This window comes from Periplaneta americana, chromosome 8 (assembly GCF_040183065.1).
Source record: "Periplaneta americana isolate PAMFEO1 chromosome 8, P.americana_PAMFEO1_priV1, whole genome shotgun sequence".
Classification (NCBI taxonomy): Eukaryota; Metazoa; Arthropoda; class Insecta; order Blattodea; family Blattidae; genus Periplaneta; species Periplaneta americana.
In genome coordinates this window covers 107,231,728-107,353,623 of record NC_091124.1, presented here as the reverse complement: position 1 = coordinate 107,353,623, position 121,896 = coordinate 107,231,728, and the positions used below count along the sequence as shown (strand labels likewise).

The window sequence follows — 121,896 nt, the reverse complement described above, 5'->3', positions numbered from 1 at the left end:
TGCCATGAAATCATTGTATTTCCTAAGACATCCATCCAACCATCCATCCATCCATCCATCCATCCATCCATCCATCCATCCATCCATCCATCCATCCATCCATCCACCCACCCACCCACCCACCCACCCATCCATCCATCCATCCATCCATCCATCCATCCATCCATCCATCCATTTTCTCCTAACATATTCACGTCATCCATATAGACAAGTAGCTGATGTAACCCATTCAATTCCAAATCCTCTATGCTATCCTGGACTTTCCTAATGGCATACTATAGAGCAAAGTTAAAAAGTAAAGGTGATAGTGCATCTCCTTGCTTTAGCCCACAGTGAATTGGAAATGCATCTGACAAAAACTGATCTACATGGACTCTGCTGTACATTTCACTGAGATATATTTTAATTACCGTAATCGAACTAGTTTCTTGGGAATACCAAATTCAATAAGAATATCATATAAAACTTCTCTCTTAACCGAGTCATATGCCTTTTTTAAATCTATGAATAACTGATGCACTGTACCCTTATACTCCATTATCTGTCGAATACAAAATATCTGATCAATAGCTGATCTATTACACCTAAAACCACACTGATGGTCCCCAATAATTTCATCTACATACGGAGTCAATCTTCTGAAAAGAATATTGGATAAAATTTTGTATGACGTCAATAAAAGTGATATTCCTCAAAAGTTACTACAGTTAGTCTTGTCCCCCTTCTTAAAGACAGGTACGAGTATGGGCTCCTTCCATTGTTCTGGTACAATTTTATTTTTACAAATAGCAAGTACAAGCTTATAAATTTCGTTAGATAATGCGCTTCCATCCTCTTGTATTAATTCTGCTGGAATTTGATCGATACCTGGAGACTTATAATTTTTCATATTTTCTATCGCAATTTCGACTTCAGAAAGTGTGGGTTCGGGTATAAATGGCTCAGTAGTTTGCATTTCAATTTCATCCCGATCATTTCTATTTGGCCTATGTATATTTAGTAGTTGCCCAAAATAGTTTTTCCATCTGTTGAGGATTGAATGAGAGTCCGCAAGCAAGTCACCATTCTCATCCTTGATCACGTTTATCTTTGCCTGATATCCATTCTTAAATTCCTTTATGCCCGTATATAAATCCCTAATGTTTTTATTTTTACTATTTGTTTCTACCTCATTCAATATTTTCTTCAAGTAATCTCTCTTTTTATTCCTAAGTGTACGATTTGTTTCCCGTCTTTTATTGAAATAATTATCTCTATTTGCCTCAACTGGATCCTGTAAGAATGTCAATTTTGCCTTTTTCCTTCTTTCTACCACCATACAACAATCTTCATCAAACCACGTTTCTTTTTCTTAGTTTCATAATAACCTATGATCTTCTCAGCTGCAATTTTGATATTATCTCGGATATTTTCCCACACGCTATTAACATCTAACTCTTTCTCAACTTCGTTGGAACTTGCTAATATGGCAAACCTATTTGAAATTTCGACCTGATAATATTGCTTAGTTTCCTCGTCCTTTAATTTCGGAATATTGAATCTTCTAACATTAACTTGTTGCTCTACTTGCTTGGCTACTGATAGTCTTTCTCTTAGTTCTCCAATTACCAAATAATGGTCAGAATTACAGTCTGCCCCCTGAAGGTTCGAATGTCTACTGGTACTATACTAGATGTCTTCTTTTATCTATCAAGATGTGATCTATCTGGTTGTGTGTCAATAATAATAATAATAATAATAATAATAATAATAATAATAATAATAATAATAATAATAATAATAATAATAATAATAATAATAATAATAATCCCTTCTGTAACTGGTGACCATATTTAATCTTCCTGCTGGTTTCACTGAACTTTTCTTGCTGTTCCCACCTCCTCTTCGAGGTACTTCAGTTCTCCCCTGTCTACATGGTGCTGTCAGCACAAAATGTTGCCAGTAATGCCCATTTGATGGAGTTTCTTGAATAAGTTACATCTCCATACATTATCATATGCACAAACACTGCCAGTGCATCTTCTTTATTGTTAATTGCCTCCTTGATGTCGTGACTCAGCAATATTACTTGTTCGTTGGTTGAATGATTTCTTCTGAACCCTGCTTGGGATGATGATAATAGATTGTGGATTTCTAAGCACCAATTTAATCTTTTTGATATTCTCTCCATGATTTTCGCTAAATGGCTAGTTATCGATATGAGTCTATAATTAGTACCTAATATTTGCTGATTTTCTTGGTTTCAATTCAGGGATAATGACAGTTTTTTTTTTCAGTCTACTGGGACTGATGTTTTTCAGACATAGTTGTAGTGTAGCTTTAGAACATAGGTACCGGTATTTTATGAATTCAGGACAGATTTTGTCCGGGCCAGGGGCTTTATTGCTATTCATTTTGTTATTTGCTAAGTTAAGTTCAAATTGGCTGAAAGGTTCGTAGAAAATTATTTCTATTGAGGCTAAATGGGGTGCTCATTTTGTTTTTGTTTCCTTAATTCATTTTTTATAAGCTTCTGTTCTTCTCTGTATTGTCTTGGTATAATTATATATATATTATTATAATTACAGTATATTTGTGTGTATGTGTGCTTAAACGCACTATTATTTATGTCATAATTTGGATTCAGGTTTGTAGAAGAGATTGAATTACAAAACTTGCAGTTAGTTAGCCTTGCTACGAAGTGGTATTAACAGTGACCTTTATCTTTCTTCAGATAAGATAACTATTATCAGCAAAGATAGTACTTGCCATCTTTGTGACAGTAGGCCTATATATCTGTCATCATTATAATCCATTCCTAAAAATGTTAAAATATTGTGATTATGTGACTGTTACCGGTACTATATAAAAACAATTATAGTGAAAGTAGATTACATAAATTAGTGATATGCAGTTAATCTATAAAAATTAAAATAAAAGTAGTCTGCACCTTTACTGTGTAGTGATAGTTTACATTTATTTTGCACAATATGGCACTACGATCAAAAGAAGGAAGAAGAGAGAGACTCATGCTCGACACTGTTATAGGATCACAGCCAGAATTGGGTCCAGCTCCACCTGATGGTGGCTATGGTTGGGTCATTCTCTTTGGGGTGTTAATGATTCAAGTAGGCAAAATGGCTTTTTAGCTTAGTGTGGTGTAAATGAAATAAAGATGTAGGTTAGAATATGTTACACAGTCAATAATAGTAAACATTTTCAGTTATGTGAAATTCTTTTAAAAATCATAGCAAATGGAAAAATGTTTCAATATTATTTTGAATTAATATTTTAAATTTATTATATGCATATCTGAAAACTGTATTATAAAATTTAATTTAACTTTAATAATTTTAATTTCATTACATAAGAATTCTTACCGGTACTTAGTAATCAAATTTCTAATGATTCATTTTAGTAGATGTTAACCACTCAAAAGAAAAAAAAAATGACTCTAAATAAATACCATAATATTAACTATTACATTTTTCGTGATTACTAAAGCAGCATATTTGTTGATGTGCAAATTTTCGATTTTATATGAAAGTTTTAATCGTTTTTTTAATATTCATCAAGTTGATGAGAAAGAATATGTTACAGCTGTATATTCGTTTTCAAATGTTTATAGTCTACAGATCTCGCTTTCGAATATCAGTTAATTCCAGGAGTGCAGTGTCCACGGATGTAGTGGAAGCATTGCTTCCCCTTTTATTTTTATAGGAAAAATATGTTTTATTTATATATGGTTAAGATATAGTAATTCTACATCTTAATTACACAATTTTTAACACTGTATATAGTAATTATTTATTATCTTTTTCTTATATTTTGTTATTTTGTATTTATACAATGTTTTGACTTGGAATGAATTTGAACTTGCGGGTGAGTAAGATGTTAACTTCCAAATATACTTGCTTGCTTGTCACAATAGGTTGCTGGGGAAAAAGAGAGACAGACATATACAGGACCATTATCCTTTCTCTCTCTCAGCGTATGTAACCAGTGAGTAACATCCAGCCTGTTCTGACGTTTCTCTGCTGTACTGACAAAAATCAGCCAGCAGTACATGCTGTTGTTCATAACACGATACTGTGTAACATTTCAAAATTTAAATCACCATGATGTTATTAAGTAGCTACATAATTATGCTAATATTACAACTATAAAAAACAACTATTAAATAATAATAATAATAATAATAATAATAATAATAATAATCATCATCATCATCATCATCACTATCATCATCCAAACAAGTATAAGGCCAAGGCGTGTTACAGTCTCAGTAAGTCATTCTCGATCACCTTTTTTTTTTTTTTTTTTGGTCGACCCAAAGATCTCTTCCCCTGGGGATGGTATTGAAGTATGGCTTTTGAAAGTCTATTACAATTCATTCATTAGTAGAGACCGGATTTTTATGTAATATCAAGGTGTGAAATATGTACATATTTATTGTAAGAAAAATAAGCTGAATATGTACCAAAATATGCAAAATCATGAAAATATTTAATATCAATATCTGGCAGGGATAGGATAGATAAGACTCTCCAGTTGTGATTTCATAGAGCACCCGACTTTTTTATTGCACACTTGACACGTTACTATTTTTCCATCTGTAGTGAAAGCTTCGTCCATTGCAATACTACAAGTACTAAAACTAGAGAACTGAGTGAAATGAATGATATAACAGAACTGCAAGCACTGTTTCGCTTTACTGGATTAGGAGAAAATAGGAGATGTGGGACACATGCATTTTAGCTGCTCCCTATAAGAAACAAAGTGCCTATCTACTAAAACCTCGAACTAAAACCTAAAACTAAACTAAAAACTAAAACCTGGATTTCCAGAATATTTTCCAAGAAGAAATGTGACCACATGGTTGCCTGGTGACGGAGTTCTTTGGCAGACTTAGGCCAGATCGGATTGAAGACTCAACAGACTTACAAACAGAAGTTTCCTCTGAGTGACTCGGAAGAAATTTCAGTGGTGAAATAGTGAAAAGTGATCATCTTGGTAAGAGTTTAAATGTCTTACAATGTAATGTATAAAGTTTCAAGAAGAAACGGAAGAGATGGAGGTATATTTAGTTTCTAAATGCATTGATATGTTAAGTGTTTGTGAGCATTGGATATCAAGAGATGAAATTGAACTTGTGCATATGGACAGTTACAAACTTGCTAACAAATATTGTAGAGTTAATTCATTACATGGTGGTGTTTGTTTGTTTCTTAGAACAGATATTGATGAATTTAAATACTATTATAGTCACAATCATGCCATGGTATGAAAGAAAAATTTCACAACCTCGAGCGGGATTCGAACCTGTACCCTCCTGTACCCCGGTCAGGTGCTCTACCACTGAGCTATCAAGTTCGTCTCACGCCAAAGGCTTGGAATTATCCTTTCATACTGGCGACTCTGTTATAGAGTACTGTCCATAGCGTCTGATCTAGTCAGCACTTCGTAAGATGAAGATAACAGATGTTGATTTTAATATCATAGATTTAGGAAACATATGTCACAGTCTACTATATACAGTCACGAAGCTTGAGTTTTGAGGGTGCTAGAAACAATAGACTGTGATGGTACTATTTTCCATTGCCTGTAATGAGGCGATATTAGCGATCCTAGTGGTGAGCAACTAGCTAATGTTTGCATATTTACTACGTATTGAGCTTCGCGACTGTATATACTAGACTGTGCATATGTCAATGAAAAACATTTTGAGGTAACTTCAGTAGTGTTACCTACATATAGATTAGTCGTTATTTCAATATATAGAACACCTGACAGTTATTTTAAAATCTTTCTTGAATGCATTGAGCACTGCTTACAAATTCTGTCTTGTCATTGGTTAGGATATAATATAATAATAGGTGGTGATATTAACACAGATGAAAGATTGAACACTAACAATTCTAGAGATTTGCTTAATGTGCTGAGATCCTATGGATGCTACTGTACAGTTTTTAGTCCAACAAGAGAAGCTGCATTCTTAGACAATATTATAACTAATATAAACTCTAAATTTGAAGTAGAAATAATAGAACCCGGGTTATCTGACCATGTGGCAATCCTGTGGAAACTTAATCTTCCTGACAACCAAGATGAAAATATCTCAAACAGTTATATTTATAGAAGAGTATTCTCTCCAAAAGGTATTGAGTTTTTCGTTAGGGAAGTGAAGCATAAAGATTGGATTGCCAGTTTAGAATCTCACTATAGAAATTGCAGAGGCGGTGATTTATTTGATTTCCCCCCCCCCCCATATTTTTATTGACCTTTTTAACTTTTATTTTCCGGAAGAAGTGATAAAGATTAAAAGAACAGAAGTATGACACGAGAAAAGCAAATGTTTTACAAAGTAACTGGAATATATGAAAAATGGGATGATGCTACTGTCGTCCATATATAAATTTTCTGGGAAGGAAGAAGACAAAGTTGAATATAAGAAAGCAAGGAACACTTACAAAGATTCATTAATAGAAACAAAAAAACAGAGAAATGCTATTTTCATTGAATCATCCAACAATAAATGTAGAGCTGCATGGAACTTGATAAAGACAGAATGTAACAAAGGTGTCAAAAATCAAAATATACCAATTGAACCCAATGAAATAAACAGGTATTTTCTTGAATCTGTGGAGCATATCATTTCAGAGATCAATTCTTCACATATAACAGCAGAAGTTTTAACAAGCACACCTGTGCAAGTGCCAGTATACATCATGTGAGGATATAGTTAATATTGCGAACAAAATGAAAGCATCAAACAGCAAAGATATTTATGCAATATCCAATAATTTCCTGAAGCAAGTGATTAATTATATCATATATCCATTGACAGTGTGCATCAACGATTGTCTGGAAATGGGGATATTTCCAAATAGTCAAAAATACTCGAGGATTTGCCCAATATACAAGAAAGGTGAGAAAGAGAATCCAAGTAGTTATAGGCCGGTATCTATTATTCCTATTTTCGGAAAAGTGTTAGAATGTGTAATGAAGACTCAATTAGCAAATTATTTTGAAGGAAATGACTTATTGTGTCATACGCAGTTTGGTTTTCGTAAAGGTAGAACAACAGTTGATGCTATATTATCACTGCTGGAATCAGCATACAATGGTTTTGAAGATAAAATGTACTCTGAGATCACGTTATGCGACCTTACAAAAGCTTTTGACTGCGTTTCAAATGATATTTTAAGACTTAAGCTACAATACTATGGTATAAATGGAAGGGAGTTGGACCTCCTCTCATCATATCTGTCTGGTAGAAAACAAATAGTAGAAATTCAAGGGATCAGGTCTTTTGAAGGAGAAGTGCAACATGGTGTCCCACAGGGTTCCATCTTAGGACCTTTCTTATTCCTAATTATTGTAAATGATTTAAGTTACAACATTATGGCCAAATCAACATTATATGCAGATCACACTTCTTTCATAACATGTTCGACTAGAGCAGCAGAACTGCGTCAGCTAACCTCAAATACAGTTGTGGAAGCAGCAGAATGGTTCAGAGCAAATAAGTTAATTTTAAACGAGGAGAAGACACAAAAATTAATTTTGACATTGAAAAAAAGAAGGGTCTGAAGAAAAGGCAGTAAAATTACTTGGTATCCATCTTGATACAAAACTAACCTGGGATTGCCACATTGAATACATCTCTCGGAGACTGTCCAGAGTCCTGTACCTCTTAAGAGTAATTAGAGATAAAATACCCGGGCAGTACCTAAGAAGTGTTTATTTTGCTTTTTTTCATAGCATATTGAAGTATGTATGGAATCCTGGTGTGGAGAAACAGCAATAAACTTATTGAAGTCCTACTCATTCAGAAGAAAGCAGTCAGAATTATCACAGAAGTACCAAGCAAAGCACATTGTAAACCACTGTTCATACAGGAGACCATCTTAACAGTTGTTAATGAATATATTCTGGAACTCCTTCTTTACATCAAGAAAAATCTTTATGGCTTCACCAGTAGGATGGAAAAACATGAGTATAATACTCGGAATAAAGAAAAACTGGACATACCATTTTGCAGACTATCCAAAGTTAAAAGTAGTTCTAACATGTTGGGCTGTAGAATGTTCAACATGTTACCACAGGAAGCACAGGAATTGTCACTTGACATATTCAAAGTCAAAGTGAAAAAGTGGCTTCTTAGAAACCCATTCTATTCTGTGCAAGAATATTTTGAATCAGAAAATCAAGCTGTAGATATTTTTTAGGTTTCTTTCTCTGAATTGTATTATTATTTTGTAATATATTAGGAAATTCTCATAAATTGTTAAGTTAATTCTTGTTTTATTGTATATAAACGGAGGAAATCAAATAATATTTGTGATCAGTGTGTTATAATTTTCATCTAGATATTAGCCTATTTTTGATAATCTTGACTCTCAATTGTAAACTCTAAGGAGTATTTGTGATCATTTTGTTTTATGTTTAGTGTTGTAATAGAATAATTTTCATTTTTGCACGATAATTTCACACGTGTAATTTGACAATGTCATTAGCTTTTGCTATAACGACAGCTAATAAATACTATACTATACTATACTATAGGCATTTACAAACTGTTGTTTGAAAAGTGACATTCCTGTCTCATTCAGAAGGGTAGGATTATTCCAGCAGAGAACCATACCTTCTAATTCCTACTAAATTTAAAGTAAAGAGATCAAGCAATAACCTGAAAAGCTATTTATTTTAATCTTTCTAGTTTGTTCCTTTACTCCAGCTTCTTTTCAGAAGTCAGCTACTTTATTGCGGCTCATGTCCGACTTGACACGTGTCTCCCTGTAAGGTTTAGGAATAGGAAGAGGGTGGGTGAGGTTGCAAATTGCATGGGAATGGCTTGTTAAGACGTGTGCAGAACAAGTATAGTTCGAGAAAAATCATGTCGTCTTCGTCCCACTCCACCACATGAAGGCAACGCTTCTTTCTGAGTGATTTTTACAATACAATGTAGTTGTATGAGAAAGATTGTCTTTTGTTCACTTATATTTACAGTGGGCGGTATGGGGTGAGTGCCTCTATTACTTTCTGGAACTAAGGACATTATGTTCGTCCCGAAATATATCCTTTCTGGGGTAGGTAAAAAGACTTTTTAAATCTGTGTGTTTCAAATTATAAACTTTCCGAGCAGAAGTTTTTTTTTTTTTTTTTTTTTCCTTTTAGAGAAGTAAAAATGAATAAAAACCATAAATATGTAGATTTATGTAATGCCAAGCCATAATATGTAATGTGGGGTAAATATGTAAAAATATGTAGTATCAAATTTTAATATATTAATGGTAATTACAAGATTCGCAAAGATTTGTTATTTATATACGGTTAGGTTGAAAGGAATATAATATGTAATTACCAGTACATAAAAATCCGGTCCCTATTCATTAGACATAGTTCTTGCACTGCAGCTAGTAGATACTTGTTTATAAACTGTGAGAATGGCTGTAATTAAATTTATAATAATAATAATAATAATAATAATAATAATAATAATAATAATAATAATAATAATAATAATAATAGTAAGCCACTGGCATACCTTAGTCAGCTAAGACGCTAGTCTGATGATCCAGAGTTGCACTCGGGAGCAGGTTCCATCCCCACTTGGGCTGATTACCTGGTTGGATTTTTCTGAGGTTTTTCCAAACGTAAGGCGAATGTCAGGTAATCTATGGCGAATCCTCGTCTTATATCGCCACTACCATCTCGCTATCACCAATCCCATTAATGCTAAATAATCTAGTAGTTGATACAGCATAATTAAATAACTACAGTAAGTAAAAAAATAATAAGTAGAGCGATCGGTTTGGAAGTAAATCCCGAAAAGACAAAGTATATGATTATGTCTCGTGACCAGAATATTGTACGAAATGGAAATATAAAAATTGGAGATTTATCCTTCGAAGAGGTGGAAAAATTCAAATATCTTGGAGCAACAGTAACAAATATAAATGACACTCGGGAGGAAATTAAACGCAGAATAAATATGGGAAACGCGTGTTATTATTCGGTTGAGAAGCTCTTATCATCCAGTCTGCTGTCCAAAAATCTGAAAGTTAGAATTTATAAAACAGTTATATTACCGGTTGTTCTGTATGGTTGTGAAACTTGGACTCTCACTCTGAGAGAGGAACATAGGTTCAGGGTGTTTGAGAATAAGGTGCTTAGGAAAATATTTGGGGCTAAGCGGGATGAAGTTACAGGAGAATGGAGAAAGTTACACAACACAGAACTGCACGCATTGTATTCTTCACCTGACATAATTAGGAACATTAAATCCAGACGTTTGAGATGGGCAGGGCATGTAGCACGTATGGGCGAATCCAGAAATGCATATAGAGTATTAGTTGGGAGACCGGAGGGAAAAAGACCTTTAGGGAGGCCGAGACGTAGATGGGAAGATAATATTAAAATGGATTTGAGGGAGGTGGGGTATGATGATAGAGACTGGATTAATCTTGCACAGGATAGGGACCGCTGGCGGGCTTATGTGAGGGCAGCGATGAGCCTTCGGGTTCCTTAAAAGCCATTTGTAAGTAAGTAAGTAAGTAAAAAAATAATAGTAGTAAAACTAGTAGTAGTAATAACAACAATAGTAAGAGCAACAATCCTCACCTGTAGAGTAACAGCGCGTCTGACTGCAAAACCAGGTGGCTTGGGTTCAAATCCCAGTCAGGGAAAGTTACCTGGTTGAGATTTTTTCCCTCAACCCAATATGAGCAAATGCTGGGTAACTTTTGGTGCTGGACACCGGACTCATTTCACTGGCTTTATCACCTTCATTTCATTCAGACGCTAAATAACCTGAGATGTTGATACAGTGTCGTAAAATAACATAAAAAAACAGCAACAATAGTAACAACAATGGCAACAGTAGTAACAACAAAAGCAACAACGACACTAATAACAATAACAATAATAATATTAAGAATAATAAAATGCTCACGCCCCTATAGAAGAGAAAGACGACCATATAAAGGATAGCTTCTACACGTATGAGCAATTGGAACACACTTTTGATCAGTTATCTAGATATCACATGAAAGTTTTATTAAGGGATTTCAATGTTAAATTAGGACGGGAGGATATTTTTAAACTGACTATGGGAAAAGAGAGCCTACACGTAAGTAGTAATGATAATGAAGTTAGGTTAGTCAACTTTGCCACATCAAAAAATTCAATTGTCAAAAGTACAACATTCCCTCATAAGGATATACATAAATATACTTGGATTTCTCCAGATGGATTGACACATAACCAGATAGATCATATTTATAATTTTACAGTGAATTTCCTTTCAAAGAATATGATATATTTATCATTAAATTATCTGCTTACCATTATATGCCTGAAATAAGATAAAATAGAGGTATAAATGGGAAGGAAACAGAGTGAAGTTGACAACAATTAATTAAAATTGAAGTGTTTTTTCTTAATGAAAAGGAAGTAAAGGACATACAGTCTCCATTTGAAAAGAATACTTGACTTCAGTAATAAAATTCAACATCTCAGCAAATTTCTTAAATTAGGTGACTTAGTGCTTCACAGAGTTATAATGCTAACGATAGGATTTCGAAGGACAAAAATTTACACAATGAAGAAAGTTTTACATATATAGGACAGCCGAACAATACGTAAGACGATTTTTATAAGTAATTTATTAACTAGCGGACTTACTCGTGTTAATTACGTAAATCTGTGCGGCTTACAGCTGTTTCGGTGCTTCATCACACCATCCTCAGAGCCTACTAGATCTCAGCGTCATCTCGAACTTCTCTGCCTGTTGTGTGGATGCGTTTGATTGTTGAAAAGTGTAGAAAAGTGGAGTCAAATAGTGTGTGTGTACTGAAATTGATCTGTGTGTTGAGAATTTGATCGGGGTGTGTTTTAGTGTGTTTGTATATTTCGTATTGTTCTAGTGTGTTGAGTTTTTGGTTCTTGGGTTGTATGTGTAGGATTTCCATGTCCGTATTTATGTTATTGTATGTATGGTTAGCATTGGTTATGTGATCGGCATATGTAGATGTATTGTGTCCTCTGGCTATTGCTTTAATGTGTTCTTTGTAGCGTGTTTGGAATGATCTGCCTGTCTGTCCAATGTAGAACTTGTCGCAACTATTACATGTGAGTTTGTATACACCTGTGTGGTTGTATTTATTTGTTTGTGTTTTTTGTGTGTTGAGATGTCTTTGTAGTGTTTTCTGTTCTGTATGATATGTTGTATTTCTGCTTTCTGAATGAAGATGCGATCTTATGTGTGCTTTTGTTTTCATATGTTAGTGTGATGTATTTCTTGTGTTCTTGTGTTTGTGTTGTGTTTTGTGTGTTTTTGTGATCTAGTAGTCTCTGAGGATGGTGTGATGAAGCACCGAAACACCTGTAAGCCGCACAGACTTACATAATTAACACGAGTAAGTCCGCTAGTTAATCAATTACTTATATTCAAGTGTTAAAAATAGTGTACCGGTATGCAAGATTCAAAATGGATTATCACGATTTTTATGTTCAATCACTTCGTTTTCTATTTACCCATTCTTTTCACATGTTCATAACATTTACACATCTCCATTACTTAAAATATACATTTTTCATTCGTCAATAATACATTTGAAGACTGCTTTCACTTCCAATATTTTCTTAAACCAATATTTTAATTGTGTAATTATTTGTTTAATTTAAATATATAATATAATAGGCTATAAACAACATAAAATATATAAATACGTTTAAATACTGGGTGTTCAGTTCAAAATGTGTCATGGCTCGCAGTATGTCGTCATGTGGCTATCTGATGAGCCTAGAGAATTCAATCTTCCTACACTTCCGCAGAGGCGTATTACCTAAATGCGAGAGAAGTTGCCTAGCAAGTACGGCGTTCATTCTGAAGATTACTTACCGATACGTACGGTAACGCCAATAGTGGCAAGAATGTGAACTGTTTGAAAACACGTACTGAAGTGAGTTTTTTTTCTTACTGTCGGGATATGGGGAGAGGGTTAAGACGATTACTTACGTATTTGTTAACGTTAACTTCGACGGTCAACATGGCAAGGAGCATTTTATTTGTGTTGTGGAATGTTGCCGTATGCAATCGATGATAACAAATACCCTGCGTACGACTTGCCCGCGCAAAACACAGTTCGAAAGAGGTTATGGTAGCACACAGACTTTACAGACCGCCATCTGTTGCTACGACATTCAAGTTATACCATACACGTTCTCAAGTTTAGATTGAACGCCTTGATTAATAGGCAACTTCTCTGACATAAAAGCTGAAACTCGCTTCAAATCGCTGACTCACAACAGTGACGTCATGACACACTTTGAAATGAACACCCAGTACTACAAGGGACATTGAAATTATAATAGGCTTAATAACAACAAAAAATACATTATGTAACTATAATTTCAGAAATAACCAAGAAAATACACCAAAAGAGAAGGTACGGAAAGTAGTGTCTAATCCGCAGTCATGGATATAACAGAGATCTGATTGTTTTCACAAAATATAATTTTAATTTCTGTAACTTATTTAATGTCAATTATCCAATTATAAATTAAAAGAGAACAATTTTTTTCAGAGTTTAAATGTTCTATGTAATGAATAATAATGTTTTAAGTAATGGATAAACACACTGTAGTTTGACAAAGTTCTATCAGCACTTAGAACCTTGTCTCATCCTGAAAAAATTCATTATGGAAGGACATAGTTCTAACTGCAAAATTAAATATTCTAAATGAAATGAATAAGTGGTCTAATAAAGCTATGAAAGTATGTAATTATAAGTTCAATGCTTTACATCGTAGAACATTTTGTCCAATATTCTTTTGAGAAGATTAATTCCGTATGTAGATGAAATTATTGAGGATCATCAGTGCGGTTTTAGGCGTAATAGATCGACTAATGATCGACTTCTTCTATTCAACAGATATTGAAGAAAAGTGGGAGTATAAACAGTACATCAGTTATTCATAGATTTAAAAAAGGCATATGACTCGGTTAATAGAGAAGTTTTATATACTATTCTTATACAATTCGGCATTCTGAAGAAACTAGTTCAATTAATTAAAATGTGTCTCAGTGAAACGTACAATAGAGTCCTTATAGACCAGTTTCTGTTGGATACTTTTCAAATTCACTGCGAGCTAACGTAAGGAGATGCTCTAGAATATGCCATTAGGAAAGTTCAAGTTGGAATTGAACGGGTTATCAACTGCTTGTTAATACGTTAGGAGAAAATCCACAAACTATTAGGGAAAACACAAAAATTTTACTTGAAGCAAGTAAAGAGATAGGTTTGGAAATAAATCCCGAAAAGACAAAGTATTTAATTGTATCTCGTGACCAGAATATTGTACGAAATGGAAATATAAAAATTGGAAATTTATCCTTTGAAGAGGTGGAAAAATTCAAATATCTTGGAACAACAGTAACAAATATGAATGACATTTGAGAGGAAATTAAACGCAGAAATGTGGAAAATGCTTGTTATTACTCAGCTGAGAAGCTTTTGTCTTCCATTCTGGTATCAAAAATACTGAAAGTTAGAATTTATAAACCAGTTATATTACCGGTCGTCCTGTATGGTTGAGAAACTAGGATTCTCACTTTGAGAGGAGAACAGAGATTAAAGGTGTTTGAGAATAAGGTTCTTAGGAAAATATTTGGGGTTGAGAGGGATGAAGTTACACGAGAATGAAGAAAGTTATACAACACAGAACTGCATGCATTGTATTCTTCACCTCACATATTAGGAACATTAAATCCAGACGTTTGAGATGGGCATGGCATGTAGCACGTATGGGTGAATCCAGAAATGAATATAGAGTGTTAATTAGGAGGCCGGAGGGAAAAGGGCCTTTTGGGAGACCGGGACGTAGGTGGGAGCACAATATAAAAATGGATTTGAGGGAAGTGGGATATGATGATAGAGACTGGATTAATCTTGCACGGGATAGGGAAGAATGATGGGCTTATGTGAGGGTGGCAATGTACCTTCGGGTTCCTTAAAAGCCACAAGTAAGTAAGTAAGTAAATAATAATAATAATAATAATAATAATAATAATAATAATAATAATAATAATAATAATAATAATAAATGTACCAGTATAGCTCAGAGCCACCAGCGTAGCTCAGTCGGTTACGGTGCTTGCCTCCCGATCCGGAGTTGCTCTTGGGCGTGGATTCGATTTCCGCTGGGGCTGATTACCTGGTTGGTTTTTTTCCGAGGTTATCCTCAACCGTAAGGCAAATGTCAGGTAATCTATGGCGAATCCTCGGCCTCATCTCGCCAAATATATCATATCCCCATCACCGACGCTAAATAACCTCGTAGTTGATACAGTGACGTTAAATAACCAAGTTAAAAAAAAAGCATAGCTCAGATGGTAGCGCATTTGCCTGCTGATCCAGAGTTGTGCTCGGGCGTGGGTTCGATTCCCACTTGGGCTGATTACCTGGTTAGTTTTTCCGAGGTTTTCCCCAAACATAAGGTGAATGTTAGGTAATCCATAGCGAATCTTTGGCCTCATCTTGTCAAATACCATCTCGCTACCACCAATTCCATTGATGCTAAAGAATCCAATAGCTAGTCGGTACAGCCTAGTTAAATAATCAAGTAAAAAAATAAAAATAATAGGCCTTATAACATAATCATCACATATGAATAAGTGGTTTCTGTGATTCTGTCCACATATTCATATTTGTGGGTAAATTTCGAGTATTTAAACACTGAAAACTTTACGTTTAAGCACCTGAAGTAGGTTTCAAAGTATTAAAACAGGATTAATTTTTTGGGTGGGGGAGGGGGTTTATATGCATCTCAGAAGAGGACAGCAATGCTAGAATTAAGACATGAAAAACTAAACTTACATATCTAAATATAATTATGCACATTTAATTTCATTATAGGTAATGGTAGGTACCTCAGAATTTCCCAGTGTTAGAATTAAAATATAGGAAGGTAAAATTATATGCCTAAATTTAACTTAATTGTATAAATTTGATTTTACGTATTTTAGTTATCTTAGAGGAAAACTACAATTTTTTAATTAAAAAAGGACGCAGAAGATTCGTAGAATTTATAAAAATGCGTGGATTGCAGCTGCACAAGCTAGGCTTACTAGTAATATTTTGAATGTTGTTGTTTAGTCAACTGTCCGAAGACAGGTTTGAACCTCATAAGTAACACCAATAAGGCATCACTCATGAGGCAACTAAGTCAGTAGATAATGGGGTAGTGTGGCCAGTTCCTTTCCCCCTCCAATGCATACATCACCGATTAGCTACATATTCCACTAATCAAACTTCAGATGCATACAAACAATAAATTGTTCTTCCTCTGACACCTATTGTCAAGTAAGATGCACTGCTTGACAATAGATGTACATATCAGCCAGAACCTCAATCAGAATGTAATACATATAATTACGATGATATTGTTACTTTTTTTTTTAATTCAAACAATAATGTAACTTTTATTGTCACAACAATAATCACTTTCTATAATTGAATTTAAACACTCCCGTCAACAACGGGATTTCCACTCCAATACAGCAACACAGTATTCGTTATTGCACTCCACAGACGACAATGACAATTCACTTGGATTATTGATAACAACAATGTACTGCTAATCTCAACTAATGTTCACAAAGCACTATTTACAACACAAAACTGTCAGTTCACAGTTCGTTTGCCTTGGCTAGTTCTACTAGCTCAGCCACTCAAGTTCACAGAATATCGAACCCAGAACTTGCAAGAGTCAATCCACTGAACTTCGAACTCAGGTCCCCCGATTGCGGTCCACTGCACTCGAACCAAAGGCTCCGGATATGCCGCACTGGCCAGGATGCTCCCACAGTTGCGGACACACTCAAGTCGAACTCCGGTCTCGAAGCTGGCTTCACGGCTGCACAGGACTGACTGGCTTGCTGACCAAAAACTGAACTCTCTTCTCCTCGCGTCCTGTATTTATTAGTTAAACCACACTTTCCAGAAAGTACGACCCTGGAAATTTCCGCTTCTAGAGACTTGTTCTTGTTGCTTCGTTTCTTCCCTCTCTCGGCCGCGGCCTACCGCACCTTCCCTTGCCCTCTCGGCATGCAGACATTCCCCTTACGTCCGTCCCCTCCAGTGCTCACCGGCGCTGGCCTCGTTCCTTCTATGCGCGCCTTCTCTTTTGCGGGACGCGTGATCGAGTCTCGACCTGGTTGTCACATTGCTCCCTCCTTAGGACTGGCTGTCCCGTACAGTCCCTTGGTAGGCCGCTAGTCAGTCCAGATGTACCACCATCATCTTCCCTCGGAGTTGTCGCTGGATGCGGTACACCACGTCGTTGATCTGGGTCACCATGCGGTATGGTCCATCCCAGGCATGCTGCAGCTTCGGTGATTTTCCTTTGGTCCTGGTAGGTCGATACAGCCATACAAGGTCGCCCTCCTGGAATCTTGCAGAGTTGGCTAATCTCTCGTAGCGCACTTTCATCCTGTCGCTGGCCATCTTGAGGTGCTCTCTAGCCAGTTGGTGGACTCCATTCAACTTCTCGGTCAGTTCTGCCACGTAGTCAGTCGCTGGCTGGTCGGTGCCGGGTGGCGTGCCAAACAGCAGATCACAGGGCAGGCGCAGCTCTCTCCCTAAGACCATGTTTGCCGGTGTCATCCCTGTTGTATTGTGGACCGAAGCTCTGTAGGCCAAGAGGAACAGTGGGACTCTTGCATCCCAGTCTCGCTGATGGTTGGACACCGCCTTCTGCAGGTGCTCTTCCATGGTTTTGATGTAGCATTCTACCATGCCGTCGGACTGTGTGTGGAGGGGAGTGGTCCTGGTTTTATGCACCCCCAGACGCTCGAACAATTCTCCCATCAGGTTGGATTCGAAGTTTCGCCCCTGATCACTATGCAATTCCCGGGGCACACCGAATCGGCAGACGATGTTGTCAAGTAGTGCGTCTGCCACCGTCGAAGCCTCTTGGTTGGGAATCGCGTACACCTCTGGCCATTTTGTGAAGTAATCCATGGCTACTAGCAGGTAGCGGTTCCCTCGATCTGTGGCCGGGAATGATCCAGCAACGTCGATGGCGATTCTCTCAAAAGGAGCTCCCACGTTGTACTGCTGCATGGCTCCCCTGCTGCGTGTCCTTGGTCCGCGACTGGCTGCATATGTGTCGCACCTTCGGCACCATTGTTCCGTGTCGGTTCTCTGATTCAGTCAGTAGAACCTCTGCCTTAACTTGTCCAGCGTCTTGTTGGCTCCCAGGTGGCCTCCAGTCACGCCAGCATGAGTCTCCTCAAGCACTTCCTTCACCTTGCTCCTGGACAGGACAAGTTGTTCTTTGCGGGTTCTTCCATCGGCCGACTTCCAAATCCTCTTCAGGATACCGTCCTTCACAGTGAAGAATTCCCATTGGGCCCAGTAGCTATTGTAAGTGGTGCTACGGTTAGCGATATCGGCCCACACTGGTCTCTGGCAGGACTCTACATCACGCAGTAGCTGTCCCATGTTTGGGTCCTCCAGCTGCTCCCTCCTTATGGCAGCGTTGTCCCATCTTGGGCTCGACTGGGCGGCAATTGCTCGGACTGCGTGGGCGCCATCTCGCTCTTCTACTTTCAGGCAGTGTTTGCAGCCATCCGGGCAAGGGCGTCGTGATAAAGCATCAGCATTGGAATGTTTCTTCCCTTGGCGGTATTCGGAGGTGAAGTTGTACTCCTGCAGACGTTGAACTCCATGGGCGGTCTGCCCCTCCAGATTCTTGAAGCCCAATAGCCAGATGAGTGCAGAATGTTCTGTCCTCAGATGGAATTCCTGGCCATACAAGTATTTGTGGAAATGCTTCAGGGCTTCCACAATGGTAAGAAGTTCTCTACGTGTCACACAGTAGTTTCTGTCAGCCTTGGATAGTGTTCGGCTGAAGTAGGCAATCACCCTCTCTTGCCCGTCCTTTTCCTGAGAGAGTACTCCGCCGATGCCTACGTTGCTAGCGTCCGTGTCGAGCGTGAACTTCCTTCCAGGGATAGGGTATCCCAGTACAGGAGCAGTGCAGAGCGCCTCTTTCAGCGACTGGAAGGATGACTCCGCCTCGTCCGTCCATTGGAATTGTCGTTTCTCCTCGATCAGCTGGGTTAGAGGCTTAGCGATGTTGGCGTACCCAGCTACGAACCTTCTGTAGTAAGTGCAGAGGCCGAGAAAGCGGCGCAACTCCTGCTTGTCCCTCGGTCTCGGCCATCCCTTGACGGCTTGTAGCTTCTCCGGGTCCGTGGCCACTCCGTTGGTCCCTACTACGTGCCCCAGGTAGCTGACCTTCTTCTGGAACAGATGACATTTCTTCGGGTTCAACTTCAACCTGGCCTGTCGCAGTCTCTCGAACACTTTCCTCAGGTTCGACAGTTGTTCGCCGAAGGCCTTGGCGAACACGATGACGTCATCAAGGTACAGCAAACAGGTGTAGTATGTAAGGCCTCTCATTACGGACTCCATTAGTCTCTGGAATGTAGCCGGGGCGTTGCAGAGGCCGAGCGGCATAATGGTGAACTGCCATGGTCCCTGGCCTGTAGAGAATGCCGTTTTCTCCTTGTCCTCCGGATGTAGCGCCACCTGCCAGTATCCTGACTTGAGATCCAACGTTGAGAACCACTCTGCTGCTGCCAGGGGCGTCCAAGGTGTCATCAATTCGTGGAAGGGGAAAGCAGTCCTTCTTGGTGACGTCATTCAGTCTTCTATAGTCCACACAGAAACACAGGTCCCCATTCTTCTTCTTCACCAGCACCACAGGTGATGACTAAGGGCTGTCGGATTCCTCGTTGACCCCTCTTGCTTTCATTCTGTCAATCTCCCTCTGTTTAGCTAGAGGGACACGTCGAGGAGGTTGTCTGATTGGGTGAGCATTTCCAGTGTCGATGTGGTGCTGAACTTTCTCCGTTCTCCCGTAGTCATTTTCAGACAGGCTGAAGACGTCCTGAAACTCTGTCAATAGATCATGGACTCGTCTTCTTTCTCCTTTGCTTAAATTTTCCGCCAATTCTCGAGCCAGTTCTTTCAGTGATGAGTCTAGCTCTCGACGTGGGCGCTGACGCTCCTCCTTATCCCCCAGAGACGTCACAGACAGTACCGGCTCGACGCTACCTAGTACAGTTCCACTAGGCACCTCCTGGTCCCGATTGGTGAACATTCAGGACCCTCACCGGTACCACCTTCTGGTTCGGGAGTAGGGATTTGGCCACATAAACTCCATCTATCGGAGTTGTTTATGAATCAAGGAACAGGTTTCCCTTAGGCTGTCCATCCAGTCGTGCCGTCACCACCATCTCGCAGCCTGCTGGGATTATCACTTGCTTCTGCAAGGTGAGTCTGCTGGCCATGGGTTGGTCCTCGACGTCCCTCAGGAACACTTCATCCTGACCAAAGGGAAGATACAGCGCCGGACGACCACCGTCGCATCAAAGATCTGCATGGCATCGAGTCCCAGGATGACGTCTTCAGTGATGTTGGCGACGAACACCCACACCTCCAGTCTCCTCTTTCCTAAGGTCAGATCCAGGAAGACCTCTTTCTGTACGGGCAGACTCTCGCCTGAAGCAGTACGTAGCTCATATCGGCGAAGCGGCGTCCTCCCAGGTAGGCCACGCACGACTTCCGGTCTGACGATAGTGAGCGACGCCCCGGTGTCTGCCAGTACTCTGCATGGGCGGCCTCTTATCCATCCATCAGCAATCAGCCCATCGTCGCATCTTCTGTTGACAGTCTTCAGGATTAGCTGAGGGGTCGGTGATGTCGGCGCCGACGTGCTCCTCCTATCATCGGCCCCCTCTTTCTCCTGACTGAAGCCAGTTCGGTCGCACTCCCTCCTTAGGTGACCAGGTTCGCCGCAGGACCAGCAGGTGGGCGCCCGTCGTCTCTCCCGCTCCAGTGATTGTTGGCGCTCCTCGACGTTGGCCACCTCTCTCTCCTGCCTGTGGCCTGATTGGTCGCAGTCTCTACTCAAGTGTCCCGGTCTGCCACAGGACCAGCAGGTGGGCGCTCCTCGTCTCTGCCGCTCGCGTGACTTCGGTTGACGTTCCTCGACGTCGGCCGCGACGCTCCTTATCCGGTGCGATGCCGAGACGTTCACCATCAACTTGGCCGCCTCCATCCTGAGGGCCGCCGACAGAGCTTCGTTGATGGTGCGATGCTCAGCCAAGAGCAGCTGTTGCCTGATCTCGGGCTCTCGAACTCCGCTGCCGAAGGTGTAGCTGCCTCTCCAGCGACAAAGTGTGGTGGTACGCCCCTGAGGACCTTATGGGCCAGTTGTTCTACCGCCATCGCAAATTCGTGTAGGGACTCGTCTGACTGTTGGACCCTCGTTTTTCAGTTGGGTCCTGAATGCTGCCGCAAGTTGATGGTCACCATAACGTCCCTCCAAGGCCGCCACTATCTCAGCGGCTGTCCCATTTTCTGGAACGCTGTGAAGAATCTCCGACGCCTGTCCTTGAAGCGCGGTCAGTAGCTGGGTAGTCTTCTCCGCTGGTGTCCACCCATTACGTGCCGCTGTAGCCTCGAACTGGCGACGGAAAATCGCCCAAGACGTCGTTCCGTCGAACTTCGGCGTCTTGACGTTCGAATGTCTGGCTGAAGGTGATGGCTCCACAGGGCCACTATATGGAGTCGTCAAATCTGTTGCCGCTTCTTGCATGGCCCGTCGAACCTCCTCGGCAAATATCTGTTTATGTTCTCTAGCCTGGCGATCCACTAACGCGAGTATGTGCTTGTTTTCTTCAGCATGTTGGTCCATCAACACACTCGTCTTGTCCAGCAACTCACTCGTTTCCTCTTGACGACGTTCGAGAGCTCGAATTTTGCCGTCGAAATGGTCTACGTCCTGTCTTAGTTCAGCCACTGTCTCGTTTATAGTTGCAAAATTCTCTTTTAGTTTGTCAAAATCGGCTTTAAGTTCGTCTCTCACGATGGTAACTATATCATCTACTTGGGCCGAAACACTACCGATTTGCATAGCGACGTCACTTTTAATCTCACTAATGTGCTTGTTCATGTCATCTTTCTTGTCTGCCTTTACTTCACTTATATCGTTCTTCACCTCACTGATGTGCTTGTTCATGTCTGCTTTCATTTCCACGATGGCTTGCAGGATCTGCTGTAGGTTCTTCATTATGTCGATAATATCTCGCTTCCGACACCAAATGTGACTTTTTTTTAATTCAAGCAATAATGTAACTTTTATTGTCACAACAATAATCACTTTCTATAATTGAATTTAAACACTCCCGTCAACAACGGGATTTCCACTCCAATACAGCAACACAGTATTCGTTATTGCACTCCACAGACGACAATGCCAATTCACTTGGATTACTGAGAACAACAATGTATTGCTAATCTCAACTAATGTTCACAAAGCACTATTTACAACACAAAACTATCAGTTCTCAGTTCACAGTTCGTTTGCCTTGGCTAGTTCTACTAGCTCAGTCACTCAAGTTCACAGAATATCGAACCCAGGACTTGCAAGAGTCAATCCACTGAACTTCGAACTCAGGTCCCCCAACTGCGGTCCACTGCACTCGAACCAAAGGTTCCGGATACACCGCACTGGCCAGGATGCTCCACAGTTGCGGACACACTCAAGTCGAACTCCGGTCTCGAAGCTGGCTTCACTGCTACACAGGACTGACTGGCTTGCTGACCAAAAACTGAACTCTCTTCTCCTCGCGTCCTGTATTTATTAGTTAAACCACACTTTCCAGAAACTACGACCCTGGAAATTTCTGCTTCTAGAGACTCGTTCTTGCTGCTTCGTTTCTTCCCTTTCTCGGTCGCAGCCCACCACACTTTCCCTTGCCCTCTCGGCATGCAGACGTTCCCCTTACGTCCGTCCCCCCCCCCCCCAGTGGTCACCGGCGCTGGCCTCGTTCCTTCCACGCGCGCCCTTCCTTTTGCAGGACGTGTGATCGAGTCTCGACGTGGCTGTCACAATATTCAAACCTCATTTATTTTTCCAATAATGATATACTCGTGTTGTGGGTTACATCAACGTCTTCCCACTAAGAAGCAAGAGATGCATTGAGTATTATAGAAATGGTAATGCATATTCTTTCTGAATAGATGTCCACTTAAATGTTCCACGTTAATACAGAAAACTGAAGCCGAAATTACTGTAAAATTCAGAATCGTACTGATAGTACTGTATTCATTGAATAAAACAGTGTTGACATTTAGGGGTACAGTACTCCACTCTGTATATGCAACTTCATGACATTCATTTATGCTTTTCGATGGATACTGTAATGGATATTTTTTTTTACATAATAATTGAAAATAAAAGTACAGGTACTGATATCTAACTTTTTAAACAAACCATTTAAAAATAATACACTGCATTTTAAATGATAAGATAAGACTGGGGTTGCCAACTTGCATTTTAAACGATAAGATAAGACTGGGGTTGCCAACTTTTTGTGAAGAAAATAAAGGAGACTAAGGAATCGACAAAATTTCACATATGAAACAGACAAATTATTCGGTCCAATCACTGAAAAGCAACTTTATTCTACACTTCCGCAGCTAGGCTTAAATTAAGAGTATTTTGAGACAGATTTTGTCTCATGTAATAGTTGAAGTCGACTACAGTTTTCAGCTCTGCTTTGATTATAAATGTGTCGTGCTCATGTTGTTCACGAGATGAAACACCCTCTTTGTATGAGTACCGGTATTAGTACTTAGTAGTATGTTTAGAATAAAACTAGCTTGTTTTTACAAATTTATAACATTAACATGATTTGATTTTAAACAGGTGTGTACTAAAACCCACTTCTAAAAAGACTGCACATTTTAATACATCTCTTGAACAACAAAATTCATCATCATTCACGGCAAAATCAAATGTTAAAATAAAGATTTTTACATTACAAAAAATGGAAGAAAATGCTCGAAGAGAAAAAAATAAGGGAGGCAGGAGATTGTGAAAAATTAGGGGCAAATATGGGAGGTTTGGCAACCTCAGGTAAGACTGTTTACTTATTCAGACATCTATAATTTGTAATTGTTATTGTTTAGCTAACTGTCCCAAGACAGGTTTGAACCTCCTAAGTGACATAAATAAGGCATCACTCATGAGGCAACTAAGCCAGAAAATAATGGAGTAGGGTGGCCCTCAGCCGTATAGGTAGATTTATATTTTTCGTAAAAATTTAAAGACACATCTTAGAATTATTACACCTAGTGAGAAAATAATTCCATGAAAAAATGGTAATACAAAGACGTGGTGCATTTGAACTAAAGTTTTAACCATTTACTATATTCAGTGAAATATTTATAATGTTTTGTATTATTTTTCACTGTTAATGGTTTTATTGTTCTTAAAAGTTTTTAGATCAAGTTGATTTTTTCACATCTGGATATCGACGTTGATAGGCGGACATAATCTGCAGAATGAACTGTTTTTCTTCTTTTTTGTTGTCAGCATATTTTTGTAATCTGTCATCAGTTTCACTCCCCATTCTGCTGCAGCGTTTACAACTTTAAGACTTTTGCGATATGCAGTCCTCTCTAAAAATGCTTGTTACCAGTACTTTTCCATTTTGATGGATGTTTTTCCAAGAAGTCAGAATTTACTGAAAACTTTTCAAAAAATCTTCTTGAATCTTGGGAAATAAACTTTTCAATGCCTTTTCTTAAATATTGATCTAAGAACTTCGGTTCAGCTGATAACATTTTGGCATTTCTTTTTAGACTTTCTGATCATTTCAGAGCTTCTACCATCAGTTTTTTAGTTTCAACTGAAACGTTGGTATCAAAGAATGCCAATGATAATGGGGTAGGATGGCCAGTTCCTTTCCCCCTCCATTGCATATATTGCATAGTATCATAGTTCACTTATCAGACTTGAGATGTAAGCAAACAAATCTTCTTCCTTTAACGCATATCATTAAGTTAGATGCATTGCCTGATAATAGATGTACAAATATGGAAATAAATAAAATTTGGAGCTCCTTTTATTGTATAAGTTTGCTTACAACACACTGCACATGCCCAGGTCTCTAAAGCAGTAGTCCACATGACATCACCACAGATCAAGAACCCTTGTTCCGCAATCTCATCAATTCTGTGCCACGCCGGATCAGAGCAGTGGTAGAAGCAGATGGCTAGTGCACGAAGTATTAGGAGCTCCAGTTTTTTTTTATTTTTGTTCATTTATTATGATTAATTTTTTTATTATATTTTCATTAGGAAGACAAAGCAGATCTCCCGATATATATTTTTTATACTGTTCTTTTTGTGGAGTCAAGCCAAATACAATACCACGGAACGTGAGAATTATGCCACATAAAGAAAAAAACTAACTGAAACATTAGTCGCAGTTGTCTGAAACAATTTTATGTTAAGACAAAACAATTCGCTGTCCACAGGGACCAAACACATCATCTTTTGCACGTCGCTCAAATGACTGAATTATTACAACGAGACACAAACTCTGTCATCTTCGTGGCATGTTGATCTCCTGACGATGGTCCGGTTCCAATATTATATTGACAGGGAACGTAGTAGTGTGCACCTCGCTCTGTAAGCATCACCAAGAGTAGCTCGAAATTTTATTTCCGTATATGTACATATCAGCCAGAACCTCAATCAGAAGTAATCTTTATTGTTTGGTTTGAAATAAATTATTAGTCGAGTTTATTGAGTATGTTATAAGTTTTGTTTATTGGCCTCCAGCAGTCGGTCGTACATACTTTATGTTTTTCAGGTTTTGATCTGGCACAAACCCACAGCTCTCTCACCAACACGACATTTATCGTAATAGCTGGACACTTAAACCCCTTAAACCCTCACCGAAACACCAGCTTTCTCCGAGACAGACAATTGAACTCACTTGACAGACAGACAGATAGACAGACAGATAGACTAACTTGACTATAAAAAAGTTTTAAACCATGATCTTGGTGCACTGAACATATTTTTGAGGTTCATTATTAATTTTCTCCATTTCTTAAGTATAATTATTATTATTTTACGATACAAATAGGACTCATATCATGGCTTAATTTATTTTTGTTGTAGGGTCAAGTTTACCCCACTTTATAGTACATTTCCAGTTTCCACAAATAGGCCCTGTTTTAACTTCTTATCCTGTTTATGTGATACGTAATTTACATACTGCTAATGTGACGTAGGTGCGAACAAACGAACACACAGAAATTTTATTGATAAAGAAATTTTAATTTCAATTAAAAAAATAAATTGTACTTTTATTTGCAATAGGTACGTAACACCACTAATGTGGTGAAGCCTTGGTTTCATCTGAGCGAAGTCATTAACCAGCTCTTTTATTTCTTAGGCCTTTATAAATAATGTAAAAAAATTTAAACCTTTAATGGAGGAAAAATAAGTAAAAAAAAAAAAAGCCTGGAAGGTATTAAAACATTTAAAAAATATCAAAGAAACACAGTACTGTAAATATATTAATCTTCAATCTTGGGGAAAACTTTTCAAAAAATTTCTAATAGAAATTAGAGAACAATATTTGGATAGCATGGAGGATGAAAGTAATACATCATTAGATGATTATATTCATTTGGATACCTATTGAAATAGTAAAATATACTATTAAATATTTGAAATGTAGAAGGGCTGCTGGAATTGGAGAATTTCTTGCTGAGTTGCCAATTAAATTATGACACTGATACATTATATGGGATTTTAAGAGACCTCTTTTAAAAATGTTTAAATGGAAAGGATGTATCAGATGACTGGAAAATAGGATATATTGCTATGATAGGCTACATAAGAAAGGAAAAAAAGAAATGACGACTGTAAAAATTATAGAGGAATTACTGTAACCAGCACATGAATCAGACTTTATGGAAAAGTGCTTAAATATTTTTTGGAAGAATAATACAAAGACATGGAAGTAGAAGAACAAGCAGGCTTTTGTACAAGTAGATGAACTGTAGATTACATCTTCTACCTGCAACAGGTAATTGAAAAGAAAATAGTTCGAGCATAGCTTCTTCATTTGGTGTTCATAGATATAGGGAAAACTTACGACAGTATATCTCAACTAAATTGTAGATAGTATTAAAATCACCTGGAATATATCCTAAACGGGCAATTCGAAATTTCTACAGTAACTCAATGTCAAAAGTGAAGGTCGGAAAATATCTATCACATTGATTTCAAGTTACAAAAGGATTTTGCTAGGGATATTACTTGTCACCCACTCTATATAAAATTTAGTCAAAGAAATCTTTAGAGATTTGGACGAGAAAAATGTAAGGACATGGAAATTCCAATTGATGATGATACAGTATATATATTAATTATAATTTTCTGATGATCAACTGCTTTTAGCTTAAGAATATGATGATATAACTAGAATACATCACTAGAAAATTAATACAGGAATATAAAATATGGGTCTAAAGGTAAAAATGTGGAAAATAAATTATATGATTATTTGAGATATTCATCAAGATTTAATATTGTAAAAAGGAATGGGCACGATTGCACATGCAGAAGCATATAAATATCATGGCGTGAAAATTATAAGTTATGGGAAATAAAACAAGGAGATTAAATAATATCAATTCAGGAAGGTCGACTATATCTACTCTAAATGCGCTTTCTGAGATAACCATGTTACAAAATAAATAAAAACTAAAATGTTTAAAATCAGAAGTAGGTTACAGTATAGTATGCTATTATGACTTATGGTTCCAAAATATGGATTTTGAACTCTCAATTAACCTTTAACTGCCCGAATTAATTTATGTTCACTTTTTTATTGTATTTATTGTTCATTCATTTCCTTGACATCTAAATATTGCATAATAACAATTATTTCTTCCCTATCTCCCATACAGTACGTTAAAAACACTGTGTCCACATGGACACACTGAGCACTTATGTTAGCAAATTTTATTTCTGCCAGTACAGAAAGTAACAAATAGTCTTACAAAACACCTATGATAGTTAATTAATTAATTCATTCATTCATTCATAGTCATTCATTCATTCATTCATTCATCCATTCATTCATTCATTCATTCATTCATTCATTCATTCATTCATTCATTCATTCATTCATTCATTCATTCATTCATTCATTCATTCATTCATTCATTCAGTGTTCTGCCCAAGAACAGGTCTTTCACGGCCAACCCAGCTTTCTCCAATCTTTCCTATTTTTTGCCTTCCTCTTTGTCTCCATGATAGTTAATACGGAAAATAATTTGTCTCTTGATAAACATTCTCATAACTTATAGCATCTCTGTCAGCAAATACAAAAAAATGAATTAACACACTTGAAATTTACTGTACGTATGTAGGGCACATCAATAAGCCATGAAATAAAGCCCAGTGCCATTTTTTCTGTCGAATCTTCATTCTATACATGGCAATATTTTCATCCATTCTGTTAACTGCCCCCATATTTCTGTTATATTCTGCAATTAAGTGAGGACGTTGTACTTGGATAGTCTTCTTCTCCTTGGGGGAATATCTTTTCATGGGATGGCAAGGACTTCGCTGCTGCACATGTAGATGCTACGGTAGCAACAGAGTTCTCCACCCACTTCGTGACAACAATTCCATCACCCATGCAAAGAGAATGTTTAAAATGCCACCTTTCTTTTTTTTTTTTTACCAGGTCTTTCTTTGAAAGAAGGGAATATGTTTTGGGGATCTTATTTTTCCTAATCATACCTGTTCCTTCATATCCTTTTTTCCGTAAAATTGGCAAAAGTTCAAATCCTTTGAAGAGGTCGAAGAAAAGTTGAATGGCAACTCGAAGATTTGCACTGGATTTTTCTCAGAATATATACTAAAATTAGAATCAGTTAAGGCTCTCAAATTTGAAAATACTTCTCTTTGTTCCAAATCTGTTTGTCTATTTTTATTCAAATGATCGAGTTTCCTTAAGGAGAGGCAGAGGTGAAATTTTGAACAAAACTGAAGAAAATTTGGTTTTTTCCATTTTTATTATCTTTGTACACTATATTTTCATATTCCGATGTTAGTTTTTAATTTTGTTCCCTTTAAAGTATGAAATTAAAACCAAGATAACTGTATTACTATATTATTCCATAATAAACTAATACTTATCATTATTTATATACTTTCTCTGAACATCTAAATAAAAAGAAATATTGAAAATTTCTTACAATATGGTGCATGGAGCATTTTATATCAAACGATATAAAGTTTTATAAAATTATTCATATTTACAGAACCATTGTACTTAGAAAGTTGAAACTTGGTATGTCCATTACTAATAACATACTTAGTATCCATGATCAATTTCAAACAAATCGGATAAATTTTGTGGATTTTGAAATATTCACCTCTGCCTCCCCTTAATTCCATTTCAATTTGTGAATCTTATTTCGGCTTCAACATGGAGTTATTGCGAGTTAAGATTCTGGAATACCTTCTACCCCTTCAGCACCTGAATCTTCGTCTGTGAGAACGGCTGTGTTGGAAGGGAGGGGACGGCTATGAAAATTGCATCTGCTTCAGGTGTTTTTATTCCATCTTCATAAATGATATCTAAGACTTTCTGCATTGTTCACACCCAGTCCTATAAAATTTCGATAATCCTCTAATGGAAAAATATTTTAAATTGATTATTTTACGACGTTTTACCAACTGCCAAGGTTATCTATCGTCTAAATAAGTGATAATGCCAGCGAAATGAGTCCAGGGTCCAGCGCCGAAAGTTACCCAGAATTGCTCTTAATGGGTTGAAGGAAAACCCCGGAGAAAACCTAAACCAGGATTTCAATTTGTGTCTGCTCGTTTCATGGTCAGGCATGCTAATTGTTACTTCACAGCGGTGAATGGGAAAATAATTATATCGCTCACATATAAAGCAACAGAATACAGAAAAATGGGATTGAAAGATTTGAGCTCTTAACTGCCCACTGTGTCCATGTGGATACGACAGATAAGATGGGGTTATAAATAGGTGACTAATTGTTGATAAACAATTTCATTGTTTTGTAATTCTCAATTAAAATGTCTAATGATACTACAAACATTATCACTTGAAACAATTAAGAATATCAATATAAAAATAAACTTACCTGGCATCTTATCCGTAATTTCCTTGCAAAACGTAGTAGCTACAACTCTGACTACTACAAAAATGCGCCAATTGGTGATACGGTAATGAAATGTAACAGCAATGAGCATAGCATTCAAGCCCACCCAGACAAGAATACATGATAGTCAACGCAAAGAAATTATTATTTAAGCAGTTGAAACTAATATAAATTAATTCAAAATGCGTAAGGGTTAATGGCAAAACTAATAGCAGTAGAAATGGACTTTTGGAGATATTCTGCAATGATATCTAGGAGAGATAAAATCAGAAACGAAAGTATTAGGGAGAAAATGGATGTTCAGATTTCAATTTCCGATTTCATAAAACAGAAACAATTGGAATGGTACAGACACGCTAGAAGGATAACAGATGAAAGGGGTACCAAAAAAAATACTAGAATGAACCCACCACAGGGAAGAACAAAAAGAGGAAGACCACGTGTTACTTGGATGCAGAACATCAACATAACAATGGCAGAATGGAATATTAATGAAAACTTATAGGTATACAAATAATGATGGGGGGAAAAATTAAAAACATCTGAATTTTGTAATCGTGGGATCCAGAAAGGAGTAGCCTATGCATTCTAAAACCAGGGAGAAAAAAAAGTAGGGTAATTTTAATAATAAAGGTACAGTTCCTGCATATTTTTTCTTTAATAGTACTGGCACAACTCAATATTTTTTAGTCTTAAATGTTCCTACCTCCCCTGAATGACGCCTTTGGACTTATGATCTGATAATTGTGCTAAAAATGGAAAATGTTGTTTTTTTTAGCTTGTAGTGTTTATAGAATATTTGCCCACTTGCTCTTTCAACACTTAAAAAGCATAATACGTAAATTTTGACACCACATCATATAATGGCTCTTCCTGAACAATATGGGGGTTTTCGGCATTAGTCTGCGATGACTGATGACACATGCCTCTATAGATGACATTATGCTTTAACAGAAAACGTTATTAAATGAGAGTCAGTTTCACCAAAAAAAAAACTCCTCGAAGAATACAACTGCAAAAATGTGCACAGCTTTCATAATCAAATAGCAATAATTCTAGCATCATGGACCTTCTATAAGGCTTAAACCTAGGATCTCCGAGTATCACTTTCTGCTGACTACTTCAATGAAAACAGCCCAATAATTTTCGTCTAGGAGACTCGGCTTCTATAAAATTCGTACACAAAACTTTTTACTGTGGAGTTTGTGCAGCTCTATTAGGGCTACTGAATTATAATGAGTGCACAGTCTTAAGCTCCATACACACGTCAGTTAATGGCTTCAAAGAGGTCTTATGGATGGCCTAAAGTGATCAAATCCGGACGAGAAACTGACGTGTACAAGGGAACTGGCAGACTTGTGACGAACTCATTGCATCTCTGGATCAATCTGTTTTCCTGTCTGATCTTGTTCAGTTTCTTTTTTCACTCTCGATTTAAACAATGGTGCGAAATCAGTTTACCAGATGATACAGTATGAGTATGGATCACATGCGGAGACTAAGAGGAAGGCAGAAAATAGGAAAGATTGGAGAATGCTACATTTGCAGTGAAAGACTTACCATTTGGCAGAACATTATGTATGTACGGTATGACTAGTATCATTGGTGGATGTCATTGTAGTTGTTATTTCTGCCTTTGCAGATTGCAGATTTTCTACAGTGTCACAGTTACAGAAAATGTGGTCAAATACCCAATTTGAAGTGTATCAGAGTTATCAGTGCCTGTGAAGAGTGAAAAGTATTGATTAAAGTTTTCATGATTATTTTTCCCAACACTTGCGGTGAAATAGCAGTAGAAAATGTAAGATCTTGGAGAAAGCAGCCAAAGCAATCAATCTTCTATTGAGTTCCTCACATTTTAATTAACGTGGGCAACTAAGTCTCAGATTTATGCCTAGTTAAGAAACTGTATTTGTAAGAATCATTTATTCGGCTACAATCACTTTTTTATGGCTTAGAAAGAAACTGCTTTTATTTTAAAATAATTAATTTTATGTACTGGTAACATGATCTTACTTCTAAATAATAGTTAATGGTTCAACATTTAGTAATAAAAATTATTTTATATTCGGTATTTACCTGAAAAAAACCACACACGCACGCATGCACACAAACACACATACAACATTAAGGTAACCAAGGTATTCTGCACAACATCTCATGAAGCACTCTGCATGGTAACTGGGATAACACCGATAATGCTGGAACTAAAAAGGACAGTAAGGTATCTTCAAATAACTAGAGGACATGAAAAATTTTTAGAACTGGATGCTGTAAGAAATTACAAAGACTGGAGCCATTCTGCCGATGCCGTCATGATACAAGAAAAACTACCAAATAAACCATACACACTCAAAATCTACACAGATGGCAGCAAAAATGACAACGGAGTAGGCACCGGAGTAACCATAATACAACAAAACCAGATCACTCATCAATTTCAATACAAGTTAAACAAGAAATGTTCAAATAATCAAGCAGAACAACTTGCTATCCTCAAAGCAATAGAAGAAATCGAAAGAATCACTAGCATGCAAGACAATGAAAAGACTGCCACAATCCACACCAACAGCATAGTAACCCTTGATTCACTGATAAATACCAACAACCACCATAGTCTAATCGAAGATATAGACAACAGATAAGAAACATTCAAAAAGATGGATGGACCATACACTTCACCTGGGTGGAAGCTCACGTCGGAATCTGGGGAACGAGTTAGCAGACTAACTGGCAAAAGAAGCAGCTTGCAATGAGAACCTTCAAGAATCATACAAAAAAGCAATGTAAAGTGCAGTGAATGAACAAAGTGTACAAGAGTGGCAAAGAGAGTGGTTAGTTACCAACAACGGCAAAATTACAAAATCATTTTTCCCCAGTGTTAATGATAGATTGTGAGTAAATCTAAAATTAACAGCTAATTTAGCTACTTTCCTGACTGGTCATGGAAAACTGAAAGCGTACTTCCATAGATTTAAAATAACTGATAACCCAAACTGTTCATGTAATAAAGATATACAATCAGTGAATCACCTTTTGTGGGAGTGTGAACTGCTAAGTGTCAAAAGACAGGCTTTACGGAGAGATGTGATAAAAACAGTGGAAAATGGCCGATAACAAATGATGAACTAATGAGAAGACACCTTAGAAGCTTTGTTACATATATAGCATTAATTGATCTGGACAAACTATAATTGATCAAATTACAGATATTTTTAATAGCCTAATCTAATCTAAGAAATACAACAGTTTGGAAACTAAAATCTAGAGCATAGGAGTAAGAATATATAGCATGTAATATTACATATTGTAATGGGGTATGCCGAGAAATAAAGTATTTAAACAAAATAAAAAAACACACCCACGCACGCATGCGCACACACACATGCTAGATGGCTGTAATTAATTGTGACCTTAGAATATTTTTATAGAGAAAAAAGAGAGAATTATCGAAACAAAATAATCCAAACTTAAAATCAGGCTGTAAATTCCAAATTGTAGAAAATCACTATAAATGTAGTATATATTTTGAGAAAAATAAGTGAATTGGTGAATTGTAAAAACAAAATCACCTCATCTTCAAATTAGATTGTAAACTTTGAATTATAGATCAATCAGTCAATAAATCAATCAATCATTTACTGCATCCACTGATCATATACATGATATCGGACATGTCATATTTACAAACTAATAACTAATTACATAATATTCAGTAGTGCATCGAAAAGTATTGGGAATAAATTTAAATAAGAAACAAAAAAAAAAAAGATTCCTTCCCAGGCAGGATTCGAACCACCAAAGTCTTAGTTATCAGTCTATCGTGCTCTGGAGTGAACAAAGCTCTGAAATCGGTTACAAGGGTCGGTCCGGTTTTTTTGCCACAACTGTACATAAAAGTAATAATTATAATTAAAAGCAACACAAATACAAATATACAAAACTTGGAACTTAATTGTAGAAAATTACATGTCGGTCGATTTCGGCTATAAGTCCCGTTTGCAGTATGTCTTGAAGTCAGGACATTTCATTTAGCAGTCTGGAGTCAGTTTCAACCAATGTGTCCTTCATAAGAATGCATCCTTCTCGAAGTCAGGATCTGGAAAAGAGGTAGTAAAATTTTTTGAAGTAAGGCGTTCTTTTTCTATTCAGTTATGACAATTTTCAATAAGTTCGTTCATACTGTAAAAGCAGATTTTGATTAAAATTTTGTAAAGAGCTTTCTTAAATTTTTGATGTGTAGATATTTCTTTAAGATAATTTGGTAGGCCATTATAAGTTACATAAGAAGACCAGCATGAATGAAACTGTTTTTATATAGAGTTGTGTTAAAACTTTCAATAAAAATATTATCTTTATTTCTTGTATTGTGCTAGTATGTGTCTGAACTATGACTCTAATAGTTCTCTTTTGTAGTTTAAATATTTGGACTGCATTAAGTGAATTACCCCAAAAGATTATACCATACGTTAGGATAGAGTGAAAGTATGTAAAGTACAATGTGTGAGCAGATTTAATAGATGATGCTCTTATTAGTAATTGCAAGGCAAAGCAAATTTTACTTATTTTGCAATTCATTTTGAATAATTTTTCAGAAAAGTCTACGACATACAATACAAAGATTTATTTTCAGTCAATGACTTTACTTTCTATATGTGTAAGGTACAAGTCTTATATTACATAATTTAATACTGTATTAACGTTTTCGTTGGTCATGCCGACATCATCAGATACAACTTTTTATGCTGCAATATCATCTCTAAATAAGTGCATGTGCCTCTATGATCAAAAGCGAAATATATATTGATAAACATAAAACATATTAAAATCAACATAGTTTGGGGACATCAATTAATTTAATGTTATATTTTATTTAACGACGCTCGCAACTGCAGAGGTTATATCAGCGTCGCCGGATGTACCGGAATTTTGTCCCACAGGAGTTCTTTTACATTCCAGTAAATCTACTGACATGAGCCTGTCGCATTTAAGCACTCTTAAATGCCATCGACCTGGCCCGGGATCGAACCCGCAACCTTGGGCATAGGAGGTCAGCGCTATACCAACTTGCCAACCAGGTCGACTGGGACATCAATATTTCTATTCTTATGTAAATGTACCTTTACTGTCAATTAGTTAAAAACACGAATGTGTGATTACAATGCATATATATATATATATATATATATATATATATATATATATATTGTGACAGCGACGTGAGAATCGAACTCACGACCAGCGTCCCGCAAGAAAGCAGATCGCACAGGCTCCACGGAACATTGAGTGACGTCGCGCGGTGAAGAGAAGAGAGAGGGTGTATTACGACAACGCGACGAGTCTGCGCGCGCAGCTGCTATTTAACGCAGTGAATGTGGAACGACCTTCCCGAATAGTCCAGAAGTCTGTCGTTGTAGAGATATCGAGATAATTCTCTACACACCTGTAGAAGGTTCTCGCAACTATGATTTTGCTATAAAAGAGCAGGCGCCAGCGAACGAGAGTCAGAGTTTTCAGTTATTCAGTCAGTGAGAAAGCCAGAGCAAGCAAGCCAGCCGGAGTTCGACTCGAGTGTGCGTCCGCATCTGCGTCAGCATCCGAAGGCCTGAGTTCGAGTGCAGTGGACCGCAGTTGGAGGGACCTGAGTTCGAGTGCAGTGGACCGCAGTTGGAGGGACCCGAGTTCGAGTACAGTGAACTGTCTCTGAAGGTCTGTGGTTCGAGATACCGTGAACTCGAGTGACTGAGATAGAAGAACTGTGAACTGAGAACTGGTAGTTCTGATTTGTAAATAGTGATTTGTAAATATTAGTTAAGATTAACAGTTCATTGTTGTGCGTAATAGTCCAAGTCAATTGTCATTGTCGTCGGTGGAGTGCTATAACGAATACTGTGTGAGTGAAGATCCAATTGTTGACGAGAGCGTTTAAGGTGTATTGTAGAAAGGAATTATTGTTGTGACGAATAAATTACATTGTTGTTACTAAATAAAATTTACACTGGTGTCAGAAGTGGGATGGCGCCCACGCAGTCCGAGCAATTGCCGCCCAGCCGAGCCCAGGATGGGATAACGCCGCCATAAGGAGGGAGCAGCTGGAGGACCCAAACATTGGACAGCTACTACGTGATGTGGAGTCCGGCCAGAGACCAGTATGGGCCGATATCGCCAACCGTAGCACCACTTACAAGAGCTACTGGGTCCAGTGGGAATCCTTCACTGTCAAGGACGGTATCCTGAAGAGGATTTGGGAGTCGGCCGATGGAAGGACCCACATAGAACAACTTGTCCTGCCCAGGAGCAAGGTGAAGGAAGTGCTGGAGGAGACTCATGCTGGAGTGACTGGAGGCCACCTGGGAGCCAACAGGACGCTGGACAAGTTAAGGCAGAGGTTCTATTGGTTGCATCAGAGAACCGACACGGAACAATGGTGCCGAAGATGCGACACCTGTGCAGCCAGTCGCGGACCAAGGACCCGCAGCAGGGGAGCCATGCAGCAGTACAACGTGGGAGCTCCTTTTGAGAGGATCGCCATCGACGTTGCTGGACCGTTCCCGGTCACGGATCGCGGGAACCGCTACCTGTTAGTAGCCATGGATTACTTCACAAAATGGCCAGAGGTGTACGCGATTCCTAACCAAGAGGCTTCGACGGTGGCCGACGCGCTGCTTGACAACTTCATCTGCCGATTCGGGGTGCCCCGGGAATTGCATAGCGATCAGGGGCGCAACTTCGAATCCAACCTGATGGGAGAATTGCTCGAGCGTCTGGGGGTGCATAAAACCAGGACCACTCCCCTCCACCCACAGTCCGATGGTATGGTGGAACGCTACATCAAAACCTTGGAAGAGCATCTGCGGAAGGTGGTGTCCAACCATCAACGAGACTGGGATGCCAGAGTCCCACTGTTTCTCTTGGCCTACAGAGCTTCGGTCCACGATACAACAGGGATGACACCGGCAAACATGGTCTTCGGGAGAGAGCTGCGGCATTCTCTACAGGCCAGGGACTATGGCAGTTCACCGTTATGCCGTTCGGCCTCTGCAATGCCCCGGCTACATTCCAGAGACTAATGGAGTCCGTAATGAGAGGCCTGACATACGACACCTGTTTGCTGTACCTTGATGACGTCATCGTGGTGGGCAAGACTTTCAGCGAGCAGCTGTTGAACCTGAGGAAAGTGTTCGAGAGACTGCGACAAGCCAGGCTGAAGTTGAACCCGAAGAAATGTCATCTATTCCAGAAGAAGGTCAACTACTTGGGACACGTAGTAGGGACCAACGGAGTGGCCACGGACCCGGAGAAGCTACAAGCCGTCAGAAGATGGCCGAGACCGAGGGACAAGCAGGAGATGCGCCGCTTTCTCGGCCTCTGCACTTATTACAGAAGGTTCGTAGCTGGGTACGCCAACATCACTAAGCCTCTAACCCAGCTGACCGAGGAGAAACGACAATTCCAGTGGACAGACGAGGCGGAGTCATCCTTCCAGTCACTGAAAGAGGCGCTCTGCACTGCTCCTGTACTGGGATATCCCATCCCTGGAAGGAAGTTCACGCTCGACACGGACGCTAGCAACGTAGGCATCGGCGGAGTACTCTCTCAGGAACAGGACGGGCAAGAGAGGGTGATTGCCTACTTCAGCCGAACATTGTCCAAGGCTGAGAGAAACTACTGCGTGACCCGTAGAGAACTTCTTGCTATTGTGGAAGCCCTGAAGCATTTCCACAAATATTTGTATGGCCAAGAGTTCCATCTGAGGACAGACCATTCTGCACTCACCTGGCTATTGGGCTTCAAGAATCTGGAGGGGCAGACCGCCCGTTGGGTTCAACGACTGCAGGAGTACAACTTCACCTCCGAACACCGACAAGGGAAGAAACATTCCAACGCTGATGCCTTATCACGACGTCCGTGCCCGGATGGCTGCAAACACTGCCTGAAAGTAGAAGAGCGGGATGGCGCCCACACAGTCCGAGCAATTGCCGCCCAGCCGAGCCCAGGATGGGATAACGCCGCCATAAGGAGGGAGCAGCTGGAGGACCCAAACATTGGACAGCTACTACGTGATGTGGAGTCCGGCCAGAGACCAGTATGGGCCGATATCGCCAACCGTAGCACCACTTACAAGAGCTACTGGGTCCAGTGGGAATCCTTCACTGTCAAGGACGGTATCCTGAAGAGGATTTGGGAGTCGGCCGATGGAAGGACCCACATAGAACAACTTGTCCTGCCCAGGAGCAAGGTGAAGGAAGTGCTGGAGGAGACTCATGCTGGAGTGACTGGAGGCCACCTGGGAGCCAACAGGACGCTGGACAAGTTAAGGCAGAGGTTCTATTGGTTGCATCAGAGAACCGACACGGAACAATGGTGCCGAAGATGCGACACCTGTGCAGCCAGTCGCGGACCAAGGACCCGCAGCAGGGGAGCCATGCAGCAGTACAACGTGGGAGCTCCTTTTGAGAGGATCGCCATCGACGTTGCTGGACCGTTCCCGGTCACGGATCGCGGGAACCGCTACCTGTTAGTAGCCATGGATTACTTCACAAAATGGCCAGAGGTGTACGCGATTCCTAACCAAGAGGCTTCGACGGTGGCCGACGCGCTGCTTGACAACTTCATCTGCCGATTCGGGGTGCCCCGGGAATTGCATAGCGATCAGGGGCGCAACTTCGAATCCAACCTGATGGGAGAATTGCTCGAGCGTCTGGGGGTGCATAAAACCAGGACCACTCCCCTCCACCCACAGTCCGATGGTATGGTGGAACGCTACATCAAAACCTTGGAAGAGCATCTGCGGAAGGTGGTGTCCAACCATCAACGAGACTGGGATGCCAGAGTCCCACTGTTTCTCTTGGCCTACAGAGCTTCGGTCCACGATACAACAGGGATGACACCGGCAAACATGGTCTTCGGGAGAGAGCTGCGCCTGCCCTGTGATCTGCTGTTTGGCACGCCACCCAGCGCCGACCAGCCAGCAACTGACTATGTGGCAGAACTCACCGAGAAGTTGAATGGAGTTCACCAACTGGCCAGAGAGCACCTCAAAATGGCCAGCGACAGGATGAAGGTGCGCTACGACAGATTGGCCAACTCTGCAGGATTCCAGGAGGGCGACCTGGTGTGGCTGTATCGACCTACCAGGACCAAAGGGAAATCACCAAAGCTGCAGCGTGCCTGGGATGGACCATACCGCGTGGTGACCCGGATCAACGACGTGGTGTACCGGATCCAGCGACAACCTCGAGGGAAGATGATGGTGGTGCATCTGGACCGATTAGCCGCCTACCAAGGGACTGCCCGGGACGAGCAGCCCTAAGGAGGGGGCAATGTGACAGCGACGTGAGAATCGAACTCACGACCAGCGTCCCGCAAGAAAGCAGATCGCACAGGCTCCACGGAACATTGAGTGACGTCGCGCGGTGAAGAGAAGAGAGAGGGTGTATTACGACAACGCGACGAGTCTGCGCGCGCAGCTGCTATTTAACGCAGTGAATGTGGAACGACCTTCCCGAATAGTCCAGAAGTCTGTCGTTGTAGAGATATCGAGATAATTCTCTACACACCTGTAGAAGGTTCTCACAACTATGATTTTGCTATAAAAGAGCAGGCGCCAGCGAACGAGAGTCAGAGTTTTCAGTTATTCAGTCAGTGAGAAAGCCAGAGCAAGCAAGCCAGCCGGAGTTCGACTCGAGTGTGCGTCCGCATCTGCGTCAGCATCCGAAGGCCTGAGTTCGAGTGCAGTGGACCGCAGTTGGAGGGACCTGAGTTCGAGTGCAGTGGACCGCAGTTGGAGGGACCCGAGTTCGAGTACAGTGAACTGTCTCTGAAGGTCTGTGGTTCGAGATACCGTGAACTCGAGTGACTGAGATAGAAGAACTGTGAACTGAGAACTGGTAGTTCTGATTTGTAAATAGTGATTTGTAAATATTAGTTAAGATTAACAGTTCATTGTTGTGCGTAATAGTCCAAGTCAATTGTCATTGTCGTCGGTGGAGTGCTATAACGAATAAGGGAGACTGGGGAGGTTTGACCATAGGGGAGGTTTGACCCATCTCTATAATTTGAAATCCCGCCATTTTTATCTCTGCTATTTGTCATGGTTCTCTTTGCTTTTAATGTCAGAGGTAATATTTATGCTCATCAAGGCAGTGAAACCAAGAACAGCTGAGATTCTACTTCCTGTTTGATTTGTTGCTTGCTGATGTTGGTTTGATGCTCTTGTTTATAAGAATCCAAGTAAGTAATTGCAATCTTAATGGTAATAGTGATAGTTACATTTGATTCTACATCCTTTTAGGTTCAATTTCATATATTTATTGTGTAGTTTTCTTTATTATTAAGTATATAAATATTTTAGTATATACAAAAAGTCCCATGAGGGAGGTTTGACCCAAAATTGCAGGGAGGTGTGACCCATGTTATGGTGTGTGATTTCATAACATTTTTTTTATTTCTTAATAGGATGCCTTTCAAGTGGAAACCTACTGAAAATCCAAGGAAGAAAGTAGATCCAGGAGTAATGAAAGCTGCTGTAAAGCGTGTCCTCGATGATAATGTGAGCATTCGAGCAGCTGCAGTTGAATATGAAGTTGATAGGAAGACTTTAGGGAGGTATGTTACTAAAGTAAAGGAAGGAAATGAAACAGCTTTCAAGGCAGACCACAACAGCTCTCAGATTTTTAGTTCAGAAGAGGAAAATGATTTAGAAAAGTACCTTCTAACAGCAGCTAGGTTGAATTATGGTCTTACTCCTAAAGAGTTGCGAAGATTTGCTTATGAATATGCAGTCGCTAGAGGTAAACCAATCGGTGATAATTGGAAGAGAAACAATCAAGCCAGTTATGATTGGGAGAGAGGATTCATGCATCGTCACCCAAGACTGTCACTGCGGAATCCCCAGGGAAAAAGTCTAGGGAGAGGGACAGCCTTTAACCCAACAAGTGTAGGCGAGTTCTTCCAGAATCTTCGTTCTGTGTATCACACCAATAAATTTGGCCCAGAATCAATTTACAATCTGGATGAAACTGGGGTAACAAATGTACAGAAACCTGGCAAGGTAATTGCACCAAAAGGGGAAAAACAGGTCTCAAAAATGACATCCGCTGAGAGGGGGACACTTGTTACACTTTGCTGTGCAGTAAGTGCAACAGGAAATGCTGTTCCACCATTCTTTGTCTATCCAAGACAGAGATTAAATGATAAAATGATTGATGGTGCTCCTGTGGGTTCTTGTGCTGGTGTTAGTCCAAGTGGGTGGATGACTGGAGAGACCTTTGTTCATTACTGGGAACACTTTATCAAACACACAAAGTGCTCTAAAGAACGTCCTGTGCTTGTCATCTTAGACAACCATGAATCTCACGTAACACCACAGACACTTCAGATCGCTAAGGACAATGGTATCACACTAATAACATTGCCACCCCACACAAGCCATAAAACTCAACCACTTGATAGAACTGTATTTGGGCCCTTCAAAACTGTTTACAATCAAGCTATTGATGACTTCATGACCACTCATCCAGGAGAGACTGCAACTATCTACCAGATCCCAAAATTTGTTGGAAATGCATTTCCTGTTTCTTTCACTCCTGCCAATATAATCAGTGGCTTTAAATGCACTGGGATCTGGCCATTTGATTCCACTATTTTCAATTCTACTGATTTTATGAGCTCATATGTAACTTATCGACCAAGTCCTGCCAGTGAAGATGCAGCAGCCATAAGCAAAGAACCCCATCCAACACTGATTACCCAGCCAAGTTGTAGTGGAATTTCACCAGAACAAGTAAGACCTTTCCCGAAAGCTGGTCCAAAGAAAAGTAAAAATGGCCGCAAAAGGGTTGTTAGTCGTGTGTTGACAGACACACCTGTCAAAGCAGCTATTGAGAAAGAGTACGAAGAACACGTCAATAGGAAGAGAAATCAGGCTACCCTTCCTTCCAAAACTATTAGGAAAATATTTCCTAATGACTGTGAGGACTCTGTATCAATTGAAAAGGAGAGGAAAAAGAGAAGAGAATCTCACTTTACTCCTACGGCTGATGAGGACGAGGCTTCTGAAAATATAACTGATGATGACGACTGCGAGGAGGTGAATAATGAAGATTGGGGAGTGATGTCTGCTAAAAGTGGTGATTTCGTCTTGGTTAAGTTCTGCACCAAGTCGACAGCATGCCATTATGTTGGAAAAGTTATACAGATCAGAGAATATGAGTGTAAAGTGAAATTCATGCGGCGCTACCGATTCGGGTCAGACTGCTTTGTGTATCCTGATGTTGAAGACACTAGTTATGTGCCATTTGAAGATATGAAAATTCTTCCAAAACCAGTTTTTCAAGATGGAACTGAAAGAATGTCTTCAAAACTTAGGTTCTCAGTGAGATTTATTAATTTAAATGTGCGTTAAGTGAAAACAGTGCTATTTCTCAGTGGAACTTTCACTATTTTCTATATTTTTATAATATTTGTGTTTGGTACTTTTGTTAGAAATAGTGTTCTTTGTATTCATGTTCCTAATTTATTTAAATATTGCAGACTTGTACTGTTTTGTAGGCTTGGGTCAAACCTCCCAACATGTGGGCCAAACCTCCCTTATGCGGGGAGGTTTGACCCAGAAAGTAGTATAATTAAAAAACATATATGAAATTTAATACATTAAGAATAGGCTGTTCTGTAATTTACCATATATGTCTGAGATCTTAGTCTATCTAATGGTATGTTTTCATCACCTCTAAGGAAATTTATTTTTGGAAATAAAAATAAAATAAAAATAATGGGTCAAACCTCCCCAGGCTCCCTTACTGTGTGAGTGAAGATCCAATTGTTGACGAGAGCGTTTAAGGTGTATTGTAGAAAGGAATTATTGTTGTGACGAATAAATTACATTGTTGTTACTAAATAAAATTTACAATATATATATATATATATATAAATAGTTGCAGGTCTTCACTATATAAAAAATAAACAATAAAACTGAAAAATTCATGTAAAATGCTATGTGAAGAGATGCTTACAATCTTTAATCTGTACTTATCTAATTTGCTTGTGTCCATATTCTTATTATACAGTTATTACACGCCTTTTATGTGTCCAAAAGATATATATATATATATATATATATATATACCATAATGTATGTGTTGAGATTGTATCTTGAAACCTTGATATTTACAACAGATGATATGTTTCTGTATTAGGTTGTCTTTTGTTGTTAATTGACGACATGAACTTGAACGTACACTATGACCGACGATAATCTTAAATATGGTTAATTTGAGGTAAATATCAGCATTCTAATTTTGGATGTGAATGAGCGTGTGTGTTAATTCAATGTTGATTGTGCAGAGGCTGTGTGAAATCTTCACATTGTAACTTTATTCAACCTTCTGTTCATTAGTAAGGCACTGTTGATTGGGTGGGGTGTAGCAGTGATATACTGTAAGAAAACATTCGGTATAAAAAAGAATTCCACTTTTAGTACTAGTCACTGCGATATTGTTATTTTTAGATCGTAGAGAAAGAGTTATTCACCGAAATATTATTCTGTTCTTTAGATAATTATTTATATACCGGTATCCATATTTTTTACTTTGAATAAACTTTATTTATTCAGCTTTCTTCAAGTGGAGGCTGACTACAAGACAAAGCTTACCATAAAATTGTATTTTTTTTTTTTAAGGAATGGCAGGTAAACAATTATAATGAAAAAAGAGAAAACAAAGAAGTAGGAAAAGAAAAAGAAATAACACAATTACAAATAATTGCAAACGATTAAACAAATCATCATTAATTCTAGAAGTAACATCAAATCTTCCTAGTATCTATTTGTTATCAGATGATCGCAGTCATCTGTTCAGCATTAGTTGCAGGACCCAACTTAAGTGGGCAGATAACTATAGGAAAGAGATCATTCTATTTAAGCATAGAGATGGTTTTTTAGAATTTTTATAGATCCCTTCACTGCAGACATAGATACTTCAGTACCGGTAACAAGACTTTGTTGTAGACCAAACTGCTTGCAAAAATGCGCGAATCTTTTTGTAATGGTTCCTTTAGCCCCAATCAGTAATCCAGTAACTTCGATCGACGTTAGATGATATTTTTCCTTATATATATATATATATATATATATATATATATATATATATATATATATATAACTTTCACGTGTTAATTTATTCATAAGTGATATAGTGATCAAAGGTGTGTAATCAAGTATATAATTAATTATTTATACATTTCAGTATTTTTCCTCTTATTAATATGTTGCGCACTAATATTAAAAAAAGAGTACGATATTTTGTCAAATGCTACTTCCAGATCTATAGCTACTGCAACTTGTCATTAGGCCTACGACTTATTTGAAATGTGGGAATGTTGACAGGTAACAATCCCAAGCATACTGACAACATCTGGTCTTCTGATTTGCCACATATTAAATGAGTCAATATCAATGTCTGTACAGAACACCCAATGGATTTGGTTGCCCGCAATTTATTGTGCAGCATGGAATTTAGCAGGTGAGTAATTTTCAATAGCATCAATGATATGTTATACATTTTTGCAAATTATAATGAAAATAACTAAAATCCACAGATATGTTATTATGACGTTAATTTTGTTACTTGCGACAAAATACTATTGTACACTGTGATAGGATAATCGTAAAGTACTGCAGGAGAATTCCTCGTATCCGGCAACTATGGGACAAAGCCAGTGCCAGATAACTGATTTTGCCGGATAATTGGAAAATACGCGTTTATAGGTTACCGGTATGTAAAGACATACTGTTCTGTACAAACATTTTTTTTTCCATGTTGAAATTTAGTAATTTTCATATAAATATTTAAAAATAAAGTTCTGAAATACGTACAATGTCTATGTTTAGTAGGTACTACTCAATACTGTAATGTACATTCATCAGTTCATAATTTATTGCAGTGCATAATAGCATAAAAAATACTAAACGTTTTCGTAACCTTATGGCAATTTTAAATAGTGGCCATGTAAAATGATGAGCAGTGTGGCCAATGTCGCAACTATGAAGATGAAGTATCACTCGATGATTTGAACCTCTTTAACATATATCTAATGTCTTCTTGTTTATATCTATACTATCTATCACTTGAATGAAACTTTTATGCGCTGTAGGAACAGGGAATTTCACGCTTTCCTATTTAAACTCGTCCAACGCCCCTCGATCTCCAGGGACATAACGGGGTTTTCTGTCTATTTTTTCACGCGTGAACAATGTAAAGAGTAAACAATATGCGGCATGTGTGATCCCCGAAAACTACTCACATCTTCGTCTGACTCTTCTCTTTCGCATGAATGACTTTTCTTTTTGGCATAGCTAAAAGTGCCGTGTTTTGGTATTGCCAGTTATTTGGGTGCCGGATACGAGGGATTTTACTGTATTAATGGACTTGGAATGAAAGCAGAGCAAGTTTCTATTCCTTCTATATCCTTTCTGGGCCATTCACAGTCTGTCTGTTAATTCTGTAAACAGCAATTTTAGAAAATCAACACTATCAATATATTGGAACCAATTGCATTGATATTCTCTAAATCTTCTATATTCTTCGCTATGAGGCTCAACTGAAAAGACAGAAATGCGCAGAATTCAGCAAAAAATTAATTTCTTATGAATTGTAACACATTTCGATCATCTAAGAAATGTATATATTTTTAAGAAGTAATACATCCACAATAAAAGAGACAAATTGTTTCATCACTTAATAATAACTTATTAAAAATATTGGCGTTGTAAACCTAAAATAAGGAATAATCTTTTAAAACATAAAAAATACAATGTGGCTTGAGAAAGCAAGCCTTCATATAGGATTAGGGTCTGCCTAAGGGCAGCTTATTTTTTTAACACAAAAGTATATTATTCAAGTATTACACTTAGCAATAAAAAGAGAGATTACTTGAAAGAAAAACTGAATGAAGTAGAAACAAATAGTAAGAATTAGAGATTTATATAAGGGCATAAAGGAATTTAAGAACTGACATCAGGTAAGCATAAACATGATTAGGTCCACACCTGTGGAGTATCAGCGCGTCTGGCTGCGAAACCAGGTGGCTTGGGTTCGATTCCCGGTCGGGGCAAGTTACATGGTTGAGGTTTTTTCCGGGGTTTTCCCTTAACCCAATATGAGCAAATACTGGGTGACTTTCGGTGCTGGAGCCGGACTCTTTTCACTGGTATTTTCATCTTCATTCAGACGCTAAATGACCTAAGATGTTGATAAAGCGTCGTAAAATAACTACTAAAAATAATCATGATCAAGGATGAGAATGTTAACTTCCTTGCAGACTCTCATTCAATCCTGAACAGATGATTGTATATTAAATTATTGGGGATCATCAGTGTGGTTTTAGGCATAATAGTAATATATCGACTATTGCTCAGACTTTTTATATTCGACAGATATTGGAGAAAAAATGGGAATATAAAGGTACAGTACATCAGTTATTCATAGATTTAAAAAAAGGCATATCACTCGGTTAAGAGAGAAGTTTTATATAATATTCTTATTGAATTTGGTATTCCCAAGAAACTAGTTCGATTAATTAAAATGTGTCTCAGTGAAACGTACAGAGGAGTCAGATGCTTTTCCAATTCACTGTGGGCTAAAGCAAGGAGATGCACTATCACCTTTACTTTTTAACTTTGCTCTAGAATATGCCATTAGGAAAGTTCAGGATAACAGAGAGGGTTTGGAATTGAATGGGTTACATCAGCTGTTTCTTTATGCGAATATGTTAGTATAAAATCCACAACCTATTAGAGAAAAAACGGGAATTTTACTTGAAGGAAGTAAAGAAATAGGTTTGGAAGTAAATCCCGAAAAGACAAAGTATATGATTATGTCTCGTGACCAGGATAGGCCTACTGTACGAAATGGGAATATAAAAATTGAAAATTTATCCTTTGAAGAGTGGAAAAATTCAAATATCTTGGAGCAAGAGTAACAAATATAAATGATACTCGAGAGGAAATTAAACGCAGAATAAGTATGGAAAATGCCTGCTATTATTAGGTTGAGAAGCTTTTGTCATCCAGTCTGCTCTCAAAGAAGCTGAAAGTTAGAATTTATAAAACATTTATATTACCAGTTCTGTATGGTTGTGAAACTTGGACTCTCACTTTGAGAGAGGAACAGAGGTTAAAGGTGTTTGAGAATAAGGTGATTAGGAAAATATTTGGGGCTAAGAAGAATGAAGTTACAGGAGAATGGAGAAAGTTACACAACATAGAACTGCACGCATTGTATTCTTCACCTGACATAATTAGGAACATTAAATCCAGACGTTTGAGATGGGCAGGGCATGTAGCACGTATGGGCGAATCCAGAAATGCATATAGAGTGTTAGTTGGGAGGCCAGAGGGAAAAAGACCTTTGGGAAGGCCGAGACGTAGATGGGAGGATAATATAAAAACGTATTTGAGGGACGTGGGATATGATTGTAGAGACTGGATTAATCTTGCTCAGGATAGGGACCGATGGTGGGCTTATGTGAGGTCGGCAATGAAACTCTGGGTTCCTTAAAAGATATAAGTAAGTAGGTAGTATTATTGTGATTTCGCATGAGGAATGTTTTCTGCACTACTGCCATTTATTTCCTCCAAATGCGTGACAAACCGCTTGCATGTCATAGAAGTGAATTTGATCTAAACAAGAGGAAAAAAAAAATTGTTTGTCATTGTTATATCAACTGATGCGAATAGCACCATTATTTACAAAATAGATTTAATATGATTACGGTATGTCAACATAGCTATTACAATACTACCACTTTCATAATATAGATCGATCAGGCAGCGTGCGACCAGCACAAAGACCATGCAACACACGGCAAACAGTCTCCCGCATGCTTGGCAGTTGTATTATTACTGAACTTACCTTGATTATAAGAAGTGTTGGAAATGATGTCCTTCTGCTGCAACACATCTCTCAAGGATTTGAAATTTTAGTGGCTTTCATATGCTGTAGTTTTAGAGACATCAATTTCTTGTGCGAGATGCTAGAGAGAATTCTGAGGGGTGTGTTCCAATCTTTTCTCTATTTCATCTAGCTTTTCCTCAGTAAGTACACACCGTGTTCTTTTGCTGCTTTTATTCAATACTGATCCTGTTTCTCTAAATTATTTTACGAAGTTGCTTATGGTTTTGCTATGTTACACTGTAACATTAGGAAATTTTCTTCCAAATCATCTTTTTACCTTTCCTCAATCACTTTTTTTTTTCAGATAAGTCTCTACCATGAACATTTTTTACTCTAATGTGAATTTCTGTGGTGTCATGTGAGCAAGCTAATCTAAACACTTCACTAACACAATCAGAAGAGAGACTGAACTGGACTGTCGAGCATGTGGAGATGGTTAGCTGTGTGTTGCATAGCCTTCATGCCAGTTGCATGTCGCACAGTCGACCTACATTATGTAAGCAGATGCTCTATATATCTATACAGTACATTATTATAATAAAATTTAAGGAAACTATTTTCCAGTATTATTGATATTTAAATAAATTCCTCCTACTCGTAATAATTATAGAGCCTAAGCCTATACATTTAAAAATTCACTGTGATTGAAAAGTGGCAGCAACTTTAACCAGGCCTAGAGGTTGCAAAATGTTAAATCAATGAGAATAATTTGAGCAATTAATGAAATATCAGAAAGCAAAAAGAAGAAGAACAGAAGATCGCTCATTTCAATAAATGTGGAGCTAGAAACAGGCGAAGTAATGATATTATTATTATTATTATTATTATTATTATTATTATTATTATTATTATTATTACTACTACTACTACTACTACTACTACCAGTACTACTACTACTACTACCGGTATTACAGTATTATTCAAATCTTTCTCCCGAATCAAACTTAACATTATCAACAAGTATGGTTACCCACTGCTGACTCCTGGTTTAAATTATAGTTATGTGACGACAAAGGGCCATTTGTGCGTGCTTCAGCAGCTTCTTTACGTCTCTAGTTAAAAAGAAGAAATTTTGACACTAATTCGACATTAGGCCCAAAAGAGGAGAATCATGCAAACAAATAAATCTGTCTCCAAATTCAAATCTCAGGCCTTGTGTATGACACACGATTCTCCTTTAAGTATTGACGATAAAATGAGAAGCTATCTTCAGGGGGGTCAAGTGAGTTCAAGTGAATACATATCCGACCTTAGGCCCAAGATTCTTGGGTTAAAAAGTGATAAAATCCTTATTCTGCATTACCAACCCTACTTGTCATCCTATTATGGAAAATATCGAATTCTGCTTTAGAGCATCAATGTAATAAAATTCAACTCTAAATAATTATTTTGTTAGCCATTGTTATTGGGTCTACTGAAGGATAAAACCAAATTTATATTCGAAAAATCTTACCTACATACTCCTCAATAGTCAGCAGATCCAAAATGGTCTTAGTAGGCCATACAGAGACGCACTGGAAACTAAACAATAAATGTCTTATTAATATAGCTAAGATTTTCTGTAAACTTTGATGAAACTACCTATGTCCGGACACATTAGAACATACTTTATTGATTGCAAAGCCTCAAATTATAGATAATAAGCATGAGATCTGAACAGTAAGAATCACTACCATGGAAAGTAGGATAATTTTTCAAATGAAAATAACTACCGGTACTAGCCTAATATTAATTTATATGCAATTTATGAATAAGTAGGGTATGAAAGATATTTATACATATCGGTACTATAAATGAAAATATAACACTGGGAAACAATTTTTTTTTTGCATTGATACCAGCGCTTATTTTGACCTAATTTGGTTGTGTTGATTTCAAATCTGAAGCTAGTTTTTCTCTGTAAGTTATAGTTTTTTGCAATTCGACATTTTAATTTTTCATCTTAATATTAGCTTTTTAAAATACAATTTAATATTTTAAAGTTGAATACCAACTTGGATATTACCTTGGAGGAGATATTCTTAATGTATTCACAAAAATTTAGATACATCACAATATGCATTGAAGTTTGAAAATATGGCCAAATAAAGGCAGTTGTTTGGTGTGTTAATATAGTGAATATAGTAAACTCAGAGTATATATTTCGAGATGTTTCCTTGAAAATAACATGGTTGTCTACATATAAACGGCAGGTATGCAAGAAAATGGATATGGATGGCATGAAAAGTTCAAATAGGTTCTATTCAGGCAAGAATTTGCGCTTGTAGCTTTTGCGTTTGTGGACTTGGTCAGAGAAATTTCGTTTGATGCCCCAGCAGTAGTCTGCCATCAAATTCTTGTTCCATCATCCTTGATAACGTTCTTCCATCACCTTCAGGTCTTAATGGAAGCGCTGTCCCTGTTCACCACTAATAGCCCCAAGGTTCTTGGGGAATAGATCAGGGTGACTTTTCAGGAAATGGATCTTTACACTCATGTTGCACCCAAGATCGCGGAAAGCCAACATCATTCTTTCAAACACAGTCTCATAGTCTTGATACTTGTTTATCAGAACCGACTCATGCGAGGTGCAAGGACCACACTGCATACCATCTTTGCAATGCAGGGGCGTATTTTGCGGGCTACCGGGGCTACCGGCGGTAGCCCAAGGAAATTACAAAAGAAAAAGTTTATAATATAACATAATGTAATAATTTTGTATTATTAGTTTTACCATAGTAATTAAAATTAAAGTAATTGTTAGATATATTGTGTGTAATAATAGGGTCAGTGGTAGCCCAAACTCTTTAACCAGTATACGCCACTGTTGCAATGATGCTGCGAGGCTTATGGTTTTTCAAGCTGCGAGTTCGCGTGGTGTATTAGTTGCTGAGCACAGGTTGTGTCCGGCTTTTCCCTTCAGAATTCTCAGAAGTTCTTTGGAGGCAAATGGCCAGCAGACTTGGAGCTCACATATCCGGCTTTCTTCAGCCCAAAATTCCCTTTCAAAAACGTGTTTTCGCGTACCTTTTAATTGTTTAGTCTGAAGACTAGATGAAACCTCATAAGTGGCACCAATAAGGCATCCTTCAGAAGGCAACTGAGCCAGGAGATAAAAGGGTAGGGTGGCCAGTTCCATTTCCCTTCCAGACACTTTTCGTTACATGAGATGTACTGCCTGATAATATCAGATGTATCAACCAGAACCTCAATCATAGGTAAAAGCTAATGAGGAAGAGGACATTATCCATTTTTTGGGGATGACTGGTATCTTCAGTAAACTAGCAACACTCCATGTATCCAATAATATTATGTTTAGTTATGAGAGATCTGCTTCCAGTTTCTTAGCTGAGATTTTCCTACAAAATTGAGAGAATAAACACATAACTAATTTAGCTTCAAAACATAACATTGTTTCATATAACAGATACATCGACGACACCCTTATAATATATATTTTTTATTTTAGTAGGTTATTTTACGACGCTTTATCAACATCTTAGGTTATTTGGCATCTGAATGAGATGAGGTGAGGTGATAATGCTGGTGAAATGAGTCCGGGGCCCAACAACGAAAGTTACCCAGAATTTGCTCATATTGGGTTGAGGGAAAACCCCGGAAAAAACCTCAACCAGGTAACTTGCCCCGACCGGGAATCGAACCCGGGCCACCTGGTTTCGTGACCAGACGCGCTAACCGTTACTCCACAAGTGTAGACCCCTTATGATATATATGAAAGTAGTAATTCAAAGACTGAAATTATCATAAATGACTTCAACCTATTACTTTTGAAGACAGTAAAAATAGTTCCATAGATTTTCTTGATGTAAAAATCACAATAAAACCACCAACAAGAGCATTTGATATTTACTGGAAACCTACTTCCACTAATCATGCCACACATAGTTCCTCCGTACATCCCACCACACATAAAATTAGTAAATTTCGATTTCTAATAGACAGATTATTAAGTACTTCTTTGAGTAAAACAAATCTCAATAAAGAATATCAGTACAGTATATAATAAATTTAGCTATAGAAAACGGCCACACCAAAACAACAATACAAAACATCTTGAAAAAAAAAAGAAACTCAGAAAACAAAATAAGTGATCTACATTAACCCCACCAATACCAACAATTGGGTTTCTAAGGTCCACAGATTTAGTTTTTCATTATTAACTCACAAAGTATTTCGAATCAAATAAAAAAAACCGTAAACTGACCATCTGGATTTAATGTTCCTAATTATGTCAGGTGACCGTAAACTGACAAACTGTGAAATATTTTAAAATTATTTTCATAGAAAATAATAACAAAAATGGCAAACTTGTTATGGGCTTTATAGGGCCTCCCACCCCCCCCCCCCGTTGGTAAAAGAAAGGGTCAGAAGTTCAAGTATTTTTATTTATATTTTATTTTCAATTATTGTTTGAACGTGAATATGTTAGAAGGAAATCCACAAACGATTAGGGAAAATACGGGAATTTTACTTGATGCAAGTAAAGAGATAGATTTGGAAGTAAATCCCGAAAAGACAAAGTATATGATTATATCTCGTGACAAGAATATTGTACGAAATGGAAATATAAAAATTGAAAATTCATCCTTTGAAGAGGTGGAAAAATTCAAATATCTGGGAGAAACAGTAACAAATATAGATGATACTCGGGAGGAAATTAAACACAGAATAAATATGGGAAATGCCTGTTATTATTCGGTTGAGAAGCTTTTATCATCCAGTCTGCTGTCAAAAAATCTGAAAGTTAGAATTTATAAAACAGTTATATTACCGGTTGTTCTTTATGGTTGTGAAACTTGGACTTTCACTTTGAGAGTGGAACATAGGTTAAGGATGTTTCAGAATAAAGTGCTTAGGAAAATATTTGGGGCTAAGAGGGATGAAGTTACAGGAGAATGGAGAAAGTTACACAACATAGAACTGCACGCATTGTATTCTTCACCTGACATAATTAGGAACATTAAATCCAGACGTTTGAGATGAGCAGGGCATGTAGCACGTATGAGCGAATCCAGAAATGCATATAGAGTGTTAGTTGGGAGGCCGGAGGTAAGAAGACCTTTGGGGATACCGAGACGTAGATGGGAAGATAATATTAAAATGGATTTGAAGGAGGTGGGATATGATGATAGAGACCGGATTAATCTTGTTCAGGATAGGGACCAATGGCGGGCTTATGTGAGGGCGGCAATGAACCCCCGGGTTCCTTAAAAGCCACTAAGTAAGTATTATTGTTTGAACTTTTGAAATAAATATGTCTCTTCAACAATGGTATTAACAGCTCTTGGGTTTTTATTACAATTTCCTGCTTGTTATGAGAACTTGTCTTTCTCATTTTTTCTGTTCATAGACATAATCAGATAGTTATGTCGGCGTGTGCAATTCGTGAAACCTCCATGGAGAAGATAGTCAATGATGTCTTAGATCAGCAATCATTAGCACAGTGCACCCTCGGGCTAGCATCTCTTACTCGCGGATATTCCAATGCACTCCTTACCTATTACTCACTACAGCAAGTGCTGACGACCACTGTCTTAGACGAATCAGATACAGAAACAAGTGAAATTGAGGACAACATCGAAGAAGTTGTATTATCTGATTCTGAAGTTGAAAATGAGGATAAACACAATGTGTCAGTTAGTGGAGAAATCTATACATCAAAATCTAGACATGTATATGTTACACAACCTCCAGCACGATCCTCACGCCAACTGTGCAGAATATTTGAATAATTTCAAGGGATAAATTGTTCCGGGGCCGGGTATCGAACCCGGGACGTTTGGCTAAGCGCACCAATGCTCTACCGACTGAGCTACCCAGGAACTCTACCAGACACGGACTCAATTTTTCCCTTTATATCCACATATCTCAAAGTAGGCTGACAAACCGTCCTGGATAGCTCAGTCGGTAGAGCATTGGTGCGCTTAGCCAAAGGTCCCGGGTTCGATATCCGGACCCGGAACAATTTTTCCCTTAAAATTATTCAACTTAGCTTCACAGAGAGCTATACCTGAAAGCTAGATTTGCATTGTGCAGAATATTGTACGTGAAAAAATGGGACTTCATAGACAGGGGAAAGTAAATTCTATGACGGAAACAATAGGCCTACAGTTGTTCTTTACACCACAAATCATGAATCTGATAAAAGTCTACTTCAATGAGGCATAGCACACAGTTGTTTTGCTACATTGCTTTGTTGTTGGTAATGGCACAAACCACGACACGGCAGTACCAATCCAAGATCTGTGGTCTTTTCTGCAAGGTCGACAAATCTATTACAGAGCAATGAGTCGAACTCGGTTCTTTGAACTAACAAGAATTATTAGATTTAACGACAAGAACACAAGGGAATTACGCCGCCAGAATGACAAGTTTGCACCACAGAGGAAATTATTTAAAAGCCTCAATGAGCTTTTTCCCAACTATTATGTTCCTAGTCGTCATAATTTATTATGATATGAATACTGAGTCGTGTATGTTGGCTGTTTCTTGAATTACAGCAAATAAATAATATTTGAAGTCTTCATTAATGGATATAAAAACAAAATAGCATAATTTGAAAAAAAATAAAATAAATATTATATTTGTGGGCCTAAGACCCCTCCCCCGTTGGTAATGCACGTTACATATTATGGATTGGTATTGCTAGGGTTAATTCCAGAAAGGGACCCAAAGAAAAATAGTAAATGGTACAGTATGACATATTTTGGCAAAATTTCCAATAGAATTAATAATTTTTTCAAAAGTCAGAATATCCAAATAGCACTAAGACAAATAACAAGTTAAATAATTTCATACCTAACTTCCTCAATAATTGTAATAGATTCTCTAAAAGGGCATATATAAATTAAGTTGCAAAAACTGTTCTATGAAATACATTGGACAAACCCAAAGGAACTTCCGTATCCGGTATAATGAACATAAATCTGACTTTGAATTCAACCGTAACAAATCAAAATTTTCTCCCATAGAAACAGGTCATGAATTAACAAACATTAATGATTCTTTATCCATCGTTAGATCATTAAACAAATGTACCCTAAAATTGAAACTATAGAAGAATACTACATCGCCAATGAATTAATTTCAGGAACTTCTTTACTTAATGAACAAATCCCTAATATACGTAATCCACCATCTTTTATTGTTCACCCCACTCCACCCACCCTTGCCTAGTAACGACACACGCAGTTTGTAAGCTCATTGCGTCTTTCAGTCAAGCTGCTTCACACCATGCATCCATTACTAAGCTTCCAACACAACATGTAAGTTTCTGTCAATTAACGATCTTATAATGAATTAACATATTTTCATAATTTTGCATTTAACGAAATCAACTTAGTAGGCTTCCACAATAATAACTTTCGTTTAACTTGCAGTTCATAAGGCTTCACTGAAACACGCAACATGTACTCGTAATGTACTTTCCAAGGAAGAGTTTGTACTATTTCACATTACGAAACTAGCAGTCCACCCAGCAGACTTGCATTCATTCGTTGTGTTTCACTGTTTTCTACTGTTCAAACTTATGTCATATGTTAATGAACAATCACATCACTTGTTTTAACTTCAATGCCATATACCATATGACCAATTTTAACTTATTTATAAATATGGTATTTTATTCATAACTATTGTAAAGAGTTCTTATCTTGTTATTAATGGCTTTCACGATGTTTGCCCCCTATGTATTGTGATGTATGTGAATAAATAAATCACATGTAATTTTAGATAAGCTAAACAAGACGGCATAATCTTAACATATTTAACTTTAACAATTCAGCTTATCAGCCATCCCACAAAATTACTATAAAATTTTATGTTTCTGATTTTCAACAAGACAGGAGCATTCATTGTCTTTGTATTTATCAAACTCATTCGAGTGACATAATGAGTAATGACGTTCTAGATTATATTTAGTTTTTTTTTTTAGAATTTTATAACATACTAAGCACTTTGCTGCATCATTTTCTTCTATAAAAAGAAAACTCTCTTCCCATACATCTCAAAAAATTGTAGGTGTGGATGACCATCTTCCCACTTCTGATGTTCCTGCCATCATGTTACTCTACCACTGATAGACTGTAAGTGTAAATATCAGGCACACAGTAAGAGCAGTAGACGCCCCCAAGCGACCTCGACAGATAGCGTTCCACCACTGATAGATTGCAGTGTACAACTGTACTGCCCACAGCGAAAGCCTGTACACCCTCTCGCGATATTGACTCAACCTGATGGAGCCTGGGCTAAATCAATAAAAATTGGAACCAGGAGTTCCCCAGAATTTACATCTAATTGAAGAAGCCATGATTTCGTTTTAAAAACAGAAAAATATGCGTTTTGTTAATCAGAAATTTTTTTTTACATTAGGTACTATAAGATAAAGAAAAATTATGTTTGTTTTGTTAGTGTTTGTTTAGGTTAGATTTAAGCATCATTGTCCACCTATGCCCAGTGTAAATACCAATGGGTAAATTCCCCGTATGGCTACTGCTGTCCTCTCTCTGATGTGGATCCTGTAAGATGTTCCTGAAAATGGGACTGTGACGCCAAATCATACAACATTAATGTATGACATATGGGACTACTTCACACTAACGGCTCTAGATACAATAGAAAAAGTAAAAGCCAGATTCCTGAAAAGGCTATTGGAAGTATTGTAACTTTTATACAAAACAAGAATGTAACTTTATTCTCACAACAACAATAATCACTTGCTATAATTGAATGCAAACACTACTGTCAACAATGGAATTTCCACTTCACACAGTAACACAGTATTCGTTATTGCACTCCACAGACGACAATGACAATTTACTTGAATTATTGAGAACAACAATGTACTGCTAATTTTAACTAATGTTCACAAAGCACTATTTACAAATCAGAACTGTCAGTTCTCAGTTCACAGTTCGTTTGCCTTGGCTAGTTCTTCTAGCTCAGTCACTCGAGTTCACAGTATCTCGAACCCCAGACCTTCAGACACAGTCCACTGAACTTCGAACTCAGGTCCCGCAACTGCGGTCCACTGCACTGGAACTCAGGACTTCGGATGCTCACACAGCTGCGGACACACTCAAGTCGAACTCCGGTCTCGAAGCTGGCTTCACTGCTACACAAGACTGGCTGGCTTGCTGTCCAACGACTACAACAACAACTGCTACTCGCTCACTTGCCTCTCTTCTTTTATAACCAAACCATAGTTTCCAGAGAGTGCGATACTGGAAATTTCTACAGATGTCCAGAAGATGGCCTCTCGAATTCTCTGGATTTCTCCCCTCACTGCCGCAGTCGCCAACTCTCCTCTCCTCTCTACGCCACAGCACATGCCCCAGGAAGCAGATGCGCGCGCAACTTCCGCGCCGAACCACGGCCGACTTTGCCCTCCTTCTGCCGGTCGTGAGATCGTTTCCCGGCTGTCACAGTATCAAAAACGACACCATCTCGACTGGCATATACATTAGCACAGAAAGACTTTCTTATAGAGGAACTGAGATACAGATTACTACTGCCATCTATACCTCAAGCCGCGGAATTACTGAGGAAGAGAATGGGGAAAAGAGAAGAAATATGGCCGGAGTTCTACATGACAGATGCCATGACGAACCGAGACTGGGCAGGCCCAAACCAAGAAATGCGCAGTGAACCACGAGGCTCGCCATACATTGGCTTTCATCATAAACTTTACCATGAACCGAATGAAAAATGTATGTAACAAGAAATGCGAAAGATACCATTTCTCTATATGCACAAAGAGGACAAGAACTCTAAATGAATACAGCAAGGAGCAATAGCCCAAAACTTTATGCACGTTAGTGCGCATTTTTCTTAATATTAAATACTAATGGGTGTCCGTCCTTTTCTGCAAAATACCGAAATTTCAAATTGAACGATGTAGCATGTACAGGAAAAGCGATTTCAGATTTGAAATCAGTGATGAAAAAAATACACAGAAACAGTTGAAAAGTCTCATGCAATAGAAAATGAGAAAAATTTTATTTCCCAGTGTAATTTATCTTAAGAAATTAAATAATATGCAACCATGAAGAAATTATAAGGTTTCTTATTCAGATGACAATGACGACGATGAAGATAGGATGGCGAAGGAGGAGGGTTTAACTTTATGTACCTTAATCATTAACATTACCGTATTTAAGCTTTTAACATCTGAAATGGTTAAAAAATAATCTGTTTGCTATCATTTCTAAAGTAGTGTGACATGGTTTCATTTATATTAAAATGAACGTATAATTTATTCTCCACTGTAATATACAGCATTTGACTTTGGCATTGCTCAAACGAAAAGAAATGAATAATAAATAACATAAAGTTAAAGGTAAAGATAGCCCCTTCACATGCCATGGGGGGCATGGAGATAGAACCCCATGCTTTCTTGATCTCAGCACTAGAATGAGGTGGTGAGGTCAGCACCACACTCCGACTACCTTTTATCTCTGGGAAAGACCTGGTACTCAATTTGATAGGAGGTGAGTGAATCTGCGGGCTGTTCTGGAAGTTTGGCAACGAGAAAATCCCGTGACTACCTGGGATCGAACCCCGAACCTTCCAGTCCGTAGCCAGCTGATAATAAATAACAAATAACATGCAAATAGTAAATAAATAAAAGAGTTGAAATAGTTTCTTTCTGACTTCTACTGTGGGTTTCATTAATGAAACAATGCATTCTGTTACTATGTCATTAGATTTAACGTTAGACATAATATCGTTTAATTTGTGTATTAATATAACAATAGTACAAGCATTTCATGTCAGATAAAAAGAAATTTGTTGCTATTTATATTTTAATTTTGTTCCTCTTGTCTTTGTAATTCATTTTCTCAGATCCTTGGAGCTTAACACTGACATCTATAATGAATGGTTGCTGCATGGCAGTAATAGGAATTATTCTTGTTGCTTCTAGTCTTCTAGCTGCTGGTCTAATCCCAAGCAGTGTAGATTACTTCTACATCTCCCTTGGACTGTTTGCTGGTGAGTTATTCTTTTGGAATTTTTGGTGTAGTTAGTATTATGAAAGAGTAACATCCTCTTCTATATTATTGCAACTGACGCTTAAGTACATGTTAAAACCTGGCTGAGGGTGATGAATTTTTGAGAGCAATAAAAAATGCGTAGCACTACTGTAAGAAGGGGATTCAGTTACACGGTCCAATTAGAAAGTCCAAAGTAGTTGATTTAATATAGAGATATATAATTTAGTAACATATTAAAAGACGAATTTTACCAGCTACTAGTGCTATTTCCACATCTTAGTATCATATGAAAGTAATGAATTCCGTCTTACAGGTACTTCCATCTGAAATTAAATTCTCAACACTTACAAGTTATCAAAACCCAGAAAGTTTTAGTAAATCGTAAGTTAAGGAATTGGAAACTAACTAAACATAACGAATAAATTCGTATAAATAAGGAATGAAACATTTCTCCTAGACTGTAATCAATCTCATAAGAAGTCATATTATCTAATGCAGCGGTGACAACCTGCGGCCCGCCACTATGTTTGCTGCAGCCCGATAGTAAGTTTCAAACTTAAAATTTAAAAAATATATATACCGGTACTGTATTTGAGTAGACTTTTCAAACTTAACCGCCAGTGACACTAATCAACAGGGCGCTCCGAGACAATGCACAATAGCCAAGCGTTGCATTTGTAATGCCATAGCGTGAGTTTACATAATGTTGGTGCAGTTTGTTGTTTGTATTCGAATTGTAACAAGTCTTTGAAGTGAAAGTGGCAGTTTTGTGGTCATGGCTTCGACCAAAAAATGCAAGATTACAGAGGAACACAGGTGCTTTCAGGAGAAGTGGACAGAACTATAATGATTTTTTTTGTGAATTTCGAAGTAAAGCAACATGCTTAATTTGTAAGGAAACCATTAATGTTTTGAAAGAGTATAACATTGAAAGACATTACAACACATATGGTGAATTGAGTAAACAAATGAGAAAAGACAAAGTGCGCTATTTAAAAAGATCCCTATCACGTCAACAAAACCTTCTACGAAAGTAAATAATGATTCAAGAATAGATGTGAAAGTAAGTTATGTTATATCGAAGCTATTGACTAGAAAACTGAAGCCATTCAAAGATGGAGAATTGGTAGAGTGTTTGGACAGTGTTGGAGATATATATTACTTCCCGACAAGAAATCCTTGGTTTCTAAGTGAGCCTTAATCGTATGACAGTAAGCAGAAGAGTGGAAGGCATGGCAGCCGATGTTGAAGACATGTTCTGGATTTAAATGGTTTTCTTTAGCTCTCGATGAAAGTGGGGATGTTTCAGACATGGCCCAGCTCTGCATATTTGCATGTGGCATTGATAACAATTTTAATGTAACTGAAGAAATGTCTCTAGCACCAATGAAGGAGACAAGTAAAAGGGTGGATATTTATCATAAGGTCATGGAAGTACTTAACAAATTTCAATTGAGCTTAGATAAGTTGTGTGGTGTGCCAACTGATGGTGCACTGTCTATGATCGGAAAAAAACAACGAATTTATTTTCTTTGTAAACAAAGACATTGCTGGTTTCGATCATGAGCTCATTGCCTGCCACTGTATACCACACCAAGAACATCTTTGTGCAAAATCTATTAAAATGGAATATGTAATGAAACCAGTGATTCTGTTAGTGACCTACATTCGGTCAAGAGGACTGACTCATCAGTTCAAGGAGTTCTTGGCTGAGTTAGATGCAAATTATGAAGACGTCATCTATTTTACACATTTTCGCTGGCTAAGTGTAGATAATATGTTGAAATGAGTGTACGAACTTCGTGAAGATATTAGGCTATTTTTGAAAGATCACAACTTTAAAGATCACAACGAATTGGACAATAGTAAGTGGATCATCGATTTGACTTTTTTGGTTGATATGACACAGCACCTTAACGAGATAAATACCAAAATGCAAGCCAAGAACAACCTGCTTCACAACATGTTCAACTTAATAAAATCTTTTTAAAGGAAACTTGTAGTTTGGCAGACAAAATTACGAACTGGAATATTGGATAATTTTCCAACAATGAGCAAAACGATTGAATCTATCCATTTAACTGATTTTCGGAAATGTGTGACCGCATTGAAAATCTTAAATACGGTATTAGTTCGACAACAGATTCCAGGATGTTCGAATATTCGAAAATTAATTTGAATTATTTTCATTGCCCTTTCATGTTGATATTGAGACAGTGCCTGTAATTTTTCAGGTGGAATTAACTGATCTGCAAACATTTGGAAGCAAGTATGCTCATTGCAACATCAGATATTGAATCCGACATTGAGAAGTTAACAAAACTTAACCAGTGCCAAGTTTCTTATTAATGTGTGTCATATTGTTATCATTTAACAGTGTTAGGTTCCTGTAAGTAATTTTATTAAAATGTATTATTATTTACTATAAATTACAGTAATCACTAATTAGTAAGACATTTATATAAGTTGCATTTATTATTGGAGGATGTCTGTGGCCCACCAAAAAAATATTTTTCTTAATATTGGCCCGCAGTATTCATAAGGTTGAGCACCCCTGATCTAATGTAACACACACAATAAACTAATGTTCACTGAAAATTCTTCAAAGTTATCAACTACATGCAATATCATCCTGCAGATGATCTTTCATTCTGTATTATATGATACTTAATAATTAATGTGGCTCAGTTTTATTGATACACTTTCTCATAGCAGGACAAAACTTTTCAGTATCAGATACACCACCAGCATGAGCTAGGGCTTAGTGACAGCACTTATGTTCCAAATCTGTTGTTTTTCTTCTTGCTCGAGATTTTTACCAATTATAATAAGAACATCAGGTAATTCCATGGCGAATACTCAGACTCATCTTGTCACATATCGGTACCATCTTGATCACACCAATTCTGCCCATGTTAGATAACTGCACAGTAGATACAGCATATTAAATAAGCAACAAAAATAAATAAAAAAAAACACTGCAAGAAACAAAACAAATTAAGGTTTTATCATTTAATCACTATGAGTTCATTTTAAAATGTTAACTTATAGTATTACAATGATGGCAGCCGGGTAGCTCAGTTGGTAGAGCAGCTGGCTACAGACTGGAAGGTCCGGGGTTCGATCCCAGGTGGTTACCAAACTTTCAGAATGGCCCCGAGGTTCACTCAGCCTCCTATAAAATTGAGTACCGGGTCTTTCCTGGTGGTAAAAGGCGGTCAGAGCGTGGTGCCGACCACACCACTTCATTCTAGTGTCGAGGTCAAGGAAAGCATGGGGCTCTACCTCCATGCCCCCCAAGTGCCTTCAAGGCATGTTACGGGGATACCTTTACCTTTCTTACCTTTAGTATTACAATGATTAATTAAATTAAAATCTTAGTCATAATTTTAAAAGTGGGCATTTACACTATATAACCTACCACCTTTTCTATAACGCCCACACTTCTACTTTTTTCTGGTGATATGTCATGAGATATCCTTATGATTCTGTTTTCATTGCATCTCAATTCTTTTTTTTTTAAGTAATCTATTTATTAATTGGTTGTGTGTCAAATAGTCTTCTGTTGTATTTAGCATGCTTTATTTTACTGGTTTCCACAGCATATGTAATTGGGCATAATGACATTGTATGGTAAGGTTACCAGATTTTTTTCACAATTTGCGGGGACTGATATTGACGTTTGAAAGAACTGCTTTTAACATTTAATTAAAATACTTATTCTATTTACACACTAAAAATATTCATTAGCCTATACTTAACTACCGGTACTACTTAAACCACTGATATTTTCAGGAGACTGTGGGGACCGATATTGACGTTTGAAAGAACTGCTTTTAACATTTAATTAAAATACTTATTCTATTTACACACTAAAAATATTCATTAGCCTATACTTAACTACTGGTACTACTTAAACCACTGATATTTTCAGGAGAGTTAATTGTTTTTAACTAGATCTTCTCTGGATCCCCAATTTTGCAGAAAATTCCTGACAGGTCATTTTGAAGTTGGTTAAGATAGCAAGCATGGCTCGAACAGTTTCCAAACTCAGATTTTTTGGATGCACAAATCATGTTCACGGAAGAAAAAACTCTTTCCACCGAAGCATTACTTCCAAGAAGCACAGATATAGTTTTATCAACTACTGGAGTTACGCACAGAAATTCATTTTCTCAGAGAAAAAAAAATCCACTCCATTTTGAACAAAGATCAGCATTTTCTTTATTCCACGTTGCCATTATCTCTGAAGTCACATATTTCTTCAAGCAAGAAATTTCATCAAATAAATTATTTCGTTCAGATCAAGTCATATACATTTGAATATAACTAATGGACTGTCTCTTCAAATTTTTCTTTCTGGAGGCGATTTCAGCACTATACATTTCACATATATTCTTATCTTGTAAATGAATACTCCAGCTACTGAAATATTCAACAGCATTTTCATAAAATTATGATAATTAACACTGAAAATCTAGAGATGTCTGGGGACAAATTATTAACTCGGGGGACATTCTGGGGACGAATTTTGTTCCCAGAACACAAAAGCAAAATTTGGGGACTGTCCTGTGTAAATGGGGACGTCTGGTAACCTTATTGTACGGTATATTCCATTTCTTGTAACATTAGTATTAAATATCTATTAACCCAAATAAATATAAATTACACATGACATATTTTACATAATATGTACTAGTACCAGAATAAAATAATATCTACAATCTAATGAAATTTGACTTTAATATAACTGCCATAATGGTCTGCTCATTCCGATATGACTTGCAAGCAGCTGAATAAATTCTGCTTAATTGTTTGATTTTGAAATCAAAATTAAATTATTTTCCAGGTATTGGTGCAAGTATGGCAACAACACAAAGTGACTTTCTATTACACAAGTTCTTCAGGGCACGCTTTCCTTTAGTCTATACACTTCGTCTGGTGGGAGAAGCTACAGGCGAGATTCTGATGCCTATTCTTATTGGAAACTTACTTGATAACTTTGGACTCTGTAACACATTGTTGCTACAAGCCGGAATAACTCTTCAAGCACTTATAGGTGCTGTTTTGTTCAGGAGACCTCGCTATGTGTTGGCTTCACAGGAAAGCACAACATATACTTTATTACAGGTGATATGCTTTATGGGAGAAGAACAAAAGTTAATGGTCCACACAATTAAAATACTTGTACACAGCATAATTATCATAAAAATATTATAAACAATAGTAATATGGCACTGACGATGATCACTCAAGAACAAATCTAAAGTTTAGCTGGTGGAGAGGAGAAAAGACAGAGATAGAAAAAAAACCTATCCTAGAAAAATGATTCTCCTCGTTGTTGTCGTCCTAATCATCATCATCATCATCATCATCATCATCATCATCATCATCATCATCATCATTATCATCATCATCATCATTATTGTCGTTGCTGCCGCTGCCACCGCTATCACCACCACCACTACCACTACCACATCACCATCACCGTTATCATCATCATCATCAACATCATCACCATCATCATCATCATCACTACTGTCACTGCAGTTCACCCACTTCATTAATCTTCATTCTCATTGTTACATCACTACAACCCTCAACATTGTAATTTTCCTTGCTTTTCCTTCTCATAATCATCACATTGTCGTCACTATTATTATTATTATTATTATTATTATTATTATTATTATTATTATTATTATTATTATTATTCATCTGCGTCGCCTTTTGTGAGACAAACTTAACTGGAGTAGACCTACTTTTTTTATAAAAAGAAAACTGTATTTATTAACTCATAAAAATACTTTTTAGGCCTACTTATAACACATTTGTTAATAATATGAACTAGCAAATACTGTTTACATTTTATTTCACTTCTGCAGCATGAAACCTTGCATAATAATAACACACTACTGCCAAATAGTACTTTTACTTGTAGTAAAAGAAATATCAAATCATTATGACTCTCAAACTGAAAACTATATTAAACCTACAGCAAAAGACTGATCTAATATTTATGATTGCAATTTCAGAATGAAGATGCAGAAGAAAATACAAACAATGAAACTCCCAATACTTTTCACAGTCAAAAAGCTACCGAAAAGATATTACAAGATACAGAGCCTTCTAAAAACACTAATGATTCAAGTGATGAAGAACAATATACTGAAATTACGAATACAGAGGCTCCGAAAAGCTTTATGACATATTCTAGTCCTACAATAGATAGTAATCCTCGGCCTCTATTTAGTGACATTGAATTAGCTGAAAATAGTCAAAATACTGCTTTCTTTATTGAAGATTCTGATGACGATGTGGATTTATACGTCCAAAGAGGAGGTTTCACGAAGAAGACTATTCCTTGCATACAAGAACTCAAGGTGCTTGGATATCCATCATTTTACTGTTGGTTGATTCTGACAGTCATTACAAAAATGTCTTCATTAGCTTTCTGGATTCTGCTACCTCTACTTATGAAGTTCAGATTAAAGAATTTTCACAGCTACCATGCAATTATGTTACTTTCCATTGGAGGAACAGCAAATTTCTGTACAGCAATAGGAGCTTACTGGTTACCAACTATGTCTGCCAAGCACAGAAAGTTCGTTTTCATCACAGCAGCTTTTGTTACAGCAGGAGGACTTTATGGTAAGTTCAACAGCGGGAAGAGATCAGCTTCCCTTACATAGAGACCAATGTGTGTTCTTTGTCTTGTGTTCGTTTATGCTTCTCAAGCAGTGCACCATGCTGACACTTGATTTGGGATCGCGCTAATTGTGTGTGTCTTAATTTTGGTTCAGAATCCTCAAAGCAGTGAAAACGGACAGACTACACAATTATTGTTATTATTGTTATTATTGTTATTATTATTATTATTATTATTATTATTATTATTATTAAACATTGTTAGATTATATTAATAAAGGCGAAGGCGGTCATTAATAGATCTTGTGCACTGCGACCTTCAATATCAATTGCATGTTCCCTACTTTAATCCCTGAACAGCCTAGCCTCTTTAGCAGGGGCGACTTCTTAAGGTTGTAGCACGTTTGTGCTACAATCAAAAACTTTAGAAGCCATAAACTGCTTAAAATAAGAGTTGAAGTGATTTAGTTCTGTCTACTAGATCGTAGGAATATGATTAGTTTGCTTCAGAGAATTGCGCAAATCATTTGCAGGAGTCTCATCGTTGACTTGCTGGATGTGAACACACGTAGTTCTTATGGAAACAGGGTGGATCTTAGGACCCTTCCCAGGGCGAAAGGATGGGCAGGGGTTTCTCTAACACAGCCTGAGAGTTGTTGGTAAACGAAATTCTAACTTCGCAACGTATAGTACAGGGGGCAATAGCTATTAGCCAGATTAGGGGCTGAGAGATGGTGGTGAGTGAAGGAGATAGAAACTACACCCTCGCTCGCTCTTGTTCTGGTGACAAAAACAGGTTTTCCTCCACTTAATCTTGGTGGTGTAATCATCTTCCGTCTTATTTCAAGTATTTTATTTCTGGTTTTGATTCATTATGATTGTAACTGCTTTCAGATTCATTTTCTTGAGTACCGGTACCAGTACCAGTACTGGTACTGTATTCACTTACAACTAGCACAGATCAGTATTTAATTAGACCTAGTGCTAACTGAGAAGGATGGAGCGTGTGAAGTGGACAGAGTAAGAAACGAAGCTGTGTTGGAAAGAGTGGATGAAGAAAGAATGATGCTGAAATTGATCAGAAAGAGGAAAAGGAATTGACTGGGTCACTGGTTGAGAAGAAACTGCCTACTGAAAAATGCACTGGAAGGAATGGTAAAAGGGAGAAGAGTTCAGGGCAGAAGAAGATATCAGATAATAGAAGACATTAAGATATATGGATCATATGACGAGACAAAGAAGAAGACAGAAAATGGGAAAGACTGGAGAATGCTGGGTTTGCAGTGAAAGACCTGCCCTTGGGTAGAACACTATGAATGAAAGTGCTAACTATGAGTTCTGAAAACGCACCCACATATCAAGAAAACTTTCTCAATACTGATGCATTCTGTGAACATTGTAGAAGTATCATAGACTGTTCATAGATAGCAGCAATGACTTGACTTCAAACTTCAGTACAGCAAAAATGTGAACAAACGAAAAACATACTACATTCTAGAGCGCAAAATTTAGACAGTTGTTGCGAAATTATCGTAGTTATTCTGTATATTTGTTATTAATATTATAAGGGTAAAGAAATGTGTGCAATAGTAATAAAGGTAGATATTCTATTTTATGGCTTTAATGTAAAAAAAATCATTAATTTTGGAAGACTGGACTGAAGCAAAATAGCTTTTACTTTAGTTTTGAAACATTCATAATTTAAATGTTTAATATATCCAGGTATCTTGTTACAGTATGTAATAAGATACCTGTATGAGAAGTACTGTTAAGGCTTTTGGTAATAGTATGACAGTTTTTATGTAAGTTATTCGCAGCTCTAGTGTTATGGACATGAATTTCAGAGTTCCTTTTATAGTAGTTAAGATTTTTATGAATGAAGCAAACTGTTTCTAGAATGTAGATGCAGGGGAGTGGTAAAATATTTAATTCTTGAAAAATTTGTTTGCTTGGAGTGCATATAGGGACTTGTTTCATTATTTTTATTATTTTCTTTTGAAGTTTAAATATTTTTATAGCTTCAGAGGACATGCCTCAGAGCATTACACCATATGAAAGAATGAATTAATGTACATAAGCATAGTATACTACTTTTAAAAGTTGGAAGAGAGATGCTTTGTGTAAGAATTCTGAAATCATAACATAATTTGCACAGTTTTCCAGAGAGAAAGCTAACATGTTGAAACCAGAACAAATTATTGCAATCAGTTCATACTCCCAAAAATTTTGTGCATTCAACTTCTATTATATTCTGTTTGTTAATATATATTTGCAAGTTTCTATGAGTTTTATTTCGATGAAAATGAATAAACGCTATTTTGCCGGTATTTAGATTAAATCTGTTACCATATATGTTAGCCACTCTTTTAATTGATTATTAGCTTCATTTATGTTACCGGTACTCTCATTTTTACTTCTGAAAATCTTATTTGTCTCCTCTACAAAGAGCATTGCTTCTAAGTGGGATATATTTATTGGTGCCGGTAAGTCAATAATATATGAGGGGTTCACAACCAGAGTGGACCAAGTCCTTCTGGAATAATTCTGATAAATTGAGTCTTAAAGTCCCTGGCTCATGCTTAGCAACCTTCACCTTCCATAGGAAATGCTGCTCTCTGAGAAGTAACAAATGAGTTATGGACTTGGTTTGTTATAGCAATGAATGAATAAATCTAAGTTTTCTTCATCCGAAATTGTATTAATCCACAAACTGACCACTGGTGGACTTGGTCCACTTTGGTTGTGAGCCCCTCATATAGTACAAATAATATTGGACCAAGTAGGCCTACTAAGTCTTGGGGAAGACCATTTTTTATAAAAGCTGGGTATAAGTTAACTGAATCTATTTGGACACTCTGTTTTCGATTACATATGTAGGATATAAACCAATCATTTACCTCTTATTCCATAATTAGTGAGTTTCCTTTTAGGATATCATGATTCACAGTGTCGAATGTTTTTGTAAGATCAAGGAATTGCTCTGGTATTTGTTTTCTATTGTCTTTTGCTTGCAATGGACTGTTAATGAAGGAGAATAAGGCATTATTAACGGATTTTATTTTTCGGAAACCAAACTGTGAGTTACAAAATACTTTATGATTTTCGAGAAAAGACATTATTCTATTGCATGTTACATTTTATAAGATTTCAGAGAAGGATGATAGTAGGGATGGCGCTGTTGTTTAGTCAACTGTCCAAAGACAGGTTTGAACCTCATAAGTAACACCAATAAGGCATCACTCATGAGGCAACTAGGCCAGGAGATAATGGGGTAGGGTGGGCAATTCCTTTCCCCCTCCAATGCATACATCGCCCATTAGCTACATATGCCACTAATCAGACTTCAGATGCATACAAATTGTTCTTCCTCTGACACATATCGTCAAGTGAGATGTACTGCCTGATAATAGATATACATATCAGGCAGAACCTCAATCAGTGGTAATAGTAGGGATATTGGTCTGTGATTATCTACTTTTGATTTATCACTCTTCTTGTGTACTGGAATGACTTTAGTTACTTTAAATATACTTGTGAAGATACCTTCAATTATAGAGCAGTTACATATTATCAACAATTGGTTTAATTATGTTTGGCATGCAAGATATTATTAGTGCATCTGTATTTCATCAAAGCTACAAGACGTTTTATTTTTTAGATTCTTAATTATCTTTACAGTTTCATGTTCTGTTACAGGATGAAGAAAAATAGAGTTAACTACCTCCATTCCATTATAAATATCAACATGTGGTAGGTTTTTCTTTATTGAAGTTTTTAGATTTTCGGCCGCATTTACAAAATAGCTATTAAAAATATTTGCTACTTCATGTGGATTATCAATCTTGTTGTTATTATGCACTGAGCATGCGCAGTATGTTACAACTGGAACGTCAAAAATTCAGGTGGCCCAAATTTTGTTTCTAGATCCGTATTATTTTTTCAATGGTTTTTTGTGGCTCACCCATTTCACTTTTGACTACAGTCCATAGGGTTTTCATTTGATTTTTGGACTTTAGGATTCTATTGTTATTATGTTCTTCCTTTTGCTTCAAATGTTACTTTTTTTTAGGATTGTACAATATTTCTTATAGTAAGTTTTGAAGGTCTCATCTGTTGCTTTAAGTACTCTATGCAAAGTTTTCTTTTATAAGCTTGTACTTGCTATTTGGGAAAAGGAAATTGTACCAGAACAATAGAAGGAGTCCATAATTGTACCTATCTTTAAAAAGGGGGACAAAACTAACTGCGGTAACTTTCGAGGAATATCACTTTTGTTGACGTCATACAAAATCCTGTCCAATATTTTTTGGGGGATCATCAGTGTGGTTTTAACCCTAGATGGACCAAGCTTTTTTTTGTAAAACGCTGGACCAAGGGAGGGCTAATTAATGTCCGCCATTATATTTTACCCTTATGGTTGTATTTACAATTTTTGCGTAAGTATTATTTCTTTATTGAGTGAATTAAGTAAGAAATAATGTATATTAAGAAATAAATATTTTTTATATCTTGAAAATTGACAACATAATTTAATTATTGAAAATTAATGCTTGAACAAATTCTTATATATCATTCACATCTTCATTCAGATTCATCCACCTCATTCACACACTCACAGCGTGTGTTTGTCTTTTGATTGTGTTGTCCACACACATACAAGTTGCATTTTCCACAAACAATGGTTGTTTTTGCTAATTTGTTTAGTTTTTCACTCTTGGTGCGACACTGTTTGCTACATGTATGGCACTTCCCTTTCCCTGGTGGCTACTGCTGATTCTGCGTTGTTTTGGTGATTTCTTTCTCGAGGATGGCTTCCATTGATATGATGATATTGTTCTGCAGTCCAATTATGGTTGCTGCACCATGTTCCACATTTGGTTTGAGTAGTTGTAACCCCAGCTCCTGTAGATAAACGCGCGGCCTGTTTGTTTTCTTTTTGTACCAGTCTGGGAAAGTCATAATGTACAGTGTATAAGAATTTATGCACGCAATATCAATTAGGGTGTAAAATACAGACAGCGGCCAACGACGGGTACCTCTCTTAGTAATATACATCCTGGCCATTTGATCAATGGTGTCAACAGAGCCTTTGCCTGTGTTATAGAATAAATTCATATCTGATTTTTTTTTTCCACCTTCAGAAACTTTGGCATCTTGATGTGATGACAACATGATTAGATTCTTCTTAGGTTTAGGAATATACGACACTACCGTGATAGGTGGTTTTCCAGATTCAGGGTCAGTGAATGCGAACTTGCTCGAGTGCAATTCTCTTCCAGTTATGGTTTCAGTTCTTCAGGAATATGTTTGCGATTATTTTTCATGGTACTGGTACCAACTAAAGTAATTTTACACTCGTACAGATCTTCAGCAAGTTCGACCGATGTATAGAAACGGTCAGTAGTCACATTCCGACCAGTGTCCTTTCTTGGAGCAACAAGCCTTTTGACAACTTCTCTTGATTCAGGAGTTGTTCCTTCTTGCTTGTCAGCATAAACGTCCATACTATGAACGTATTGACAGTCACAGTCAGCAAGAAGTTTGATAAGGAACCCATATTTAGCCGGTTTTTCTTTCAAAAAGACTTTAAATGGGCATCTGCCTCGAAACAGAGTAAGCATTTCATCTATGGTAGAGTTTTTACCAGCTGTATGGTACTTCGGGAAATGTCATTCAAAAGTTGAAATATTTCTCGCAAAGGAAAAAATTTGTCATTAGATTGCCTGCCAGGTCTATGGGCCTAACATCATGAGCAAGCAGATGGTGCGTTGCTCCACAAGGTCGTCTGTGATGATGGTTGGCGCCTCCCACTGCACTCCTCGTCGTGCACATTTTGGCGTCCTGCTGAAAATTGTCTACAACAGCGACCCACTATCTGCTTGCTCATGACCTGGCACAGCTGACGATAAATTTCAATCGGTGCTCTGCCCTGTGCATTCAAAAACTTTATCACTGATCGCACTTCACACGTGGCGGTAGCTGGAATAGGAGCGTCCATCTTCAACCAATGAAACGAAGCTACTGAGAGCACTCGGGAAGTTCCGCTAGCGCATGCGCCATGCCAGGACATTACTCTATCACGTACATGCAGTCGCTTCGCGCAACATATGGTTTGCTAGCTGTGGGACGAGTGGGGAAGTTACTTTATGGACGCGCCTCGTAATATAATGTTGGTTTCCAAATAAGTCTATTGTTATAACATATATTTGAAGTTTCGAATAAGTTCATTGTTGTGACATAGTCCCGCGTCGTGGCGTCGTGGTCTAATGCATCCTGCCTAGGACTCGCTTTACGGAATGCGCTCTAGTTCGAGTTTTCATGGGGGAAGAAATTTTCTCATGAAATTTCAGCCAGTGTAGGGACCGGTGCCCACCCAGCATCGTGATGCACTTGGGGAGCTGCAATAGGTAGCGAAAATTCGGTTTCACAAATCCGCTATAACAGCTAAGGGGATCATGGTGCTAACCACAAGATACCTCCATTCTGGTTGGATGATTGTTCACCTCTGCTTCGGCATGTGGACGTGAGGCCAGCAGGCAGCTGGTCGGTCTTGGCACTTCATGGGCTATAGCGTTATGGATTTACTTCTTTTTGTTGTAACATATATTCATAATTTCGAATAAAAAAATTGTTACAAGTTGGACCAAGGGAGGGTTATTTTGTGACCACTTCGAAATTTGGTCCATATAATTACGTTTTCAACCAAAAAAACTTGATTGTCTTTATTGAATCATTAACTTTATACTATTTCTGACACAAAATGAGAACACCAAGGTCTGAACATGTTCTATACTATAATAGTAATAGTTCTAAAAAAGTGTGGACATAAATTGACCCTCCCTTGGTCCATCTAGGGTTGCGTAATAGATCGACTATTGATAAGAGTTTTTGTATTCGACAGATATTGGAGAAAAAATGGGAGTATAAGGGTACAGCACATCAGTTAACTAATAGATTTAAAAAAGGCATATGACTCGGTTAAGAGAGAAGTTTTATCTAATATTCTTACTGAATTTGGTATTCTCAAGAAACTAGCTCAGTGAAACGTACAACAGAGTCTGTACAGGCCAGTTTCTGTCAGATGATTTTCCAATTCACTGCGGGCTAAAGCAAGGAGATGCATTATCATCTTTACGTTTTAACTTTGCTCTAGAATATGACATTAGAAAAGTCCAAGATAACAGAGAGAGTTTGGAATTGAACAGCTGCTTGTTTATGCATATGATGTGAATATATATTAACCCATTAGAGCCCACAGTTCCAAAACTGGAACGTTATATTAAATATTTTTGAATGTGATTCACATTGTTTTTTTTTTTATTTTATTGGGTTATTTTACGACGCTGTATCAACATCTAGGTTATTTAGCGTCTGAATGAAATGAAGGTGATAATGCCGGTGAAATGAGTCTGGGGTCCAGCACCGAAAGTTACCCAGCATTTGCTCGTATTGGGTTGAGGGAAAACCCCGGAAAAAACCTCAACCAGGTAACTTGCCCCGACCGGGATTCGAACCCGGGCCACCTGGTTTCGCGGCCAGACGCGCTGACCGTTACTCCACAGGTGTGGACTTCACATTGTTGTTAAGGTATTTTTATTATGGAACTTCACGTTGGTATTCCTGATGAACTTAAAAGAGTCTAGTTGAATAAGAATCTAGCATATCCTGCTCGTTCTGAAGCTTTGATATTCCAAGATTGTACAACTACAGCCACAAAAAAAGGGGTAAGTCATCAGCTGTAATGAAATATATTAAATTTAGGTAAAATATTTTGTAATGTGTTGCCAATAATGTATATTTTTGTATGCAACTATAAACATTGTCATTGTTACGTATGAGGTGTATCATTTCTAGCACAGTTGATGTGTTTCATTTATGGAACAGTGGACACAAATGACACCATGTAGTATTTTTATTGACTTTCAATCTCTTTTTGTGAAGACTGACTACGGGAAAAATTATATCCTTTGTGGAGGAGGATGACCGTTTTTTAGATGCAAAAATTTTCATTGGGCCCCCAGAAGACCCAGGTTTTTTGGAGGGAGATAGTGGTGAAGAGGAGGTGATGAAAGTAACTTCAATCACTTATCAGGTAATCAATTGAGGGGTACTGCGGTGGCTGTTGTGACAACTATTTAAGAAGGAAAGATTAGGAACATTACCGGTACTTTGAGTAATGTTATTGAAGATTTAGATCAACAATCCGATGGTGATAACAATGGCAATTATTATATATGTCCATAATGCAATAACGTTTGTGAGGAACATGACTCATCTAAATATGATACAATATGGCCTAAAAAAATCGCAGAAAAGAATACAGACTCAAAATTCACAACCTAAGAAACTAAAAAAATCAATTCGTACAAACTGCAAGTGGGAAGAAGTTGATATATCTAAAGCCCCAGAGAAAACTTGGGAAAGGCCTAAATTCCTTCTTGATGATTTATCACCAATTGAATTGTTCGAACTTTATTTTTACTCAGAAGTATTGGCATGATTATTCACTACTCCACACTCTATGCACAACAAAAAGGAGAAACTGAAAGTTGTCCTTGCAGTTTTGCTTATAAGAGGGTATGCTAAACTTCCCTGATGGCGTATGTACTGGGAACAACAACCAGACGTCAACAATGCTGCTATTTCTGGGGCTATCTCAAGAAACAGATTCATGCAGATATTATGATACATACATTTCTCTGACAACAATGCTGTAAACAAAGGCGACAAATTGTTCAAAATTTCGAATTTGTGGAGCATGTTGAATGAGAGATGGATGCGGTTCTACCATAATGATCCACGTCTTTGTGTTGATGAAGCAATGGTGTCTTATTACATGCACCATAGTGTAAAACAACACATCAAAGGGAAACCGATTAGGTTCGGTTATAAAATATGGTGCCTGTATGACAGAGCTGGATACTTGATTCAAGCTGAGCCGTATCAGGGTGCATCAGAATCACATGATCCTAACTTAGGAGTTGTTGTCTCTGGAGTACTAGATTTAATTTCAGAGTTGCCTGCCCAGTATGAATTGTACTTTGATAATTACTTTACATCTCTGAAATTGATGGATGAGCTAAAAAAGAAAGGTCACTTGGGTAGTGGTACAATGAGACGAGATAGAGTTGATCATGCTTCTCTTGAGGTGCTTATCACCAAGTTACAGACTCGCTCTCGGATAAAACACTTATTCACTATGACGATAATAATATTGTTACAATTGCATCGAACAGAGTGGGAGCAAACCCCATTGGCAAAGCTTCACGTGGTCCACTGAGAAAAAAAAATAACTGACATCCCTCAACCTGCAGCAGTTCTGCAATATAATACATACGTGGTGTGTCTAAAAAGTTCGGTGAATGATGTCATATCTGAACGGTAACTTGGCGCACATGCTTGCGCATGCTCATGGTTCTTCAGAGACTTGGGGAGAATCGATACACAGCATGCAATGCATGTGACTGGCAGTGTAAACAGACTGCGACCAGTTGAACGTAGTCAGTGTGAGAGGAAGTGTCACAGCGCAATGGAGCAACGTGTAAACATCAAGTTCAGCTACAAATTGGGTAAGACTGCAACGGAGACACATGGAATGTTGGTGCAGATGTACGGGAGGGAAGCCGTGAGCAGAAAATGTGTTTACGAATGGTTTAAACGCTTCCGTGATGGGAAGGAAACAATTGAGGATGAGCCACGTTCAGGTCGGCCATCGGCAAGCAGAACCCCAGAAATGATCAAGAAAGTGCGACAAATGCTGGCACAAGATCGGCGACTGACTCTAAGATCGATTGCGGAGGAATTGGACATTAGCAAGGACACAGTGCACACCATCGTCCGCGATGATTTGGGTAAGCGGATGATCTGCTCCCGATTTGTGCCGCACAAGCTCACAGACGAGCAGAAAGCAAAACGGATGGAAACTTCTGGTGATTTCATTTCCATGTGTGACCAGGATCCATTGCTTCTGAAAACCATCGTCACGGGAGATGAGACCTGGTGCTACCATTTCGATCCGGAATCAAAACGGCAATCGATGTCATGGTGTTCACCGACTTCCCCGCGACCAAACAAAAAGCCGTATGCAAAAATCTAAGGTGAAAACACTGTTGATCGCCTTCTTCGACAGCAACGGTATCATCCACAAGGAATTTGTTCCTGCAGGTCAAACCATTAATGCTGCATTTTACCAGTCCGTTTCGAACCGATTGCTACAGCGTATCTGGCGGGTTCGGCCCTTATTGCCCTCTAAAATAGTCGCCACCCGTTACAACACACTTTTGACAACGTTCGTACAGCTTCTGGAAACTATCAGCAAAAGCCTCCTGTGGAATCGATCGCAGAACGGCTGTCACACGATCTTTGATGGCATTCACATCCGCAAAACGTTCACCTTTCATGGCCGCCTTCAAGCGGGGAAACAGGAAGAAGTCCGCAGGAGCCAGATCAGGGGAGTACGGAGGGTCATTGTCATGGAGCAGCATCCATTTGCCAGTCCTGTGCAACTCAGGCCGGGTACGCTGTAGCAATCGGTTCAAAACGGACTGGTAAAATGCAGCATTAATGGTTTGACCTGCAGGAACAAATTCCTTGTGGATGATACTGTTGCTGTCGAAGAAGGCGATCAACAGTGTTTTCACCTTAGATTTTTGCATACGGCTTTTTTTTGGTCGCGGGGAAGTCGGTGAACACCATAACATCAATTGCCGTTTTGATTTCGGATCGAAATGGTAGCACCAGGTCTCATCTCCCGTGACGATGGTTTTCAGAAGCAATGGATCCTGGTCACACATGGAAATGAAATCACCAGAAGTTTCCATCCGTTTTGCTTTCTGCTAGTCTGTGAGCTTGTGCGGCACAAATCGGGAGCAGATCTTCCGCTTACCCAAATCATCGCGGACGATGGTGTGCACCGTGTCCTTGCTAATGTCCAATTCCTCCGCAATCGATCTTAGAGTCAGTCGCCGATCTTGTGCCAGCATTTGTCGCACTTTCTTGATCATTTCTGGGGTTCTGCTTGCCGATGGCCGACCTGAACGTGGCTCATCCTCAATTGTTTCCTTCCCTTCACGGAAGCGTTTAAACCATTTGTAAACACATTTTCTGCTCACGCCTTCCCTCCCGTACACCTGCACCAACATTCCATGTGTCTCCGTTGCAGTCTTACCCAATTTGTAGCTGAACTTGATGTTTACACGTTGCTCCATTGCGCTGTGACACTTCCTCTCACACTGACTACGTTCAACTGGTCGCAGTCTGTTTACACTGCCAGTCACATGCATTGCATGCTGTGTATCGATTCTCCCCAAGTCTCTGAAGAACCATGAGCATGCGCAAGCACATGTGCCAAGTTGCCGTTTAGATATGACACCATTCACCGAACTTTTTAGACACACCACGTATATGGAATGGACGAAAATTTCGCAAAATTGAGAATAAAAATTCGTCTAAGAAAATGGTACTGGCAGCTGTTCCTATTCCTTCTCAATTGTTGTGTCAACAATGCATGGCAGCTCTATAGACTCTCTCCTCGGAACAAGAATAAACCACTCGACCTGCTTGGCTTCACCAGAAATATCGCCTTGCCTTACCTTCAGATTCATGCCACAAGATCATCTTTAGGTAGAGTGCCTACTATGATGACAGTAGCAGATAAGAGAATCAGTGATGACGCTCGTTTTGATGGGAGGAATCATTTTATCAGTTCTAGTATGAAGCAAAAAAGATGTGGTTTGTTTAAAAAAAAATACATTCAAACTATGTTCAAAGTGCAGTGTGCCTCTCCATGCTGGCTGTTTTGTGCTATTTCATACTCGCTAGTAATTCATAATTGCAATGTACTTGTGCATACACACAAATTACTGAGACTAATGATGAAGCAAAGTATAAATAATTTTGTTTTGAACATAAATATAGTTAAAATAAACTTTTTTTTACGTGGTGTCATTTGTGACCACTGTTCCAAAAGTGGAAAGCACTTTCTAATACACATAAGAAACATATTTGATTTTAAGTTACGATAAATTATCTTAAAATGATATGTACTGGCTACAAGAAAAAACAAATTCTTAATTTCTGAAACAAAAAAAAAAAATAATTTGGGCTCTAATGGGTTAAGAGAAAATCCACAAACTATTAGCGAAATCACGGGATTTTTACTTGAAGCAAGTAAAGGGATAGGTTTGGAAGTAAATCCCGAAAAGACAACGTATATGATTATGTCCCGTGACCTGAACATATATAGTATGAAATGGAAATATAAAGATTGAAAATTTATCCTTTGAACAAGTGGAAAAACTCAGATATCTTGGAGCAACAGTAACAAATATAAATGATACTGAAGAGGAAATTAAACGCAGAATAAATATGGGAAATGCCTGTTATTATTTGGTTGAAAAGCTTTTGTCATCCAATCTGCTCTCAAAAAAGTTGAAAGTTAGAATTTATAAAACATTTGTATTAGGTACCAGTTGTTCTGTATGATTGTGAAACTTAGACTCTCACTTTGAGAGAGGAACAGAGGTTAAGTATGTTTTAGAATAAGAAGCTTAGAAAAATATTTGGGGCTAAGAGTGACGAAGTTACAAGAGAATGGAGAAAGTTACACAACGCAAAACTGCATGCTTTGTATTCTTCACCTGACATAATTAGGAACATTAAATCTAGATGTTTGAGATGGGCAGGGCATGTAGCATGTATGGGTGAATCTAGAAATATAGTGTTAGTTGGGAGGCCGGAGGGAAAAAGACCTTTGGGGAGGCCGAGACGTAGATGGAAGTATAATATTAAAATGGATTTAAGGGAGGTGGGATATGATGGTAGAGACTGGATTAATCTTGCTTAGGATAGGAACCGATGGTGTGCTTATGTGAGGGCGGCAATGAACCTCCAGGTGCCTTAAAAGTCATAAGTAAGTACCTATGCAAAGTTTTCTTCCTTTGTCAGATCAATATATGGTATCTTTAGTTATTCAATTACTTTGACCCATTTTATTAATAGTTGATTGGAGACGGTGACAGCAATTAATAACCTCAAATATAAAAAGGCCACTCAATTCAAGTAGAATTGTTAAAAGACGCTGGATTTGAATTTAATCAGATACCGATACTTACACAAATTCTTGACTAAAATCTGGTACAGTTATGTCTTGCTCTAATTATAGTCTATTAGCCACTTATAAAGTGTTTTGGAATATTTTATAGCCTATAATACATTGACCTCGTATGTTTAAGGATCCATTGGTGATTACAATGTGGCTTCTGTAAGGAAAAATCTACATATGAACAAATATTTAACTTGTGATAAACAGTTGACGTAAGGAATTTGGAACTGAAGCTCACCATTTGTTAATAAATTTTAAAGCAGCATAGGACAGCATAGATAGTGCAATGTAGCAATGAAAGAAATGAAAATCCCTAATGAGCTTCTCAATATGGTCAGATTTGCTATGAAAAACTCTTTCTGGTTAAAAATGGACTTCGACAAGGAAATGTTCTAGCATGCTTATTGCCCTTGATAGTATAATAAAAGACGCTATTACTATATCAATACAAGAGATAAAATCTTTCATAAGTCAGTACAAATATTTGTATATGTTGACAATATTGATATTGTTGGAAAAAGATCACAGTAGCTATGAAAGAAGCTTTTGTTATGTAGCTTAGAAGAGGCAGCAAGAAAGATACATCAACAAATTATCAAGGAAAAAAAAAACAAACACAAAATACATGCCAATCACACAAAGAAACTGTGAAAGTTACCAGTCCATACAGAAATTGGATATTTCAATTTTTTTTTTCTAATGTGTTCATAATTCACTCATATGAAGCCAGTTATGTAGACCAATTTACCAACAAAATCATTGCGCAGGGAGGTTGGTCTATGCTACACCCACGATGAGATGAGATGGTGATGATGATTTGTTCCCACAGGGGAACCAAAGCTCTCGGAGAAAATCCTTGTGTTACCTGGACTACGGGCTTGCCCAACAAACACAAATTATAAATTGGGAGTGCTCTGGAGAACGAACCCGAATCCACAGGATTATAAGTCCAGTGCTAAAACCACTAGACCACACTGACAGCTAATTTGAAATTGTATACAGTTTTAATTACCTTAGATCTGAGATAAACTGTAACAATTGCAATGTTACAAAGATTAAGTAAACAATACTTTCAGCAAATAAAATAATATTTCTATAGACTTCGAAAACAACTGAAGTCACATCTAATTTCGAGCAAGGCAAGGATGCTAATACGAATTTCTAGGCATCTGGATCGACTCTGCTTTAATCTGGAACTATCATGTTGAGAAAACTATAGAAAAATTGAACAGCTATGTATATGCTTTCAGAATATTAAACAAAACAACCTGTAATGAAGTTCTCACATCTATGTATTTTGGCTATGTACATTCCCAGATTCAGTATGGCATACCATTATGGGGCGCAACAAGCAAAATTACGGAAATTTTTAAGCTACAGAAGAAAATTATAAAAATTACGAAACAAGCACCTATAAGGTCGCAAAGTAAAGAAATTTTTAAGGAACTCAAAATTCTGCCAGTACCTTGTATATACATTCTAGAAACAGTGTCTTTCATTCATAAAAACAAAGCAAAATTCAAATTGAATTCAGACTACCACATGTATCAAACAAGAACATCAAGTCATATCCATCTGTCCACTCATAGAATAACCACAAGTCTTAAAAGTATTTTACATACAGGCATAAATATGTATAATAAAATTCCAAGCTCCATAATAAGTAGTAAACAATAGTTATTTATGGTACTTGTGAGGTAAGTGCATCTTTATTGCACGAGTGGAAAGATCACGCTCACAAGTACCATACGTAATTTTATCCATGACCATAACGAAAAATTATGTTTTATAAAAGAAAATATGTTGAAAATAAGTCCTCATGTAATCACATATCATGGCATGGATTTTAGAATCGATACGTGTACTAGGTAGGTTATGATGTAGGAGGCCATGATTAGTGAAGAATGGTATCTAAGGCGTAGGATAAATAACAAATTACAATTAATTATATAATTTTAATATATATTTTTTCACTTTAGACGTGTATTTTCGTATTTTCGTCTTTTTGAAGTTTCAGGGATTATTTAGAAGTGTTCACGGGACTAATGTGATTAAAATAATTTCACATTTTACTTCTGTAAACTTAAAAGGAATATTAAAACTTAATTAATCATCGTGTCTGTTTAGCTCAGTTGGCTAACGCGTGTTGTTTCAAAATCCTATAAACCCAACTTCGCAGGTTCAAGTCTCCTCGCATCCCAAAAGGTAAATTATTACAAAATTTTAAAAAGATGCATAATGATATGGATGTAATGTACAAATTACGACGTAGTAGATAGAGAAAAGAGAAGGAGATTGAGTGTATATTTAAGAAATGGTAATAAAGAAGTAGAGGTAGTGACATCTAGTAACTAATATATTAACTTCTTGAGTAATAGTTCAATGGAAAAGTATATGTATGTACCCGGGTACTAGGAAATTACTAATGAACTGTGAGATAAAGTTCAAACTGTGAGGTAAAGTCTTTATCTCACTAGTGAAATAAAGTAATGTTGAATAAAAGCCTACTTTACAAACGCAAAAGTATTTAGTAAAGGCATGTTTTTCGTTATGGTCATGGATAAAAGAAGTTTAAATGCATGGTCAACAGGTTGCTGCTGCATCATATGCCATATACTGTAGAGGAATTTATGTCTTTAGACATTGCAGAAAGTGCCCACTAATGTGTAATTGTACCGGTATCATGTCAGCAGATGTCCTGCAATAACAAAGCTACAAATTCATAAATATGTCCATAGTATAATCAGAAACTAGATTAAGACTTAGAAATAAGATTGACGAAGCCATGATTTGTAAAGATCTTTATGGTGAATAAATTACTACTACTACTACTACTACTACTACAATGTACTCATAAAACCCACAGCGACATATATCTCTGAAACATGTTCTTCTGTACAAGAAAAAAGGCCAATGGAGAAGACCATACAATTCTGAACTTCATCAGTTATACATACAATAGGATATAGTCAAGTATAATAAATTGGTTCTGAAGACTAATTGTGGGTTGCAAGAACGCAATTATTTCTTTGTTAGCCGCAACGGATTAATAAGTTCGAAAGACGCGTTGCAAGAAACATCTTTAGTGTTATTGGCATGTTAAAGGATTCACTAACTTAGAGATCTGATTTCCCTTCTATACTAATATTTATTCCTCCATTAGACAGCCATCTTACGTACATTTTGTGTATTGTCGAGTAGTTTACATATTTTTATTCATCATAATGATACCTACATGAGATTCAGGCATGCGATATTTTGTATAATAGGCGTATATACATGATATTAAAATAATTTGCATGTTGATGGCTAAAAAGTGATACCGTACCTCGTATCTGTACATTTGCAGGTAAATAAAAAAAATCTGATTTAGAAATTATTTTCTTAAAATATACAAACTTCTTATATATGTTTCTGCTTTGCAAGATCTTCTATTCGAGAACAAAATATTACGAATACACTCGTAGTACACTGTCCAATTTTGTGAACACTATAATGACGTAGTTAATCTAAATAATAATAATAATAATGTAGTTAAACTGAATTTCCATTTTTGTAGATAGAGGTATCTCTTCTTAGCCATCGATATACGGTAATTCAATTACTTATTTATTTACTTATTCATTTATTCATTAATTCTTCGAATAGCGAAGTTATTATTTATTTATCTATTACAGACTCTAGTTCATAGTCTGACGACGAAGTTATGTGCTCTGAAGTCTGTCTTTTTATTTTCTATAAAATTATGCACTTGTACGCTATTTTTAATAACAAATAACTTAGGCGTATTTATCTTCCTCACTAAAACTTCTATTCCTGATTTATTTCTGGTTCGTATTAGACTTTATTTACTGAAAATTTTGACAACAATAAAAACAATGCCTCACACCCTCACATCAGTCTAGCAGCCGATGTTCACTTTTTATTCATTCATGTACAATTGCGTCACTTGTGAAATCCAAATTGCTTGGATAACAATCCAATAACTAATGGCCTGTTAAATTCTTCTTCTGCAACCCGACAATCTACTATCTTTAAAAGTCCACTAACACTAACTAATGGAGGAATACATTATTTATAGATCTGTTTTCTTGTAACCCAGCATAAGTGTGCAAAATTTAGCAAATATCAGCCAATATAGAATATAAAATTTGACTTAGATTGGTGGACTTGGGATTTTCTATCACTTGACCTCTTTACACCTACAAAGGGATTGAAATCAGGGGAAAAGCAAAGAAATCACTATCATAAATGTATTATGTGCCCCAAAGAATCCCAAGGTATCACACTGTATTTCGATTACAGGATTTATAAATTTCTTCTACCCTTAGGAGTGTGGGTATCATAGTGTAGTAATTTTTTTTTTCAATTAAAGAACCCCCAACCTCTAGAATCCTCTTTATCAGTCGTATCCCAGAATCAAGTATAACCATGCTTGGGTGATGAAATCAGGGGGAGGATAGTTTGTCCATATTTTAATGTACCGGTAGCCTATTGTTTCTTCCTGGTTCTGAAGGCTAAGTATGCAAAATTTGTTAAATATCGGTTAAAGCGTGTAGATTTATTATAAAGAAAAAAAAAAGACACACACTCTCTCTCTCCCTCCACCTCCCTCCCTCTCTCTCTCTCTTCCCCCTGTCCCCTCCAGGAGAAATGCTTAATTTCAATCAGAAATATGGCATGCATCCAACAAACTCATGAGTCGAACAATCATGTGTAAGTGTAAAAAAAAAGTCAATTTGCATTAGCTGGAAGATATCGTAGCCTGTGCGGCACAGGCTTTACTCTCCTTCCAGCTCGTACACCCACTTCTCATCCCGAGCATGGAATACACTCACCATGCTACGTGGGAAAACCTGGTATAGGATTTATTTTTGTTACCCTTTTCACTTAGAAAAATCATTAGCAATATAATATAACGCGTATATAGCTATTTTTAATAGTCTGTATTAATGATATAATAATTAATACTGAACTTGTATTGTCTGCGTGTGATTTGTTTCAGCACTGGGTTACAGTTACTCATGGTCTGGTATGATAGTTGCGGCACTTATGTTAAGGCTGGGAACTGGTGGAGTAACCAAAGCAATGTCTTATGTTCTCAAAGACACGATGGGTAGTTCTGAAGCCATTAAAATACATACTCTGCTTCACATCTTTACTGGACTTCTCATCATGTTAGGAATTATGATTATGCGTAAGTTCACTTTCCTTTATGGAAAAAATAACTTACTACTATTAATTACTGCATCTTAATAAAGATTCCATATTAAGTCTCAGTGTCCTATGCTGTAACATTGTGGTCTAAGACATCATGCCTGGACTCATGTTACAAAATGAGTGCTGATTAGAGTTCTCAGAAGGAATGAAATTTGTATGGGCCTAGGGTGATCAGACGTCCTCTTTTGTCTGGACATGTCCTCCTTTTTAGGTCTTTGTCTGGGGTCGGGGCGGATATTTAAAAAATGAAGAAATGTCCTCCTTTTCGTAACTTGTAGATATGCCCGATATTTTGAAATTATCTGATTTGACGCCTTTTTCAACTAATTTGCCTGTAGGTGGCAGCAGCATCGACGGGATATACTCTTTGCCAACGATCATAACTCTCTTTGTTTACAAAGTAGGCCTAATATTAAATTAACATTTTGTGCGGTCTTTTTATGTATTTTGATAATAATTATAGTTCCCTTGGAGGCCACCAGCGTAGCTCAGTCGGCTAAGGCACTTGCCTGTCGATCCGGAGTTGCGTTCGGGCGTGGGTTTGATTCCCGCTTGGGCTGATTACCTGGTTGGGTTTTTTTCCGAGGTTTTTCCCAACCATAAGGCAAATGTCAGGTAATCTATGGCGAATCCTCGGCCTCACCTCGCCAAATATCATATTGCTATCACCAATCCCATCGACGCTAAATAAGCTCGTAGTTGATACAGCGTCGTTAAATAACCAAGTAAAATAAAAAAAAAATTGTTCCCTTGGCTTTCATATGTAGTTAACTGTAAAATCATTTAATATTATTAAGTATTATCATAAGTATGCTACAATAAAATAGATATTGACATAATTTTAAGTATAGGCCTAATGTAGGTCTAAGCCTAAATCTAAATAGATATTTTCTGCACTCTTTAATAATTATGGTGTCCACACCTGTGAAGTAACGGTTAGCGCGCCTGGCCACGAAACCAGGTGGCCCGGGTTCGATTCCCGGTCAGGACAAGTTATTACCTGGTTGAGGTTTTTTCTGATGTTTCCCTCAACACAATATGAGCAAATGTTGAGTAACTATCGGTGCTGGACCCAGACTCATTTCACCGACATTATCACCTTCATCTCATTCAGATGCTAAATAATCTAAGATGTTGATAAAGTGTCGTAAAATAACAAAAAAAATTATAGTTCCCTTGACTTTAATATGCAGCTAACTGTAAAATCATTATTAATAAGTTTTATCATAATTATTTTGTAATATTAACATACTTTTAAGTATGAAATAAATCTAAATCTGTATTGTAAATATTTTGTAAGAAAATAAATATTGACGTAATTTATAGTATAATATAGGCCTAAGCCTAAATCTAAGTACATATTTTCTGCCCTCTTTTTTCGAACAATGTCCTCCTTTTTGAAGCTTTGTGTCCTCCTTTCTATCGATGTGAATCTGGTCACCCTATATGGGCCCACCCAGTATCGTGATGAATTTGAGGAGCTATGATAGGTAGCGAAATCCAGTTTCGGAAACTAGCTATAATTGCTGGAGGGGGGAGGGTGGATGATCATTGTGCCGACCACACATTACCCCCATTCTGGATGGAGATCGCCAGCAGTCAGCTGGTCAACCTTGGCCCTTCATGTGCTGTTGCGCCACGAATTTTTTTTCTCTCTTATGGAAGAGGAGCCTAAAGACTAGCACAGTAGCCTGAGGCTTATTGTGCTTTACCCAGTAGCGGCCAATGACCAAAATCCTCGGTGAGGCCTGATGTAACTAGTTTAAGTATGTTAGCTTCTATACAAAATGTTTATTATTGATTATTTATAATAATAATAATAATAATAATAATAATAATAATAATAATAATAATAATAAATGATTCATTATTATTATTATTATTATTATTATTATTATTATTATTATTATCATTGTGAATAATATTAATGAATGTTATCACCACCACCACCACACCACCACCACCACCATCACCACCACCACAGTATGTTAGCTTCTATACAAAATGTTTATTATTGATTATTTATAATAATAATAATAATAATAATAATAATAATAATAATAAATGATTCATTATTATTATTATTATTATTATTATTATTATTATTATTATTATTATTATTATCATCATTGTGAATAATATTAATGAATGTTACCACCACCGCCACCGCTGCCGTCACCCCCAATCCCGCAGCCGCCACTACCACCACCACCTTTAAATATTAAATCTTTTAATATTATTTCTTCTCAAAAAAGAATACTCTAACAATTAATTAATTATATAATAATTATTGCTCGCACATCTTTTTTGGTTTATATTTTTCCGAAACATATAATAACACTAAGCGATGCTCAGTATTGTACTACAAACAAAGTACAATAGTAGTACCATACAACACCCTCGCACCAGTTTTAGATTCGTCCACAGTTTTTAAAGGAACTTGTGCTACCATACTGAATTATATTGTAAAAGCTGTTTCTGACGACATCAAAGACAAAATAAGAGATTAAAATTAATGCAACTACAATTGTTTCAATAATGTTTAATGAAACATGTGATATTCTGTATAAATCATAATTAGATACCAACAATTCTGTGCTATGAAGTTGAAAGCAAAATATGTGAAAGATAAGTAAGGGTTTACAGCTATTACTGCTGATAGGACTTCTAAAGGATTCTGCCTTTTTCTCTAAATCTTCCAAAAGAACACATACCATGCAAGAGTTTGTGCAATTGCTGAAATGAGATGAAATTGTATGTCTAGATTTTCTCACATAGCCAAAGAACACAGATGTGAGCTTGCGAGTTCTTTGTAAATGTTATTGGACATCCTGATATAACTGTGATGATGCAATAATAATATTGGCATTCCTTAATAAATTTATGACAATATTTCTGTTACAATTATTTTCAAAGTTGTTCAGTTACACCTATGTCTTGTACAATTATCTGCAAAAAAGAGTTATATCTAATGTATTGGAGCACGAAAATAAGGGATATAAACAATCAATTAGTAGGCCCTATGATATAACAAAGAACAGTAATTTTAGCATCAATATGGGCTAACGCTTTGGCACAGAAAAATAAGGCTCAACAAAAGTCTAAATGACACTTATCTGTGAACGAACAAGAAAATAATTATGTTTAAAGGCTGAATATGGTATTTATTTAGAGGTGGGTTAGGTTAGAAATATTATTTCTAGTAACACACAGTGCAAATGCTGACTTATATTGAATAAAAAAGTATTTTATTTCAATCATTTTGACACGATTCTTTGTGTTGCAGCGTCTAACTTCGAAACTTCTTTTACGATTATGGCATGGATCCAAATAGCTGCTGGGCTACTGTGGTGTCTGCAACCTATTTGCAATAGGATTTGTAGTACCTTGTTATAGAATTCTGATGTTCCATGCAACGACATGAAACTTCTACTGCAAAAAGTTCAATATAACAAACATAAATGGTTCAAAGTCGTAAGTATGCTGTTAGGTCTAGAATGTGGGTACACAAAATATTTTTCTTTTTTGTATGAGAAGGACAGTCGTCGTACTATAACCAATCATTATGACATTAAGATTGAATCCTCAAATAAATATTATACCAGTACCTAGCGAAAAAATTTCATTTCTAAACCATTACCGGTAGTTGATCAATCTAAAATATTTTTGCCACATTGTTACATAAAATTAGGCCTTATGAAGAACTTCAAGAGGCTTAACAGGAATGGTAGTGGTTTTAAATACTTACGAGACAATATTCTAAGAATTAGTGATTCTAATGTGACGAAAGGCATATTTGTTCGACCTTAGATCAGAGAATTGATTAATGATGAACAATTTGATGGTAACTTGAATTTTCTGTTTCTTAAAAAATGTTTTCGAACACTTATAATATCAAGGCAAAAAATAATGACAAATTATTTTATAAATTACTACATACTTACACAAAACTTGGTTGCAACATGTCCCTGAAAATGCACCTTTTTCATTCACATTTATATTCTTTTCTTTCTAATCTAAGTCATGTTAGTGATGAACATGGTGAAAGATTTCATCAAAACATTTCTGAAACGGAGAAACGATATCGAGGAAGAAGGAAACTCAGTATGCTCCCAGATTACTGCTGGACACTGATAAAAAAAAATCCAGATATCCACAAGAGAAAAGGCAAATGGTAGAAATTAAATTTATTGCAATACACAGTATGAAAGAGACGAGGATGGGGTAGAACGATTAGCTAGAAATTCTTCCCAAATACGTTATGTTGTTGTTTCAAGTCAGAACAATTTATTGTGATGAACATATTGCTAGAGGAACTTATTTTATTTTCTTTGCCTCTCAAAATGTGACATGGAATTTTATTGAAAAAAAAAAAACTGTGGGTGCTACGTAAAATCTGATGGCATCATATTTAAACTCTGTGTATTAAAATACTTGAGAAATTACAGTATATATGAGGGTCTAGAGCAAAAGAGATGTAAGTGACCTAAACCTAATGTTGTGAAAAATGAGTTTAAAGTTAAGTGACAATGGAAAATTGTATGCAGTCTACAGTGTCTATTCTGTGCTTACAGATTGAGTTTTGGTCTTATGAAATATTTCACTGCAGATTTTGAAGAAATTTTTAAATTACGATATTAAAAATAGTCAATTTATAATAAGATGTTGTACTTGTACCTCTTGTGTTCCAAACTATTTTACAGATTACGTAAGGGTTCAAATTAAACGTAATGGTGTAAGTAAATTACAAAATACAATATAAATTCAAACAATCTTACGAGTATGGGAAAAGTTGAAGTCTTTGAAGCATACAGAATGTCCAATTTATTTTGCCCAATCAAAATAATTTTTCTTCTCAAGCATCAAATGAAAAACTGTTTAAACAATGGGGAATTAATACTATGAGTATATCTTTCTTGTAACCTTGTTTGTTAAGAAGATACGAGTAATGACTTAATTTTTTAAAGGCACCAATGACTTTTTATTTGATGAATCATTTAACCCCTTCAAGGCCTGTTCAAAATGTATCACAATGTACCATTCTAATAACAAAACACTGAGGCGTGCAAAAAATGTGGAACTCATGGTGTACGTATCTACTGAAAGTCTGAAATAAAATGACTCTTGATAGCACTGCAATACCATTATTGGGCCTTGTTTCACAATGGTACTCCAAATGGCAGATGATATGCCAGATTCTTAAGAATCATTTTTCCCGATCATTTAAAGACCACACAGGCACCCTTGAGGAACAGAATGGTTATGTGGTACAAGTATGATGGATTCCCAGCACATAACACCTTAAGAGCTCATCGTGATCTGGACTGAAAATAACGTAGTAAATGGATTAGACATGGTAAATCAGTTAGTTGGCCTGCTCGTTCTCCAGACATTACACCACTAGATATTTTTTTTTTTCTTTGGGGAGTGATCAAGTATGCTGTCTACCGAAATGTTCCAACAACACCAGACGACATGCAGCAATGTCTTATTGATGCCGTTCTTCTGTTTAATAGACAACACTATGACGATCTAAGGCATCATTAATCCAAAGATCAGAAACAGACTGCAATCATGTAACACCCTAATGAAAAGAATGGAGCATAATGAATGTAACTGCAACATATCCCTTGTGCTTCAAACCAAAGAGCTGACTGGTGAAGTACTTTTTCTTTACACCTCTGTAATGCAGCACCTATTTGAGTAACACATATAGCCTTTGTGCATTGAATAAAGGAGAGTTTTAGCTTCATTCTCCTATGTTTAACTCAAATATTTTGAAAAGTGCATTTATATCCCTTGTGCTGTAGACTCCTCATATTTTGTGCAGAATTTTGTTTTAAAGTTCAAATTTGTCATGCATTGTCATTACTTAATCTGTAACTAAGCACAATTTCTTTTTCTAATTTTTCCTTGAAATATTTATAAGAATTTCTTATGAATTTGTTACTCTTATCTTTTCTACTTGGACCAGATACAGTTATCTATTATTACTACTACAATGGTACTGCAGTCCAATGTCGCGCCCTAGCCTCCTCTATCTTCTTCCTCCATCTCCTATCAAGTGCCATCATTCTCCATGCTGAAATTCCACGCAAATTCCTGGAATCAGCTGTTACCACATCTTAGCATCTATGGTTAAGTTTTCCTACTGGTTTTTTACCATATATCTTAAGTAAGAATGATAAACAGTAAATATTCTGTCATTTACTCGTATGTCCTAAAGATGACATCTTCCAGATGATCTCTATTGCTTTGCAGATATTCCTCACATCTCTCGCACACCAAACACACCAGAGGTCTGCATCGGACGTTTTCGCTCGAGCGCCATAGTTCATAGCATAATCCGACAGGTAGCGCACATGCATGATGGGTAAAATTGTCGCAAGCGATAAATCCTCGAACGGTATAAGCCGAGTGTTAGACATTCATTCTTGTTACAGTGATGAACAGTGTAGTAACATCAAAGATGTTTATCACTTCAAAACTTTGCAGTGTTTAACTAACCTCTACATAGTACAACTACAAAACTTGCTTTAAAATGTAATATAAATATTGTAAGTAAATGTTCCCCCCCCCCCCCACACACAGGAGTGATTTTGTTTTTGCCATATCTGATAGATGTTATTGGATGTAAATGTAATTATTATAAACGGAGAACACAATCACGATAATGCAAGAAATGTATCAAGTTTTCTAGTAACAATAATAATAATAATAATAATAATAATAATAATAATAATAATAATAATAATAATAATAATAATCTCTAATAATTAGTGTATCAATCTTTGCGTCTGTAACAGTTGTGCAGCATGATTATTCGTTTTATTATATTTTCTGTGACGTTATCTCTGTACTAATATTGTTATTAATTTACTGCTATATAATAATATTTTGTAAAATGTTCCTACATTGTCGCAATATATAGGCGGAACACTATGTATGGACCTATCATATTATATATGTGGTAAATCAAATATTGAATAATTATTAATTAGCAATAATAACTGTATATCGAAGTTTTTCATACTATTTTATTTATAACTTCATGTTACTGTTTTGGTACGTTCCATTAGACGTTTGTCATAAATGCAGAAAATAAAGCCTTATTTTTACCGTGTGAGCAAAACATATGTGTATCTTTTCTGTCGCCTTCCATACAAGATAAAACATGTCGGTGAGATGACCTTGTACTGTGCTTCTATTTATTACTAGCATATCACGACCGATCTTATCTCGCTCGAGCGTGCTTCATTCGACCGAGTTCAAGCGAGCGACTTAACTCCAATGCAGCACTCTGAAACACACAGTGTGGTTAAATATTTCCAGTGTAACAATTGCGAATTATTTCTGTGAATTACTATTTTGCGGGAAGTGAAAGTGTCTACAAACCCTACTCTTAGGTAACTCTACAGACATGAATCACAACACTATAAATTCACAGTTCTTTCTGGCCAAGTAATGTCACACTGTTTTGAGAACAGCTGTCTCAAGATGTTTATAGATTCCTTAGTAATATAGAGTCCAAGTAACTTGAGGAAATCTTGCTACGTCACGAGTTTAAAAACTCCTAACCATTATCACGTGTCTGGTCGATGTTGCTTTCATTTCTTTCCTCATGCTAAAAAAAAAAAAAAGGGGATAGTGTCTATTATACCAACAGATGGCACTGTACACCAAACAATAACTTATTCACTATGTGATGGTTGCTGTTGGAGTTCACGGGAATTCATAGAGACCAATAACGAAAGCATATTCTGTTGATGAAGTCATTTAAATGAAAATAAATCTCGTCAGATATTTAGAGATGTCCGGTGAATTCTCCATCCTAAGTTATCAATTTAAAAAAATCCTTGTCAAAACGCAGGTCACATGTTTTCCATTGTGCACAATTTTCATCTTACAAGGGTTCAAAGTTTAAGTCCTTGTGTAATATCTGTGTTACACTCCTGGTAGAAATGCTAAGGGTTATCACCAAACTTAGAAACTTACTACCCGAAAAAAACAGTTACTATGACAAGGCATGTAGCACGTATGGAGGAATCCAGAAATGCATATAGAGTGTTAGTTGGAAGGCCAGAGGGAATAAGACCTTTGGGAAGGCCGAGACGTAGATGGGAGGATAATAGTAAAATGGATTTGAGGGAGGTGGGATATGATGGCAGGGACTGGATTAATTTTGCTCAGGATAGGGACCGACGATGGGCTTATGTGAGGGCGGCAATGAACCCTCGGGTTCCTCAAATGCCATAACTAAGTATATACGGTACAACATGGGGTGAAGAACATACCTGATACACAATGTATAGCATAAAATATGCATATTATAGCCATCTCTATTGACACAAGTTTATATTCATTTCTTTTTTCTTAGTTGATATTTATAGCGTTGCAATGAAGCACAACAGTCATTCTTAATGTGTCAAATGTCAGTTTTCTCCTCTTTTCCGTAAAACAATTTTTATACTGCGAAAAACTCCACTCAACATCACACAACGTGATTGGAGCAAAACGAAAATACGGTACCGGTATATTATTGATATTTATGTGAGATATTGTAGATGCACTTTTACCCAAAAGCATGTCTCTTATTTCACATAAATGTAAATAGCCACTGTTTTGTGAAAGAACTTTATTTAGTTTCCATTTTACTGGTTCAGTAAGTGACGCTTCGGGTGTGTTGTTGATATTTTGGGCCATTTCATCGACTAGTTTTAATGATTGTGTTATCTCTAGGCAGTGGAGCACTGTGATTGTGTGAGATAGACCTCCAAAGTTCTTCTGTATAAATTCAAATTATGTTCCAATATTTCAGAGAATAGAGATTTTACTGTCGGTATTGAGGAGCATTCATTGTCATCAAGCACACTGACCTCTTTATAGTACATAGCGTAATAAAGTGCTCCATTCAACCAAGTTCCCCAGCAGGTTATTACTGGTTGCGGAGGAAAAGGAAAGCCAGGTGCCAATTTCTTGAATTTTCGGAGTCTTGAAGGGGCTTTCAGAAATATTTTTTGCAGTTTGATATCAAACTATCCACACTGCAAAAGGATTCTCTTATCACCTCAGCTACCCTATGAGCCAGACATGTTAAATGAATGATGTTGAGAAACATAGTTTTAATAACTTTGTTAGCTTTCACCACATATGGAGCCACATCAGTTACCAAAAGAAGCACACTGTCCTTCTTAATGCCAGCAGGCCACAACATAGACATGAAAGGATTAAAAAGTTTTACAGTAGCATCATGATTGGAGTTTTCTAATAGGGTAAAGGTTGGTAATAGTGTGATAGTTCTTTTTGAGAATTTATTACAATTTTACTGAGCAAGAGAAGGACCAGTTTTGTGCAGAAACTTGTCACGAATATTCCCTTAATACGTTGAGGCAAAAAACCAATCTTCCTCTTGCTCAGTAAAATTGTAATAAATTCTCAAAAAGAACTATCACAATATTACTCCTATCACAATTTACCAACCTTTATCCTATATCAGATGTTAAAAGAAATTTGTCCTCAGGTCTGTCAGGTAGAAGGACGCCTACAATGACATTTGCCACACTTCTGCGAGCAGTGTCGGTAGATTCATCTACACATATATACATATTTTGTTGTTTGCCACGACTTGTCTTATTTTGTGCAATATACTTTCATAATGTATTTTTAAATAGCCATTCTGTTAAGTAGCATCAGACGGGAGTTTCCTAGAAGTATATTTCATCATAAAAACTTTGAAGTGGGATTGTTTACTTTATTGAAAGGGATATTAGCAGCTACCATCATTTCGCAGAAATCAAGAAAAAATTGTGATTGTTTATTTGAAACTGATGCAGAAACTAATGGTAACTCCTTTTTTGATTGTTCTGAAAGAAGTTTAAGATTGTATGCATGTTTTTTGTCGTTACAATGATCACTTATGAATCGACATTTATCCCCTCTTATCTCAGCATCACATGTGATGATGTGCCCATTTAACTATTTAACTGAGTGACGTGTAACTCTAATCAGCAGGCCTGCTACTGCTCTGCCACCAGACAAACTAATGTTCTGGACGTTGTTCTACTCATTCGGGTATCAAGTTTCTAAGTCTGGTTATCACATTGTTAGGACTCACGGTGATAGCAGCTGTAACAGTATCAATGTTTTTGGATGTAGACACATTATGGTCTTTGGTTGTCTTTGTTTCAGTGTCGAATTGGTTTTTTCAAGTGCTTGGAGTCGTGACATTTAAGATTCAAATCATGTGTGTAGCAGCCTTGTAATTATAGTCGTTCTAATAAAAGGCTCTCACAACAAAAGCACGTTGGTTGCCAACGAGGTTTTAGCAATAGGATGGGGATAGAACAATATTGGGAAAAATAATTTTTCTCCAAATACACTGGTCAACAGTCATTTTGCGCCAGACATAAAAGTAACAAATTCTTACTAATTTCGACCTCCTGAATTAAAAAATAACAAGCAAAATGTTCCATCAGTTCGGGTTTCCGAGATGCATAATATAATTCATTTTCTATGCATTTTTTTTTAAATCACCGTATTTCGTATGCAACCATTTTGTTTTACAAATGTGATGACCCATTATGTGAAAACAATATTAATATAAGTAGGCCACCATGTTGGAAGCATGTTGTAGAAACGAAAATTATTTTATTGCCCTTTTACGAATCTATTTGGAAGGGAAGGTTCGCAGTATGGATCGGTATGAATTCACTTGAGTTTACCTGATTATACTTGAGATGTGTATTTCTTTCACTGTGAGCTTTAATTACATTAAGCTTACTGAAGTTTATATTTTGCAATAGACCACCCTGTCAAAACCACTTCTAAAAGCAGAAATTGTTTTATTGCCCTTTTTTCGGTTCCATTTGGAGAAGGAGAAACAGGTTTGCCATATGAAATCGCTTCAGTTTACCAGAAAATTTCCATGGTGTTACTATTCTGTGTAAGACATGTATTTCTTTAAAGTGTGCTTTAATAATAATATTCAAAGTACGAATTATTTATATGTGCGGATTTGAAGGTTGTAGCATTCTTGGAATGCAATTAAGCTACACAAAATTTTACTCCTTTCTCTGCAAATGGGACAGTCACGCTCGAGATAAACATTATAAAATAATAGAGCCAGGGAAGAAAAATATTATACATAAATCCCTTGTACCTCAAAGTAAAGTCAGTTTATCCCCTTCACTCATTAAGTTAGGATTAATGAAGAATTTTGTTAAAGGGTTGAATAAAAAAACTGAAGCATTTAAACATATCCATGAAAAATTTCCTGCTATTAGTGACCCAAAAATAAAAGAGGGAGTTTTCAATGGACCACAAATTAGAAAAATAATGAAGGCTAATCACTTCGAATCTTTGTTGGAAGGAAAAGAGAGAGTCACATGGATTGCATTCAAGAGGTTGTATTAAATTTTCTGGGTAACCGTAGAAATGAGAACTATGAAGAACTAGTGCAAAATTTACTGTTGGCGTATGAAACTATGGGTGGTAAGACGTCCCTGAAAATCCATCTTGACTTTTTCCCCGAAAATTGTGGCGATTTCAGTGATGAGCATCTTCAAATTTATTTGTATATACAAAACTTTTAATGTCAATAAGATTACACATAGAATAGATTTAATAAAAAGTAGAATACAATTAAACGAAAATGTGAGCATGGAAAAGAATGTTGTAACTGTAATTGATAATGATTTACATACTGTAATTAATATGTCAAGTGTGTTTACATGTATGTTGCAAGATGTATGTATAAATGATATGCAAATAACTTGCTGACAATCATGTAGCAAGTATTGAGACTGACCTACATACTGAAAAATATCGAGTCAGCTATTGCAGTCTGCTGGCTATATGTCAACAACTGCTAACCTGGATGCGGTATGATGACACGGAATAATTAGTTAACATGCATAAGTAAACCTATAACTAAACATAAATACGAAAGTTAGAGGATAGATTTAGAATATTAAAGTAAAAAAGAAAAATTGATTTTAAAAAATATTTATGATAAAAAATTGTCAAAAGGAGCAGATAAATAAGTTTTAAAGTTTTAATGGTTATTACGATTGGTTTAAACATGCACTAAAACCAGTCATAAGTACAAGTTTGAACCAATAAATTACTGAGGTTTGAGATAGATTAAGTAGTTTAGGAAGGTGTATATTTATTGTGTATAACTACTTTTTGTATATAGGCCTAGATCATTTTTAAATTATTAAGTTTGTACTTTTGTGAACTAATATCAATAAATCTAATCTGTGATGAGCATGGTGAGCGCTTTCATCAAGAAATTTCAACTATGGAAAAAAGATACCAAGGACAGTGGAGTATTAATATGCTAGCAGACTACTGTTGGACTTTAGCTCGTGATGTACCTGATGCCCAGCATAAAAGAAAATGCAGAAAAAGAAAGCTGTAATCTTCTGAACAGTGTATATTTAAGGTTATTGTGATTATATAAGGCAGTATTTTGAATAGATATAAATTCGAAAATTTCTCAAAAACCGTAACCAACAACTGTTTTTATTGTCATATTCGTATTCAGGAGGCTCAAATTATATAGAAAACATGTATCACATGCCCAGCGCAAAGAAAAGTTAAAATTTGTTATGCAGTGTTACCAGAGAGAGAGAGAGAGAAGGAGGGAAGGAGGGAGAGGATGTGGGGAGGGGAGGTGGAGAGAGAGAGAGAGAGACTTTTATTCCATTGGGAGAGGGGAAAGCTCTGATATTTTGAATGGAATGACGGAAATTTTTTTGGATATTCTGGTTTTCTTCAACAAATAGGACAACTTTTGTTTGAAACATTTGTTTCTATGGTATTGCAGATACATTATTGAGAAACATTATTTTCTGATGAGGTAACATTTTCGAACATTGTCAGTGTTAATGAACATAATATGCATTACTGGTCACATGAAAACTCAAATGCATGAGAACTGTACCTTTTAAGCATCGCTGGTCATTAAAATGTTTGGTGTGGCATTCTTGGAAATTTTATCACAGCTCTTCCAGGCAAAGAAGCTACTTGTGACAGCTCCGTAACATATATTTCTGAACTCCCTTACACCTGCTTATCGGATCCCTCAGCAATTAAGAACTGGATACGTCACTGATCTTTCTTGTGCTACGCAGGAAGAGGACACAGAATTGCTACACATATATTCCCTCCCAAGTAACTTGTGACAGGTGCATAACACATTTCTGGTGCTACACAGGAAGAGGACGCATTGCTACACAGATATATTCCCTCCCAAGTAACTTGTGACAGCTGCATAACATATATTTCTGGTGTTATGCAGGAAGAGGACACGCTACACAGATACATTCCCTCCCAAGTAGCTAATAAAAAATAAATATGTCATACTGTATAAGGAAAAAGTGTATATAACAATGTAAATCATTATGTATTCTTAGAAAATCAACTATTTATAAGTATTTTAGCATAGTGCACACGATATTTTATTGTAAACATATACTTAGTAGTTAGATATTAAAGAGAATTTAAGTATTTATTATTCCAATGTAATCTTAAATGATAACTTATACTAAAAGAATAATAAAATGAATTTTGATTCTTACTGTAATGATAATTAATTGGAGTCATTCTACAGATACATAGGAACAAATGTACACAATAAGAAAATGAGAAAAAATGTACCTACTGGTAGTTAAATTTCAACCTCAATTAAAAAAGGGAGTAACAAAACAAACAAATCATTCTTCACAGTCGGTCCAGATGTCCAAGTTCCTCTCACTGAATAATGGCACAATATTGGGTGTTCCAAATTCCACACCAAACTATTATTTTCCCAGCACCTTGTATTTTGTCTGTTTATTTCTTCATTAATATAACAGTTTGCTTCAACAGTAAACACTATTTTCCATGCAAATATCATCATCATCAATGGTGCTACGGCCTATTGCAGGCTTTGACTGCAACTCCATTCGTCCCTGTCTTCAGCCTTGTACTCCCAATATCTTCAGGTTCTGTTCAACACTATCCAGTCATATGATATTAGGTCGCCCTAGTTTCCTTTTGCCTGCTATTTTACTTAAGGTGACTTTCCAGCATGGATCCAACTCCTCCTCTCTATGTAGATGTCCCAGCCACCTAATCCTCGATGTTTCAATTATTTTAATTTATGCCATGCAAATATCAGGTCACCGTAAATTTGCTGTACACTCACTCACAAAATTTAATATGTTTGTCAGAATCATCTTCACTCACGTGTTGTAGTATTTGGACTTTGTAAGAATGTCATTTGTTTTGATGAAACACATGTGCAATGGAGGTTTGACTTACGTCAGATTCCCTTCATAGCTGTTGAGTGCCTTCTTTGGGCTATTTGCAACCTCGGCCATAAATGAGGAATTTTCATCTGTTGCTGTTCTGAAACATATACTTCTCTTTTATCATATATACTTTTAGTATAATGACTTCCTTAATAAGTTTCTTCACAAAGCTATAACTCTGATAAGTACACGTTATGGTGGCGACAATTAAAGATTTCAGTATCTCTGTGCCTTAATCCGACAGAATGAAGGATATATCGGTTCTCTCTTCTAACAGTGCCATCACAAAAGTTATTAAAAATATATCTTTTTGTCCATTGCCACCAGGTTTTCATTCGACATTTCTGGTCTTCTCTTCTGGCAATGTCATATGTGTAACGCACTTCTGAGGTTGGGGCACCTAGAAGGTGGAGTTACATTACCCCGATGATATGATAGGATAACTATGATTATGTGGTGCCAGGCGAGATCTTAAATCTAACTTAACTTAATTTCCAGACCATGGACGAACACAGGAACAATTGCCTTTAAGGAAAAATTCCTGTGTTCTAACCAGGAATCGAACCTGGGACCTCATGAACTGCAGCCAGAAGCTCTGACCACTAGTCCATGTGACTGGTCTTATTAAGAAAATACAGCCTATAGCCTAGTTTTTATAAGATGAGTATTTAAGAAAAACTTCACAAAATTACCGGTACCCAATGTGCTGAACAACAAACATAACATTGTAAATATTGTCCATAGTCTTCTATGTTAAAGACGCTTCTTAAAAGTTAAGTAAGTTACCGGTACAGTATCAGTAACAATTTTATAAAGCTTCAGTGTGAGATATTACCTACAAGAAATTGAGATAACTCATAAATGATTCACCATTGGCTTTCACACAAAATTCCATACAACTTGATGTTCACATAATCCCTTTTCCATTTTAAATTTATACCACATGGAGATTTCTCTACCTTAGAAACATTTGAACTTGCATTTAAGTCGCAAAGTTAGGGGGAGAGTTTAAGACATTTCAGTTCACTGGGTTCACATACACTTTCATCACATTTACGCTTATCACAGGGGAGGGGGGGGAACTTCAAAATATTAGGCCTATATTGTTTAGACATAACGCAACTAATACAAGGACACTACTAGCATCAGCGACTAATCTTTTGCTACTGAAAACTGTTGCGAAATGACAAATCCTTTCTGTGATTGTTAGAATAACCAACAATCGACACTGTCAGATATAGGCCTACCATATTTTGAATTCAGACAGCACTGTTGGTTGTATAGAGCTATCTAAAAATGTTGACTGTGGTGTGCATGTACAGGATGTACTGTGCATGTTAAGGATGTACTATGCATGTTAAAAATAGCATATATAGAATAAATAAAACTTTAAAATTAATGTAAAATTAAGTTCATTAAATTCATTAGCTTTCTTTATTTCAAGTAAATTAGATTTAGCATTAATTAGGAATTTCAACCCTCAAGTGATAACACAAATTTTATAACGTTGTAGGTAACATCAGTCCCTCAGACCCTGTAATTTTTACTTGCTTTTATTCTTCATTATATCATTGAATTTACTTCATATATATATATATATATATATATTGTTTGATAGTTTTAATATAATAAAATAATTTTTAAATATTAAATTAAAATTCTAAAGCAGAACTACTTGTTACAAAATTATAAAGCAACTTTGAAATTCAGTTTGAGATACTTCACTTTTACATTGACACTTTAATTTATTTCACACAATAATATAATATATTATATTTATTAATGTCTTTCTTGTTTATAAATTTGAACATTGTAAATAATGACAAAAACGGAACTTCTTTAAAAATGTTTAGCTCTTCTTTATTTTTTTGTGCGCTGAATCCAGAACTGACAAAAAATAGCGCATCACATACCATTTTTACACAAAATTATGTTTTATCTTTTATAGTATTAATATAACTTACTTGTGATTTTGCTCCATCCATAACCCAATGCACTAATGTAAAATTTTGTACTAACCTGTTGATGAGCATCAGAAACATAATTTAGAAAGGTGTGTGATGTAGAAAGTGGACGTCCTGAAGAGTTTACCAGTTTGAACTCAATGATTTAATAAGAGATTTAGGATTACCCAAGGAAAAGCTGAGCTCTTACACTTCAGATTAAAATAAATTAATTTTCTGACACCAGCAACATTTATTCATTGGTATAGGAATATTGGCATAGAACAAGAATTTACTCCCTACTTTTCACAAGAGAGTGCCTTAGTATAGGCCTACTGCAATGATATTCCTGGTTTGATACAAAAGTTCAGTATGAAGTGGACGACTTATTGATTCCTCCAAAAGAAGTCTGAAGGCAGTGATCACTGCTTTTGCACAAGAGCAAAAAGTATGCTTCATTACTTGTTGGTCATCCGGTACACCTTAAAGAAACTTATGAGATTCTTGAACTGGTTCTCACAAAGATAAAATATAAAAATCATAACTGGATGATCCCTGAAGATATGAGAGGATTGTGCATGCTTCTTGGTCAGTAGGCTGGGTATATTAAGTTTCCATAGTTCCCAGAAGCAGTCATTGGGAACAAAAATACTGATCACAAAGAATATCTCTTCAACCTCACACAAAAGCAAAAGCAACAAACTCAACTTCATCATGAAGAAAACAAGGCGGTATAAAGCATTTGTCTAAATGTGAGTTGTTAATTATGACAATCTACTAGTTTTTGTAGGAATCAATAAGTTGTCCAATTCGTACTGAATACTGAACTTTTGTATCAAACCAGGAATATCACTGTAGTAGGCCTATACTAAGGCACTCTCTTGTGAAAAGTAGGGAGTAAATTCAAATAGGTTTGCCATATTAGCAAGTTACGACGAAGTTGAGGAAGAGTTAGATGTTAATAGCATGTGGGAAAATATACGAGATAATATCAAAATTGCAGCTGAACAGAGGATAGGTTATTATGAAACTAAGAAAAAGAAACCGTGGTTTGATGAAGATTGTTGCATGGTAGTAGAAAGAAGGAAACAGGCAAAATTGAAATTCTTACAGGATCCAGTTGAGGCGAATAGAGATAATTATTTCAATAAAAGATGTGAAGCAAATCGTACGCTTAGGAATAAAAAGAGAGATTACTTGAAGCAAAAACTCAATGAGGTAGAAACAAATATAAAAATAAATACATTAGAGATTTATATAAGGGCATAAAGGATTTCAAGAATGGATATCAGACAAGGGTAAACGTAATCAAGGATGAGAATGGTGACTTGCTTGCAGACGCTCATTCAATCCTGAACAGATGGAAAAACTATTTTGGACAACAACTGAATATACATAGGCCAAATAGGAATGATCGGGATGAAATTGAAATATAAACTGCTGAGCCATTTATACCCGAACCCACACTTTCTGAAGTCGAAATTGCGATAGAAAATCTGAAAAATTATAAGTCTCCAGGTATCGATCAAATTCCAGCAGAATTATTACAAGAGGGTGGAAGCACATTATCTAACGAAATTTATAAGCTTGTACTTGCTATTTGGGAAAAGGAAATTGTACCAGAACAATGGAAGGAGTCCATAATCGTACCTATCTTTAAGAAGGGGGACAAGACTAACTGTAGTAACTTTCGAGGAATATCACTTTTGTTGACATTGTACAAAATTTTGTCCAATATTCTTTTGAGAAGATTAACTCCATATGTAGATTAAATTATTGGGGATCATGAGTGTGGTTTTAGGCGTAATAGATCAACTATTGACCAGATATTTTGTATTCGACAGATAATGGAGAAAAAATGGGAGTATAAGGGTACAGTGCATCAATTATTCATAGGTTTCAAAAAGGCATATGACTTGGTTAAGAGAGAAGTATTATTTGATATTCTTATTGAATTTGGTATTCCCAAGAAACTAGTTCGATTAATTAAAATGTGTCTCAGTGAAACGTACAGCAGAGTTTGTATAGGTCAGTTTCTGTCAGATGCGTTTCCAATTCACTGTGGGCTAAAGCAAGGAGATGCACTATCACCTTTACTTTTTAACTTTGCTCTAGAGTATGCCATTAGGAAAGTCCAGGATAACAGAGAGGGTTTGGAATTGAACGTGCTACATCAGCTGCTTGTCTATGCGGATGACGTGAATATGTTAGGAGAAAATCCACAAACGATTAGGGAAACCACGGGAATTTTACTGGAAGCAAGTAAAGAGATAGGTTTGGAAGTAAATCCCGAAAAGACAAAGTATATGATTATGTCTCGTGACGAGAATATTGTACGAAATGGAAATATAAAAAATTGGAAATTTATCTTTTGAAGAGGTGGAGAAGTTCAAATATCTTGGAGCAACAGTAACAAATATAAATGATACTCGGGAGGAAATTAAGCACAGAATAAATATGGGAAATGCCTGTTATTATTCGGTTGAGAAGCTTTTATCATTCAGTCTGCTGTCAAAAAATCTGAAAGTTAAAATTCATAAAACAGTTATATTACCGGTTGTTCTTTATGGTTGTGAAACTTGGACTCTCACTTTGAGAGAGGAACATAGGTTAAGGGTGTTTGAGAATAAGGTGCTTAGGAAAATATTTGGGCCTAAGAGGGATGAAGTTACAGGAGAATGGAGAAAGTTACACAACACAGAACTGCACGCATTGTATTCTTCACCTGACATAATTAGGAACATTAAATCCAGACGTTTGAGATGGGCAGGACATGTAGCACGTATGGGCGAATCCAGAAATGCATACAGAGTGTTAGTTGGGAGATCGGAGGGAAAAAGACCTTTAGGGAGGCCGAGACGTAGATGGAAAGATAATATTAAAATGGATTTGAGGGAGGTGGGATATGATGATAGAGAATGGATTAATCTTGCTCAGGATAGGGACCAATGGCGGGCTTATGTGAAGGCAGCAATGAACCTCCGGGTTCCTTGAAAGCCAGTAAGTAAGTAAGTACTAGTTTTTGTAAAATATACCGTTAATATTTGCCACAGGACATGTTTCACTTAATCACTTTTCCATATTGAATTCGATAACATTACTAAAAGTGTCAATGCATGTTGCGGAAAAATTGTATGTAATAAATAAAATCTGAGCTTAGTTTTGGATTCAGCAGCGCAAGAAAGTTTAAATGAAGCACACAATTTTAGAAAAGTTTTTATGACCCTTAATTTTGCAGGGCTGTGTAACAATAGCAAAATAAAAATCACAATTTCTTTACACATTTGTTGTACAACTTCATAAAACACTCCAAGCAATTTGGTGTCCCACATTCTCATTTTCATCAATTTTGGAGACTGTGTCATGACTAAAATATCACAGAGCATCATTCTCTGGAACATAGGAATCATCTGAACCATAATCATCATCACTAACATCTGCTTGTTGTAAGCCTAATTGGACCAACAGCTGACTTTGGCGTGACAATTTACATTCTTGACTTTTTTTACATTTTCATCCAAACTGAAATGAAAACACTAATATGCCACATAGCTTTGATTGTTTTCTAAGAGAGTGAACTATAACTTGTAATATACTAGAAAACAACAATGACTTGTTTTGTAGTTTTGTAAAATGACATCTCAGAGATATGCAAAATATACTTACATTAACAGTAGTACTGGACTATGAAGCCTTCTTGGTAAATGTGCAACAGTGGGTAACAGTAATTATAAAACCTTGTTTTCATATCAAAGACAAACACTCAATGACGCATAGCTCAGCGTTCAAGGTTGCGACAAAATCAGTGAAGTCAATATCACAAAGAAAAATAGAGCGACAGGAACTGAGAAACCGATTTTATCACTTAAGGTTTAAAATAACTATTTCATTAATACTGGGGGTGGGCCCAGGCTAAAACCGTCTCTGGTCACTCTCTTGGTACATTTTTGGTAAACATTTCTTCTGAATACAATGTTTTTTTTTTTTTGTAAAATTGCTGCCACCAATTCTTAAAATCTAATACCTCCGAAGTTTCCACTTCTATCACAGTAAATTCATTTGATTTGCTTGACTCTATGATTATATGGTGTCATACACATTGTTGTCTTAGTTGAAGGGAATATAATAAATGCTGTTATAAAACAAGACTACCAACATACTCAGCTGATAGCCATTACCAATGTCATATCCTAAAAGGTTCTCAGTCATTGACTGAAGACCTTTAAGCATGATCTGACTATATAGTGTCATACACATTGTTGTCTTAGTTGAAGGGCACATAATAAATGCTGTTGTAAAAGCAAGACTATCAACATACTCAGCTGATAGCCATTACCAATGTTATATCCTAAAAGGTTCTCAGTCATTGACTGAAGACCTTTAAGCATGATTTGACTGAGGTCTTTTTAGCATAGAACAGTGATGGCTAACTCCATATGAACTGAAGAAACATGTTGGCGGGCCAAAGCTCCCATTTTATCCAAAATCGGATGTAATAGTTTTCCAAGTAGTAATATACTGTACAAGTTTTATGTACCAAGGCATGTTGAAAACTTACAGGTAATATTTATTGTATAAAGACATAAGACAATTACTTTCTTTTAATACGAACATTGTGGTTTTCCAAAATGTTGTGTTGTTGTTGTTATCCAATGCCGGGCTTTGGCAACGAAGCCATTAGCGTTCTTGCTCTCCAATATTTCTCTGTGATGGATCCATCAGGTAGAACTTCACAGGTTATGAGATGATCCTGAGTCATTTCTTCTTCTTTGTTGCATAGAGGGCAATTTGGATTGGTTTTCCAAAATGTTGTAATATAGATTTAAAGTCTACTGCCATCTCTGATGTTGCAACTCTTAGTGCACATGATAATACAGAATCAGTCATACGATTTCTCGTCTTAGACTTAATAAGTTTCATAGCAGAAAAGGTAACCTCACATTTGTCTGTATTCCCAAAAATTGAACACAGTTTCAGGGTCCAGATTCGTAAGAGTGAGTAATGTTCTTGAAACAGCAATCTTCAGAACTCAACCCCAGTTGCTTCTGTGTTGTTGAGAGATGGGTCACAATGCAGTTCACACAACTCTAACTGCAGTTGTGCAGGTTAAGATTCCACTGTACACTTCATAGGGTTATAGAAGAGTTCCATTTCTTGTCACAGCTTATTGAAATCTTGAAATCGTCGATCGAAGTCAGATATCAACACCTCAATATGTTCAATGTACTTATCAAACACAACTTCTTCTTCTCTTAGTTTTTCACAACTTGGAAAATACTATGTTTCCCGAGAATAAGAAAAATGCCGGCCAGATTAAGCAATGAAGACTTTGGCTGTGAAAACGGACTTTACTCTTTGGTACATGGAACAAGGATTGAAGGGGAAAGAGATGGAAATAGTGAACGAAGCAAGAAAACTGGATACTGACGTATTGGTATTGACAGAGACTAAGAAAAAAGGAAAAGGACAAGAAATTTTACATGATTATGTACACATATGGGGTGGACTTTGAGGCCGTTGCCCTGTCTCATCGTCTGCGTCGCGTTATGTGACTAGGCTGGACACCTATTCACACGATGATTTCTGCCTCTTGTTTAGCTCCAGCTGCCAGTTCCACTTCTGTTGGAGCAGTTGACTCGAGGTGGCGAAATTTGTGTTGTTGTTGTTGTTGGGCGCCAGCCCCCTCGAATCAACTGCAGTAGATCTGAGATCTCAGGTTGCTAAAGGAACGGTTGGGACGAGGAATTCGGAAGACCGTAGCTTAATGTGTGAAATGATGTGATTAACACGTATATGAATTTGTGTCCACAATCCCAACAGGACGTTTATTCTCAATTATATGATGCTATTTAACGTAGCTGAACGCGTATCCAAGAGTGTTAATTTCACTTGTAATATCAATTGACAAATTTACGGTAAGCATAGCTAGACGGATAATAATAATGGTAGTATTCGTCGAATTATCAAAGATGTTAATCATAAAAAAAATACTTGTATGATTCACTAACAACAATACTAGTATCTCGGTGGCGGGTGCTCTGATTATTCGAGTATATTCCCGAACTTATATGACGTTGATCCTTCTTCCAAATACAATTCGGAGTTCGTACCCGATATTGTATGGAGCCTGCAGATTCTCTAAATACACTAATTATGCGACTTTATAGTTAGCTTGTATACTATCTCCCCATATGCACTATTCACTAGACTATCGCACACGTATGTATTTCTTCCTTCCATCAAATGAATAACCCGAGTGATGTATTCACTCACCGACGACTGTTCCAAGATTGCTTCTATAACCCGCTGATGACTTTCCGAGACTGCTGTATTCACCCGCCGATGACTTTCCAAGACTGCTGTATTCACCCGCCGATGACCTTCCGAGACTGACGCTACACATGTCTAGCAGCCCTCAATATAACAAATCACCCACGCTATCCCTAGATCACCTGATCTGTCTATATGCTATCATTGGCTTACAAGAGCCCTACGTCACCTAGACGCTTACTCCAAAAAATATACGTTGTAGTGACGCTACAACTCCACTAATGGCTTTTCTATAAATTCTAAGAATTATGAAATTCCCCTGCTCGCACAAAAGAAGTACCTTCGTACTCTACGGACGCTGTCGGGAGGTTACTGGAAGACACTTCAGCTCAAAAGACGATTTCATGCTTGACTACATTGGCTCCTCAAGTCTGCCTATAACAATAAATTCACACTTAACTCCTTTTGTCCCTTTGTCCTCGTAGCACTGCTACTATGTTAAAACTACCGCTCTAAGTTTAACTTACGAAATCTCAACCTAAGCTACATATGCACAACTAATATGATAAAATATCCTAATAATATCCTAGCACCTAATCCTACATATATAAAACTAATTGAACCAATAATCGAACAATATCTACGCTATGTAGACGGAACCGTCTCAAGTTAATAAAGGTGAAAGAGCTAAGGCAGGTGTATCTGTATTAATTAGAAAGAAGTGGAAACAGGGATTAGTGAATTGGAAAGAGGTAAATGAAAGATTGTTAAAAATATCATTTCAAGTGTATGGTATGTGTTTAGATATCATTGCTGTGTATGCACCAAATAATGATGCTCTTAGTCAAGAAAAATTGAGTTTTTATGAGGATTTACAGCAGAGAGCTGATGATAGTCCAGACTGTCATGAAATTTTAATCTTAGGTGATTTAAATGGACGAGTAGGAAGAAGATATGGGGAGATGAGGTGGTAGATCCATGGGGAGAGGAAATTGAGAATGATAATGGAAGGAGATCGATCAGTTTCTGCAGAGACCAGAATGTGTTATAATGAATTCTCAATTCAAACATAAAGATCATCGTAAATACACATGGGTAAATCCTGCAAGAAAATTAAAATCAATTACAGATTATGTCATACCAAGACGTCAACAAAATATTATAGTGAGAGTGAAAATAGGTGTTGAAAGTAATTCAGATCATCATATGTTGGTGGCAAAAGTAGCATGTCCCAGGAAGGCAAGAGTTAAAAGACATGAAAACAGCAAAAATGTTCATTGTTTAGAGAACACTTGTTATCAGGTTCACCTCCTTCAGGATGAAAGTGTAAGATTCTTATATCAAAACAAGATTAAACCAAATACTAGATATGGCTGAGGAGGACTGGAGTGCTGAAGAATTGTATAATAATGTGGCACCCGTCTGGAACATTCTAGTCGTGGCTGGTTGTCTCGGGAGCATATGTGCGCGTCCAGCAGAAAGGAAGGCACAGGAGACGAGACTCAAGCTTCGGCGGGTGCTTGGACATGGCACAGAGAGAGGGGAAACAAGGCTATGGGACAGCATGGCGGATAAGGAAACGTCTGGAAACTGATTGTTATGGAGGTCCAGATGCTTCACGACGCAGAACATTCTAGACGATCGTGGTAAATAAATAACACCGTGAATGCCGATGGAGTCAGTCAGCTGCGAGAGAGATAGTTGGTCTGGTCTTGGACAGTGGAGACGTTTCCAGAGGATCTGGGTTCGAGGTGCAGTGAACTTGAGTAGGTCCGTAACTGTGGCAGTATCCAGGCGAGTGCAACGCATCCGGAGGTCTTGGGTTCGACGTGCAAGGAACCGCATCTGGAGGGCGGGGTTCGACGTATAGGGAACCGCGTCTGGAAAGTTTGGGTTCGAAGTGCAGTGAACTGTATCTGGAAGTCTTGTGTTCGAAGTGCTGTGGACTGTATCTGGAAGACTTGGGGCTCGACATACCGTGAACTTGAGTGAGTGAGCTAGAAGAACTAGCCAAGTTGAACGAACTGAGAACTGACAGTTTTGTTCTGTACATAGTGTTTTGTGAACATTGGTTGAAATTAGGAGTACATTGTTGTTCTTCTCAATAATACACTTGAATTGTCATTGTCGTTGGATGGAGTGCAATAACGACTACTGTGTTGCTGTGTTGAGTGGAATACCCATTGTTGACGAGTGTGTGGCTAAAGTTAGAAATAAAAGTCATATTGTTGTATAAAAGTTACATTTGGTGTCAGGAGTGGGATATTGTCGACATAATGGAGAACCTACAGCAGATCTTGCAAGCCATCGCGAAACTGAAAAACGACATTAGTGAAGTAAAAGCAGACATTAAAAACGACCTTAGTTAAGTGAAAAGCGACATGAACAACATGAACAACACATCAGTGAAGTGAAAAACGACATAAGCGGAGTGAAAGGCGACACAAGTGAAATGAAAAATGGCGTCACTACGCAAATTGATAGTGTTTCAACGCAGATGGATGAAATTGTTACCATCGTGAAAGATGGACTTAAAACCGATTTCGACAAACTAAACGAGAATTTCGGAACTGTAAATACAGCAGTGGCCGAACTACGACAGGTCGTAGATCATTTCGACGGCAAAATCCGCGATCTCGAGCGTCGTCAAAAGCAGGCGAGTGAGTTGCTGGATAAAAATGCTGAGGAAAACAAGCACATACTCGCGTTAATGGATGAATATTCTGAAGAAAACAAGCACATACCCGCGTTAGTGGATCGCTAGGCTAGAGAACAGAAACAGATAATTGCCGAAGAAGTTCAATGGGCCGTGGAAAAATCGGCAACAGAATTGAAGACCCCATATACTGGCCCTGTGGAATCAATGCCTCCAGCCAGACTATCTACGTCAAGACGCCGAAGTTCGACGGTACAACGTCCTGGGCGATTTTCCGTCGCCAGTTCGAGGCTATCGCGGTACATAATGGGTGAATGCCAGCGGAGAAGACTTCCCTGCTGCTGAGCGCGCTTCAGGAACAGACGTCGGAGATACTTCACAGCGTTCCAGAAGATGGAACAGCCACAGAGATAATGGAGGCCTTGGAGGGACGTTATGGTGACCACCAACTTGCGGCAGCATTTAGAACCCAACTGAAAACGAGGGTCAAACAATCAGGTGAGTCCCTGCAAGAATTTGCTATGGCGGTAGAACAACTGGCCAATAAGGTCCTCAGGGGCCTACCTCCTAACTTCGTCGCGGAGAGGCAGCCTACACCTTCGGCAGCAGAGTTCAACGCTCTGGCGGTGGCCCTCAGGATGGAAGCGGTCAAGTCGACGGCAAAAGTCTCAACACCACACTGGATTAGGAGCGTCACGGCGGCCTATGTTGAGGGACGCCAACCGAAGCCACCGAGCGTCGGAGACGAGGAGTGCCCACCTGCTGGTCCTGCGGCAGACCAGGACTACTTAAGGAGGGATTGCGACCGATCTGGCCACAGGCAGGAGAGAAAGGTGGCCGACGTCGAGGGGAGCCAACAGAAGTCACCTGAGCAATGGAGACGACAGGCAGACCTGGACACTTAAGGAAGGATTGCGACCGATCTGACTACAGTCAGGAGAGAGAGGGAGCCAATGCTAGGAGAGGCACCGGCTAATTCTGAAGCCAGTTAACAGAAGATGTGACGATGGGATGATTGCGGAAGGATGGATAAGAGGCCGGCCATGTAGAGTACTGGTGGACACCAGGGCGATGTTCACTATCGCCAGGCCAGAAGTCGTGCGTGGCCTACCTGAGAGGATGTCGCTGCGCCGATACGAGCTATGTACTACTTCAGGCAAGAGCTTGCCCATTCAGAGAGAGGTCTTCCTGGATCTGACCTTGGGGAAGAGGAGACTGGAGATGTGGGTGTTCGTTGCCAACATCAATGAAGACGTCATCCTGGGACTCGACGCCATGCGGTTACTAGATGCGACGGTGGATGTCCGGATCCGTATACTCCATCTTGGTCAGGATGAAGTGTTCCTGATGGACACCGAAGACCAACCCATGGCCAGCGGGCTCTCCTTGGAGGATAAAGTAGAAGAGCAAGATGCCGCGCACGTAGTACGAGCAATCGCCGCCCAGCCAAGCACAGGATGGTATGACACCATAAGGAGGGAGCAGTTGGAGGACCCAAACGTTGGACTGTCTAGCGGCCTACCAAGGAACTGTCCGGGACGAACAGTCCTAAGGAGGGAGCAATGTGGCACCCGTCTGGAACATTCTAGTCGTGTCTGGTTGCCTCGGGAGCGCACGCGCGCGTCCAGCGGAAAGGAAGGTGCGGGGGACGAGACTCGAGCTTCAGCAGGTGCTTGAATGCGGCGCGGAGAGAGGGGAAACAAGTCTATGGGACAGCGCGGTGGAAGTAAGGAATCGTCTGGAAACCGATTGTTATGGAGGTCCAGATGCTTCGCGACGCAGAACATTCTAGACGATCATGGTAAATAAATAACACCGCGAGTGCCGATGGAGTCAGTCAGCTGTGAGAGAGCTAGTTAGTCTGGTCTTGGACAGCGGAGACGTTTCCCGAGGATCTGAGTTCGAGGTGCAGTGAACTTGAGTAGGTCCGTAACTGTGGCAGTATCCAGATGAGTGCAACGCACGCTGAGGTCTTGGGTTCGACGTGCAAGGAACCGCATCTGAAGGGCGGGGTTCGACGTACAGGGAACCGCGTCTGGAAGGCTTGGGTTCGAAGTACAGTAAACTATATCTGAAAGTCTTGGGTTCGAAGTGTTGTGGACTGTATCTGGAAGACTTGGGGTTCGACGTACCGTGAACTTGAGTGAGTGAGCTAGAAGAACTAGCCAAGGTGAACGAACTGTGAACTGAGAACTGACAGTTTTGTTCTGTACATAGTGCTTTGTGAACATTGGTTGAAATTAGGAGTACATTGTTGTTCTTCTCAATAATACACGTGAATTGTCATTGTCGTTCGGTGGAGTGCAATAACGACTTCTGTGTTGCTGTGTTGAGTGAAATACCCATTGTTGACGAGTGTGTGGTTAAAGTTAGAAATAAAAGTCATATTGTTGTATAAAAGTTACAATAAGTTGAAAGAATGGATTCATGAAACAGCTGAGGAAACATTAGGTAGGGAAAGAAAGAATCGAGGAAGAATAGAGTGGCTAACTGCAGAAGTATTGGAGAATGTAGAAAATAAGAAAAGGACATATAAGTTAATATAGAGAATATAAGATAAGAGTAAAGAGAATTATAAAGAGAAGTAGAGAGGAAGCCTGGAAAAGGATATGCAGTGAGATGCAGCATTCTTTAAGTTTTCGTAGATCTTTGCAGGCATGGAAAATGATAAGGATGAAGACAACATGTAATCCTTCTCCGGCTATTCAACTGATATCGTTGAAAGAATAGGAAGAACATTTTCGATAATTGTTGACTGAAAATAGAGCTGATTTTTTGGGTAAAGAAACTCCACCTTTATTAGAGATTGCAGTTATTGAACCAATATCGGAAGACAACATGTAATCCTTCTCCGGCTATTCAACTGATATCGTTGAAAGAATAGGAAGAACATTTTCAATAATTGTTGACTGAAAATAGAGCTGATTTTTTGGGTAAAGAAACTCCACCTTTATTAGAGATTGCAGGTATTGAACCAATATCGGAAGACAACATGTAATCCTCCTCCGGCTATTCAACTGATATCGTTGAAAGAATAGGAAGAACATTTTCAATAATTGTTGACTGAAAATAGAGCTGATTTTTTGAGTAAAGAAACTCCACCTTTATTAGAGACTGCAGTTATTGAAGCGATATCTGAAGAAGAAGTTAATCAGGTTTTGAAGCGGAGTAAAAATGCGAAAGCTGGTGGTCCAGGAGAGATGGTTATGGAGATGTGGAAATATAGTGGACATAAGATGATTAGACTTTTAACTAAATTATTTAATCAGATAATTGAAGGTGATGAGATCCCTCAAGATTGGAGGATATCATATGTCTCTATTATTAAAAAAGAGGTAATAGAAAAGATCAAGGGAATTATAGGGGGATTAGTGTGATGGCATCGGCGAATAGAATATTGAGTAGTATAGTAAAGGACGGATTGGAGAAAACCATAGCTAGAAGGATAATGTAAGATCAGGCAGGTTTTACAGCAGGTCAGTCCTGAATGCACCACATATTTAGTATTAGATCACAGAGAAAGCCACAGCAAAGAATCAAGAATTGCATTTAATGGTTGTGGACCTGGAGAAAGCCTATATTTCAGTATCAATCTGTAAATTGTGGAAGGCTCTTAAGTATATTGGAGTTGAAGATCACTTAATATCTTTGATCCAGAGAATGTATGTGGAATGTCAAGGAGTAGTGAAAATTGGAAGTAAATCTTCAGAAAGTTTTAGAACATCGAAAGGCCTCAGGTAGGGGTATTAGTATGTCTTCCATCCTTTCAAAAATATATATCCAAAAATTCTAGAAAAATGAAACAGTCCCTGTCGTGGTATGGGAAAGGACATTACTCAAGAAATAATGCACTCTTTAATATTCGCGGGATCAAGTCTTAATTGCATAGAGTAGGCATGGTGTTAAATTTATGTTTAGAAAACTTCTGGACACATACGGAAATGGAGGTTTGAACATCAATTTGAGAAAAACTTAATATCTTGTCAATGGTGGAAAGGAAAGAGACACAGTATTTGATCAGGGAATAATTAAAGCAGTGCAGTCCTATAAATATCTGGGCTCTATAATACATGAAGCTGTAATTTGTGAAAGGATATTGATTATCGAATATCATAGGCCAGACCAGGAAAGCTATTAAGGCACTGAATGGCATTCTATGAGCAAAGAAATAACGAAAGAGACAAAGAAAATGATCCTCCACGCAGTTGTAGGATCTATATTAACATATGGTTCAGAACAGATAACAGAAAGGCAAAAGAAAAAAAAAAAAAGTAAAATCCTGGCTGTTAAAATGGATGGCTTAAGACGTAGTGCAAGGGTATCCAGATTTCAGAGAATAAGAAACGAGGTGATTAGGGAAAAAATGAATGCAGAAGAAAATGTTATTCAGAGAATACGGGAAAGAGCATTGCAATGATATGGACATGTGAGGAGTACGTATGTATCAAGAAAGATGGCCAAGGAAGGTTTTGGAATGGTCACAAACTGGGAAGAGAAACGTGGATGTCCTAGAACACTTTGGAGAAAAGGAATAACAAAAATGATGAGAGATCGTCAACTGCAGGAAAGTGATTGGAAGGACCAACAACTTTGGAGGACAGGAATAAAGGGCAATCGCTAAAGAAGTGAAGAAGCATGTAAAGTAAAGTATCGGTAAGTAAGGAAAATGGATCAGTTCATTCTTAGTTCATGCATATTGAAAAAGGCGTAACTTTCTCTTAAAACCATCAACAAATCCCATCATTTGAAAATTTGCCTATTTTTTTCCCTTGAAGCTGAAAATTCAAAATGTTCAAATGTTAGGTACCGGTAACATCTTTTAGGAATGCCAAGTCCTGTAGAAAGTCAATATCTCTGAGTTTATATTAGAGATCAACTGAGCTAGGAACATGCTCTCGTAGGAAGGCAAGTATTTTATGTCTGAGTTCATAAAACCATATTAAATATTTTCCCCGACCAAGCCACCGTATTTCGGTATGAATCAGCAAGTCCCCATAAGCAGTATTAAGTTATTCTAAGAAAGAAATGAATTTCCTGTGAGTTAAAGCCTTGTTTCCGCCTCTTATTATATTTGTGATTTTTGTCACTGTAGCCATAGTATCACATAATTAATAGATTTTGCGCACAGGGCCTCTTGATGAACAACGCAATGAAAAGCTGGCACATTGCCTTACTTTTAAAAGACCAACGAAACCAGTACACGATCCAACCATTGCTTAGCACCATCCGTAACTACAGCAGTCAACTTATCAAATCCATTATACTCTTTCACGCCGTCTGAACTGCAGAAAATATGTCCTGTCGTTTACTTATCCCATGCAAAGAATACACTTTTAGCAATTCTTCTATGATGGTAAAATCGTCCTGAATCAATTTTATAAAAACCAGCAGCTGACTTGTGTCTGTTATGTCACCACTCTCATCTAAAGCTAGAAAAAATACGAACAGTCCTTCATCACTGATTTCAGGTTAGTAGACAAATGAGTATTGATGTCTTCTATTCTTCTTGTCACAATTTGTTTCGAAAGAGATACAGACTGGAATTCCCTTACCACTTTATCTTCCTTGAAGGCCTCGGCCATTCTTAGAGAACATTGTTTTACGATCTCACCCTCTGTGAATGGCTTCTTAGCCTTCGCGAGCTCATAACTGACCATGTAGGAAGCCAAAACAGTAGATTTCTGTAATAATGTGCCAAATAGTGTGAGTTTGTATCTGAGTCAGTCGAGCCAGACAGAGTCGAATGCTCGTTGCGTTTCCAGTGCTACCATAATGGTAGTTTTACAAGTCTCCAGGCCGTGTCCTATTGGTGTTATAATCTTCAGTAGTTGGTCTATTATAGACAGTATAATACTGTCTGTGCCTTGGCAGGTAGTAAAATTGTTGTCTGTTAAGAATTCTTTTGAATACCTTAAAGACTGTCGCTGTCAAACTAATCGGTCTGTAGTTTGTCTTGTTGGAATGGTCTTTTCCAGGTTTCGGGAAGAGCAATTTATGGGCATGCTTCCATCTGGGGGGCAAAATTCCCATGCGAAAGCTCGCCCTACATATCACCGTCAGAAACTCAATGGCCTTCTCCTGGTATAGTTTTAGAAGTATATTCTGTATAGTGTCTGGTCCTGCAGCTGTGTTCCTGGTTCTGTGTAAGCTGTTCGTGACTTCTTGTTGTGTGATATTCACGGTGAATATGTTGTTGTGTTCTATATCCACAGGGACTTCTGTAGGAGTGTAGAGGTTGTTGTTTTGTCTTATGTTTGTGGTAATGTCATTGTAATGGTCGTTATCGAAAAATGGGTCTTCTTGAATGTTGTGTATTTGCTGTAGGTGAACCCTGAATATGTCCAATTTCTGTGTTGTCTGGTAGATGTGTGTGTTGTTTTCTTTCAGCGGGTGGTTCATAATGAATTGACCTTTGAGTTTCTTTAGTAGCGTCTAAAATTTCGTAGGGTTTTCTTTCCTTGTGCTGTCTAGTTTCTTAGTAATTTCTGTCTAGCAACATGTGTTGTAACATTTGGTCACGTCTTTTACGTCCTGCCATAACTTCTATACAATCATTAGTTGTCATCTGTGTGTTGTACAATTTGTGGGGGTAATTCCAGCTGTCTGGATTGTTTGTGTGGTACTGCCAGTAATCTTGCGTCCAATGTAACCTTTAGTAACACATCGTCTGCTCTAACTAGAGCGTTTGAATTAGTGATATCAGGTGGAGATGGTAATTTGTCGTTAATATATTCCCTATATATATATCCCAGTCTGCCTTGTTATATTTGAAAATTGTTCTAGAAATGTACTGTGTTATAGGCGCATGGTTTGGGGTATTAATTTTTAGAAGTATAGGAAAGTGGTCAGAGTTCATGGTTTCGGGTGGGCCATTTGAAGAAAAGAAAAAATGACAATATATCTTAATTACTATCAGTGGCGGCTCGTGGGTATTGAATTCAGGGGGCTGCATACAAAAATAAACCATGCAACTTACCTTATTTAAAGATTAGTTCCATGCGCCTTATCTTGTAGGTTGCAAACTTTTGAATAATCTTCTTATTAAAAACCGATGTCATTTAATATAGTCTTTACAATAGAAAACATAGCTAATGCGGTCAGTCTCTCTTCTCTCATCGTATTTCTAAGATAGGATTTCACTCTTTTCAAACACGAAAAGCAACGTTCTGGTTCGGAAATTGTCATTGGTATGGTGATAACTATGCGTAGTAGTTTCACAACTTCTGAAAATGAGGCCTGCAAGTTCTCAGATAGAAGAAACTGCAAGAGCTTGACTGCGTCACTGATATTTCTGAATTCTTGTCTCTGATACAACACAGTGAGTTCCGTTTTTAGTTTGTCTTTATCGAACATTAGAAAAAGCTTCACACATACATTTAGGTCATTTTCAGGAAATGAGCTTTTGTAGCATTCAAATTTTTCTTGACACAGAAGGGAAGATAATACCAGATGATCTATGAACTGATATCGGGTGTTAGCTTGTGTGATAATGAGGTCACACACTTCCTTGGCTGCTGCAACCCTTGTCTGAATCCCTTTGACCTTACGACGCTTTTTAGGGTTTTCATTTCACAGATCTCGCTGCTCAACATTACTGTGCACTGTTTCGTATTGTCTGTATGGCATTAATAAAGCTTTATATGCAGAGTCGGCCTCAGTAGCATAGTCGGTTGTGGGTTCGATCCCGGCCCAGGTCGATGACATTTAAGTGTGTTTAAATTAGACAGGTTCATTCAATAGATTTACTGGCATTTAAAAGAATGCTGCGAGACAAAATTCTGGCACACTGGCGACGCTGATATAACCCCTGCAGTTGCGAGTGTCGTTAAATAAACCATAATTTAATTTTTTTTATGTGCAGATTTGGACCTTAGAAATATCTAACTGGCGATGTTGTAGTTGGTTGTATAATATATCTACATGATACATCAATAAATGAAAAACACTGAGCCAGAAATTGAATTCAGGATCTTCAAGAGCACGCACCAGGGCGCTTGCCTCATTTATTGTGATGTTGTTAGATGTTTCAGATTCCATTATGGTTGAAAACATTATAGCAATGGCTCTTCTTCTCATGAACAACATTTACTGTTCTTATTTTAAAACTCCATCTTGTTGCCCTAGCTGATGGAATTGTCTTTGAAACACATTAATCTAATACAGACTAAGTGGAGATCGAGAGAAGAAAGCAGGGATACTGGATAAATCAGCAAAAAATATGCGAGCCTTTAATATTTTTTTAGCGGCTCTTTCCATTATGAGATTCAAAATGATGGGCACTTTAATTCCACATTTCTCCTGAATTGTTAAGGTACTGAACTGAATAGACTGTAAATACTGTACAGAATTAAACATTGTTGCACTTGTTATACTCATAACATTAAAGAAAATGTATTTAAAACTTCGCAATACTTACAAGCTGTTGCAAGTTTTGCAGTGACTGGTGACTCTGGATTCATGGCCAGGGGCAGCAAGGGGAGGCATAAAACTAACGTGCAAAGCATCCGAGACGAGACTGGCAGTTCCAGGGGAGGAAGTGGCTTCACCCATAGTCCTTGTCTCTGACTTCGCTCTAGCAGCACCAGGGGAGGAAGTGACTTCACTAACGATTGCATGCATGTCAATGAGAGTGAAATTAAAAAAAATTCGAGCCGCTAAATAGAGACTGTATAATAAATGTATTTCATAACATAAAACGAGACAAGAGTCACAAATGTTTGGGGGTGCAGCAGCTCTGCAGCCCCTCTTCGAAAGCTGCCCCTGATTATTATTTATTAAATATAAAAAACAGGGAATACTATGGAGGCAGTTCAAAATGACCGCCAGTTGGCCACTGCTGGCATAGAACATTGACACTACCTCTGTTAAGCATTATACATACCATGCTTAACTTCATTTTGCTTATTTTTTGACTGAGCCTTTTTAGCATGGACCAATTCAATTACAAAATCCTGTTTCAGTGAAAGTCATCTCCCACTTAGCCAAACATAGAAAAACCTTAGCCCAAAATATTTTCTTACAAACAGAACAAAGGATAATAATTATATGGTCACAGTCTAATACATACAGTTGCGCAACTCCAACACTTTTTTTGCCAACATTCGGTAGCTGATACGACAGTAGCGCTCCAGCTGCAAGCAAGTTAAATGTGTGTAGAGTACATAATTGTGATAACACAGCAGAGAAATGATACAGTGTAGTTTATTCGATATTTTTATGCCATACAGTAACTGCATATGGTTCATATTAATTTTATTTTAGCAACCTACAAGACTTTTACACCCAGTTAATCTGAAAAAAGTTGTAAGTTCCAGAAACTGAGAATAAACTTAAATCCTTCTGCTTCTTTCTTTCAAGTGAATCATAGTTTGAGATATATAATTTTTCGAACCTGGATGGCAAATTCAGTTTATTTGTAAATATATTTATGCATCATTTGAACTCTGTACGTATTTCCTGTGAGAAAAATCAATATTAGTAGCCTCAAAAACAAGGACGTCATTTCAGGTCTTAGCCGGGTGGGTGGGGACAATATTTTTTATTCCAGATTTATTAACTGGCGTACTCGAGACTATTTCCTCAGACATTAACTATTTCCATACCATAAATTAGGGTAAACTCAACAGATGATGTAAACTTGATAATTAAAAGGAGATTTAATCCATATAAGATGCACTGAATATAATTTTTAAGTTCATTTTTTTATTTCGTTAAGTACCGCCATTTTTTTTTATTATTTTAGGCCACAATAGGGGTATTATGATTTTTTTATGGTAACTTTACCGCAATTTGCAATACACGTCTAGTTTTCACACGTAGGCCTGCTTTTAACTTATCCTACTTATACAACACATTTACATGCACTTCCTGCTAATATGACGTACGTGCGAACAAATGAATATATAGGTTTGATGAAGAAATTTTAATTTCAATTAATAAATAAATTGTAGCAATAGGTCATAGAATTGCTACCACAGACCAATATTGGTAATGTCAGCACGTTCTTATGAAAAGGGCATGAGTTGTTAATAACTTTTAATAATGTATCTGAATAAAATAAATGTTTGCAGTGCTATAAACTGTAGTAACAACAAACTAAAATCTCTCCGAGTCTGTAGCTATTCAGATTCCCTAAAGACCAAGAGAAGTCATAAAGTCATAACTCATAATCAAAGCCAACATGGTAGTATTATGTTCTATATAACACTTATTGGTTATCAGTTACCGGTACCTATTCGAATGTCAGAAAGAATAGTTTAAATACATGTGGAAAATTATTTTTAAAGTAATACAGATTATTTGCCTTTAGGCCTACTTGTCCACCTTACTTTTTTTCTTTCTTTCTTCTTTTTTCTTTCAGGAGCAGAAAATAATGATAAGTTTTAGAAGATTAGATTCACTGAATAAAAGTTTCGATTACGGTATTTTTTTGTAGGCCTACAATAATATCACATTGTGTTTACTTCATTTTAAAAAGTGTAGGCTATGTTAATGGATGCTGAAAGCAGAAAAACTTCTGTCGAATGTTACACCTATGTTACTTGGCATCCCCATTACTGAGTGTAATAGTCTTGTAGGTTTCTAAAATAAAATTAATAAGAACCATATACAGCTACTGTATGGCATACAAATATCAAATAAACTACACAGTATCATTCCTCTCCTGTGTTATCATAATTATGTACTCTACACACATTTAACTTGCTTGCAGCTGCAGCACTACTGTCGCGCCAGTTATCAAATGTTGGCATATTTTATATGTATGAGTTGCGCGACTGTATGTATTAGACTGTGATATGGTCATAAATAATCCATTGAAGTCTTTTATTCCTGTCCGAGTTAAAATGTCTCTTAGGTTTTATTTTCTAATTTTTTCTCTGATGTAGAACTAAGCTTGCCAACTCTCGCGAGTAAAAATTAGGGGCATAAACACTACTGACAATTCTATTGCACTAATTATTTGCACCTATCAATTCATATAATCAACAGTAGTAGTACTTTTATAATAGTATATATATATATATATATATATATATATATATATAAAAGAAATTACAAAACTTACCCAAATGACCACAAAACAAGTTGAAAAATAGTATAAACAAGTAATTTCTCCATTTCATCACATATTGGAAGCGTGCCTGTTTGAGACTGTGTGAGCCAGACTAAATCCAACAATATGATAGGAATGAAAATCAGCTGTAAATGTCTAATATACCATGAAATCGGGACTTTTGATGCGTGTGAAATTATTTCGGGATGTGGGATGCAATGGTCGAAATCGGGACTGTCCCAGGAAATACGGGATGCACAGTTGGCAAGTCTACATAGAACTATGAATGCATTCTTCATTTAAAGGTGTACCGGACCCACATTAATTGTCATTGTTTGATTACTGGCATAGTTTTCAGAGCCTGGGCTGTCCTTATTCTTACTTAGTTTTGATCACAAATTTCTCCATTTTATAAAAATCCTATAGCACCTCTAATATGAACACTCGTGCTTATAATTTATTAAGTCAATAAATATATGTAGTGACTACTTCACATTACTCTCACAGCTTATATATCAAGAAGCCTGTAACACTGGAGATTTCGAGAATGGTTGCTTCTAGCAGCCACTCAAATCTTCTTGTTAACACATGAGTCGGTTAGAGTTATAACTCACATGCTCCAAAAAATGAAAAATTGAGATACTGTTATATTCCCATGTGGTTATCTGCGTAAACACATAGGTGGAGAGAGAACCGTTTCCTTGGGGGGCAAAGCAAAACCATAGAATCCCCATATAATGGGGTTACAGGGGACATGATTTACTTCCTACCCCCATTATAGCTTGACCGTGGTACAGCATATCGGAATATGATTATTTAATAAAAGTATTTTCGAGGAGCATGTTTCTTATAGTGTTACCATCCATATCCGCGATGTTTCAGATCGAACTGTAGGTCTACTACAAATTATAATAGAGCATAACTTAAAACAATCTCTCTCTTTTTCTCTCTCATACAGAAACATATGCATACATCAATAAAACCACGTAACAGTGCTAAAACAAATTTTTTATATGAAGCTTACCTTCTGAAGACATCATATGAAATGTAAACTCTATCATTTCATTTAATCTCGTCTTTAAGTTTACACGTTATACCAGAATCACTTTTCTTTTTTCTGCATTGTTGTGCAGTGTGTTATTCATACATCTCCAAGTGGCACCAGAAACTTAATCATAAACAAAAGCAAAATATATCTTTTGAATTCAATATTTTATAACGTTAATAGAAAAAAACAGAGTTCAGACAAGTTATAACTTCGCCTATGGTAGAACACAATACAGAAGTTAATTTTTCACATTTCTTACATGATGCTTGTGTAAACAGACGACAAATTTTCCGGTTTTTATCAAAAGTCTCATGATCCACTGGTTCTTGTGAGTTCTGTTGCATAGCACTTCTCGACCAATCACTGATCAGTATTTTCCTCCCGCTTCTCCACTTCTTGGTGTGTAGAATAGGATTGTGGATGAGTATCTTGCATGTGTCTTGTTATTTTTATAAATATCAGTGAATTTAGCGGCTGTAATTGAGAATTTTTGTAAACGTAATATTATGGAAAAGAACATATTGTAACTTTTATTCAACAATGATGTGACTTTTATTTCTAACTTTAATCACACACCCGTCAACAATGGGTATTCCACTCAACACAGCAACACAGTAGTCGTTATTGCACTCCACCCA

General features: G+C 37.3%; 2 protein-coding genes across 15 annotated transcripts; both read left to right on the top strand.

Annotated features, from left to right (window-relative positions):
* Window positions 1–2,726: 2,726 nt before the first annotated feature.
* Window positions 2,727–97,573, top strand: LOC138704936 (monocarboxylate transporter 7-like). Of its 14 annotated transcripts, none has more exons than XR_011333483.1 (8): window positions 2,745–3,107; window positions 44,463–44,598; window positions 58,873–59,019; window positions 63,871–64,151; window positions 65,057–65,672; window positions 83,777–83,968; window positions 87,278–87,465; window positions 90,253–97,573. XR_011333483.1 is itself a non-coding variant. In XM_069833379.1 (8 exons), the coding sequence occupies exons 3-8, from the start codon at window positions 44,532–44,534 to the stop codon at window positions 87,385–87,387; spliced, it is 1,413 nt and encodes a 470-aa protein (XP_069689480.1). In that variant the 5' UTR covers window positions 2,970–3,107; window positions 4,827–4,992; window positions 44,463–44,531; the 3' UTR covers window positions 87,388–97,573. The 14 variants fall into 14 exon arrangements, 13 of the variants coding, with proteins under 13 accessions (XP_069689477.1, XP_069689485.1, XP_069689476.1 ...); XM_069833379.1 differs by adding an exon at window positions 4,827–4,992 and having other exon boundaries at window positions 2,970–3,107; window positions 87,278–97,573; XM_069833377.1 differs by adding an exon at window positions 4,599–4,992 and having other exon boundaries at window positions 2,984–3,107; window positions 87,278–97,573.
* Window positions 40,087–42,876, top strand: LOC138704932 (tigger transposable element-derived protein 4-like). Its single transcript, XM_069833366.1, has 2 exons — window positions 40,087–40,312; window positions 40,538–42,876. The coding sequence occupies exon 2, from the start codon at window positions 40,539–40,541 to the stop codon at window positions 42,483–42,485; it is 1,947 nt and encodes a 648-aa protein (XP_069689467.1). The 5' UTR covers window positions 40,087–40,312; window position 40,538; the 3' UTR covers window positions 42,486–42,876.
* Window positions 97,574–121,896: the final 24,323 nt, after the last annotated feature.

Bases quoted from the DNA above. Each gene is read 5' to 3' on its own strand.
- LOC138704932 (XM_069833366.1), top strand. From the start codon at position 40,539: ATGCCTTTCAAGTGGAAACCTACTGAAAATCCAAGGAAGAAAGTAGAT.
- LOC138704936 (XM_069833374.1), top strand. From the start codon at position 2,970: ATGGCACTACGATCAAAAGAAGGAAGAAGAGAGAGACTCATGCTCGAC. The intron at 3,108-44,462 runs GTAGGCAAAATG...GAATGTTGACAG, and splicing joins TTGGGGTGTTAATGATTCAA to GTAACAATCCCAAGCATACT. The intron at 65,673-83,776 runs GTAAGTTCAACA...GATTTGTTTCAG, and splicing joins TACAGCAGGAGGACTTTATG to CACTGGGTTACAGTTACTCA.